We start from the raw sequence: 131,951 nt of genomic DNA on the forward strand, positions 1-131,951 counted from the left end.
AAAGAACATAGCTAGAAAGTACATGATATTCAAATTGTACGGATTCAATATACTCAGATCTTGAAATTAAGTGAAAACGACGTTTAAAATAGCTACATAAAGATGAAAATTATGTTTTTACATACTCCGATAATGTATATATTCTGATTAAAAAAATAGAATCGTACAAAACAGAACGTAACATCAACTGAAAAATTAACAACAACGTAAAGTCGATTTCCCGAATGTCTAGACTTATTTCCGACGCCAAAATCGTGTTATCAGTCCTACCCAGTGCGGTGTAAAAATATTTTATGGCTCCTTCATCACGTCTCGGGAGGGAGATGTTGTATTGAACAGTATATGGGAAAGTATATTTAGACATTACAAATTCAAAGCGCCTACAGGCAGGTGACCCACGTCTACGAACAAAAATTTCCTAAACAAACGAGACCCTGCCGGTGAAGTATTTTGTGAGGCAAATGAACTTAATAACCTATCCCTACTTATGTACAACATAGGCTCATATTATAAAATAATGTGACAACATTTAAATTGTATCGATTAATATACAAATGTATACAAGTGAACTGTTTCTTGTTGTTTGTAAATAGTAAATTTTACAGTACTTTTACTAAGTAATTAGTTCCTCATTTTAGTTTCACGAAAAACTGACAGAAGTTGGTATCGATGATTCGCCTTGCCTTGAGTTATTTTTAAGGCACTAACACAAAATTAGTTTTGTTTTAGTTTAAGACCATACTCATTAGTCAGTTCGAATATTTATAATTGTGTTTGCTAGTAAACGAAAAAAACCGACTTCCATTACATCGACAAGTAATAATATCGACGTAAGTAAACGAAAAAAAAAATTAACAAACGTACTAGTCGTCACTACGATTTTTGATTATATAACTTATATTATATAAACTAACCCCGCAAACGTTGTTTTGCTATATATGCTATTAACCCGCTTAATCCCCCACCCCTTATAACTTAGGGGTACGAAAAATAGATGTTGGCCGATTCTCAGACCTACCCGATATGCACACAAAATTTCATAAAAATCTTTCCATCGGTTTCGGAGGAGTATTGTAACTAACATTATGACACGAGAATCTATACATATAATAAAATGGCAGGAAAGTCAAAACTGTACATTGAATATTTTTTAAAAGAATTCTTGGGGTGTGATTTACAATCGATACCGAAACCAAAAATATAGTTTTTAGAATTTTTGTCTGTTTGTCTGTTTGTATGTATGTCCGGGATAAACTGAAAAAGTACCGCATGGATTTACTTCAAATTTGGCACGAATATTATTAAGAAGTCGGGTCAACATATAGGCTACATATTATCATGCTATCACCTACCGGGAACGAGCAGTGAACCTTTATTTCCTCAACGCATTCTGTAACAACGTGTAATCTAACGACGCATATTTGAATGTTGTTGTTATTATGTTAATAACCATGCTATATAAACTAGCTTCACACTATAAAAATCACGCAATATAAGTAACTAAGCAAATAAACATAATTAAATGAATATAAGTAGACAAGACAATTTTAAAGCAGCGCTATCTATGAGATTTTTCTGTAGATATGAAATGTAAAGAAGAAACGGGTAAATGAATGTTATTTTAAAAGGTATAATCATAGGTATTTTTGGTGCTGTATAGCGTTCACGCAGACGACGTCGCGGGCAGCAGCTAGTTTTATATATAAGATATACGGTTGAATTGAGTAACCTCTCCCTTTTTTGAAGTCAGTTAATAAAACGAACATTTCTATATTAAAATAGTATCTCACTAAACCAAATTGATTGGTGCAAAATCAGATGCTATATTTCAAACCAGTCAATTAATTGATATTTTGCAGACGTTGCCGAAATTATTATTATATTTATTTATAAAAATGTAGTTTAGATCATGAATAAATATTACTGGAATGTTCTGCGAGAGTTACATTGTGTCACCTGACCAAGATTTATTCAATGGAAGCATTGACACTTGAAAGTACAACACAATGACGCTCAACGTTGAAAGCATTAAACCAGTTAAAGCATATGTACTCGTACATTTATACGAGATTCTACAGGAGCTGTTGGACAAGCGTTGAGAACATTATAAAAGGTATTGTGAGGACTAGTTTATCTCCTACTTGTCTGGACATGTCCTGTTCTGCGCTGATAACGCTCAATGTGAAACTTGTTTAGTTCTAGTGTCACGTTACTGATAAAAACGATACGAAAGAAACTATGCCTATGTCACTGTATATCTCTTTATCTTTTAGTTGGTCTCAAGGAGTTGAAAGATTGTTTCTGCATTCAGATATTTCTGATAACGTATTGACTTTTATAGATATTTAATTGATAACCACAATTTTTTTTCATGTTTTACATTATATTTAAGCGTGATTTTATTTAAAGATATTCGGAAGTAGAATATTTTATATTGTTTTAAATTTCCATGGTTGTTAACATTATTTGGATTCGTTTTTCCGGGATTTACACCATGTACCTTTTTATATTTGAGGCTCCGATATTTCGGCGCAGTTGCATGCGCCATGGTCACGGAAGAACTGTTCTTCCGTGACCAAATATCGGAGCCTCAAATATAAAAAGGTACATGATGTAAATCCCGAAAAAACGAATCCAAATAGAATATTTTAGAAATTCGACAATTGCATAGCAAGGGATCAGTGAGCAACCAATTGACGTTACAAGGTATCGGACTGAACAATAGCTACTCGTAGCTAGATGCCATTGCTATTATTACATTTTGTTAAATTTTAAATAATACATAAAATAATTCTTCTCATTCTACCTCTATCCTAACTTATAGACAAGAAGGTCAATTTTAAAAAATTCTTAGAGAATTAAGCCAGTTAAGGTTTTTAAATTGATTTTTTATCAAGTTTAATTAGAAGATTAATAGATTATCTGTTTTAAAAAATTTCTTCAAGGTATAAAGAAAATTAAATTATAATTAGTGTTAATTTATTAAAATCTATCTACGATAGAAAAACTTATGCCTAGATCGTTTTATTCCTGTTTTTTCTTTTGAGTATGTAATACTTAAAAGCAATCATCGATAATATTCTCTGAGACAGTATCTTTTTGAGTAGATATATAGTAGATATCGTATAGATTATATTTAGTATTTTTTATCAGTAACGAAAACGGTCGCATAATGCGTGTTCGGAAAATATCCAATTTGAATCAGGATCTTGTTGATATTATTGGTAAAATATCCGATATAATTAATATTAAGAAAATAAAACATTTGGTAGTGTTTGGCACAGATGAGATAGACTGTTTTCTCGGTGGACTACATTGTGTTTTAATTAAGGGATTGAGAGAAGGTGCTAAAGTTAACATAAGAGTGCTCATTAAGTGGCATTCCAATCCTATAGATAGAATACACTTTAGATCAGCTTATCAAAGAGAATGTGTTTTTTATCGACATATTGTACCAAGACTGGTAGAACTTCAGCAAAGTTACGAAATAATTGAAGGTTTAAAAATTAAGTTTCCAAACTGTATACTGGCCGACACGGAAGACAATGAGGAAAAAATCGTTTTACATTTTAACAATGATTTTAAACTTTTAAGTAGATATTGTAAGTTGGACTTTAGTCACTCCTCGATTGTTTTGAAAAATCTTGCTAAGTTACATGGTTTGTCATTTGTCTTACAAAAAACATCGCCGAATGATTTTGAATATATTCGGAATTTATGCGATAAGGATGTTCAATATGCCGATCCGGACAATATACCAGAGTTGTTGTTTGACTATTTCAAAGAATCTTTAGAAATCGTGGATAATAGAGAAATAAAAGCAAAACTTGAAGAAATATCGCCGCACATTTTGGAACTATTAAGTAAATCAACTGCACCGGTGAGAAATTATAGCACTATTTGTCACGCAGACTGCTGGAATAATAACCTCTTATTCAAATATCAGGTAAACGATATTAATTATATGTTGTATTTAAGTGCTAATAAATACTCACATATTTCTTTTCCTACCTTCAAAAATACAGTATACCCTTAATTATTTATATTCTTTTTATTAACGACACCTCGATTCTTAAATTAAAGCAAATAAAAGTATATATAAGCGATTTAAAAGTATAGTAACGGCGCATGTGAGTAATTTGATATATCAGTTTATTGGATACATTAAATAAGTATTACTGATTGTCGTAATTTCATACCTATATACAGCAATATATAAGGAGATGAAATTTTTAATTTCGCTCGTAAGTCCCCTTTCAATGTATCGTTTACAATTACAGGGGAAAAGACCAGTGGATGTCATTTTTGTGGATTATCAGTTGGTTCGCTATGCTTCACCGGTGACAGACATATCATACTTTTTATATATGAGTACGGATCAAGAAATACTTTGCAATCATTACGATCAACTGTTGAATATTTATTATGGAACTTTGTCAGCAGTATTAAGACAGTGCAGTTTAGAAGTAAGCGATATTTATCCTAAGGAAATATTTCAGAAGCACTTGAGGGAATATTCCGTTTTGGGATTAATAGAGACATTGATATCAATGAAGATAATAACAGCGGACACCGACGAGGCTTTAAAGATGACTAAAATGAAATATTATTTATCGGAACCGTCTGGTTATTCTGGCTGTAACACAAAGAATCAAGCATTTTATGTGGAAAGAATAAACGGGGTTGTTAACGAGTTTTTCAACAGAGGTTATTCATTAGATGCTTTATTATGTCAATAAATAATGTTAATCACAAATTCGTATTTCTTATTACTTATTAACCTTACGTCGACATACAAAAATGAAATGTTTCTAATACCTATAACAAAGTATATCATTGGTTAGATTTTCATATAAAACTTCATTTACAACAAATTTATTTTTTATGCCGAATATATGATATTCACTAATATATAATTTAGTTAGAGCTATGAAAAACAAAAGACTATAAAATTGTCGAATCAGTCTCCATCTATCAATGGAAATAAAAATTCTGTTGTTTGTAAAAAAATACCTAGAGTGATTGAGAGGACTTTAGAAAGACATAAATTCCTTGTCACTGCAGTCAATTGTCTGTAACAAAGGTTTTTCAGATGGGACGAATAAGCATTTCCGTTGAAATAAATTAAAAGTAATCATTACGAGAGCGAGCAATATTTAACACTCTCTCTTAAAATTTAAAGCAGCTATAAGCATTCTCAATTAGTTTTCTGTTTCGTGTAAGTGAACTTTGGAATGTATTGGTGAATTTCATTTTGCCTCTCAAATATTGATGTTATGTCTAGGTTTTCAGGACATTGATTTTAAGTGCAGTAGTAGTAGTAAAGATATATTGTATGTAGAAGAGCCTACTTTATGTATAGCCAGTCTACTAAGTAGACTTATTTTTATTTTATTTATATATAGAAATATCAACAGCATAACAAACATTACATCATAATAAGTTATTCTATATAATTTTATGAGAGTGTGGGCGCAAATAAAGGTGTATAATTTTAATAAATTTTATTTTCTTAAATAAATTAATATTGATTTTTATACAAGTTTAAAAAAATAAGTGATAAGCTCACTACATATTTTCGTGAGATAATATAAAAGAAAGATTAATAATTATGATTTCAAAAGTTATTATATTAAACTAAACAAGGTCTGCAAGTTATATGGTTATTTATTAGTTATGTATAAAGGCACAGTGCTTGAAATCAACTTAAATATTCAATGGTTTTGCGGTTCCTCTGTGAATTAAACTGATGCGGCAAATTTTGTGTATGCTAATAGATAATTATTTATTCCATTAGTTGTTTGTAAATGTTATGTAAATGAAACTAAATGCTTATTTTAACGACTATTCAGTGACTTAAACTATGTAAGTAGGTAATGTGATATGCTTCTTATTAAATAGACTTTAAAATATTATATATACCCTGGGAGCTTAGAATGAGTAAATAAATAGCTAAATAAATAATTATCTTATAACGTACACACACGGTTGTCTATTCCTAAAGTAAGCAACTTAATACTTATACTATAGGTAACAGTCGATTGTTATAGGTATTTTTTGATTAATAAACATAGAAATAATACATATATAAATACAAATATTACACCCAGACTCGGGCGGGAATCGAACCTGCGCCAAGAGGCAACGGGCTATGAGTATTATTTTAATTAGTGATATTAATTACCGTTATTCTGTTAGTTCGTTTATGAAGTCCTCGAATCAACATCTCTTGTACGGGTTGAAAACAAGATTTAAATGATTTGATTTACAGAATCCTATGCCATATGTTATGGTCTTATTGTAATTTTTGACTATATAGCTCTACTTATTCCGTTAAATCTAGAGTACATTCAACCTTCACATAGCATCTATATACATAGTAACTAAATTTCGTTTCTAAGTTATTTGAAAAAAACAGATCTTTCATATTTTTTTCCATTTTTATCTTCATGTAGAAATCAATCATGTGCTGGCTTAATACTTTTTGCTGTAAGGGTGACACGTTGACACGTTTATGACGTTACGTGTATGAACAATAACTTTTTCCGCACGTGCCAATACGGATATGTGGGCGTACTGACAATCATAGCACGATTCGGGTAAATAAAAGCCGTTATAAAAAACACAATTATCCCCGCGAGAAAACCCAAATATAATTTTAAAAGTGATGGGCTTCAGAGCTTATTACTTTTCGTTTCTCTCCCTTTATTTGTTATGAAGCTTTGAAGCTGATGTTACAAGCAACTTTTCTTTGTTAGCGACTGAATTTTGAGCCCTTTAAACTTGAAGCTTTCTTACGAATTAGAAACATTGCTCTCAGTGGTTTCCTAATTCTAATTTCTTTAGTATAATTTGTTTTAAACATTTTTGAATATCATATCAAAAATTGACCGCGGGGTGCGAACCCGCGTCTCCGACTGACCGTGTCGTGTCGGTGGCCGAATGTTTAGAATTCCTAATGTGTGGGTAACACAAAAATAAAATCGTAGATATTATAATTTGTTTTTTTTTTATTTTATTCACAGAATCACGTAAAACTGACACTCGTTATAGTGACTGACAGCTGAGTAAGTATAATAATAATAAATTTATTTGTGAAACAAAATGCTGCATCAAGTTAAAATAATACAAAAAAAAAACACATAGTACATAATTTGTAATAGGACAAAGTGAACGCAAACAAAAAACAAATAAAAAAGAGATACAACATAAACTTATTGATTAAAAGTATTTAACTAAAAGATAATTTATACATATTCACAGCATGCCTCACAAAATGGTGCGATCTCAGTTGAAGTTAGGACCATTAGTCCTAACACTGGTTTTCAGGACCACCATAAGTTTGTTGGTCATTTTGGCGGAATTCTGATAAAATACACATAGACATGAATACATAATACATAAATACTGAAAACTATGGACTATATATAATATAAGATATTACAATATATATATATATATATATATATATATATACTCAGAAAGGAAAAAAGAGTGAAAGTATACTAAAAATATTGTTGTTCCGAAATGTAAATATCATTAGAAGGCTAATAATTATTTTCGATACTAAAACGTAACGAAGAAAAACTTATTTCATTCACGTTTCTAATCTAGCTGCCATAGCAGAAATATAATGAATAAATTTAATTAATATTAAAATTTTATAGTAACTACTACGTGACGTAGTAATAGCCAATTCTAGTTATTAACATTTTATATCTACTTAACATATTCACAAATAAACTCACAAAGCCTTTTTTGCGTGATAAAATGTAAATTATTTAATCTATTTTAAATGATATTAAAATTAGTTGAACAATGTTGTCGAAGTAATTACAGAATGATTAATGACAGATTTAATTAGTTTAGTTAGGAGGAGAAAGAGGCTTTTAAAATACTCTATGACCATTTGAAAAGTACGACTACCGGATTTGGTTCTTTGAGGCGTGAAATTAAATGAGTGTAAAATCCACCTTGTACTAGCTGACAGGCTGTTTAACTCAAAACGCTAAGCTCACGGCCCGTTTCAGTCTGAAACTTTGTTAATGCCTTGTTTAGTGTATTGTCAGGATTACATTGTAAGGTTTTAAGTAAGTCCTTTGTACATAACTCGTCTCTAAGCAATTGTGGAAACGGTTAAAAAGAATAAGTATTGTATTAGATCAAATTACAAGTGGAGGCTTCTGATTAATGATGAACACAATTAGTATTCATTGATTTTTAGAACATAATAACAGTTTCATTATTAGATAAGTTTATGTACTAGTGTGTACTAACTCTTACATTCTACTTCACTTTCATACATCTACCTAACATTTTTAAGGCAATAGGGATGTAATAAGAATCAGCTGTAATAGTTCCATTAATAACACGTCATCTATCCCCCCCCCAGTGGGATTTTCTCCAGTGTCGGGGGTCCGGAAACACACACATTGCATAAGCAGAAACGCCCAGACCACTGTAAATATCTATATGGCCAATACAAATGTTTGGCAAGCGGAATGGCTAGTGCTGTGACCGCTACGTCAAATATCGAAATGTACAATATTAAAACATACAATACAATATCAAAACAGTAAGGAGTTTAATTAGGTTCCTTAAAACGTATTAAAACAGCATTAATATATTCATTCGTTGTGTAGCACTTCATAATAAGGAACAATACGTCGTCTTTTCCCATCATGGAAGTAATACACAGTTAACCATAACGTTGGCACGTAGCAGCTCGACTCGTGGAGGGTTAAGTGTGATGTTTAAAGTTAACCCTTTTAGTTTGAGAACAAAAGGGGATCGTAAACACGGAGCGCCGTGTTGTGCTTCCAACAAACGAGGTCTTAATGTTTTTGAAGAGTCCTGCGTCTAATCGTTTTAAAAAACATTTTTAAATACCGCTTCTTAGTGCGACTATTTAAGTGAATATCATTAAAGTAGCCACGGTTTTTCAAAAGTATTTCTATAGTACACTGTAATACACGTGTGATGTAAAGATTACTTCTGAAATTATGATATTGTTATTTCAGACTGAAAGTAAATACACGACAGTGTATTAATGTAAATTAGTCATTCTGTATATTGAGACATTGTTATATCATTTAGACATAGTTTTAGTATGAAACGTATTATGTCTTATATAAATATTCGATAGTGATATAGAATTACGTTCTACTAAAAACAACATAACTAAAAATTTAATGTCAAGTAAAAAGCTTGTAATGATAAAATTTTCATAAAATCGTAGGTTTTTGCCGTAAATGTAGCTTATGTTATGTTTTATTTGTTGTCTGAAGAGTCGTGGCACGAGTTTAAAATGTACATTTCATAGATCCTCCACAGCTCGGTTTGAATATAAGCAGTAAATTCATTCACAGTTTCTGTTCAATCCACAGTTACCATAGCGCATTCAACGTAATGAGCAAAGTTTTTATGGTTTTATATGGCTTAACTAAGGTCATCCTTTTCTGACAAGAAAACTTTTTATAATTCTAGTCAATAACAATTATGAAATTCCACAAGAGGTTAAAGGTAAATAAATTTATATATACGAAACCTTTTAATCCTTTTAAGAGTTTCAATATCAAAATTACCCGAAATTAGTATCAGCGAAACGCAATCCCTTGCGATCCCTGTAAGGGATCTTGAAAAAGTAAACCTTACTTAGTAGGCAACTTCTAAATGTTACATAATTCATCTCGGGGATATAAATTTAAAAAAATAATGGCATAATGTAGCCTACGATTGTTTGTTAACGATTGTATTACTGTAATTGCTTATAAGTTTTCTATTTCTTGGTCTGAATAGTGGCTTCAATAATACTTTCTGTAATGTTTCAAGCATATCTATAACTTCAGTTGCTTAAAATTCAATATTGAAATTCTGAATAGATCAAGACGCTGCAAAATTTTCACGATTTTGTGCTTCGTAGTCATGTAAATCAGGACGTTTTCCGCATCTTTTTACGTGATACTTTTATCTGTATCTAAGAAATTACGGAACACATTTTTATTTAAAACGTAAGTAGTAACATTATTTTTGCCATTTTTGGTCTTAAAGTAAAGTATTTTTGTACTTAAAATCTGTTTATTTTATATTGAATTTATAATAAATATTATTATATCATAGATTTAGTAGTAAAGCGGAAAATAAGAAATAGGGTATCAGTTTATATTTATCAACCAAAGCACCGTAATTTGAGGAGCGAGAGTAGAACAATTCCTATTTCTAGTGAAATTAAGAAATATATACGTTCCATTGTTCGTGGTTGAGAGGAAATATAAAATGGATAAACTGCAGGGGCGGAGTGGCTAAACTAGGCATGGTCGAGGTAAAACTTGCGAGCATGGAGTATAATAGAAATGATACGTTTACTGTAAATGTAACGTGCAATAATAATAATACTGTTAGATATCGTAAAACCTTGGCCTTGGAAACTGAATTGGTAATAATTGATACCTTACACGTTAACAAAAGTTGTGTGAACGCAAAGAACAAGTGAAAAGTGAATGTTGTTTTTTTTTGTTCTAAGGTAAAACCCTGCAATGGTGTCGGGGTTAAATCTAATTTTCTCCCGCTAATGTCCGCTCGCCTCCCTTGCTCGCTCCACTCAAGGTTGAGTGAGCGCGAAAATTGTAACATCGCAGAGAACGGAGAATTCAGAAACTGGGGCTTTTAATGTTCCAATGCAATGGAATGCACATATAACGCTACATTAAAACTTTAGTTTTATTAACAGATTTAATTAATTTTTGTAGTTGCAAAATAAAATGTTCCAAAAAATACCTTTTTGGAATAAATTTCTGATACAATTTTATTAATACAAGAATACAGTTTCGTATTGAAAATTTATTAATTTTGCGTTATATATTATTTGATTGAAATTGACTGTTTCACCACGACGTCCTTTCATTAACTTAAAATAGATTATTTAATATGCTTTTGTGAATGTGTGTTTATTCTACTCGATTATATTAAATTCTATAAATGTAGAATATAATCTCATGGTGATTTCTACTTAATATACTAAAATAATACAACTAAAACGTTTTGTTGGCCCGTCTATCTTTTATTACACATATAAAGTCTTATTATTACAATTACATAATCCTATACCTATACTATTACATTTATTGTTTATTATTTATATTACCTCCATTACAAGTCGATCTACGCACAATTTATACTTACAATATTAAGATGTCTTCACACCACTACATTTTCCAACATTTTCATATTCTTAATGACGACGGCATCTCTATCGTGAATGGCCATCTTGAGACTATGCTCAAGGATTTTATTGTCCGTTGTCTCCGCTGCCCTCACCACAAAGCGACCAATTGCGTCGTCGCGGTCGTCGGTGTAATAGACACAGGTGTTGGTGTGTCTAGTCACCGCGACTACAGCGTGCGAAACGCTGTCGTGGGTCTTGAGCCTTCTTGTATTTGTCTGGAGAACAATGACGTCTGCATAGGTCTGGCCCTGCGCCTCATGGATGGTTAAGACGCGCGATTCCTCACCGGACCCGTACCTATCTGATACGTCGCCTCTATCATAGCCGACTCTCATCGAATCCACACACTGATTCTTCCGGGGATCCCCCGGGGATCTCGCTCAGCCGCTGTAGCCACAAGCTGGATTGCATGAAGGCGGACGTCTCTTCCCATTCGAAGAGTGCGATCTCTTTGTTTTTCAACCGCAACAAACGATAGGTCGAGTCGCCCTCCTGCCCTTGCGCTAATAATTAAAAATGTCAAACAATCTGACATATAAAAGTATAATGTAGATGAAACAGTTGTAATTAAATTGTAATTCTACTTTTGAATACTGTTGTAGACACATCGTTTAATAATTTTGTCACCCAAGGAAGGTGTCTGAGCGTATTTTATATATTAACAATTAATGTTTAGTCGTTACTGAACGTATATAATTTTATTTTAGATTTTTACGTACAATGTTACAGATACGAAAACTGAATCGGCGATTCCAGTGGCTTTACGGACGGGGCCGCGAATGTTTTATAAATAATTGAAATACCGCGGTAGTTTCATTTCAGGCGAGTGTTTTTGATCTCACTGGAAAACTTTTTTATTAACGCTCTGTGTTATATAGCGGAATATTAGATAGTTAATGTTAAAATGTTGTTTACCCATCCATAAATAATAACGATCGTGTAATTAAAAAAAAAAATATATTTTATGCGTTATTTCGTGTGTAGGTTTGAAACTCAAACGACTGAGCAGATTTTAATGTTGTTTGTTTATATTTGCAACATTTTTTATATACTCAGCAAACAAGCTTACGGCTCACCTGATGGACGGTAAGTGATTACCGTAGCTTATAGACACCTACTACACTAGAAGCATCGCAAGCGCGTTGCCGACCTTACCTCAAATCAACAACACACAACTGTAACCAATACTGCTTGAAAGCAGTATTATTTCGCTCTCGCTATGATCTTCTGTATGGTTGAGGTACTTCCTCAGTCGGGCTGCGCCAGATTTTGAGCAGGATATTGCTTGATGTTCTTCAGTAAATGGTCCTAACAGTTCTCTGATGGATGGTGGATTTTCAAAATACAACATCTGTCGAGACCATCAGTATTTATATACTAGTGACCCGCCTTGGCTTCGCACGGGTGCAATGATGATACCAAATATAAAATAAGTATAATATATAATATATGCGCAAAAAATGTGTTTATTTACGACGTCGCATTAGAAACCTCTAAAACTATCGTGTTGCTCTACGATATTATGCATGTATTATACATATTAACCTCCCTCTTGAATAACTCTATTTACTGAAGAAAACAGCAACAAAATCTGTTGCGTATTTTTAATATCTAAGCATACAGACAGCCGAAGCGACCTTATTTTATACTATACTAGCGACCCGCCCCGGCTTCGCACGGTTGCAAAAACTATCAATGTTCTTCTATTATATTACGCATGTATTATACATATAAACCTTCCTCTTTAATTACTCTATCTATTAAAAAAACCGCATCAAAATCCGTTGCGTAGTTTTAAAGATTTAAGCATACATAGGGACAGAGAAAGTGACTTTGTTTTATACTATGTAGTGATTGTTATTTTCCTCGCTAGAGAGCTCCGATAATAAACGCGTGCGATCGTTGCTAAATTCAAAGTGAGAGAGAACCGCGGCCTCCGACGCGCTCTCCCGCCGCCGACGCCGCCCCGGTCAGCCAGAACCGCCGCAAACGCTACGTCCCGCAATTTTTAAATCTGTAATATCTTCAAAAATATTCATTTAAATCATATGCTGTGAAGGGCCATTTAGATCTATATTAAAACAACATTGTATATAAGGTATTTAATTAGATAAGGATTAATGCCGTATTGATTAAAATCGCTTCGAAAATTAGCCATTATTTGTCGTAAAAAGTAAATGACAAAAAATGTTATTGTGGGATATCCATAAGGGATAGACATATACCATAGTGGAGTTTTCTGTAGACCTTTTCAATGCGTACAATACTTAGTACATTATTTTGATAAATCTCGTAGGGTTCAGCCTGCGTTTGAAATGTAAGCGGAAAAAATTTAATTATTTACGACATCACATTAGAAACCTCAAAAATAACAGTATTTCTCTAATATTTAATGAATGTTATTATACATATAAACCTTCCTCCCTAAATACTCTATCTATTAAAAAAAACCGCATCAAAATCCGTTGCGGAGTTTTAAAGATTTAAGCATACATAGGGACATAGGGATATAGGGACAGAGAAAGCAACATTGTTTTATACTATGTAGTGATAATGATTTTATTATATGTTTTATTTACTACTTTATTGGATACTTTGAAAGTAAGAAAATATAATATAGCAGAAAACATATTATAGATAGTGATTTTTTACAAACAACTCTGGTGCAAACAGTGAAATGTAATATTTCGGTATATACTTTTTAAAGTAACTACATGTTGTAGAGTGTATATATGATTTGTAAAGATTTATTAAAAATATTATTGTTCAGATTTGAGAAATCACAATCCAAGACGCTGAAAATCGTCTAAAATCTATATATCGTAGGTAATAATTGATATATCTTATCATTACTCTTACTTTTCATAATCTCTTGAAATCAAAAATAAAGTTTTGTTTTGTACTTACTATTTTGTGTTACTATGTACTTAGATTGCATAGATAAATATTTCTTTTTCAGATTAAAACCTCTAGAATATAACAGTACGAAGGCTTGAGACTAAAGCTTTGTTGTAGAGCCTTCATTATTTCGTATCACGACCGGGATCAGCACGAGTAGTGGCTATTGATTGAAGGCCCATCTGGGGCTTTGTTTCTGTAAATAAGCTGCTAATTAAGAGTTTTTTTTTCAATTAATTTCAATATCACAGCATTTTTGTTACAGGTAGCCAGCATCTATACCGCGAAGAAAAATTAGGTAATAAATTAAAACGTTTAATTTATTTTTGGTTAATACTTATTTTGAATTTATGAATTCTATTTTTTTTATATACTTTTTTTTTAAAAGCTATTATTCAACAGTCAAAACATTTTACGCTATTCTATTCTTATTATTGTTAGATTAAAACATGTCTTGTTATTTTGTAAATTAGATGTCAAAATAATTTCAATATAAGGATATAGGTATCGCTCCGAAGACATTTAATTTAATATGGTAGTGCAAAGTATGAAAATTTTTGCTCCAAATCCTTACCAGACCGACTAGAAAAGGTGTTTTAGGAATTAAAGTCAGCTGGTATTAGTAACGCTCTCATCTTACACGTGGCATTCGAGTTTCCAAGTAGAGAAAATATCTCAACCTTCTTCTAAATCACATATGTATATGTGGTGGTAGCTAACAGTACCTTATTGGCTGTAATCTTTTACCAGTAAGGTAACCAGAGTTCCTGGTGGGACGTGTGTTCATAGCAGAGGCAATAGTAACCGCTTACAATAAGACAAAATGTTCTCTTTCCTCCCTAGAGTTATAAAAAATAAGTACATAAAAATTCAGCAACGCCAGCCCTATTTGGTCTTACATTAATTAATGTGTTCTGTACACTATCTCAGTTTTGTATCCATACGTAATACAAAATATACTAAAATTTGGTGAATGGATGTGAAGTTTTTACAATAAGACATAATATTTCAAAAATCTTTTATATTATGTATTTTGGTAAAATGCATCACGTCTTGCCTGAAGTGTACAGAAAGATGTATTTTAGATTTAACATCACATTTTAAATTTAATCAAAACAACACAATTTAATCAAAATTCGTGAAATGTGTAGAATTAAGCCTCGCAGCCATTCCGGCAGTGGACTCTAATTAAATTCTTGCAAATACGCTGCATTAAAGTGTTTTATTTACTTTTAGCTCGTATTTGTCGACTGCGTTTTTGTTGACGTCTGTGAGTAGTTAATTTTGTTAAGTATTCATGAAAAACATTCATTTATATTTAATTTATACATTTATAAACGTCTTGTCGTATTAGACTATCAGCAGCCTCCATGGCTTCGCTCAGGTAGAAATTGATAATATTTACAAAAAGGCGCTAAAAAAGTGTATTTTAACTAAAAAACTTTTATAAAATCTTTTGGGGGGCCCTTAGGCTTCCTTAATGCGAGTCGGTCGCAAAATTTGTTCTCAGTGGACGTTTACTAACTATGAACTATCTCTCAGTCAAATTTCAAACCTGAAGCACAAAAACTATAGGACTTACTTACAAACTTGCGTAGGTCTTATGGCCGCCTTAATGCGGTTCTGTCACAAAATTTGTTTATAAGGGACGTTTACTAAGTATAAACTACCTCTGCGTCAAAATTCGGGTTCGTAGCATAAAAAAAATTATAAATTCTTTCTAGAGCCCTTCTTAATACGGCCCTGTTGCAAAATTATTTCATAGTAGACTAACTATTTTCCAGTACAAATTCAAGCTTGTAGCGTAAAAAACTTGAAAGAACGGAAGACTTTCATACAAACTTGCAAGAGGCCTTCAATAAGAGGCATTCATTTAATCTGTCAATCCGTTTAATACGTCTATTAGCTATAAACTACCTCCCTACCAAATCTAATCTTTATGCGTCCAGCGATTTTTGAGATTCCATTGACCTAACGATTTTATAAATATAAATAAAAAAGTTAAATGTACATTAAAAAAAAATACTGTTTGTGACTGTATGAAATACCTGCTTGTGATGTATAACCAGTTTGTATTTAGAAATAGCACGTGTACAAACAGAAATAATAATTTTGTACTTTTTAGACTTTTTTGAATTCGATTTAAAATGATGTCAGTAATGTTTTTTTTTAAACTTATTACTTATTAACAAAGCTTAGGTTTTCAACATATTTTTAAAGAAATAAGCAATATTCTTGAATCAATAATATATAAATAATAAAAATATTTATTATACTCTATTGCAATATTTTGTATTTCTAAAATATTTTGTATGTCTGAAAAAGTTAGCTAGGTAGTCGATTAATAAAGATGTCCTCGGTCTGAGTCTTGTCGTGTTTCAGCGATGTTGGTCCATTCATAATCTAATTACACCTGAGTGCTTCTACGAATAAATAAACTCTTTTATCATACAAAATGGGGCTATGGGGGTGGCAAGATTTGTTTATACACATTTTAGGTACTTTTATTAAGGAATATACAGTAAAATTCCTTTGATTTCGTCTTGTGGGAAGTTCTTTTCTTCGGTCACCAACCCGCCTGCCCAGCGTGGTGACTATGGACAAAACATATGAGTTCACGCCATTTTTGGCGCAAACTTGTGGAGGCCTATGTCTACCAGTGGACTGTGATAGACTGAAATGATGATGATGATGATGATGATGATGATGATGATGATGATGATGATGATGATGATGATGATGATGATGATGATGATGATGATGATGATGATGATGATGATGGTGATGATGATGATGATGATGATGATGATGATGATGATGATGATGATGATGATGTATACTGAAATGACAGGTTCTATATTTTTGGAACAAATTGGAGGCTTTGTCCTTGCATATTACATAATATAAAATTTTGAAATTTTTATACACTTAAAGACCAACTAATATGTCCACTCCAAAAATTTCTAGTTGGTTTTAATGGAAAATATTAAATGTAATTTGATGTATTATTGAAATTTCATTTAGTTAATAACTTTTTACAACGAATTTATATATTAATTGCATGTTTGCACAGTTTGTAGTGGGACTGCTTTCTTCTCCACGGGTTGTGGGTTCGATACTCGCTTGAGTCTGTGTGTGATATTTTATGTAGGTATGTATTATTTTTATGTATATTTATAAAAAAAATTACCTATAGCAGTCGGCTGTTACCAATAACACAATCATTAAGTTGCTTACCTTAGGAACAGACGACCGTGTGTGAATGTTATAAGATATTTATTTATTAATGCATGCGACGTTTATTTCAGTTACTTTACAGTGTATATAACTTAAATTAGATATTTCTAACTTTTGAAATATATGGTGTACATAATTTATTTATTTATTTATTTATTTATTTATTTATTTATTCAAGGCTCATCGACGCAAGGTACACAGCAAACTATCTAGCGTACGTACATTTTGTTAAAATGTTCGTGCACCCGCAATTACAGATGGGCACGGCATTTACAATACTAAATAATTGGACACGTGTACAACAAAAACATATCAATATAAACGTAGTAAAATATACACATAATTCTTAAAATTACATAAATTTCATTCACTCGTAAACATTACCTATATTAATTTTCACCAAAGTTTTATTATAGCTTACGTAAGCGTATGAGGCAATTTCACTAACGTAAACGAAAAGTACTCGCTGAAGGGCCCGTTTAATTAATACATTTATTTGAGAAAATTCTATTTTCAAACACAATCTCAAATTAAATTTCAATCCGGCTACCATTTTCCCTCTGGTTATAATTTAATGTGCGGACAAGAGAGAAATCCATAAAATCTAATGGGGAAAATTCCAGAGGCGTCGAAGCCATCGAGATTTATTTCAGTGAGCATATTTAACGACCGTAGATCTTAAGGCTTATTGCATTCGAGGTAACCACTGATTGCTTCGATTATTGAACCTTTGTGCTTTGCTGATTTCTCTAACGATAACCTAGAAACTTCGCTCGTAAATAATGAAAGTATGAGGCAATAAGGATATTTGGAAAATTAATTTTCTAATAAATCGTAGTGCTTAAGAAGTAGTAAAAATATTTAATATTAATATTTCCGCCAACCCGCATTGGAGCAGCGTGGTGGATTAAGCTCTGATCCTTCTCCTACATGGGGAAAGAGGCCTATGCCCAGCAGTAGGATATTACGGGCTGAAGCGTAAGAATATTTACTACCACAGTATGTATGTAAAGTAAAACTAATAAATTTTCAGCGCTCATATTCTAAAATCATACCTCACAATTAAACTAGCTCATAAATAATAAGTAAGTGTAATAAAATGTTGTAATAACAAAGAATGGAATTGTTTGAGAACAATGTATTACACCGGGGAACATCACAAATGCATCACTGAACGCTATCTTATGCAAATTACCGTCCAACTTGGCATCAAACATGTATTCAACCTGGGCCAAGCGGTCGTTGACTCTAAGCTTTGAGTTTTAATCTTAATCTAATGGCTGAACGTCAATATTATTTTCCATATTTTCCACCTCAGTACACGATTCGATGTTAACGTTTGATGGCCTCATAAAATACCCAGCCTTACACTGGCACGCCCGTTTCTTCATTCATTACGAAGTTGCAATACTCCATAATCTAAAGACAATAGACACGCCTTCTGGTGTGAGAAACAGCTTTAAATGCAAATGGACTCCTGAAAGGTAGCTATTTATTAAAATTAATCATTGTAATGCTTCTGTTGTAATGTAAGCTCTTGCTAAAATGTAATGCTGTTTTCGATGGTGTTTTTAATCAGTAATTATTTTTGTATGAATGATGTAAATTTTTGCATTACTTATTGCTACGCTAAATCATGTTATAAAAGCGAAATTTCAAAATATTTTCAGTTTTTTTTTTTTACTGAAACTGAATTATAAATTTAAAAAACATTGTTAGTGATTATGTGTTTTGACTAACGGGTTGTGGGTTCGATTCCCGCCTAAGTCTGGGTGTGATATTTAAAAAAAATATATTTAGCTATAACTACCAGTCTATGGCTATAACAGTCGGCCAATCATTAAAAAAAAATGTAAAAAAAAAATATTAGAGAAAATGAGAATTCTAGAGTATCACCTGTGTGAGAGGATATTCTCGTAGTTTTCATGTTATAGGAACAATATATCGAAAGCTTATTAATTATTGTAGTATGGTATACGAGTATAATAAACATATTAGACTACGTGACTAAATGGGTGTTTCATGGAAAATTACCATGAGTTTGTGCTTTATGAAGTAGCCTGGGGCATAAGACGCTCAGTTTTGACGTCATTTTGTGTTCTATTCTCCATTATTATAAACACACAAGGGTCTTGTTTGAATACTTAAATGAAGTCAATTTTGTTCATCTGCTTGAAAAATTTTGTAGGTCTTATAAATAATGTTTATGCAGGAAGATTCTTTATAAGCTTTACGTTTCAGTGAACTTTCTCTGAGGCCGTTACTAATGCGTAACATAAAGCCGGACCTTTTAGTTAATAAAATATAAGATACAAAATACGTTTTATATAAACATAATGCCCAAACTTACTAACAAAAAAACAGTAAAACCGTCCCAAAGTAAGAAATATTTTAGTTGATTTTATAAACACATGAATCAGAATTTTATAAAAAGTTATAAGATTGTTAAAGATGTTCTGATTTTTATGGCAGTCATAATTGTTTTATTCCGCATAATACGTGCGAAGCTCGCTTGGGTGTAAGCCTGAATCGCTAGCGTATACAAATCAGACAACATCGTTAACCATCAAGAGAAGCGAGTGTTTGTTCTTAGTCCGTTTGACGTGATGTATTGTAGGGCACGACCTTACGTTACTCTTGACGTAAATAACGGATTTACACTTTGAATTAAAACGTTCTCGTAATTTTCATAACTTATGTATGAGTTGATCTATTTTGACGTCTTTGTATAAAAAAATTGTATAGCAAGGCTAAACTTGTCGTTTATATAACTGGTTTTATAAATGGTGTAATATTTTTCATATTTTTGAATTACGACGATTCGGACGTCTTGCAATAACTTTGAACAACTTATTATACCTAGTAATTAGAATCAATCAAAAACATTTTTATATATTCAGAACGTTTCGATAAACTTTGTATGAAGTAAAGAATATTAGTGAAATTCCATCGGGTCAATGACTTTTCTTGTAAGCTTTTCTTAAATACTAAGTTTGTTTCAGTTAAATGCGTCAGCTAAGTAGTAAATCGCGTGCTTACTTATAAAAAGGCGTCTGGCTTCCCGGCCCAGGTCGATCGAAAGAGGCCGATGTCCAGCTGTAGGATCGTAGATTATTTAATAGAATTACAACTTCTTAACGCCTTTTGACATATCTTTACTGTAAACGTCTTAAAAAAATTCTTTTATTACGTCCTTAATTCTCATAAAAATTACTTGATTCAATTGTAGTAATTACTGTATTAATATGTAAACGTAGTATAAAATGAAATCTCACAATAATAAGACAAGGGTAAGGTACAAACTGTAAAAATATTTGTACATGTCATCAAATACATTAAATTTAGGCTTAATGATTGTATTCATATGTATATATATACGTATATGCTTTGAAGGATATCTTGTTCAAAGTACTTGAAAATTAATTGCAATCCATCTCGTCTTAAGCTAGCCTCATTCTGTTGTCTAATCATTACGGTGTCGTGTTTCGGTACTGTTATCTTAACATTCATGAACTTTGTACGTATATTCGTACACTCACGTGTAGGCATCGGAGCTAAGCTAAATCTATTTATGTAACAAGTGCGGGAAATCGATTGACAGAATCAATGTTAGCTGCCTCACGCCCCGACCGCTTCGTTAACCGACCGTGTTACTTTGTTCCTATTTACCTTGCATTATGTAGGATAATAATGTACTTAGCTCGCGTATTGTACATCAGGGCAAGTAAAATGTCACAGTATGAGAATGAAGAGACATCTTATAATTGTATTATGGATTTTGAAACGCACAAGAATTATAAAAACAACCAAGGGTGAATTTTTAGCAGAATTTACGTCCTTTTGCACTTGCAGATGTTTTTAAATTGAAAAACATTGCGAACTTATTCGTTTAAATAGATTGCACCATAAAATTCGTTATTTATGGAATGTCAAAACATTGTAAATCATGTGTATTTCAAATAGTAAGGGCACAGGTAGCCGTATATAATCTAGTATGATTGAGTACACTCAATAAGGTCGTATATATGTGTACGTGACCTGACTGCAACCCTTGGGATACGACCGTGGAATATTAACACTCGATGACGGACGCGTCCTGATGACATCATACAAAGTTTGCGAAATGTACCGAAATCACAAGCTTAAATTTCATGGCAATTGAATAGCAATTACATTTACATAATGATGATATTGTGCTCGAAGTAATTTTGACCTAATATTAAACTAAGTTTTGCTACCATGAATTGTAGATACTATAGTGATCTATTGTACGAAGTATTTCAATTGATAAAACAATAAAGTTTTTGAAGTGAAAATTCCTTTTGGCGTACACACATTTTTTCGTAGGTAGTAAGTTAGGCTGATCCGTCACGTTCTGAGGTGAAAGGCTGAGTCAAAAGACAGAGTCAGCTGCTCTTCGCTGTTGAGTCGCTGTCTTTAGTATATTTAATTAATACGTAGGTAATAATTGTCATTATTAATTTAATAGTTATTATTGGTACGTTTTAATAATTATTTTAACAATTATTATTTGGTTTATATTGTGATGTTAGTGTGTGTAGTTGTTTATCGTGCTAATATAATATATTGAAATAACATTGTTAAAATTAACCATTATAAAAACATAATTATTATTATTGTTATTTTAAAGAGTGATTCGATCGTATAGGCAAGTCTTCATGTTAAATTATATTATATAAATAAAATTCGATCGAAAGTATTTATTTCTTATTTTAGTTATCACAAACTCATTGTATCCTGTGTAGAATACAAAAACAAAAGTAAGTAATTTGATTTATACAGAATTAAATAAATAATAAGTATAACTTGTAACTTGTTTCTCATTCTACTAATTCGACTGCCAATGAAGTTTTCACTCTGGCGTATGGTTTTAAGCACACACTCTATTTTTTGCTGTATATATAAACTTTATAAATAACCTTGTGCTTGTACACACCGACTAAATGCAATTTGAACAGAAAGCTATCGATTGTGGTATGATTCTGCCGACATGAGCCAAGTACTTAGTTTTGATACCATAATGGAAATGTATAAATAGATTTATTTTAACGATTAGGTATACATATAAATAATAATAATGTGTGCCACGTAAAACATGGAACAGTCCAATAGCAAAGGATATATTTTCTTTCCTAGTCTAATAACGGCTTTATAGCATATACGGTTCACCTTACTATACCTTTAAAATATATTATGTAGTTTACATACACAATACAAAATATTAAAAAAAAATGTAAAAAAAGTAAACACAAACCTCTAAATATATTGCCATATTGTGATATCATTGTGAGTATTTCTTTCATTATCCTAAAAATAAAAAACAATTTTTGGTACAACTAGTTTTTTATGAAAATTACAAAAAAGAAGTGCCCAAAGTTGATACTAAAAAACTTTATAAAATAAATAAATCTCTTATAACATTCAACTAAGGTAAACCTTGATGCTTGTGTTGTAGGTAACAGCCGACTGTAATACAAACCTACATATTTTTTTACGCATATACAAATAAAACATATATAAATAGGAATATATTAATTACACTCAGATTCGAGGTTAGAATCGAACCCACAACTCCGGGAGCAGAAAGCAGGTTCACTACAACCTACGCCAATAGGCTAGTCTATTACATTTACAGAGCAAAATATAATAATGTGCATAGTATACTCGTAATTCTTGTGTATAAAGACCATCAATATATATTTATTCTAATTGATTGTTATGACTATATTATTTAATCCTAAGTTTAAAGTTTGGGATCACGCTGAATAGCTATTTATGTTTGTAGCAATTGAATAATTTTACCGTTGGATCACGAAATAGATAAATTAAGTTTATGGTCGAAACGTGAAATATTACAAAAACTAAAAAACGCTTTTTGTAGATAATAGCTACAAGAATTATTTCAGTAACGTGACTAATTTTGACATCTGAAGTACAATTTTCTATATTTTAAACATAATATACATTTTTGCAGTCAAAATATATTTATTTTAGCGTTAATTTTACTTATTTTTGTGAAGGCGTGCATTGCAAAAAAAAACAGGCTAAGCAGCCACCCTTGTCAAAGATACATTACAAAATTATAGACATAATACTGAAGATTTTTAATAAAACTTTTCTCATCAAATCAAATCTCTTATTTGGGATGTTGAAGTTTTGTTGAGTACTAGAAAATTGACTTCTATATTCAATAATGTCTACGCCTGTGTAATATCTGTCATCTAACATGAGAAGTATTACTGACGTATTTTAAAGGTTTCTTGGGTTTTGTTTTTGTTTAATATACACCGCTTATTTATCAAATTAAGATGTAATATTGTCATTATAGTGATAATTGTTGGTTTTTATGAAAACTACTTGAAACATTGTGTCGATAAAAAAATATTAGGGACTGAAATGTGCTCCTTCGATTAAGATACATGTACCGAGTATATGTTTTGACCCTAACATGAATAATGCAGAAAACATTATACGTAAATATTTTCTTATTTCGTTTCTCTTGTTCGGAGTATAGACACTCATAAATTATAAACAGGCCCAGAGTGTGTAAAAAGGGATAATAAAGTGTTCCTTACTACTGTTAAATATACGACACGACATAATTTCTACGACCGAGCAAAAATTTGCAGTGTTTAGTTTACACGGCTTTGAAGATATATTACTAATAGACAGACGGATAGCGGAATCTTAGCAATAGCTCAGCAATTCGTTCGGTGTGGAATACTAAAAGATTATAATTGTATTGCTGAGTTCGTTTATACAGCTTTCAGAAAAGAATAATGAAATAATATTCTTTGTCTAGATTTAATTAAATAACTAGAGAATAAACCTTTGAAGTTGCTTTTATAAGGAAATGATAAGTGGGTAGCAAGTTACAAGATTCATTCAAAACATAAATTATAAAACTAAAAGAAATATGTACTGTTTTAATTTAAATTTTATTATATTTTACGCAAACTATTAAGTATTTTTTTTGCCATTCATAGAGAACTGATTCTTGAAATTTTAAATTTTATTTGTAATTTTTTTTTAATTTTAATCAATCCACCAGAAAACGATGACGATATATTGAAGCGTATAAAGAATACATTTTACAATGTAAGTAATTATTAGCAAATTCCAAAAGTAAAAAATAATTTTATTACGACTCAAGAGTTTTCTCCAAACATTCCAACATTACATATGTGTAATGTATATTTATTATTTTTCATATTATTGCAGTTAATACAACAGAATAAGCAAACTTTCCATTTATCTAAGCGACATTTAAATCTAAAAGTGAATTGCATCTGGGTGCTAATATCAAACTTTCTAAGAACTTTATCGGTAAGTTAGTTCTGGCAGCGCTCCCAATTGCTTGCAGATGGCAATAGAACTTGACGAAAGGTGTGTATCTTTTTATTTCTCGATTTTAGAGTTAAATCTTGAGATTGATATATAATAATTAATATAAATTAATATAAATATAAAACCAATTTTTGTATACATCTCGTATTGCAGAGAAATCAACATTTAAACGTTTCTTTTTGCGTATTAAAACCTTACTGTCATACCACAAAGAGTATAAATGTAAGATAGCATTTACGTTTCAATGTTTTATTTTTAGTCCATATAATATTTTAAACTGTCATATGAACTCTTTGACAGAACCGCGCCATGTGTAATGTAACAGAAATAAAAATGTTTGCTCAGGGCTCTTTCATTGCAAGGTTCCACCAAATGCTAGTAATGTGTCGGTAAAATTTACTACGCCTTTCACGAAGCAGTTTAAACTTTCTATGAAATAAAACGAAAGAAATACTACTCGCGCAACTGTTGTCTGTAGCCGAGAATAGAATCAGCATGTATTTTATGTTATCATATAATTTATGTATCAACTGTAACTTACATAAAATAAATATACATTTTACTGTAAAATACAAATAATTTATTGTAAATTACGTCATATATGATGTATATAACGTACCTAAATATGAGTTCATAATAGTCTTTGACTCTCCCACGGGAACGTGATTATTATCCATTAAAATAATATATGTACATATTATGTTATTCGGTATTTTGACCCAATTTGTGGCAAGTATAATTAAAAAATTTGCAAGAAAGTTTCAATTTAAGTGGAAATGGGTACTAGCGTAAACAGTACAAATAAAAAACTTATTTACAGTATATGACATACAAATACTTACGCTAATATACTTAAAGTTTTGAAATATATAAGGAAAAAGACAAAATTATTTTTTATACACTTTATTTCAATATTTGAAACCATACACAATAAACAATATAAACTTATCACATGGACGAAATGACACAAAAAAAATAACCATAAGAAAAACTAGAATGAAAATGTTCTTGCAATTTCTTAAGGTTTCATTAGGAATAAATAATAATACGTATAATTTTATGTATGCATTTATATGTGTATTTTGTATAAGTACGTATGTATCTCTCTTTTATCTCTCGCTCTTTTAGCGATAAGACCGCCTTTTGTACATGTCTATATTTTCATTCTTTCGGTGTATTGTTTTTTCTCTGATAGTGTACAGTAAAGAGTATTTGTATTTGTATTTGTACAAGCATGTAAGTTTATCATATAACTGCTCCACCTACCCTGTCTCGAGATTATAAATTTATCCTTCCTTTAATTGGGTTGTCTGGAAGAAATGGCAAAATAACCTTAAGTCCGCCCACTCTACTTCACAGTCTGTAAAAGTGTTTAATGTTTACAATGTAATTGTGGTGTACAATAAAGTATAAATAAATAAATAATCAATAAAAAATAATTTCAAAAATGTATCAATCCTTTTTCCTTATAAGGAAAGAAACATGCCCAGCGATAGAAAATTTGTTGTAACAATCCAGTAATCTTCTTAAAGGCTGCTTTTAATTAAAACTTTATCAAATTTCGTCAAACTCGAAACAGTTCAGAAGAAATTTTATACTGAATGTTATAAAAAGTTAGATAAGATTCAAGAAATAATTGTATAATAAAATATGGTTTAAAAAAATATTTTGCACACTTTCATTTACGCTTTACTTAACAATCTCATTGACGTTATGTATACCGGATTCATCCGCGTTATGTGTAGGTAGTACTTGTGCTTATAGTAGATACTAGCTAGATTGGGTAACATGAATGAAAAATCATAGCATAGTCACAAATATTGAAAACTTACAAATTATTTAGCAATGATAGACATAACTGGTATAAAAAAATAGAAATACAGGTACCGCACTTATGGGTCTCTAAGCAAGAAAAATACTATGTTGGAGGCTCGTAAATAAATACAACTTTTGTTCAAACTAGACCAGATAACTGATCTGTACAAACATAACTCATGACCAGATTTTCGCAATAGATAGCGCAAGTGCCAATTTGAATGCATCATTGAATTTTGTGCTAGTGAAAAATAATAATATTACACAACCAAGTAGAATATTGAGGAGAGTAATAAAAACGACACAGTTTGAATAAATCGATTTTAAATTAAAACATTTTATCGAAAAAAGACGAAGTTCACGGGTCGGTGGTTACTGGTGGTTGGTAACTGTGGTGGTTGAAATTAAAAAAAAAAAGAGATTCTCAGTTCGATTGTAATTTTTTATGTATGCTACCTCAGAACTTTTGACTGGGTTGACCGATTTTGATGTTTTTTGTTTTAAGGGAAAGGTTGTGCGTGTCATGTTGACTCTATTTTTGATCGAGATCTGCTGAGTACTTTTTGAGTTACCTCTAATAATGCGTATTTACTTGACAAGTTTTCCTGTACCTACGTTGTGTTTCTAGGTGGTAGTAGTAGAAGTAGTAGCAAACATTATTATATTATTTTACCTCGTACCTTTTTACTGGGTTGACCGACTTTGATGATTCTTTTTTTAATAAAAAGTTGGTGCTTGTCATGTGGTCCCATTTAAATATCATCAAGATACCATGACTATTTTTTGAGTCATATATAATAATGTGTATTTAATTAACTGTTTTACCGAATTCTTACGTCATATGTCGATGTCAATTGCGGTCGCTTTTTTTTCGCAAAAACAATTATTTTCTAATTATATTTAGTCTTTTTAACACAGCGTTATTTTCTTACATTTTTATTTGTATAACGTTCATCATAATATAATTTTATATTTTCCACACAAAACGTAAAAAATCACAGATTTTAATTTAAATGATAAAATATTAAATAAATTAAATTAAAAATTAAAATAATAATTAATTTCAAACGAATGAAATATAAAGGTAAACCTTTAAAATACGAGTAATCTATAGAATATAAAATTAATTAGGACGAGCAAATTTTATAAATGTTGTACAATTATTACCAATGTCGAATGTTTAAGGACTTTAATTAAATTTACCCAACTTGAAAGGGTGGTTGATTAAAAAGGAAAATTTCTCGGTGCACTTGTCATGGAATTAAAGAAATTTCGTCACGGCCATGTTCGACATCTGCCATTTACCCGTTTCAACAATTGCTCCCATTTACCTGCTGATTTTACTCGGCTTTACGAGAATTGAACTTTATGTAGCTTGTAAAATTTTTGGCTCACGTTTTAACATTTTAGTAAAGTTTTATTGACAATTTAATGGCTTCTAAATGTTTAACAAAGTAATGGCGTTCTTATCTTGAAAATAACTTTATAGATAAACGTAGCAAACAAAATTTTATCATATTACGTTTGTGACGTCACAGTACTATTTAAATATCAAAATTTATAGAAAATAATCTAGAAACATCAACTAACATTTTATAACGTTATTAGCATGGTTTGCTTTATGACAACAAAGGTTTACAAAGCAATATATGGACTACAAAATTAATCTCGAACCACAAACTTTGATGTAGGTACATTGTAAGGCAGCTCGCATCCTTGCACCTCTCTCAATCACAATACATGACTGAAATTTATGATGCATAAATGTTTGTCTTCATTTTCCATACACGAAAACATAACTACAATATTTGTTTCTCATAGAGTTAATACCTTTTACGAATATTTCAATTATTGAAACTAAACTATTAAAATTGATAATAATAATAATACGTATAAACATAATAATATAACGTAATAAACGTACGTATCACACTTTCCGCTCTCTCAAACGTCTTCAATTCTTTCTTCATTTTTCAACCAAAATTATGCTTGCGCAATCGCTTCCTCTCCCTATACTTGACTACGCTGATGAGTGCTACTTGGATGCGACTTCGGAGCAACTGAATAAACTAGAGCGTCTTCAAAATCTCGCTATTCACTTTATTTTTGGTTTACGTAAGTATGACCACATATCAAACTTTCGAGCTCAACTTAAATGGCTTCCAATCCGCCTTCGCCGTAATATGCACATCCTGTCATTCCTTTACAGAGTACTACATGATCCTAATTCTCCTGCATACCTACGTTCTCGTTTCCAAATTCTTCCTTCTCCCTCACATTCTAGGCGGTCTTGCATCACTACGATGCTCGACATACCGAAGAGCAACACCAAATTCCGCTTGCACTCTTTTTCCGTATATGGTGCATCGCTCTTGAACAAACTTCCTAAATATATCCAACTTAGTCCTTCTATCTATACCTTTAAAAAAAATCTGAAATAACACCTCCTCGCTCAGAATAATCCGTAAATATCTTGTCATTAATGTTTACTTTTATTGTGTATTGTATAATATGTGTATATTCTTATATAAGTAGTAGTGTGTACAATAGTATATTATGTGTAGTATGTATATGTATATTGTATGATGTTATCGATATTATTTAATTAGGTTTTTATTTTCAAGAATCTGTATGATGTCTATATTACTGCACTCTCTTAGCCTGCTATGTAACATTAGTTCTCTCTATCACAGGTTGGCTGAAAGAGATCTCTTCTAGAGATAAGATCTCCGTTGCTAACTAAATTTGTATACAAATAACTGTAAATTTTTTTAAAGTGCAATAAAGAATATATATATATATATATATATATATATTTTTTCTTTTTTTTTTTTTTTTTCATTTCGCACCGTTACCTAAGATACACACAAAAGTAGTAAAATTACAGGAAAATGTACAAAGGCGGTCTTATATGCGGATTTCTTCCAGACAGCCTTTGGAAATAGGACAAGGAAAAGCGGTTCGAAAGTGTACAAATAATTGTTATAGAAATTAGAAATAAATTACAATAGAATGTAAAATTAAACATATAAATATACGATTAAAATACGATTAAGATATACATTTAAGATATACGATGTATATAAATATACGATTGCTTTGAAATGTATGTAAGGCAAAAACCAAACCGAATAGCTTAATAGTGTATATAGTTAGGAACAGGTGGGAGTTTATTTTTATAGATTTGTACTAAAAGGTAAGCGTATAATGTATATAAATAATTAAAATAATACGTAGCAATCTTTCGAAAGCGGGATGTACGTCTTCTCTTCGTTCTTAAATGGACAGCCATAGTCTGAATCATGCATGTAACATATTCCAGGATACGTTACATAATTTTGTGCTTTGAAGTAGCTCCGAATCAATTTGTTGGATAGTCAGCATAGTAGACATAATGATCAAGTGAACCATTCGATGAATTGTTAAGGTATGGGACTGCGCACATGTACCAATGCACTTTTAAACTTTAAGGTGTTTTCTTTGTTCTCTTCTTGGGTATGTATGTGATACTAGGTATACTTTCAATGTTACCATATAAAATATTGTTATATAATCTCACAATCACGATTCAGCATATAACACCCCACTGCTGTTCATAGGCATCTTTCTCCATGTAATAGGAGGTCAGAGATTAACCCACCCTGCTCCACTGCGGGTTCACGGATCTCTACTATGAGTAACGATTGCTATCAGGTTATATTATATATACGTTTTATATTATATGTTAAATATTTGTTTTATTTAATTCCACAAAAAGTATTTTAACTTGTTGTTTGTGAACAAATAGTCGCAGAGTTATAGAATCGTGACCTATTGTACATTTTCCGTTCAGTAAATAAAGGACCCCGCGAAGTCTTTTGATAACAAGAGACGACCCGAAGTACTTATTCGGAAAATCTATTTACGTGAAACCCACGGGTTTAGCTATGTTGAAATATGGATTATACTTCCCCAGCAAAACAGGCCTGCGGCGGTCTAAGCGTTCTCTCATCTGAAGGACACGCAGTACTTGAGTACGGAGTGTTGTGATTCCCTGTTAGCGAGTGCTCGCTGCGTTGAGCTTTTTAATTAAAATGAGTAATAACTGGGAGGGAACACAAATTGTTCGTGTTTATGTCATAATTGAAATTAATTTTTAAAGGTTTCATCTCCTTTTTAATACTTTAAGTTAATTCACACATCGATGTTTCTTGTTATAAGAATATTATAAAAGATAGTTGAGTATATTTTACTTTGTAGTAAGAAGTTTGTATAGTAAACGTAGAAGATAAATATTAAGTATATTGGTTATTCTATTTTGTATTCGTATTTCTTATCCTTTATATTACATCAAAGAGATTTTTTGCTAAACGGTAAGAAAATAACGTTGAGTAAATAATGCGCCTTTGTTATTATTCCACAATACATTCTATACAAATAATATCGCGGTGTGAACAAGCATGTTTATATTAAAAATCTTCACTATAAAATCAAGAGTCGGGGAATAGAATATTTTAAGCAAGGGTACTATAGGCAAGGTCGAATGTGACCTAGGGGTCATGAACTCGCCAAATTTACCCAACGGAGCCTTCAATTTACATATGCAATTAAACTTTCGAGTATAGTTCACAATAATTATACTGAAAATACAAAGCTCACTTTATACAAAGCCTCATTGTTTTTTCAGTATCAATGAGGCTGGAAAAATGTGATGAGAATGTGGTTAATTTTTTTCCCGTGAAATACAATTTATTTATGTCCACCTTGTAAAATACAAATGAACTTTAGTAATTATCAAAAGTTAAATTAAATTTTGTTCCTAAATTTTGAAATTTCATTCGATTTGCGTAAGTTCTTTTATTTGTATAATTTATGGTGCTGAGAAAATCAAGAAGAGTTTTTTTTTTACAGAAATTCTTACTCATCTTTAATACATTAATTATTCAGCCGCTAATGGAATTGTGAATGAGATCTTTGTAAACATTCTGTTGAAAGTACGACATTTTTAAATGCAAACGTTATAAGAAGTAGTCAAGTAGATGGAGTGTTTCAATTTTTATTACAAGAAGAAACGATAATCTAATGACTATAGGATTTTCATTAAAAACAGTAGTCAAACAAATAAATCTAATAATAAAAACACTGTGTAAGGTATTCTATCTCATTCTCACCAATACATTTATGTTTTGTAAATCACAACGATTTCATATTTTCAAATCACAATTTTTTTAAAAAAGTAAACTTCAATAATCGGGAATATATATACGAAAAAAGTTATGTATGTAAAGTTATATAACTATACAGAAATATATTTTTAACTAAAAATTTAAATACCAACATCGTGACACGAGTTAGGGGAAACTTATGTACCATAAAGATAACGTTGCGTGTTGCGCAACAATAAATACCCATCCAACTAACTCCCTTAGTTTTGATATATTTTACATGAAGTGTAAACAATAAACAAAGGTCGTAGTTGTATATTAAGATAAAATAAATCGGCTTAACTTTCCTCGGTACATGCAATTACTAACAACGAAATGATAAACGGACAAATTATTCCTCAACCTTTTAGCTATGTACGTAGTTTACAAAAAAGTGTCTATAATTTCGTAGTTGGAATAAAAAAAAATGAGACATCTTCAACTGAAAGTTTATATATTGAGACGACTAAAGAAGTGTTGTGTTTCAAATTTTCCATGGGAAAGTGGAATTTATTTTGAAGTACTTTCAATAGGTTTAGTGGCTGGCGGTGAGTGTACCTCTGCAGTTGATAGATACTCGAGACTGTTTGCTGTATCTACCCCTGAACTCAGCGTCGACGGTCCTACACTTTAAACAAATTGCTGGGAACTATCTGATAGAAACTTTATTTCTTCAATGGCATAGCTTTAGAACGAATTGGAAATAGAGAATTTGGGTTTTAATAGGATTTGGATTGAAGCTCGATTTACGGTTCACGAGTTGTTTCAATACTCGATTAAACTGAAGTGGTTTTGAACAGAATGAATGTGCATTTGTTTAGTTGAAGTCCGTTTTTAATGTTTGCTTAAATCATTACATTTGTTGAATATAATTCTTTACTAAAAATATTTAATGATTGGTATGGTCACTAATTAAAAAAAAAATCATTTGACAAACGTCTATTTAATAATAACAGCTCTCACGAAACTACAGTTTATATTGTAAATTATGAAAGATGATATTAGTAAATAGAAACTTGCAAACTTGGAGCAAAAACTTTGTAAACTTTTTTACAAAAATTTCGAACGGTGGAGTATGAAATTTTGCACAATTATAGTATAGAGAAAAAGTGCAAAATGCTAATATATTTTTTATAAATTAAGCATGAAAAATACATTAAATCTTTAAAAAAATACATACATTTATTTGACACACACACGCATATATACTATTTTTTATTATTATTATTATAGAAGTATAGTTTTTGACAACAGAACCTTAATAATGTTCAAACTTATAATTTCAATTAAATATGGTGGAATTTCGACCACTGGGCGACCACTAGTTAAAATTGAACTTTGTTTTGTGATACACGACATTTAACTTTTTTCTGCGTGACAAATTCGTGTTCAATGTTGTTGTGAATTTTTTTACTACTTTAAATGTTTAATAAAGCGTATTCACAACCTGTATGTAGTATTAAAATGTACGTCAAATCTATACTTAGCATAGCTATTTTATAGTTTTTATTCTTATAGTTGTTAAATACAATTATAAAATAGCTTGTAGAAGATGATCAACAACAATAAATAAATCATAACTCTTTTGAATACTCCACTAGTACTATTTTTAACCGAATTCAAAAAAGAAACTTGACTAATTTTTCGTCCATATACGTTGTATTATAATACCTCATAACTTTTTACTAGATGGACCGATTTCGATAAATCTTTTTAACCGAAAGGCGGCGCTTGTCACATGGTGTTATTTAAAGTTAATTGAGATGTGACAATTCTACGTGACATTGGCGAAATCATCTGTGCTCATTTGGCACTATTTGAAAGCTATTAACCCTAAAGAAGAAGAAGAAGAGATGTGAGAAGTACCTAATGAGTTATCTATAATAATACGCATTTACTTGACTATATTTATATCTACCATTACCTATGTATTACTTGTCGACATCATTGAAGTCAGTTTTTTCTATTATTTAAATATAAGTCCTGTTATTATATGATACCTCTTATATCATTTTACAAAATGAAATAAATATACACTATATCTAGACTCAGTATGATGGAGATGAGTTTTCCCACCGAGTAATGAATAATCAGATTTTATTAAAACGTAACGTAGGTTATATTATAATTTCATATTTTTGGTAAGGTTGAAACAAAATAGTCAACAGACTGTGAATTTATTTTTCAATGAAGTGAAATGTAGGGTAACAGATAAATTTTGCAATACAGTAAAATTAATTAAAATAATATATGTTAATAATATATTTTAATAGCTTAAATAGTTGCATATTTTGGGTCCTGAAGATGTTCCGTATTTTATTTTGTGGTTTTTTGGGCAGTTTGTGTGAATCTTTGAATTATGTTTGAAAATTACTATTATTTAAGCCTAAGAGATATATTTGATTCATGGCTGTTGAAATCTTGAAACAAAATACAAAGTTAAAAGACCTTTACAATTTAATATTTAAAATTTTATACTCAGAAATGACAACGAAACGAAATAAAACGCTGATTATACATTGATTTTATTTTTATTTGAGTAGTAACTAACTTACTGAGTACACTTGTGTCGGTTTTTTGCTCTGGTAATAATCAATCGAATGACCCTCGTCCACCGTCTCCGAATCTTAAGTTGAAAAATACTAGCAATACTCCGCCGCACTTGATTCTGATTTGGTTTTCGCACGTCAACAGAAGAGCGAGGCCGCGAAGGAAGTAAATTTAGTGATTGAATTCATAAAGTATTTTAAAACAAATACTAAAATCATAAATAATTATACATTTGAACTGGAATAATACAATATTTTTATCGTATTAACAAAAATCACAACATTAGTATACTTTAAAAAATTAAGCTTCGTAAATGTTGTCCGAATTTTGTGTCGCATTCATTGGTTTGATGAAAATAACAATTGTTCTTAATTTCATGTAGCTTTCTTGAACTTTATAAATAACTGAGACCTTTTTTGTAAATTTAGGTGCTTCTACTATACTTAAATATTTTTTCTTCATTTGTGTATTTTGAGCATTGTTTAATAAATTTTAATTCTAAAATGACATTTTTAACCGAATTAAAAAGGGGTTCCCAATTCGACTGTATTTTTTATGTGTGTATTTTATAACTTTTATTGTGTGTACCAATTTTGATGATTATTTTTTAATCGAAAACTGGTGCTTGTCGTGTGGTTCCATTTAAATTTCATCGCTATCTGACGAGTATTTTTTAAGTTATCCCTAATAATATAAAAGTCTCAACTACCTACATTGTATTACTTTTCGATGTAAATTGTAGTCGGTTTTTTGCTTGCGAGTAAAAACATTATTTAAGTTTTAAGTAATATAGAAAAAAAAAATGTGCTGTGTGGCTACGGCACTAAAGAATTTAGCCACCCCCTCTCTTCCCGTGGGTGTCGTAAGAGGCGACTAAGGGATAACAAGATTCCACAACCACCTTGGAACTTAAGAAGCCGACCGATGGCGGGATAACCATCCAACTGCTGGCTTTGAAATACACAGGCCGAAGACGGGCAGCAGCGTCTTCGGTGCGACAAAGCCAGTAAGTACTGCGGTCACCAACCCGCCTGCCCAGCGTGGTGACTATGGGCAAAACACATGAGTTCACGTTATTTTTGGCGTAAACTTGTGGAGGCCTATGTCCAGCAGTGGACTGTATAGGCTGTAATGAATATAGAAAAATATTTCAACTATTTTTATTACCATAGGGTTGTAATTAATTTCACGCAGTCTTAGATTTACAAATGTGCATCACATTTTTCGTTCTTGTATAAGAGCAAACAGAATATGTTTTAGCTTTTAAGATAATATTGTCCATATGAAAGTGAAAATTTTTGCGATACGATATACAGGATAGGGATCTGCTAGCTTCTACTTAAACTCTTTCGACAAAGAAATTAGTCCTTTTAAATTAAACTTTATTTTAATCACGTTTCGTATCGTTCCTGCTTTTTTTTAACTGTGCATAATTATAAATTTGGACTGTACGGACAGACGTTTGAGATACTTGGATTTTGTAAAAAACTTGTAGCACTTCAAATAGAGTAAATACATATGCTCATATTTATACCTCATATCTCTGTCTCAAATAAGAACTGCGAAAAAAATATAATTAAGGTCCCTACGTATTAAAAGTCTTTGTGTTGGTGAAGTTATCTCGTGACCTACGTAATTTATCTAAATGATGATAAAATGGTGCTTTAAAACATTTTTATAAGCGCCTGCACGCTCGTGATAGATGAGCTACGGTTACTTTCAGTCCCGCTCGGACCATTGAAACTTTTTGATAAAAAACCTATTCAACGTTACTTTAGTTTTTGTGCAGCAGAGGGTTTCTCTATAAATCTTAAATTGTAAATTAAACGAATGAAAGGTTTTCCATATTTAACTTTTTTCCATTAAACTCTGTGTTAACTGAGACTTATAATAAAATGCAGTTATTCTATACATTTCTTATTTAAACATGACTCGTGATAGTAGCAAATTTTTTGGATTGAAGAGTTTAAGCTTTTTAACTATATGAATGATATATATTAAAACTCTGCCGTTCAATCATTTATCCATCTATCTGTGTTAGTCCTACACAATGTTACAAATTTCGACTGCAATACATACTAGCTGTGCCCGCGACTTCGTTCGCGTGGAATTTAACAAAAAGTTATTGTTCAGTTCGCAGAGTTATAAAATAAATAAATTTTACGGCGGAACAAACAGACAGACAAAAATTTAAAAAAAGTTATTTTGGTATATGTCCTGTGTATACATCTATATGTATTTAGAAAAAAGTGGTTATTTTAATATTACAAACAGACACTAACTTTATTTATTTGTATAGATTTCGCAGAAGGCGCTCTAAGTATGTTATTAATGACACTCAAAGTCAAATAAAAATAAAACTGAAATTCACCTTAAATGTTTACGTGATATTAAAAAAAGGTGATGTTTAATCTTATACGGTGATATGGAACCTTTCGTGTTCGTGTTTGATCGACCCTTGACCGCCCTATACAGAAATCCTGAAAACGGATTAAAAGCTCTCTTAAAATTCTTTTAGCGGTTGTTCAATTCCATCATTCACTGGAGCATAACGCTAAAAGCGTGACACAAGAGTGTGGTGAAAAAGGTGTAAATTTCTCGCTGAAAAATTACACCCATCTCGCAGCTGAATCATGGTTATAAGCAGTTTTCGAGAATGGGTCGGTGACAGAATCTGGCGGTTGCGCTAACGGTAGCTGATTCGTTCCCCTATTGAAAATACTTGTGTAGAACGAACAGTTTTTGTACTGTTTTATGGGTTTACATTCAAATCGTGTGTCAAAAAATCCGAATTTCTCTACCAAAATGGTTACTACCAATTATATCTTTCATTTTCATCACCATCATCGCTCTGATGTAGTCGTACGTGCAATTAAAGTAAACACAACTTTACTTCGTAAGTTTAAGAAATAAGTAAACTTTCGAATTTATCAATTGTCGCACTCATTGGTTACAAAGATAACATCTCAATGAAGTCTATCTTTTAGATTTTACATTTAGTTAACGCTTGCCATTGAGTAGTTTTACAATTTCCATAGAGCTACTCATATTTTTTGTATTTAACCTACACATTTTTATTGTTAGAAAAATTCTTGATTGCAATTTATCAAGTAGCAGCAAAGTATCTAAAGTAGACTGAATGAAGCAGATGGAAATCTGAAGGTGCAAGATGGGGGCAATATGGTGGATGCATTCTAAACTTCCCAGTCAAACTCTCTCAATTTTATTGAACGGCTAAAGACGTATGAGGTATAACGTGTTGATCAGTTCTGGTCGCTTATTACCAATTTCTTGCTTAATTCTCATCAGCGGTTGCCAGTAGAAAACCGAATCAATGGTTTTGCCCGCGGTTAAGGCTCATAATGAATAATGCTTTTCCCATCCCACCATACACTTAACATTACCTTATTGCGTATCAAACCGGGTTTTTCGATAGTCTGTACAGCTTGATCGACTTTTAACTCTTTCGTACATTGTTATCGTAGGTGGTCAACTTTTCGTCACCGGTAGTCAAAGTCTTCAAAAAAAGTTCGATATCATTACGTCGTCAGAGAGAATCGCAAATGAGTACACGGTCCATTAGGTTTCTTTCAGCGAGTTCATGTGGCACCCATATTTATTATCGAGTTTTTTTTTTTTTGTAAGCCAACCTTTTTTAAATGCGTCAAAACTGTTTTGTGGTCAATTCGCAGATCTTTAGCTATATTGTAACTACTCAAATGTCCTAGAAACCTTAAATCAATTTTGTGCAAATTTTTTTCGCGGCTTGAGTAGCATTTATCCAATTTTTAAAGTAAAACTTTAAAATGGACCGAATTTCTTTGTTTGATTCACCCAATTTGACGGACAGAAAAACAAATGCAAAGTGACGGGAAACTTTTTTACTTTTTAATTTAATTTTTAAAATATCACCTTTTTATGGCATCAAAACTAACTAGTTGCAAACAATACAACCAAAAAGATTTATTGCGAATTTTTAATAGAAAATACGAAAAGATTTTTTCGTGTCCTATTTTTTCATAATATTCCATTGTTTTATATGTAGTCTTTCGACTGTTTGGAAGCTCCTTTTCTATATTTGCAAGGCACGGGCGTAGGTTATACTCGCACTCTTTACAATACTATGTAGGTAGTACTTAAAATGATTATAACAAAATTGTAATGCGATCCGATCCAATCTATCGTGTGGCATAGGGAGTAACTCAGAGCAGTGCCTAGGACTTGCGACCCAGGTGTAGGTTTAAGGAGGCCCCCTTTCAGATGCGCATCAACGCTCACCTTCACTGCTCGAGTTGTCCGCCCTAATAGGTAACAATTAATTCGTACGCACAAATTAATTATTGAATGAGTCTTGGTTAAGCTACTAGCAGGATATAACAAGTGTATCGTGCCAAGCCGGAGCCAAGACTGCCTTAGCGGCGGTTGCACCATTCGTTTCGTACACGTCAGAATAACTCGAGTAATATAATAAATGAGGGTAGATGACTTATCGAACAATGTGCTAGGTGGCGCGGTCGTTGCATCTGTTGCTTATAAATTCCTTTCTAATTGCGTATGACGGCGCTAGTGTTGACATATATATTAATATAATAATATATTTTTAGTCAACTAAGTTTGTATTTTACTATTCCAAGCAATTATTGCTATTTAAATCTTCCATTTCTTGTTATAGGTACTAGGATAAAAATGCAAAATAAAACTCATGTAGAACATATTTATATCATTTTGCAGGTTCGAGATCTATCCTAGTCGTCATCGTAACACAAAAATTCCTATTATGTATACTCGTTAATAAAACCTAACGTGAATAAAAATCTATTACTACATAATAAACCGAAAATATAACCTGATTTCGAAGTGAATTAGGTCTTGTAGCCATTTTGAATCGAAATAATAGCAACAATAAATCTAAATACGGAGTAGATTGCATTGGTCAATGTAACTCACTTTATATCCGAAGCACCTTCCAAATGTCACTTTTGACAAATGGCATTGCTAACCAGGTGGCTTGGGATGGGTATGTCATCTGAAATGGATTGCTTTGTGATTTATGAACGGGAGATTAACAGCACCGCTATTGCCAACAACAGAATAAAACGCAGCCGCTTTTGATTGTTGATTGGAATGCAAATTTTCTTATTTCAAATTTATATATATCGCCATTTTTATTAACAATGGAAATTAATTTTGAGTTTTAGCGATTAGATAATTTATTATAGAAGTTAGACGTCTCTGAATATTTGTACGATTATATAAATGTTAATTTTGATCCACAAGATAATATTCCTAAATTAAGGGCCCGTCGAGAGTACACGATTGTTTCAGAATTTCTTTTGGGTTCATTTACAAATACTGATAATGTTTTCTTACAAACATTATTAATAATATTTTTATTCTTTTATGGTTATGGTTATAGAAACTTTATTCTCATAAAGAATAACAACAAATTCAATTACATGAGAAAATTAACTATATAAACGATTTGTAATTTATAACATAGTATTATTCTTTTGGCATTTTTTACAAGTATTAATGATGTTTTTGACGACGCGTAGGCGCAAAGCTCACAGCAATGGTTTGTGGCTGTTGCGCTGGCGGTTGCGTGTTCGATCCCCGCATATGACAAATATTTGTATTGGCCATACAGATGTTTGCCGAGGTCTGGATGTTTATGTAGTCCTTGTGGGTCTCCCTACCGTACCTCGGAGAGCACGTTAAGCCTTGGGTTCCGGTTGTTATCATGTACACCTGATGGTGATCGTTACTCATAGTAGAGAATATATCCGCCAACCCGCATTGGAGCAGCGTGGTGGATAAAACTCTGATCCTTCTCCTGCATGGCGAAAGAGGTCTATGCCCAGCAGTGGGATATTACAGGCTGAAGCGAATGATGTTTTCTTTATCATGAAATCTTCAAATTGGTCTTTGAATGTGGCTAACAGCGGACTATACGGTATATTATGTTTAATTACATTCATAAGCTTTTTTTGCATAATTTAATAAACTTTACGTTCCGTTTCTCGGTAATTAATATTTTGGGTTCATTAAAACTAAATAGAGCTCTTCGTTATAACGAAATACAGCATGTAAATTTCTCCGACATGATTAATTAGATTTATTAATAAGGTTTGTAAATATTCTTCTACCTTATATAATATTATACTTATAACATCAAACAAAGAATAATTAAACTTGCCCTTTATTTTTACATATGTAAAAATAAATATAAATATTTAATGCGTTTAATCGATGAGTCGGTTTAAAAATAGTAATTTATAAATATATAATACTTGTTGTATTTTAATGACCTTCTACTTTATTAAGCATTTTAGTAGTTTTTCGACTAACTATACTGCACTAAAGACGTATCATAAAGATTATGCAGTAGCAGTTTGCCAAGCACGTTCCTGTCTAGTTAGCGAGTTATGTGTGGAGTGAAGAAAACTTTTCGAATGCGAGTACACAGTTCGAGCTGATGGTGTTTCGCGGAAAATCAGAAACTTTCTACGCATATCTCGTAACAGAACGTTATTTCAGTAGCTTGTTTATAAACTAATTCAAACGTCAACGTGTCGAAAAAGCTATTTTATCGTAATCAAACAAAAATCTTTTCATAAATATCACTTTTTACGTTGTCGTAAAAGTTACAAAATTCCATTATCGTAACGGTGTTATGACGGTCCTCCTTTCAAACTCTCGCCATTCCTTAGATAAATTACATATTTGATTTTCAGAATAATGTTATTTTTGGGAAAACTTAAAGTATTTGTCATAAAATATTTAATAAATAGAATAAAAGTGAGTACAAGTATGCAAAATATATTATTAGATTTCGAAAATATACATATTAATTGCTGTCTATTACGAGTATTTACGCATTTTTTTGTAATAATAAAACATTTATGTACATTCTATTTTACCTGACTAGTATTATTGATATGTAATTTTTACGATTCACTATCGTTTTAAAACGATTAAAAAAGGACAACAAATATTTTTTCTAAAGTAAATTTATATCAGACTAAAACTTTTTTGCTAAAATTATATTCACAAAAATTACATCTTGTCATTTTTCTTAAATAGATAATAATGGTTTAAGTGATGATGATAACTTTCCATTAATCGATAATGTTGTTTTAATAATTTGTTTTATATTGTTTGCTTTGTTAATTTATTTAATCAAAGTATAAAATATAAATACATGTGGTAGGGCGCAGCAGGAATATCCTACTCAAAATCTGGAGTAGCCCGACTGGGGTAGTACCTCGACCTTACAGAAGATCACAGTTAAATAATACTGATTTCAAGCATTATTGTGTTCCTGTTGGTGAGTAGTAAAGTGACCGGAGCTCCTGGGGGGATTGGGGATTGGGTCGGCAACGCGCTTGCGATGCTTCTGTTGTTGCAGGCGTCTATAAGCTACGGTAATCTCTTACCATCAGGTGAGCCGTACACTTGTTTGCCGACCTAGTGATATAAAAAAAAGTAAAAACCAGCAGGTATAGGAATAGGTTAGCAGCTATTTGCTTTTTTTTTTTCGTTTCATTCCACGTCAACAAAGGAGGTACCGTCGCTGTTGATTTCGGGCTTTTACAAATGTTTAGTAAGTTATAACTAAAATATGGTTTCTACTTCAGTGATATGGTAAAGTCAAGTTCCAGCTGTATCTAATATTTATCCGCTACGCATCTAATTAAAAAAAACACTCTTAGGATATCCCTTGAGTATGTTTATAAGCCCGGAAGCATGGAAGGAGAACAGTATTTGCTTTTTAAAGCGTAGGCAGATAAGTTGTATGATTCAATAACTGACGCTTACCGCTGAGCGGGATCAATGCCTCAAATGTGATAGCGAGGTATCTGTTATTTTTATTTGACTTTTAATAAATAATATAAAAAGTGAAACATGTGTAATATAGCTAGGTCTATGACCAACCTAACATTGTCAAAACGAGATAGAAAAAGTGATGATTTTTCTTAATTACAACTAAAAATAAAGCTAAAACTAAGCTACGATATATGTCGTAAAATTTGTTAGTTATTTTACTTATGTTAAATATTATGGTTTTTCCTCAATTACAATAATTGTGTTTGCTCGCAAACGAAAAATATTGACTTTATTTACATCGACAAGTAATACAACGTAAGTGAACGAAAAAAATTAACAAACGCACTAGTCGTCACTACGATTTTCGAAGTTTTCCTCGATTTCAAAAGATAAAAAAAGAATGATCAAAATTGATTCATAAATGACGAAGTTGTCCCCGAACATACATTAATATATATATATATATATATATATATATATACGGTCACATTGTGTAACCTCCTCCTTTTTTGAAGTCGGTTAAAAATAATTTACGAGTTAAAAATATGTTTTAAGAAATATTGCTAAATATAAAAATCCCTCAAAAAAGTAGGAGTTTATTTTCTAAATTTGGATGTAACCCAATTTATTCTAAAAAACACTTTTTTTAAATGATGCAATTATGTAATCGCTTGCTTTGCTAACGTTCTACCTTTAAACTTAATAAACAAATTAAATTCAACCGCGAAATATCGTAAATTGATGCAACGCTTAAATTCCGTTCAAATTTATACGAAAGTCTACTAAGTCTTTAATATCTTGGGTAATGTTTTAATTATCTAATGGCTTGTGGTGGCAATAAGGAAGGAGCGGAGGACATTGGTATATGTCTTGGAGCTTAGTATTATATTGGTGTTTACAAACTTAGTGTAATAATATAACATAGTTATAATGTAATATATAACGTGCTTTATAGACGATACGACTTTGCTATATTACAGTGAAAAGTTATATAATTGTAGTAATAAGAAAATATTCACAAAGCTTGGTAGTGTAATTTTCTATTTCATTTAATGTTCTAAATTTGCTGAATATTTATTATTTTAGAATCTCTAATATTAGTCTTTAAGTAATAATGAAAACTTGTAATGTAATATAAATGTTTAGAACCCTTATGGTAAAAAAGGTTTCGCCTCTCCGTATTTACATTTCGTACTGCTTTGATCGAGTGAAAATCGCCACTGGGGATATAATCACTGGCCTTTTTAAAAGATTCAACGACTCGGACTTGTGTTTGAAACCAGGGCTAATAAACTCGATACCGAAATAACTTTTAAGTATCTCTATGCTTTAGTTCTTATTAAGAGTATTGTATATACGAGTATATGCAACCATATCACATCAAAATATCATATGAAATCATATTAAAAATACACTAAAACAAATAGTGTATTTAATAGTCCATCTGCTTAGTTAGTAGTAGCTTAGGTAGTAGGCTTGATTAGCCCGTTGGCGCAGTTTGTAGTGATGCTCCTTTCTGCTCCGAGGGTTGTAGGTTCGATTCCCACCCCGAGTCTAGGTGTAATATAAATATTTATTTATATATTTATATATGTATTATTTATAAGTATGTTTATCGAAAAAAATACGTAGCTATATCAGTCAGCTGTTACCTATAACACAAGCACAAGCAAGATTTTTAATTTAATCGAAAGCCGATATTTATCATGTGGTCACATTTAAATTTCAACAAGATTTGATTACAACTTTTGGATTAATCTTTGATAATGCGTATTTACTTGACAATTTTTTTGTCTACCTACGTTGTATTAGTTGTCGATATAATTGAAGTTGGTTGTTCTTCGTTTGCCTGCAAACACAATTATTTAGAGTAAATTATAACTGGACTGTTAAATTGCAACTGAAGTTAATCCCTTGTATAATCATTAAGTATTATGAAAAGTAAACGAACCAAAGTATCTAACATTTTAGAAATTGGCTTTACGTTTAACGTGCAAGTATCATTAGAGTTTAGTATGTAAAGTTACTTCTACTCACAAAGTGTCACCTTTAATAAGATTATTTACGTTGACAATGACGGATAACATCATCCATATTAAAATGATGGATGACACAAACGGGACGACACTAGCTTATAATTACTTTGCGGTATTAATTACGATATTTACAAAGTGCAGCTAATTTAAATATTACGCTGTCGATGTATGAGATGAGTTATATAAAGTCTCTTTGAGTACGTTTTAATTAAAGTATGAAGTATTCAAAGGCAGGGATGACAAGCCCTGGGCAACTTTGTAAGTTGTAGAATGTGTGCTCGCAAACTTTTCCATACACTTTACATCGCAATTTACGACTACTGTATAAATAATAAAATATAAAATACTAGTTGAGATAGATCTGGTGATTCTATCATTGAATTCAAAACATCTTTAGTTTCAGTTATAAATAAAAATATTATTCTAAGAGTTATTATTCTTTTAAGCCTTTACAATCACTAGCAATATGATTTATATGAATATATCTGTGCACCAGTGGCCATTGCGCGTAAAAATATCCAGAACTTAAGCAACGAACGACATTGAATATATAACGTTTTATTTGTATATCTTAGAATATCATTTCGATAACTGGATCAACTATTTCAATATAGACAATTGATAAATAATTGAAGAGAATTATATTAGTACTTTCTATCTTAAGTTACATTCCTATGAATTAATGCTAAATCTAATTTTAAATAGTAGTACAAAATTTGACGATTTTAAACTTTATTCAACCAATGTATAACCCTACCCAGCTGTAAATGATAAAGTACATCAAAAAAGTGGCCCAATATATTTTATTGTAACTACGTTAAGAAAGACCAGGTGCTAGTAAAATAAAAAATTAAGCGGATCAACTCTGAGACTACATATCTTCTCTATATTAATACATGAAGCAAAAACTTTGTACCCCTTTTTACGAAATTTGTGCGGACGGAGGAGTATGAAATTTCGCACACATATATTTTTTTATAAAACATTACAGACATCTATGTATTTGACACACACGCATATTATACTCTTTTGTTGATTGTTAAAGTCTCTGTAATCAAATTGAATATTTTTTTTAAAGTTCTTTATTTTAATTATTTTTTGTTTTTTTTTTTTTATTTAAATTATTATGGTCGAATTTCGACCACTGGGCGATCACTAGTTTAAATAAATTCGTCAACTTATCACTTCAAAGTAAAAGTCGTCGATTCAAAAATTAGTTAAGTGTAATCGCAACTCATTCCGTCGGCCTGCTAACTTTTTTATGCAAATTGAGCAAGATGTGACCTGATTTTTAATGACACTGCGCAATCGCTTTGATGAATACTGTACGCGTGTCAGATTTGCATAACAGCCACTCGTGAAATATATTTTAGAAAAGTTGGAGACTAGTTGGTCTTTTTTTGATATTGATATAAAAGGAGGTTAATTCCTATATGTACTAATAACTGATTTCCTGACTATTCTTAAAGCTCGTTAGGCTAAAATCAATCTGTACTGATTTTGCTTACTATAAATAATATTTTGACATGATCTCTATTCGCATCGCATCGTTTTAGTGATGAGTTCCTGTTTTTATATCTAACATTTAATAAAATTATAACCAATTGATGTCTGAAATATGAATCTGCGAGAGTAAAATTAAGAATAATTATAATTTTTAGAATTAATATCCATCTGCCTTTACCTTATTGTCGTATTTCCCATTTGATCTTGGAAGTTTAACTTTAAGGACGGTCTAGGTTCATCTTAATACAATGCTTAGAAGTTGCGTTACTTAATTTAAGCTCCGAACAATTGTAGTTACTTTGTAACGAATTCGCCTTGTGCATAAATTTACTGTGACTGATTCCTCAGGCACAGCTAGTTCTAATATATATAGGTACATTTAACAGTATACGCGTTATTTTTTTTTTTTTTTACTATTTCCTGTCAATAGAATCTATCAAGAGAATATTTTGATGAGAATAATAATATATGTAAAATCTTTAGCCCTAAAAAGGTGTAGTTTAGTAAGGGTTCTCGAAAGATTTCATAAAAGTTTCTATTTTTTTTTCTACAAACTTTACATTGCTCACAGAGATATAAGTTTGAAGACGTGCGCTATGAACAGATTTTTCGATAGGGTCGGATTATTGGGATTCTAAAAACTTTTACATGATTGTCTGAAAGTCCTTAATTTTTTATGCTATAAATTTAAATTGGCCAGGAAGATAAAATTAATAGTTAATTAACGACTAATAAGAACTAATTTTGCGACAGGGCCATATTAAATAGGTCTAAGAGCTCCCGAAAGATTTAATAAAACTTCCTAGTTTCATAATATAACATAAATAAAAGAAATAGATAGACTAATAAAATATAATAAATAAAAATCTACTGAAAAACTTTTCTAAGTGGCGTGGTAGTTGAATAAAAAAGCACATAGTCGAAGTCCTTTACGCAATCGGAATTTTAATCAGTTTGCGGCCAATAACTGAAGCCGTCTCAACGAGTAGGCCTTCTCAAATTACCGCCTTAAAGTATTCGCTTGGACTATATTCGTCAGGATAAAAGACTTAAATTTAAAAAAAAACTCAATTCGTTTCAACAATTTGCATAACAACCCACTTACATTACGGAGCACGTGCGAAAGATTCACGATGTTATTTTAACGAAAACTAGGTGAATTTTTAACCGACTTCCAAAAAAGGAGGAGGTTCTCAATTCGACTGTATTTTTTTTTTTTTTTTATGTATGTTACATCAGAACTTTTGACTGGGTGGAGCGATTTCGACAAATTTTCTTTTAATCGAAAGGTGGTGTGTGCCAATTGGTCCCATTTAAATTTATTTGAGATCTAACCACTACTTTTCGAGCTATATCTAATAATGCGTTTTTACTTGACGCTTTTTTCGTCGACCTGCGTTGTATTATACCGCATAACTTTCTACTGGATGTACCGATTTGAATAATTCTTTTTTCGTTAGGAAGGGGATATACCTAGTTTAGTACCATGATATGGAAACCAGGATCTGATGATGGGATCCTAGAGAAATCGAGGGAAACTCTTGAAAATCCGCAATAACTTTTTACTGGGTGTACCGATTTTGATAAATCTTTTTTTTGTTGGAAAGGGGATATCCCTAGTTTGGTACCATGATAAGGAAACCAGGATCTGATGATGGGATCTCAGAGAAATCGAGGGAAACTCTTGAAAATCCGTAATAACTTTTTACTGGGTTTACCGATTTTAATAATTTTTAATTTAATCGCAAGCTGATGTTTGTTATGTGGTCACATATAAATTTAATTGAGATCTGATAACTACTTTTTGAGTAATCTTTGATAACGCGCAGTTACTTGAGTATTTTTTCGTCGATCTACGTTGTATTACTCGTCAATGTAATTGAAGTCGGTTTTTTTTCGTTTGCGAGCAAACACAATTATTCTAAATACAGTATTAGCGAATCCGTTAGCTAGTACTAAAATAACTTAAAAACATATGTGTTATAAATTTATAACTTAATATTAAAAAAAAAAACTAATTTAGACTACAACTTTTAGATAGCATGAATTTTATACATAATCTATTGTATTTGTATTTTTGAAAGCAAATTATATTTTTTTATCTAACAACATTACAAAAAAAATTACATGTATATAGTTATTTAGAAGATAGTAGGTAATGAGAAGATATGAATGTTTCGATTTAAAACGTCTATATCTATAACGATAACAGTATTTTATTTGAATTACCGGTAAAATTTTAATGCAAGCATAAACAATTGTTTTGCTTTACATAATATGTATGTATACACACATTTTATTATATGACTTAAGAAGGGAGAAGCAATTGCGCATGTAGTCACACGCAGTTATTATATCGCACGAATATATTCTTAATTTTATCGTACATTTCTTTGGGGAACGGACGTGGTAGTGACATGTCGTGGTTGATAACCTGTCACCGACGAAGTCCCGAAACAACACGTACTAAAACATTGAAGGTAAAATCATTTAAGTATGTCACGATTTCGCTGACATTTGTACATCAGAGACGATATACATGGTAAAAGAATAAACTATTTATATTTATACTAATGTAGTTATTATCGTTACAAATTGTTTTTGCTATGTACCAAATATTTGAAATAAATAAATATGATAAAAAAAAACCCTCAAAATGTTTAATACTACCCTCATTATTTGCTTTTTTGCTACGGTTGATTTTAAATTATTCAAATGTTTACATCGTGATATTGTATGCTATTGCGTAGTCCTTTTATTGCCTCTTAATGCCTGAGCGGCTTTGTTTCCCTGAAAGTTAAATAAATGTACCTACCACCGCCATAAAAGTACATTTACTGGCGGGGAAAACACTCGTTTTATTGAAACATCAAATAATTGTTTATCAAAGGATATTATGGAAATTATTCAGGCAGTAAAATAATGCTCGACATTTTACGTTAATTCACATTTGCTTTTTCCAAATCGAATGATTATTTAAATTTATAAATAGAACTTTTATTTATTTCTTATCAATAACTTCAAATTAAAAATAAAACGATTTAAGTACAAATTGAAATATATATTTTTTATTGCTATTATTGGTTACATTTACTACTTAATTGGACGCTGTTATTATTGAAATTTGTGAGTAGCACTAAATTATTAGAAAACTACAGGAACGACCCTAAAGTAAGTGCCTAGTAAGGTACTAATAAAAAATGTGTCAAAAAATTAATTTTATAATTAATTAAAATTAATGCACGTGAAAGCCTCAAAGTGTCTTATCACACGGTGACACTACTTGACCTACATTGTTGACCTATTTAGAGCGCAATGAGTGCTTTTTAATTATAAATTTGTTGCCTCATATGGGTATATATCGCCGTATATGTACTTTTATTTCATTAGTTTTAATTTATTTAAAAAGTAGCTGTACCCTGCGCGCGTTGCTACGCTTTTATTATTATTATTTTTTGGTCGTACCAACTCAGAAACCTTTGCGAGCTCATGAACAACACTTTGTTAAAGACCATGACATGATCAATTGCATAGTTTACGATTATATAAAGTACATACAAACAAAAATTCATTTTTATATATTAAAATATTACTATTATTATTATTATTATATAAATGTACGAGTTCTTGCGTATTTACTTGCCGCTTTAATAAAATAATAAACATCGATATATCTATACGTATAAATGAAACTGAAGTGTCTGTTTGTGAATCGAAAATAGCTGTGTTTTTTCATGTACATATAGTTATTAACACGATAGTGAAACACAAATAAACGATTTTAAAATTTTTGTCTGCCTGTCTGTCTTTCTCTTTGTTCGAGCTAATGGATGGTTGAACCTATTTATATGTGACGTACACTTGAAGATGGACCCCGAAATTGGGATTTACGCGAGAAAACTCGTGCTTACCGCACCTTAGTACCTCACAAATATATATAAAATAACCGACATTTTTTTATAAAATACGACAATTTTTGCTACATCTATACTAATATTAAAAGCTGAAAAGTTTGTTTGTTTGTTTAAACGCGCTAATATCCTGAACTACTAGTTCAAATTGAAAAGTTCTTTTTGTTTTGGTTAGCGCATTTACCTAGGAATGCTGTAAGTAATTTTTTTTCTCAAATTAACGCGAATGAAAATGGCAAGGCACAGCTAGTTATTTATACAATTATCGTCGTGTCTACGTTAGTGTAGTACCAAAGACCAACTCACCGGAGTTTATTTATAGCCAGATTTCTCAACATTTTTAGCTCTATATGGCCCTAAACGGAAGGATGCCAGTGTAGTAATAACACGTATAACCATCTTGATGATTCGCTAAAAATACATTTATTAGTATTAAATTTTGTTACTACTTTCTTAGTCTCTTACGTAGTCATTTATATGACTTTCGTTTGTTCCAGGTAGTCATCGCAGACGAAAACTGACAAGGGTGGAGTGTAATAAATTGAAATAACTTAGTGTCATTACGAGCAGTTGTTTAGTGTTCAAGTTCGGCGGCGACCATGCGGGGTGGCGCAGGTGGATAGCATGATAGCGCCTGCCACGGCGGCCTGATGGCGCTTGTGCGCCGAATACTAGGCGACGCCCAGGTACAAGTTTTTGCTTACATTTTAAATTTGAAGAGAACTTAGTTTTTAGACACGGAAGTTCCGTTCATTGAACTCAAAATTTTAGTGATGATGTAAGCTTTAAGATGATTATTTTTATATTTGCATTACAATTTTAATAAATATAAATATTAATAATTATGAATCTGTAAATGGTAGTATTTGAAAAACATTTTTTTTTTCATGTCAAAATGTATAAAATAAATTTTATGGTAATAAATTCTTATAGAGTAGTAAGTAGTCGATTTGACTCAATAATGTATATATAAAGCTTTAATCCTGTAAGAAACGAACTTTTTTGCTATTTCGTACAGCATAAATAGGTGTGGTTAGGTAACCAGGGCGATATGCCTGAAAATAATATCTTATTTATAATAACTAAGTAATTTTGTAAATTATATTTTTATGGAAACCTGTTTTTTATGAGACAAATTGTCAATTTATTTGTACCACTTTATACTATATCAAAGAGTCTACTATTAGAATTTATTGCACTATGGTTTATAAAATTAATCTTACATAAGTTTAGCAAAATATAAGTTAGAGTTGTTAGAACAATATTTTTCGTAAGTACACACGTACCACAGAATGCAACATTATGAAAGTTTATATAACAAATGTCTCTACCATCGAGTGAACTAAATTTCGAGTACTACTCGTACGTAATGTGGTCGTAATCACACTAAGTTTGATTAAAGATTAGTAGAATATACTTGAAAACCTAAGCGAGGCTAGCCTTAATTTCGTTGTACCGAAATGTCAAACTTTCACAGAAGTCTTTAAATCGATTACAAAGTTGATTTCAATCAAAGACCGCCATAGCTACTAAACTTATATGTATACCTAATTACAATTAAAATCTTGATTTAATGTTTTTTTTTTATTAATACGCTCAATCGCTACTAGCTAGCGTTTGAGTGTTCTTTAAGTGTTTTCATAAGCAGCATTACTTATAACTAAATACACCATAATTTTCTTATCCATTATATATGTGTAATGTATTTATGTGTATTTACGTATATGTATATTTGTAATATTTAGTTTATTTCGTATGTTTTTTTTTTTTTACAAGTGATATACATCCACGGGCTTATGAACCCATGTCCTTTTTTATTCTAAAAACATGCAATTTTTATTTTTATTTTTTTCTATTTCAAGGTAGGCGTTACTATTTGCCAAACTACTATTAACTTACTAAACTTACTATTTGCCAATATATTGCCAACGTCCATACCACGTTGAATACACCGGTTCTCGTCCGATATTTCGTATGTTACTTATTTGTTATTTTATTTTTAATTTCTCTTTTCGTTGTTCACTTCCTTACCGCTACTATATCGTGTCCTATGCCCAAAGGTTGTCTGGAAGAAATTTTCTTTTAGCGATAAGACCGCCTTTTTACATATTTTGTTGTTACATAATTACTGTTTGTTTATACTGTAGTGTACGATAAAGAATATTATTATTATTATTAATTTCTGCAAATATTTTTTATTTTTGAATTATTAATCAGTAATCATTATTTTTGACAAATTAATTATATATTATTAGTTCTAGTGAATGAGCTACTAGTAAAATAGATTAAGATAATAGGATTACGGGCAAAGAGTATATTACGGGTATCGATAGCTTAGAAGTATGAAATGGCTATGAGATACCTAAATGAGTCATATATATTAGCATTGCAACAACTAAACAATGTTACTTATTCCTTCTTTTGTAATTGAGAAAGTAAAGAGTTCACTCTCCTTTTAAAGTAAATACTTAATTTAGGTAATGTGTCCTGGACAATTTCAAAGTTAATTTAAAAGATAAATAAAAGAGTTAGGTTAAAAGGTAAATTTTAAGCTAGCTGTAGAGAGGCATGGATAATACTGCCGTGGTTATAATTTTGACTGAAAATACTCTTAAATTTAAAATAAAATAAAATAAATAAAATAAAAAATTTAAAATTCCTCATAAGGCCAGATTGCGATAGGTACAACATACTTATCTTCGGTATTCTTTCAAATAATATTTGTTTGTACAATAAACACAAAAAAATACGTCTGTAAGGATAGGACAGATTTCAAAACAATTTAATTTGTATGCATTTGTATAGATGAGAAAGAAAGTCAGCGATCCTCAAAAAAAAATTATCTATAAAACTCTCTAATAATTATTTTCAATAATAAAAAAATATATATAAGTTATTCAGTTACAAAAAAATTTGCTACGAACAAAGATCTTAGATTTTTTATATCTAATCTCTTTTTCCTTTATAAAGTACCGTATTTTTCTATTAAAGTAAAGCATAAAGCGTTATCGACGAAAATCTATTTTTCTGACCTTTGACCCTCTGTAACTAGTTTTGCGGCACTCATCTCGACGCGGTCTTTTGATAGTTCCGATTTAACACAAAAAAGCGTATTTGAAAATCTAATATTTTCCTAATTTTCTTTTGTTATTAATAGTATAATAATATATTACATACAAATACAATTGTAATAGTAAGGTTTAATTAATTACGATACGTTTTTTATTAATAATAGGTATTTAAACTTTTTGCAGATTTATCAATGGAATTGCATAAAGAATAAAATTAGTAGATAATTAAATTATTCGTTTTAGTTTTAATTATTTTTAGGTTGTATTATATCTAATATAATATCGTTTAATTTTAATCTAAACGTAATACTGAATCTTTATAACTTTCATTAGGCGAAACTTCGCAAAATGGTAGACGAACAAGTGTCAGTTGGCACGAGAGTTGAGGCGGACGCGGAGCCTGAGCCGGCGGACCCTCTGATCACGCCCGCGTGCTCAGCGCTCGACAGGAGCGACGATTCGCGCCCCGTCCCACCCGAGCGACGCCTTCTCATCAGCACCCTTGACAAACCTCGCAATGGATCGCTGAATGGGGACAAAGAGGGCACGCTCAATAGATCGACGCGACTCACGGTTAAGAATGGAAAGGATAATCCTTTCATAGGTTTGTAAGCCATTGTGAAAATGTGGCTGGTAATTTTATTGATGAATTTTAAAATTTACTCTAAGTTATATTTAAATCTAAAATATATTAATACAGTTATATACATAGCATATCAATACAGTTTTTTTATCAATATAAAAACAATTTGAAAATACTTTCTGTTTTCTTCCATCCTATTCCTTGTATCGAACTTTAATTGAAAATCGATTTCTTCGACAGTGTCTTCACCAGATGATGATAACAAAGAAAATCAAGCGAATGGTAAAATAGATTCACCAATAAAATGGTCCACACAGAATGGTAGTGACAGCGGAACGTATGCCGAAATAGGGACTGGGGGGAACAGTACCAGTGACAGGAATATTTTAGATCCCGCTGATAGCTCCGAAGAAGAAGTTCCACTTCCAGATGCTACTTCACCGGGTAGGAGTAGCGATGGACCTGAACCTCGAGCTGATATCACAGCTACGCTTGGCGGAGGTAAGCCTTGTTTCTGATATTTTGAAGATGTCCATTTAAATAAAACTTGTTATGACCAAATTTTATAAAAAGAAATATATTTTTAAAGTTTTTAGGGCGTAGTAAAGTAAAAATGTGCTTTTGTTATCTTTCGACTGCCACAAAATCTCGGACACGTTTCTTCAGCCGATTCATTATTCTATCACTTAGCAAAAGGTCTTGAAAATTGGATTACACGGTGAACAAAGAGCAAACATACATATATATCTAAAATTGAGCTAAAGCTTCTTGTTTTACTTAGTGTATAAAATAGAAGATAATTAATAGTTGCTAACTAGTCACGGCCGGCATGTTTGTTTGGCTGATTAAGTAAGTTTCGAGTTAGTTCGGAATTGTTCAGCAAAGTCGCCGCTGGGTATTATGAATGACTTTGGTATAAAAGTTATAATTCTAGCAAAGAATCATCAAAAGATGAATACAGTGTTAATATATATATACTTATTCTGAGTATCAGATAGTATAATATATCAGTAGTATCAGAATTGTGTAAACAATATTACTAAAAATACTTTTACTAGATATTGATTTTAATATTTTATCATACGTGATTTATTATATATTAAACGTTTTATTTTAAAAGACCGCTTACCTCTCAAATATACACTCAGAGCAATATTGTTCTTAAGAATTTCGGGTAGGTTTGTTTCACACATTGGTCACCAACTTAACGAAATATCTAGCGCACTAATGAGCCACTGCCGTAGGGAATAAGCTCATTTGCGATTGCACAGTCAGCTTACTTCGCAAGAAAGAAACTTTCCGCCTGGTGTTGCATTTTGTCATTAAGTTTTCACTACCTTTTTAATTAGCGTCTGATAATTAGTAGTTTTGATTTTTGCTTTTATTGCATTGCAAAAGCTTTTTAATAGTAAAAAGTAAGTTATAATGAAAACTTTAAAATTTATGAAGTCAAACAAGAAGGTTACAAAATACTTTTTCTAAGTATAGAAAGGTAAGAATAATATTATAATTTAGATGATATATTAGCTGTACCTGTCGAACAAAAGCTATAAAAAACTAATAAATTAAAACTTCAATACGTCGTAAAACTACACAATAAAATCTCGTTCATTCTGTGTAATCGATAGTCAATAATAATAATAATAATAAGATTTATTTATTTTCTCACCACAATATTGCTAACAGGACATTAGATAGGTACATAATAACATGAGCACTAATATTGTGGGAGACTGGTGCCTAAGCTAGGCTCGAGGCCTGTGTTTCAGGACGCCAATAAGAGATATTCAGTAAATGAAATAATGTTTCAAGTTAAATTGGTATAATTCTACAAATTTTACATATAGTAAAAAATATGGAAACTTGAAGATTTCGTAGCTCTACCCTTCGTTACGTTAAAGTGGGTCACAGTTGTCATTCGATATTTTAATTGATTACATGTTATTCCAAAATATATGTACCATATTTCACAATGTTTTTGATACGTGATTTTAAAATATATTTTACTGATACATTAATATTTTGTGACGCCCACTCTGGTGTAGTGGCGCGTATGCCGTTTCGGCGGTGCCTAAATACTGTCGGTCGCGGGTTCGATTCCCGCTCGGAGTGTATATTTGTGTTTGTATATATTGCCAGTCTATTGGTTATCTGACTTTGTGGGTCTCCCTCACAGCTCACAGAGCACGTTAAGCTGTTAGTCCTGGTTGTTATTATATATGTACACCAGTAAGCAATCGTTACTGATCAACGAACCCGCAGTGGTTGTTGCAAGTCACACTATGAAGCATAATAATCAATGGAATTACATGAATTATTATTATTGTTTTAATTATATATTGGTTATTTGTCTTCTTATTATATACGAGTATTTTAGTTATTACAATAACCTTATTTAGATTTAGCTCTGATCCTTCACATCGAAACATCGAAAGTCATCATAAAAATCTCCTACACATCGAAATAGGTCTATGCCCAGCAGTGAGATCGTAACATTTTTTGAACGCATTTAAATAAAAGATATTTAATCAAAAGGTAAATGGAACTTTTATTAAAAAAGTACCAATGGTATTTAATTTCTTTTACTTTTTTTCATTTTAACGTTTACAAAAAAAAATTATAGGTAATATATAAATAGCTTCTAAAAGAATCCATTGGCAAACTTAATAGATTCAAGCGTTTACAATAAAACAGGCTGTATACACACCTGCGTCCCACGCCCTGACGCATGATAAAACGAATAATCGATTCGTCTGGACGGGCTTTCGTGACTGGGAAAACTTTTGCATTGCTGCAATGTTTACGTTCCCATAACAGTTTAAATTTATACACACAATCTTACATGACTAACATATAGCTTTCATCAGTTTTTCACAATATTAAAGGTTGATGACACAGCAAACAGCTACATTGCTCAAATGTAACGATCAACGTTAACGAACCGGGGAAAGCCTAATGGCTATTTCCTGTTTATTTATTTATTTTACCTGTATTATTTAAAATAGAGGCAGTACAGGTTGACAAGATCCTTTTCTTTTAACGTTTTCTTTTTTCTTTCAATAAAAAATTCGAAAACGTATTAATTTATTAATAAGAAACAACTGTAGTACATTATATACAGCTGTATTTTATTAGATTTTTGTAGTTAAAATGTGCTTTATTTATAGTGAACGTAAATAGTAGATATTTTGTAAACACGAATAGGTTCCGGATCCCCGGGCGGGCGGTCGGATCGTTCACGGCAGGAAGAGGTGCCCGCGTCCCCGGGGATGCTCACCGCAGCGCAGTTGGCCCGCCGATTGCGTCTTGAAAACGAACGTCTGCAGGTCACTTTTTTTGTTTCTACTTTTTTCACCGGTTCGTAATTTATAAGGACAAAGGAAAATTCTCTCTTCTGTTAAATATTTGTCTGTAAATTTAAAGACTGCATTAAAGAAACCTGTTTCAATATAATAACGCTTTGAGTTACATTGAATTTTCAATTATTAAAGAGAACATTAAATTTCTATTTATCATTATATATTTGAATTAAGTTAAATAGATTATTATATTGTCTATATATTAACAGCTTTGACTTGTATACAAATACATATTGTTATATATTTATGTTCCTTTCCACAATCAGAATTAAAATCTCCGCACACAACGAGCTTACAATAATTACTTAAAAGTAATTACGTTCAACACAAACATCTGCTTTTGGAGTCAAAGGAAATGAATTTTCGCAATAGCTAAATAATTCGAGCTCAGCGTGTAATAAAGTAGATACTTCGCGTGACTTGAACATGTTTACGGATGTTAATATCGAGAGAAGTTTATAAATCGACGGCTATTAATCGTCGATGCAGGCGGAACTGACGCGTGTGCGGCGCCTGCTGGTAGCGGCGGCGGAGAGGGGCGAGGCGGGCAACGCACTGGTCGAGAGGGCCCAGGAGGACGCGCGGGAGGGCCCGCCGATCGACCCACAACAGCTCGAGAAAGAGCTTCTTCTGGCTAGAGAAGCTGTCAACTGTAAGTATTAACTAACTGTAAAAAAATAACTTGATTATAGATTATAGATTATACTGTATTAAAGAAATCATATTAAAAGATTTCAAAAATAACTTGTCAGGTCACCTATTTATGTGTATATGAAGATAGGAATAATTTTGACGTATGGATTTATCTTGAGACATTCCAAATTAAAATACTGTGTAATTTAAATGTCAATATGAATGTACGAATGTACCTATAATTTAAAATTTATCCAAAATTAGTCTTTTAAAAGTAAATATCTCGCTTCATAACTACCTAAGCTTTTTAATATTACATTCAAATTTAAGTTAAGACTCTTTTGTAAATCGAAAATAAAACTTACGATTTTTATCAAAGTAACTAAAAAATAAATGTTTCATAACGCCGCAAAGTATAGTAATTTGTTAAGGCAAGTTGTTCATGATAGGAAAAAGAAGTAAGACACCGACAGTTTGATAAACTAAAGTCATAATGTTTTAGAAAGTATCTGGTCGGAAAAGTAAGGCCAAATTAGTTAACGAGTCACGTTTTCTCGAGTGTTGCCCTTTGACTTTCACTGATATCCTCAATAAAGACTTCACCGATACGACCAAAGTAAATTATATTAGACTCCTAAAACGATTACGTAATTAAGTACAAGAAAGTACCAACTTAATTTTAATTTCAAATATAATATCCGAACCTCTGTGAAATTGAAGAGTGATAAGTACTAAAAGTAGATGCTTGATAGAATTGCTGAATATAAAGTTAAAGATGCCATTGCGAATTCAATTTCATTTTGTAGTCCGTAAAAAACACATAACACCTGAAAGCTTAAAATAAAGTATCGTGGTGGTAATAAAAAAGATTGTTTGTAATCCAATACGTCAAAACGTTTCACCGTATTTGTCGGATGTAACGACAGGCATTAACGTTAATGGTTTTTAGGAAGTATCAGTGATATTGCACAATTCGGGAACGAATCAAAATAAGGGTTGTATGATTCGTATAACGATCTAATAACGGCTAAAACAACGAGATGATTTTCACATGTGTCTATTGTATTATTATAGTTAGCCTGATGCGTTCTAATGTTTATATGAAACCTAAACATATTCGGTATTCTGTTCAATTCATGCTTTATGATAAATTAGAGTGAATGAATCAGTTATATTTTTAGAGAAGTAAAAGAAACTCATGCTGACCAGTAAATGATTGTAAAAAAAGAAATAGTCTAAAATATATTCCAGTAGAATTCTTGGAATGTATTATCGGTGTAAATAATCTGTAGACATTAGCTAATGTGCCACTGAATTTGTTATAAATTATCATTTAGAGTATTAAACTCGAGAAAGACTTCCCACGCGTAATACTTATATTCAGAAGTATTGAAAAAATATATATCGAAAGACGCTTTTATTATTCAAATCACTTGAGAACTTTAATTTAGGTCAAAAGGATCTTCACAATATTGTCTTCTTTCATTTTATACGCGTCAATATAATATACTTATTTTATTCGACAAGTAAACTATTTTATACATGTTGGTTGAAGTTGAGAGCTGTGTATTAAACCTATACTTATAATTAGACTGTAAGAGGTCCAATTCTGTACATTGAAGTTATTTTAAAATTCTAATTGGTTAGTTACTCGACCGTCGGCACTCAAGCCAAAAAAAATTATATTTTGTCTGTGTTTCTTTGTATACAAACATACCAAGAGATAGACAACTTAACGTCAAAATACTGAATCTTATATGAATATGATTCAAATATGATAAACTGGGCATGATATAAGTTTGTAATATACATTAAATGTTAAAAGTAAGGCTTATCTTAAGCTACCTTAAATATTTTATTTATAAAGCAAAATGAAAAGTATATCGCCAACGAAATTGCGGGTATAGCTAGTCTATAACGAGGGTGGAACGACTTACGTAGTTATTTGATACGCTCTATGAAACACCGATCAAAGGGCGCTTATCAGCGTGTGAGCTTTATAATCATCGAGGGCATTGCGTTGCCTCATATGGTTTCCTTTTTAAGCCAATGAAGTCATTATTAATAATACACATTTTATTTTACTTTTATGACTAAAACATTTCCGTATCAAAGGGTTTTTGTTTCCTTTTTTTTGATTAATTTACTTTGAACTATAGAAAATTGAGCTTAGTTCTCTTCTGATTACATCCAATACATGACTCTTTAGGGAATTTGTAATATTTTATTTTACATACGTATTAAGTAATTTCAAAAATTATAAGGGTACTAGTTGTGTGTATTATTGAATCTATAAAACATTGTTATTATTCATCCTTAAGAATATTGTAGACTTCCTATCCGTCACTACTATACGTGTCCTGTGCCCGAAGGTTATCTGGAAGAAATCGCTCTTCAGCGATAAGATCGCCTTTGTACATCTTTTCTTTTTAGTTAGTAGGTACTGTTTGTTTTTATTTTGGTGTGCAGTAAAGACTATTAGTATTAATATGTAGTTATTATTATTACATATTTAAATACTAGCTGTGTCCGCGACTTCGTCCGCGTGAAATTTAACAAAATAGTGATTGTTCGGTTTGCAGAATTATAAAATAAATAAAATTCTAAAATAAAAGTAACCCAAGTTACTCCTTACTTTAGCTCTCTGCCAGTGAAAGTCCCGTCAAAATCAGTCCAGCCGTTTCAGAGATAAGCTGGAACAAACAGACAGACAGACAGACAAAAATTGTAAAAAATGTTACTTTGGTATATGTACCGTGTATACATACATATGCATTTAGGTTATTTTAATATTACAAACAGACACTCCAATTTTATTTATTTGTATAGAGTATAGATAATTACGTTAAATAAACGTTGCACATATAACTTAGCCATATTGTATTAGATTTTATTATAATATTTCGTATTTTTAGACATACATATAATGCGATCATTATATATGCTCACAGGAATTTAGAATTATATTTTACAATAGTCATTCAAATGTAATATTAAATGATCACGGAAAATGTTTGGAACATTTTCACTATAAGAAATGTTCACGAATATTTAAGTGGCATGTTTCCCAATAGAGGCTTTCCGTGTAACGAAATAGTTGAAGGAAATGAATAAAACACCTTCAACGTGGGAGTACAAAGCGTAAAACTCACAGTTTCTTTTATTGCAGCTCTGAAAGCCGACAAGAAGCGTCTCAAAGCCGAGAAATTTGATTTGCTGAATCAGATGAAGCAACTCTACGCGACTCTCGAGGACAAAGAGAAGGAGCTCAGAGACTTCATTAGAAATTATGAACAGGTAACGTCGAACAAACGGCGCTCTTATTAGTATCCAAGCTAATTTTATTATATAAGGTCAACTTGTACTTACGGGTACGTCTAATGAATCAAGGAGAGGCAAGTTTAAGGAGTACATTATTAATTACTGAGCTATCATGGCCGTGATAGCACGTGAATGCTAAAAGCGCTGAAATTTTAATGTACCTACTGAAATTTGAAAATTCATTTTGTTACCTGGCAGGGACGTATAACAATGCGAGGAAATCAAAATATTTCAATAAAAATCAGAAACATGTGTATTTTACAAAGACGTAAACTGAAAATGATTGGCGTCTAATACATTAACCTACAATGTAGCAACATGATAAGTTAGGCTCTTATTGTTCTCGTTTATAGGAAAAGGATACACGCACAGATCATCAAGTAGAAAATACAAACTTGATTTTATGATTTTGTAACATAATTTATGTATACAGCAAATGCTGTATTCACTTCAATATTTTCTCTATTTGTTTTGTGTAAAACAATACGAGATGGTAAAAATAATTTTACAATACTATTTCGAATAAAACGATGACTTCTGTTCATTTCAATAAAATATACAAATCGCTAATGTTTCATATTTTTGCAATAACTTAATAGGATACTAGATAAAACAGACTTTTGCAATTAATCAATTTTTTTTTATCTGTAAAATATAGCTCAGAATTTGAAATATCATAATTTAATATGGCTTATTCAAAACATGTGTATATATTATAATATCTTATATATTTTGTAGCGAGTGTAGGTAGACTAATAGAAATTTGAGCAGGTCAATAATTTTACATAATATGTGGCATTCACTGAGGTAATGTGGGCACTTTAGTAAAAAAAAAACCTTAAAATATTTGATTTTGATATAGGATATTTTATATTAGGTCAATCAGTATATTATTTTTAATAGGATAATATTAGTATCATATTTTCGTAATAAAATTCAGGGGATGTGTCTCGGACATATCGATATCGGAGTAGAAACAGCAACACTATACTATATACATAGAAGACTTGTTTCGAAACCTCGACACATAAGCCTAGTAGCCGTTAAGTCCTTTCTGCTATACTTTATACAAGTTGATTATACGGCTTTAGCTGATATTTTTCTGCATATATAATTGTATTAATACGTGGCAAGAGGTAAATAAATCATTTATCTAAATTTGTTTCTTTTGTCTTACGGCAATTTAGTATCTCTTGTATAAAAAATGACAAATTTGAGACATCATAAGGGATTTACTCGTGGATCCAATATGATGTTAACAGTAACAATGAGAGTAATCTCACAAATATTTCTTTATAGTTACTTCGACTTGCTGTAAATTCCTAAATTCGAAGAAAAAATATATATTACTTTTTTAAAAATACTGAAGTTAGGTATGACGTGATAATAATATTTTAACTATCTTTATAATAAAAGTTTATTGTGAAGATTTTTATTCTCTTCTAGTACCGAAAAATTAATATTGAATACTGTCATTCTGGCAAATAAAGTTTATCATCATAATCATAAAACAATTTTTTTCGGATTTTATCGCTGTTTATTAAGTTTTTTAAATGCATTTATTATCATATATTTTTTTAAATTAATAAACTATCTGCTAGTAAGCTGACGCCGTAACGCATATTGTACGAAGATTTTTTTACCTTTCTAGCTTTTTAGGTTCATTTTTTCTATGATAAACTAAAGATGTTTCTAAACGGTACAGATGCGGTCACGCAGCGGCGCTTCTTCGGCGCTGGGCGCTGAGAGAGCGGAGCGGGAGCGCGAGCGTGCGGCGTTGTTGCGGCACGCGCGCGACGAAGCGGAACGCTCTCTGCAGCTTGCCGCCGCGCTTAGTGCACGCGATACCCAGCTACGGCACGCGAGGGAACAACTTTTTGAGGTTAGTTAAGCAACCAAATCTATAGCATTTCTGTTGTACCTACCTACTTGAAGTACAACCTTTTTTATATATATTGTCTACAATACAAATAATTTAAGGTGTACTTAAATAAAAAATCAGCCGAAATAAAAACTATCTATTTTATTTATTTATTCACACTTTCGCACACCAATACAAAGTTATAACAATATGATAAATGACAGTATAACTATAATAAAATACAAGTTGCATCAGTTGCAACAGGCGGCCTTATCGCTAATACAGCGATATCTTCCAGGCAACGTTTGAGCAGAGGATTAACATAAGGATTGTGGGTTGGGACGCAAAAATTTATTTCATTAATTTTATTGGAACGAAGTTCCTTACGGCAGGCTTGACATTTGAATGGGCGAGCGAACTGAAAAAATGTGATACTAAAACCGTAACAAAAATATATAACGGAAGTGACGTAATATCAGTCACACGACTGTATAATATGACGTTTGTAAAACTAAAATATTACTAGTAAACTTTTTTTTTAAATGTATTTCACTTAATAATTTGAATTATTATTATTATTATTTTGTTTGATTTATTTTATTTTACGGTATTTGTTATTTTCTAAAATACTAAATTTCCTAAATACTTTTATGTACTTAATTAAAAACCAATCAACAAAATTAAAAAAAATCAAGACCTAGAAAATATATATAAAATTCAACATTTTTTTTTTCAAATTGTATTGCTTCTATACTATCCGAAGGAACTTCGTTCCTACCTGGTGTCCCATGACACCACATAATTTTTTTATTTATTTGTTAACAATTTACACATAATAACATATTTAGTAAATACAATAAGTGTATAGCATTCACTGATATGTATATCAATGGCAAGTGTACATAGAATTGACTATAAATTATGCAAATATAATTTAGATTTACGCTAAATACAATCTTTACTGCTACTGAAAACTACGACTATTAAAAACACAAAAAAATTGGTTGTCTGTAAAATCGGTTTACGGAGGATAGTTTTACGTCATAACGATGACACGGAGCTGAGAGATATTCGCCGTTGACGTTGATGCCTCATCTCCCCCATCCAAGGTCTTAAAGGCATCCTCCAGCGCAGTGTTAAATAGTTTCGGTAATATTACATCTCCCCTATTATCCCACGACGAAAGAAAATTGTTTTTGTTTGCTGGTCTTGGATATGGTCGGTCATCGTCCCTTCGTCACATATCGCCGTATATTGTCAGACTATTTCATTTATATTAATTTAACTACTGCCCGGAGAGACTTCGTTCTATCAAAAGTTAATAGTAAACATTTTTTTTATTGTATTAAAATCTTCCGTGGGCCTTGAGGAACAAACAAAAAGATTAATTAGCCGAATCGGTCGAGCCATTCTCGAGTTATGCGCTTAGTAACATTCATTTTTATTTATATAGATTTCATTGGCTCATAGAACGCGTAACCTTAAGAAACTACTTACATCTCTTACTTTTGCATTTGACATTTCTATAATTGGTGGTTGGTTGGTGAAGCTAAATCGCTTTCTGGCTAAGAAAAACTATTTTTAGAAAAACTAGAGTACTTTAATTTATAAAATAATTTCAGGCGTTTAAAGAATTGTATTATAATACCGGTTTTATATAATTATCTACGCGCTACTAGGAATAGTTAATTTTAATAGTGAATTTTTATAGATAGGAGCTATAGATATATAAATGAGATAGTTTTAAAACGGAAATTTTCCGTTGTTGACGTCCCCGCAACCCCTCTTGTGTGTGGAATTTCTTAAAATCCGTTCTTAGCTAACCTCTACTCGGCGAAAAGAATATTCCTACCAAATTTCAAGTCTCTACGCCTTATGGTTCCAGAGATATCGTGATGAGTCAATATATATGTGGAAATCTCTTATATATACATATATGCAATACGTTTTACTTCGAGTTTCATTTTTAACTAAAAAAAAGTTTAGATTAAATTGTCGCTCAGTTTTATTTGCTCTGAACTATATATAAGCTTTTCATTTTGTTTACGAACCGTAATCAAAACGATCCATTTTCTGAATATAGGAACCGAGCTTGTCAGTTACGAGTATATAATAGACAATATAGTAAATGATGTCGTTTAAAAGAGAGTCAATTTTAATGAATAATACAAAAGTAATAATTCCCTAATTAGTCAAACGTATAATTAATTATCAATTATTACATAATATAATTGTGTACCCTAAGGGACCTCAATACATTGTGATAAAATTCAGTCATATTCAATTATCTACTACAGTTGTTCTAATTGTAGTTAAATCGTTCAATTATGTTAATTTTATATTCTGTACGTTTCAATTATTAGGAAAGAAAAATATTTCTTTTGTTCATTCTTCAACAAGTGGAATAATAAAAAAAAAGCAAAATGAAACCTAAATCCTTTATTTAATTTTAGTTTACGTTTATAATTTTTAATATTTTATCTAAGCACTTTTGTCATACATTACTTTTATCCTGCTGCGTGTTTATGCATTGTATTGCATACTTAGGTTATGTAGTTGAATTAGAGGAATTGTACAGTTTGGACGCATTTAGGCGAATAATGCCAAGAATGTTTGATAATATCTCGGCTATGCAATAGCTTATTGTTTGTGACTTACAGACTCAAAGGTCAAACGTCGACCGACTGTAGTGATACATGCATGTTACTATGTAAATCAATTTCCTAATTCACCTCTTGTAACGGCCAACAAAACATTGTAGTGTTTACAAAATCCTTTTCTAAATATTGTTTTGTTATACTCGTAGGTACTGTAGATCTATTCGTAAAATATTTTACCTAAACATAACACCTGATTTCTTATTCTTGAAAAACAAATATTTTTCAAATAAAATATAAAATGAAAATAAGGAAAAAATAACTAATATCAGATCGTCAAAAATGTATCCGCATATTAAATTTCAACTAAATAAAAAAAGTCTTGGAAAAAACAAATCTTTTATCATAAAACAATTGTGTTACTCAAAAAACATTTGTAGAATAATTTGTCTTTATAGACGACCTCTATTGAGTAGTGTAAACCCTTAGGAATTAAGGGAATAAGGGAATGTAAGCCCTTAGGAATTAACGAAATAAAAACGTGGAATTTTGGTAAAAATGTTTGTCTAAATCGAAATGTTTTGATAAAGGCTTTGGTTTTTATATTTCTTAAACTTTAGATCAATGATAAGATAATAAATAACGAAAAAAAAACACAAAAATGTTTTTTAAACATTACTAACATAAGGTTACATAATATTTGGTTGTTCTGTAATTAATAGGCAAAAGAAATGCTTTATTATTTTATTATAATTCGCATTAAAAACTTTCATAATAATTCATTATTTATCGTTGTGTCCATTTGTTATAAGTATTATTTGACAGTTAGCAGGAAAGTGGACATAAGGTGCCAATCAAACCACTAATTGCAAATTCATGCGACGTTTCGATCCTTTATTGGACCATCATCAGGCATCTTTACATGTAGTAGTCAATAGACATCTCCTTATCAAAGTTCTTTCATTATGTAAGATTCCAAATCCAAATACATTATATATTATTTTTAAGTTATGTTTTAAGCTGTATTCTATGAATTTTGAAAATTTAAACTAAAACATTTGAATTTGATAGGTAACAATATGCACAATTTTAAGTTATTAAGTTTTTGGTTTTTACAATTTCAAGGCATCAAATTCTCCGAACTTGACTATTGAACTGCATCTTTACTTAAATGTTTTTTAAAAATTTATAAAACTGTCAAAAAAAAAAGTGTGTTTTGTTGTGTTTTGACATCCATGTAGAGTGATGTGTTTTCGGCCGTTAACAAAATTAAAATTAAAAACTAATTAGAGGATGTAATTTAATATTAACAAAAGATGTATTGATTCTACTACATGTGAGACACGAGAATAGAAGAAATTTGAGAACACGATGTAAATATAACAAGTAATGACTATAAAATAGAAATTATAATGTAATAAAAAAAAAATTTGTAACTAGCTAATTTTGAATGACATATTTTATAAGAAATGACTAATTTTTTAAAGCTTAACAATTGAAATGATTAATAATGAAAAATAATATATAACATTGAAGAAAAATACATGTGGGTAGAAAAAATATAAATTAAAAAAAATCAAAATAGGAAGAAAGAAATTATAAATTTTTAAAAAACATATGTAAAGATGCAGTTCAATAGTCAAGTTCGGAGAATTTGATGCCTTGAAATTGTAAAAACCAAAAACTTAATAACTTAAAATTGTGCTTATTGTTACCTATCAAATTCAAATGTTTTAGTTTAAATTTTCAAAATTCATAGAATACAGCTTAAAACATAACTTAAAAATAATATATAATGTATTTGGATTTGGAATCTTACATAATGAAAGAACTTTGATAAGGAGATGTCTATTGACTACTACATGTAAAGATGCCTGATGATGGTCCAATAAAGGATCGAAACGTCGCATGAATTTGCAATTAGTGGTTTGATTGGCACCTTATGTCCACTTTCATAATAATGTTTCTTTACATAGATTTATAACTTTTATAACGTTAAATGTAGCTAACTGATGATTTAAGAACGACTAAAACAAATTAATTAGTAGTTAGACTTTGTAGAGTACTTACTAACAAGCATACACATAATTAGTTTTTATTAATAAAGGCGTAGATAACTAATTAATAACCATGTCAACAGAGACAAAGAGTAAATCGCCGTCTGATCCGGGCGCTTTTGTGGCGAACGCTGATAAAGCGATAATAAATATACTAAGAAATTGTACGAAGGATTTCTAGACCTTAAAAATGTCTCCATAAAGTCCATGGCAGCATTTGTCTATCTTTATCTTATATCCATATAAAATTCTCGTGTCACAATGTTAGTTAAAATACTCCTCCGAAACGGCTAGACCGATTTTTATGAAATTTTGTGTACATATTGGGTAGGTCTGAGAATCAGATGACATCTATTTTTCATACTCCTAACTTATAAGGGGATATAGGGAATATGTCTTTAAGACCTTGGATTGGGGGAAACGAGACACTAACGGCATAGAATCCAAGGCAAAAATTGCTGGTAAGAAACTTGGTATCCTCAATAAAGTCAGGCAGTACTTCACACCGGAACAGCTTCTTACTCTCTACCAAGCACAAGTTCGATCGTGTATGGAGTACTGCAGCCACTTATGGGATGGCTCTGCCAAGTACCAGCTCGCTGCTTTGGATTCTGTGGATCGACGCGCCAGAAGACTCATCGGTGACAAATCGCTGGTTCGCTCTAGACTTCAAAGTCTCGAACATCGGCGCAAGGTTGCCTGTTTGTCGGTATTTTACAGGTTATATTTCGGAGAGTGTGCTCTAGAACTATACAATTTGGTTCCACCATCACCTTTCTACCACCGAACCGCAAGGCATCGCATGAATCTGCACCGCTATGTGGTTGAAATCCCACGATCTCGCACTAAACGATTTGCTTCCTCGTTCCTAATACGCACCGCAAAAATTTGGAATGCCCTTCCGGCTTCCGTTTTTCCAACGAACTATAACTTGGGTATCTTTAAATCAAGATTGAATAGGCATCTTCTAGGCAAGCGCGCACCACCTTAGGCTGCATCTTCACTTGACTTCAGTTGAGATCGCAGTCAAGCGCTAGTCTATATATTTAAAAAAAAAAAAAAAAAAAAAAAAAAAAAAAAAAAAAAAAAAAAAAAAACATCTCTCACATTCGTTTTGCCGACGATATCCTCATCTTTGCAAACGTTGGATGAGTTAGGCCAAATGCTGGCCGGCCTAAAGGAGTCCTTCCGACGGGTCGGTCTCGGTATGAACTTGGATGAAAGTTATGTCAACTAAGTCATACCGAGAACGGTATACGGTTTATCTCAAAGATAGAAATAAAAATGAGACTATTCGTGAGAGAACGAAAGTAACCGACATAGCGCACAGAATTAGCAACTTGAAGTGGCAGTAGGCTGGTCATCTGTGTCGCAGGACCGATAGCTGTTGGAGCAGATGTATCCTGGAGTGGAGACCGCGTCTTGGCAAACGCAGTGTTGGACGTTTTCCGGCCCGCTGTACCGACGATCAACGCAAGATTGCCGGTGTAGGCTGGATGAGGATTACGGAAAACTGGGATGTCTGGCGGGAACTCGGGGAAGCCTATGTCCAGCAGTGGACTGCACTAGGCTGAACTGATATAAGTTATAAGGGATTAATTAATCCCCCGATTAAGGGAGTTAATAACATATATGGTAAAACAACGTTTGCGGTGTCAACTAGTAACTTTATATAATTAGAACTTAAGTGAGACAAAAATCGTCTATTTAAAAACTAAAAGTAACAAGTAGTAACAAATCGTAAATTTTTTGCATATTTCGCATATTATTAAACGAGAGTTTAATTTAACTGTAAAAATTTGTACAATCTTTTTCAAAAACATGAAAGTAGTGTAAACAAATATTAAGTAAATTTAAAAAAAGCTTAAACATACTAGTGGGAAAAATGCTTTCAACAGATGTAATAAATTTTAAGCCAACTTCGAAAAAGGAGGTGTACGTTCGACTGTGTTTTTTGTATGTTTTTTTATGTGTGTTACTTCATAACTCTTTTCTGTAGTTACCGATATTAATGTATTCTTTTAATTCGAAAAATAGTGCTTGTCTTGTGATAAACTGTGATTTGGCAAAACAGTATACGAGTATTACACCAAGCCTACTACAATACCTATAAAATATATCGTTACTTACCCAAAGATTTCCTATGATATAGAAGGAAAAAATTTGATTTTTAAATCTTCTCCGTTGTAGATGGACGATAAGACATGTTCCATAATTTTTCCGGCAATTTACTGTACGTTAAAACAAAAAATTCCATGTTAAAGACAAATTTTCGGATTTAAGCCGTAACTATACGTGTTCTATAAATTCATCTGTTTGGCTGAAAGGTCCAAAGAAAATATAAAATGTTTTGACCCCCGTAAAAAGTGACATTAGTCAAGAATTATCATTTTGCAGGAAAGAAAATACGCTATGTGGCTACGGTAGTAAAGAATATAGCCACTTAGAGTTGTAAGAAGCGACTAGGGGGTAACACAGTTCCACTACCACCTTGAAACTTAAAAAGCCGACCGACGGCGGGATAACTATCTAACTACTAGCTTTGAAATACACAGGCCGAAGACGGGCAGCAGCATCTTCGGTGCAACAAAGCCAGTCCTGCGGTCACCAAACCGCCTAGGGTGGTGACTATGGGCAAAACACATGAGTTCACGCCAACTTGTGTAGGCCTATGTCCAGCAGTGGATTGTGATAGGCTGTAATGATGATGATGATGATGATGAGGAAAGCAAAAACAAAGTTAAAACAAATATTTTTCGTGAACTAAGTGAGCTAGGTTCAATTTCACTCTTGAGTTTCTTTTTTAGATTCAACATTTTCTTTCAAAATACATTTAAGTTTTTTTTGGAAACATTTTATTTTAAAGGTTTACAAAAAGATCTTTTGATTTGTATCTTTTTTACTTTAACTTAAATCACTTTACACCTATTAACTTTTTTTTCTGTAAACTCTAGAATAATGATCAGATAAAGATATAATAACCCTTTAGAGTTATTTTTTTGTTTTTTTTTTTCTTTTGTTATCACTCTCCTACTCACATAATTTACTTGAATTTTACCAGATTACGAAAATTGTAGGTTCAAACGGATATCACTCTAGATACATCAGTATTCTCGAAAAATGTACTGAAAATTAATTGTGAAATGAAATGCGAAAATTATTTTTTAATATTTTTCACACAAAAATACACGTGGTACAACCCTAAACCCTTAAAACCCTTAGGGGGATGGGGGCTATGGAAGTTGAAAATAAAATTCATGTGATTAATGAACAGACGACACTTAGAGATAATAAAAATTTTAATACACTAAACTTGATATTCTCGTACACGACTACAAACATACAAAAGAATAGTTGCTCTTTTTTATCTAGGTAGTACATAACAGTAAATTACTTAGGTATATATCCTAAAATTAGTTACTGTACTTTTAAAGTATTTTATGGTACATATAAAAAATAAAAAATAATATTTTGTATCCATTACGTAATTATGGAAATTTTGTACTAGATATATTTAACACATTATTCAATAAGCAAGTAAAGCAAATATATTTGTATACCTATGCGTAGGCTTTGTGCCCATCTATCAAAAACATGTGGTGTTAATTATAATTTCAAATTTCTCCTTTTGATGAAAATGAAAAGGAAAATTAAGTCAAACTGTTTACATAATACAGCTTTAAGCGAGAAAAAGTCGATCATTCAAAATAGCTACGGTGTTTGTGCTTAAAAACCCAAATTTTTTATTTAATTTTTGTTATCATAAATCATTGAAGAGCTGCTTTTATGTTTATCGTACAAGTTATATTATATTTTGTTATTATAAAGCCACATTATATTACTTGTTTTAAAGGGCTGTAATGTATAACAATACTTAAGAGTAACTAAGTAAACATTTTACGAGCTTTACGCCGTCAAATATAGATTTTACCTATAATGTCGACGGCGTGGGTGAGAGGTGGTAGGCGTTATATTAAGTTTCAACTACAAATAACATAAAATTGAAATTTTATTTAGCCATCGATAATCAAAAGCCAATCCGTAAGACTCCTAATATGCCCTTAATGGGCAGAACAAATCATTTAAAAAAGGTTTTTTGACCAATCAAAATTGTTAATTTTTTTACAAACAAAGAATTTTAGGATTTTTGTCTTTTTTTATGAAATCCTGTATAAATAAACAAACAGGCGTTTGTCTGTTTATATAATCGCATAAATAAAAAAACTGTATCATTTTCAAATCAGCTAACAAAATCATACTAATATATTTAGAAATATATTATAAAAAAATGTCTATGTCACAACTTGTGAGCAAATAAATTATAACCTAACATCCCTATCCCAGGCTCGAAGACAGTTACAAGCCGCAGGCTGTTTGTCGGAGGGTGAGAGCGTGGCTTCCCTCGGGATCGGACCGCCGATGATCCTCGGCGGACCGTCGGGCCTCATCGGCGATCGCGGCAGCTGCAGTGCTGATTCTGGAGTGAGAGGTAATCATGCATTTATTTATACATGATGCTCTATTATGCTATTCAGTATATTTTATTTGATATGATATATGGCTAATATAATTTGCAATGAAAAAGTTAAAGAATTTGAAATAAATCATAAACTGTGTAATGACTGTTCTACCACCTATTGCAACTGTATTTTTTTTTTAATATAAGATGTGAATTGTATATTTCAGCGTTGTACAAACCTTAGTGGTTTTCTTTTGCCACGCATAATTGTAATTTCTATATATTGTGTTAGTTTCTTAATTAAATTAAAAAAATAAAAGGATAAGGGTCAAATATTTTAATAGTCAATCATTTTCTATGAACTACTAATAAAATCATCTATTAGGAATCACTATCTTATTGAAAATGACAATAATTGTTTCTCTAGATCTCTTCGTCGATATCTCGATGAGTTTTTAATTTTTACAAAGAGCTGTTATCCATTAAACTTTACGATGCTTGAGAGCAACAACACTTCAAACTTATTTCGCTGTGAAGACTAACTGTCATTAGCAGGTGTTTGTTATTACAACTCAGACTCATAGCTTTAAGTAGTCCTCTTAGATATAACAGTTAGTTTTATAAGACTAAGCATCTTGAAATAATAACAAATATCTGCTCTGGGCCTGGTTAATAAATCTGCAATTTTCTCCTTTATATGAGGAGAGGCTTTTGCTTACTTGTTTCCTACTTACTGGCTATCATAGATTGATAGGTAGATAGATAATTAATAATCTACACTAATAATAAAAAGAGGTAAAGTTTCTAACTTTGTTTGTTTGTAGGGGGTAATCTTCGCAAATATTAATCCGATCACGAAAATTCTTTCACTAACAGAAAGCTGCACTATTCAGGAGTGACATAGGTTATATTTTATTGTGATTGAACACAAAATTCAGTGAAAAATCTTATATATAAAATTCTCGTATCACAATGTTAGTTACAATACTCCTCCAAAACGGCTGGACCTACTTTTATGAAATTTTGTGTGCATATCGGGCAGGTTTGAGAATCGGCCAACATCTATTTTTCATACAGCTAAGTTATTAGGGGGCTAATAACATATATGGCAAAAAAATATTTGCAAGATCGGCTAGTAATTGATAAATAAAAAAAAAAACAACCGCTCGTGTGTAGTGGTGCGAGTAGACGCCTAAAAAACCGTTTATAGGTTCGATTCCCGCGTGGGATAAATATCGTATTTGTACAAATATTGCGTGATAGAGTATGCTACAGTATTTATGCACATTAATAATGAATGAAAATAATATAGACAGCACGATGTCCTAGATCTAAGTTAATCATCCTTCGTAAACTATAATACGTTTATTATTTGTCAAACAACAATGTAGAGATAGTAATTAATTAAAAATAAATAAAATTAAAATTAATTCATCGTAGTAGTATTCAAATAACCGTGATAATTTCGTAATAAAGCGTTGTCAGTGACAGGTAGTAGCGACGGTGGCGCCACGTCCGTCTGCGGCGGGAACTTGTCGGATTCCACCGCGGAGGGAGTTCCCCCCACACTTGACACCTACGACACTGACGCTGCTTCGCTCGTCTCTTCTGTACATCCTATTTATCAACGTGAGTATATCATATTTTTCTAGTACGATGAAAATTGAAACAATGCAATACGCAGCTTAATAATACGATACGACGACGACGACTTAATGTCACGTGTTTCTTATTTATGTTATGTTTCTATATTATATTAACACGCTATGAAGATTAAAACGCTGCCATATTTTATAATACCTATAGCTCTAATAACTAGTAAAATTACTCTGTGACTACAAAACTCACCGAAGTTAACAGTCACGTAGATTAGTTAACATTTCTGTGTTAGAGTCAACGTACACAAAGCGTTGTGAAGTAGAATAGTGCAGTATTGCTGTGGATGTCAACTTTGGCAATAGAGCATTGTATTCAGGTTTCTGTCATTGACTGACTACTGGGAATATGAAATTCAAAATTCAGATGGTTTTCAACAAACAATTGGAGCCCACATATGGAACGAAAACTTCATTGATTCGGTTTGATGTTAATTAAGTCTCAACGCAGACGAAACAGCGTGATATGTTTGATTTAGAGCAGTTATGTTTATAAAACATGTATAAATATGGTATATATAATAAATTATTAGTTCGGCCTATTATTCTAATTTTGAACAATTCTTTAATGTACCTACTACGTAATGCGTGTCGATAATAATATTAACACTTGTAATTGATGTGTGGTACATGTATAAGTAATGAATGATTTGTAATCAATCACTCAGGCTTGAAAGTCTTGGTAAATACACATTTTGTATCACTGTTGCTTTAGTTTTCAGTCCAAGTTTTGTGTTTCCTTGCGTATGGATTTTCGCCAATTTGTTATCCAGAACAATAAACATAACGAGATGTTTCATTAAATATGTACTTGGATATACACCCGTGTGGTGTATTTGCCTTATGCCGTTCAAGTTTAAAAAAAGATATGGGAGCGTATACCTGTCCAAATTTTAATTTACACCCGAAATGAAGAGACTCTATAAGCTTTTTAGCTTATCACATCCATATCCAAACTCAAAATGTGAAATAAATTTGAACAAATTTTAGTGGTATTAGATACCTCTAAAATGGAACTATGCGACTATATTATGTCCCTTGAGCCTATGCTTTTATGTGTTTTCGTCCTACGTATTGAAATGGAAAGAATTATTACTTAGCGGTTAGTAAATGGTACGCAGACATGCGATGTCATGTAATGGTGCCAATAATTTCAGAATAATATTTCGTTATTATCCATATCGTTTTACTTTCAAGGTCGCTCGCTCTGAAAATAATCATAATTTATGACGCTCATTATTTATGGCAAATATTTATAATTTACGAATATTATTGTATATTAATAATGAAATTAAGTGTACTAGGTACTTATATACAGTTCAATAGAGGATATACATTAAGCTATTTATGGTCAATTGACGTAAGCAATATAGCTTGGTCATGCTTTCATTGTTTGGCTATATATTGCTAATGTATTTTATTAGATCATATCTAGTGACGATGTGTTAATATTTGTACTGTAATAATCTTGTTCTAGTTTATTTTAATATTTTCTAGACCTCATTAGAGTAACTAAAATGATGTTATTAAGATAATATTTTACAATATAAAATATTTAATTTCATTTTTAATACAACATTATTTATTAAATCTTCACAAAATACATAAAGTCTGCAACATTTAAAGCTATTAATTTTAAAACTGATGAAAACAAAATTTCTTTAATAAAAAGCTTTCTCATTTCGCGTTTTCGTAGCACAGAAAAACAACGTTTTAATACTGTAACAATTTTAATAAATTAAAATCACTATCGGGCGTAAGGCTCGAATTTTAATTTTGCACATTTCACTAAAAGTTTCAGCTTTTAACGTCGTTATATACGAAGGATTTTCAATATGGAGTAAATTTTATTTGCGCGATTCATTTTATAATCTCTCGTAACTTTAAGCCTTGTTGTTATAATTTTAACAATGCTATCAATTTCATGTCCATTCATCTTTTTGTAACTTTCGCGTAAAAGTAAATACTTTTAAATATTGAGTTACATTTTTATTTAGTACAATTATGATTACAGTAACAATAATTATCGTATGATGTATTTGAAGTTATTTATAAGAAATTAGCTTTAAGATACGGGTTGTGTTATTTACATGTTATTTTTACACACCGTCGACTAAATAAATGTCCGTCTGTTAGAAAAAAAATGATATAGTCAGATGAGTTATGTGAGTGAATAAAGATTTGACAGACGCTCATCGATCAGATTAGGATATTCTTTCTTCTTTTGAGCACACGAGCCGTTGTCATACTTAAGCGCGTCTTATTGAGTGATATACAATTATACACCTTATTATGACTTGTATGGTTATACAAATTTAATATATTAACTGCCTGAAAATTATTATCACTGTAAATAAAAATCTATTCTATAATCTTCACTCTCTAAATCCACTATTTCTTCTTCAATCCTTAATTAAAATTAAACTTTGCCCCTTTATACATTAAAAACTAAGTAAATTATTGATTAAATTTTAATATTTAAGCTATGAAGGTTTTCATAACGATCTTTACTAACAATTTACTAGTTAAAATAATTAAAAGTGGTGTATTAAGGTAACTGGATATTCATAGCTCAATATTGAACGGGTGATAAAATTTGAGCACAATATTATATGTAAATTGACGTTGCCAATAAAGTAATAATAATATTAAAATGGAACATTTTAATAAACATGTGGTGTAATGAAGTTTTATGAAACTGGCTTTCCACTCGCAATTTCACCCGCGTGGATTACATTGTCTGTTGTGTTTCCTTTAGTTAAAATATAGCCTATGTCACTTAGGTATAACGTAACATTCTCCCGATGAAAGGGTTCTTAAAATAGGTCCAGCAGATTTTAAGTTTATCTATCAAAAACATTCACAAGTACAGAAATAGCTAGTTCTTCTTCACAGCAATGACTTACAGGATGACGTAATCTAGCCGCAATTCTCGTAGATTTCAACTACTCACACACAGCCACAGCTCCGTGCCTGGAAGTTGAGATAAGCTAAAACAATGGTTCGACTTCCTCTGGTAGCTTGTATTATTATCAGCTGCACAAACGAATTGTGGATACAGATTTCTAAGGCACAGTAGCGTCTTACATTTGTTCATTTGTAAGGTCTATCTACCTCTATACCAATGTGACCTATCTATATTATGTATTCCAGCAAATATAGATATGTCAAAATTTGTCTGAATTTCTTTATCTAATAAATTTATACTTACAAAATAGTATATTCTAACTGACTCCTTTATAATTCATCTAATGAGTAAATATTTTTGGTAAAAGTAATCTAATAGGTATCTAATTTATAACCAGATTAAGTAACGCCTATAAATTTAATTTTGAATCATTTGTTTAGTCGAGATAAATAAAAATGTGCCTCAACGCGTAATAATTCTAATCCAAGTATATGAAATAATAATAAAATATCTTTTATAAAGTTTGATTTTACGATTTCGAAATTATATAAAAATAAAAAAATGCTGACATTTCATTTTTTTTATTCCATAACAATAAATGCAATTGCAGCTTATCGTCAGATTTGAAAACATTAATTAAAATAATAATAATACAGTATTATAACTTGTATATTTACTGCATGTTGCTTTCTTGCAAGCATATCGCTTCAGCCCCACTGCTGGGCATTTGTGTTTTTCCCCATGTAGGAGAAGGAGCAGAGCTTAATCCACCACGCTCCAATGCAGGTTGGCGTACATAATATTAACCAGGACCAGTGGCTTAACGTGGTATCCAAGGCACGGTGGGGAGAATCACAAGAACTGAACAAACACCCAAACCGCGGCAAACATCTGTATGGCCAATACAAATGTTTGTCATGTGCGGGGATCGAACCCGCAACCGCCAGTGCAACAGCTACAAACCAGTGCTGTGACCGTTGCGCTAACGCGTCGTCAGCAAAGCATAGCTTTACTTAAAAGATAGTATATAACAAAAACACGATTTCTGTGGTTAAATTTCTTTCTTTTTATTTTTTTTTTAACCTTGCCGTCCATTGCACGGTCGAGTATTAATATTTCATAACTTTACCAGGTTTAACAAATACTATTGAAAAATACGAAAAACTAAGCGAACATTGAACCATACTACAGAAACATTTGTGAATTTTATTTCGTAGATGCGCATGTGTATTGACACATGCGCGAACTAGAATTCACAAATTTTATTACCTCTCTTTACAATGAAAACTAAAATGGGCTTCACTTTATGAAGTCTCACTTTACTCTGTCATATACTCGTATATTGATTAATGCGTTTCACAGTAAATATCCCAAATTGTAATAATAATAATAATAATAAATAACTTTATTGCACACAGTAACATATAACAATTACATAAGCTTAAAGGGAAAAAATAATAATTACGTCGCATGCAACGGGCGGTCTTATCACTAGATAGTGATCTCTTCCAGACTACCCACCAGAAAGGAGCTTGTTGAATTTAAGGGCTTGTGCAGCTTAAAAATATAATATAATATATAATTATATAATATATACATTCCATACATATATCTACACATACGCAATACTCAATATTAAAAAGTATAAATAGATAAATAATCATTAAATATATAATATAATAAAAAACGGTCTAATTGATATAATAAAAAAAAAACGGTAGACCACACGACTGAAGTAAAACTTTTTTAGCTCCATTTAACTTATATCCTCTCTCAACGAGCGTAAATAAGTTTTACTTCGAAAATAATATTAATGTTTGAACTTTGAAAACTGAAAACTGATTGTTTAAACATTGTATAAGTACGAGTATTATGTGTGGTACTTTCTATAGTCGATTTAAACTATTTGTTGTTGTCTCTTGTGTGTGATCCAATAAATGTTTTTTGTTTCTTTCTTTCTTTTTTTCCTGATTAGAATATGTAGCTATGACTAAATAATTTTACGAATAAATGATATATGTAGCTGTGTTTAATAGTGATGCGTTAGGTTTGTCCTCAGTGAGTACTCCACGTGACTGCAGCCCCACTCTGTCGCCACACAACAGCGCATCCTCCTTCACACGTTCCATCGATGCCGGCTCACTGTCCAGGTTTGTATTTATGAATTACTACTATCTTTGCCCTGTCGATTGCACAATTTCGATTCTTCCGTTATCTCCTGTTAAAATATAGCCTTTGCCACTTAGTTATGACGTAACATTATACTGGTACAGGAATTTTCGAGTTAAATATTAATTCTTTGTAATTATGACAACAAACCAAACAAACAACAATTTATGCATTTTATATTGCAATCTTAACTTCTTAGTTTTAAATTAAGTCTCTGATTACCTAAGTTGTAAGAAATTACTCTTGTTTTATATTTGAACATTTTATTCGTGTTTTGTCAGTTTTGTCACTATAATATATGGTTTTTATTATAGTTTAGCATTATTCACATTTTCAATAACTATATACGACTATATAATACAAAATACACAATTTTGTCGAAATAGCAAAAAGTTGACTAAATAACAGTCATAATATAACTTAATATTATCAGAAATGTAATTTATTTATACTGAAGCTTTAGAAAACAGTGCGATATTAAATTAAATAAAAATAGGTAAAAAAACTTTTTAAGTTAAACGGTTTTATGTTAAACATACATTGCAATTTTTAAGATAAATGTACTAAAAACCAAAAAATACTAAAATAGATACAGTCGTGGGAATTATAAACATATGCATAGACTAGACTAAAATAAAACCGTGGGGCACGTCAATTGTCTACAATCGTTGATTAAAATGTTTGTTTTGTAATGTTACACTATAATTAGGCAGTTGTTCAACCGACAACGATAGACGTGTGATAAGTAGGGCTAGAATGTGGAAACAAGCTAGCAAGCTCGATTATAAGCGAGTTTTAGGGTTTCATAGTGGTGAGCGAGTAGTACTTTTATCATATGTTTTGTCGATTAAAGACAAACTACGAGCAGTGAAACGATTCCTCACCAGCCAGCAGTGTGAATGTCCAACGATAAACTAGTTGAAACATCTCTTTTATTTACATGGAGTGTATAACTATTGGAATTTCCATGAGCAAGAAAATAGTAAGTAATTTCCTCACCGTCTGCGGGCCAACTGCCTATTTTAACGACGAATTAAACGATTCTTCTATCGCACATTAAGTCGATAATTTGTAGACAATTGACGTGCCCCACGGTTTTATTTTAGTCTAGTCTATGCATATGTTTATAATTCCCACGACTGTATCTATTTTAGTATTTTTTGGTTTTTAGTACATTTATCTTAAAAATTGCAATGTATGTTTAACATAAAACCGTTTAACTTAAAAAGTTTTTTTACCTATTTTTATTTTCTAGTTTTTAGTTTTTATTTCGCATTCTGTTTAATTCATTTAGTGCTTCATTATTGCAAGGCCCATCTTAAATATTGAGGTTGTATAGTGCACTGTATTCTTCTTGTCAAGCCCTTTTATTTGATACCCATATTGGTGGGATTGATAAAAAATTGTTATCAGACATTTGGTAGCGGCGGCCAACTTAAATTTCAATTTTGCATAGTAAATTGTATTCTACTTGTTGAGACCTTTCATTTGATACCCATGTTGATGGGATTGATAAAACCTAAGTTATCCGCCATTTTGTAGAGGCCGCCATCTTGGATTTTAATTTTATATAATACATTGATTATACTGGTTGAGCACTTTCATTTGATACCCATATTGATGGGATCGATAAAACCTACGTTATCCGCCATTTTGTAGCGGCCGCCATCTTGTATTTCAATTTTTTATAGTATATTGTATTCTGCTTGTTGAGCCCTTTCATTTGATACCCATGTTGATGGGATTGATAAAACCTACGTTATCCGCCATTTTGTAGCGGCCGCCATCTTGGATTTCAATTTTTTATAGTATATTGTATTCTGCTTGTTGAGCCCTTTCATTTGATACCCATATTGATGGGATTAATAAAACATAAATTATCCGCCATTTTGTAGCGGCGGCCATCTTGAATTTATAATGATAATGAATAAACATAATTGTATTGTCACCAAAATCCAAAGTGTATACAAAATTTCAGATTAATCGGTTGACAGGAAGAGGGTGAAATTTGAATTACTAAATTTGACCCAAGAATAAATAATAAATAAAAAATAAAACAAACGGGGTGAGCTAAATAAAACCGTTTAAAAATACACTTTATCGGAAGAAAATTTCATAACTCAAGTGTACGCTGAAATTTTGCCGTGAATCTATAATTAAATAACAACCTTATGAAATCATCATTCTACAAAACATAAATTTGTTATATCTATGAAAGACGTAACGAATTGTAGGGTATTTTAAACAAAAACAAAAAAAAATAGTTCAATATTATGCTAACATGTTCAAATATTATGTATCATTAAAGAGGGAACAATAATACTGGAGCTCTAGTTTTTCGGGCCGTTTCAAATTAAAACAAAAGGTAGTATATATAAACTATAACGATTTTATTGTAAAAGTTTCTTAAAATAAATAATTACTAAAACTAGCAGTTCTCGTAAGTGAATCGTAAATTATGATTCATGATTCGTAATTGTGATATCCGAAGCTGGAATGTAATTTTCATGCCTGTATTATTGATTAATACCGTGTCATCAAATATTCATTTATCATATTGATAGACAACGCGAGTACGCCATATAGCAATATCAAGGTTACATTTTATGTAGCTGATAATAAATCCAAAAATGTATACCTCATATTAACGATAATTTAAACTATTCTAAGTGCCCCTTCTATATGCCTAATGAGACAATCAAATCAAGAAATTCATTTTTTTTCACTTACGCTTCAAAAGCATTTTAGAATAACGTCATTTTTATACTCTTAAAAATTTCACGGTCTCTATAAACGCTGTTTTAACTTGGGGAGTCCCATGTCTAGCAGTGTACTTCAATGGACTGGAGTGAGTGAATATAAACACTTTATTCTATGGACCTTAAAGCGGTTGTTATTTTGGAACTTGCAATATTTCAGCGACATTTCAGACGCCATTGTCACGCAGTCATCTGTGACTATTACCTAGTAAGTCCTGTTTAATCAAAAGTATTCAACGTCTTGTGTTTAAATTAACATTGTTAGATAATTTGAAATGTAAAATAATTTACAAATTCAATGTCCTGGGGGGATTGGAGGTAGGGTCGGCAATTTGCTTGCAATGCTTCTGGTGTGGAAGGCGTAATAATCTACGTGAATCGCTTACCTAGTTTGCCGACCTACTAGTCTAAAAAAATATTTTCATTAATCAACCAATTATAGTAAATGTGAAGCTACCAAAAGATAGTTAGTTATAAGAAATTACTCGAAAGAGCAATAATGTAAGTTCTATCAAGTAATACAAACTACGATCCAAGACATAGTTCAATGACAAATGAACGATTGTCGCCGCTCGCTGTCTGTTTCAAGAATGTTATAACTTAGATAGTTTTATTGGACTTTCGAACTATGTGACCTTTCTTATCATTACACATTCCATTTAATATTGTGATCACAGAATATGTGTAGTATTTTATTTGTCTTCTAGGACTGATATATTAAGCATAAACAAATATTGCAAAAATTGTATTACTTTATGTAACGTATGCATGTGTGTTTATGTTGTATAGATTTTTTTTACAGTTAACGCGCTTGCGATGCTTCTGGTATTGCAAGCGTCTATAAGCTATATATATATATATATATATATATATATATTTACAGTTTTTGTTTAATTTAACATTTACCTATTGCTACCTGTGTTTTCCTTTATTTACCTATGTTTTTTAAATTGACCAAATTCAAAGGTTGACGGAATGTTAATAATATTCACAATAATACTATAAACTATGAAGAATTGTTTAAATAAACGAAAAGGAAACAGTACATAATAACTACACAACATTTAAGAGGCCATCGCTTTCACTGCAAGGAGAACACTGAAAGTTTGTCAACATTAACTCTTAGAATATCAAGACTAATATTATGACGGAGGTAAAGGATAGGGTTTCGATCACCTGTAGCTTCAACAAGACGGAGGGATAACTCTATATAGAACATTTTTCACTTCCTCGAACTTATTTATTTCAAACGAACTCCCAGAAAAACATACCGATGAATTCGACCGGTACTTTTTATGCAAAATAGTTATGGTGTCCATATTCACCCATAGTGTCTCCGTAGTGCCACGATGTGCCTGATATATTTTGGCACCAGGCCAAAGATCAAGTGAGATAGGTAATGTTGTGCAATCTAGAAGGATTGTAAGTAAATATAATGCCTAGAACCAGAAACCAGATTTTCTAATGGACACAGCCAAGACATGCATTCCATCATTGCGCAAGAAATCAATTAAATTTTGAAACAAAGTGGGTCTTCTCGTTAACTTTAAGAGGTTAAGATGACAGACGCTTTAGTAGGAAGATATAAAATTTAAAACATCTTTTTGGTTTTAGTCGATAAAATAATCATATTATATTCAATAAAATATATATTAATAAATATATTTCAAAAGAATCACTAGTGAATACCGATATTTTTTATAATAAAATCTTAATAAAAGCTTAACCCTTTTTGAAAATGAAATATGTAACAAACATAAGTAATGTGATTCTTTACTATAAGTTCTTTTTAACCGACTTAAAAAAAGGAGGAGGTTACTCAATTACGGTATATATATATATTATATTTGGTTTATAGGTATATATATATATATATATATATATATATATATATATATATATATATATATTTTATGTATGTTCGGGGATAACTCCGTCGTTTATGAACTGATTTTGATAATTCTTTTTCGTTGGAAAGGAGATATCCCTAGTTTGGTACCATGATAAGGAAACCAGGATCTGATGATGGGATCCCAGAGAAATCGAGTAAAACTCTCAAAAATCCGCATAACTTTTTACTGGGTGTACCGATTTTGATGATTTTTAATTTAATCGAAAGCTGATGTTTATCATGTGGTCACATTCAAATTTCATCGAGATCTGATTACAACTTTTGGAGTAAATTTTGATAATACGTATTTACTTGACTATTTTTTCGTCTACCTACGTTGTATTACTTGTCGATATAAGTGAAGTCGGTTTTTCTTCGTTTGCCTGAAACACAATTATTATTTCATCAGTTAATAAATTATATGTATGTGTTAATGGTTCTCGTTGCTAAATATTGTATAAGCTACAAACAAAAAGGTTATAGCTTATTTTGTTTGCTATTCATTTGTAGGCGAATAGTGATTTTATCCGAATACGGTCAGTAAAAATCTTTTTCGTCATTATCTATATAGGTCAGTAGAGCAATTATCGAGCCCGGGAGAGTGCGACTCGGGGCTGGTGGGCATGCGGTCCCGCGCGGGCGCCTCTAAAGGCGGACGTGGCCGCGGTTCAGCGTGGGGGTCGATTTCGCGCGTGTTCGCCCGGAGCCGCCACCGCACCAAGTCTGGCAGCGCGGCCAGCAGTGGACACGAGAGCGGTATACCTTAATTATTATACGAATGTAACAAAAATTGCATGACTCATGCTTGGATGCAGTTTATATAAACAAATATAATTTTACGCTATTAAAATTAACAGCTATCTATTTGCAAAACATAATCAATGTTAAACATAATAATAATAAGTTTTATATCAGGTTTTATAAAACGAGTTGGCTTATTAGCTCTTTCTATAAACCAGCGAAAGTTTAATTTTATAATGAACCGCGGGACTTGGCCATATTTATTTAATTAGTAGAAATTTCTAGATACTACTTTATTCTTGTTTTTAAATTCTCTAAAGCAAAGTAGCAAAAAGCTAAACCTATTTCGTGGTTCTTAATTAAAGTCGCGATTATTTGTAGAAAGAGTATGTATATTAAATAAGTCTTACTAAAATTTATTATATGTAAAACAACATTTACTTGTAATTAATCAAAATGTTGGCAGCTACAATAATTTATTTGATTGATTGGTTATACTTTTATCACCAAAAATAAGTAATGAAATAGTATCATAAATATTTATTTATTTATTTTTTCATAAAGTACACCTACTACAAAAATGTTTAACCAGTATTCAAATTACGGAATTTTATTCGTATAAGTTTTCTTACGGTCACCAACCCGCCTGCCCAGCGTGGTGACTATGAGCAAAACACATGAGTTCACGTTATTTTTGGCGTAAACTTATGGAGGCCTATGTCCAGCAGTGGACTGTATAGGCTGTAATGAATAATGATGAAGTTTTCTTAAAACTTGTATTTATTATTTAAAATAAAAAATAAGGGAAACAAGAATGTGGTTACAATATTTAGGTTACAAATACCACACAAATGGTATAAAATAGTTGCACGTTTTAAAATTGAACATACAGGGTATGGTTAACAATTATTGTAAGTTGCAGATTGTCCAGGTATAGGTATGTTTCTGAAAATATCGCTTTAACACTCTTTTTTTCTCCAACTACTGTGACTCTTTCAATGTTTTTTTTTAAATTATATTTGAGCGTATTACCTGAAAGATCCGAAACCGAACCGCGTTTTGGAGGGGACACCCAGGTCAATAAGTAGAGCGGTATCCCAAGGGAATGCGGGATCCCACTTTACGAGATTGCAATCCCTATGTCTTAACTTTACGAATGTGTGACGACGTCACACGCTTAAATGACGCGTAACCAGTTTTGTTTGCAAAATTAAGCCACAATAAGGACCCGTTTCACCGGTTTTAGATAAAGATAATTTTATTCTTCACACACTTCTTATAAGTTACGAATAGACCTTAACAGCAGAAGGCCATTAGAGGATCGTTTCTCCTCAACTACAAATCTTAGATTCATATTTGCGAATAGGAATATTTCATAAATATAGTGTCGTAGTAATTCGATTTTAAAAAAGAAGAATACAAGCTTATATCTGTTTGATACCGTCATCATTCAAATAGCGTTATTCACAAGTGGTGAAACAGACCCTAAGTCACAGTATACTCCGTGTTTAGAGCCCGTGTATGCGGGCACAGGGCCTGGTCGCGCGTGGTCGCCTCTGGGTAGTGAGGCAGCGCTACGGGAGGCGGCTTCACTACCCCTCTCACGGTGGCGCGCACCCGCTATCATCGCATGGCTTGAACTTGCGCTCGGTATGCCACAATACGCTGCTGCCGTCGCCGACAATGTCAAAAGTGGAAAGGTCAGTAGCCTAATGAGATTAACTGTTGAAAAATATGTTTATTTAGTTATTTCAAAACATGTAAGTAAATATTACAACTCAACAACTGTTTAAGTTTTTTTTAACCTTATAGCTTAACCACGTATATACAGATCTGACCTAACAACACATTGTTTACATACATAAAAACAAATCTTCAGTATTCCATTATTTCTTTAAATTTACGATACCCTTTTTTAAAGAATTAGGTAAGCGCACAATTAAATTACAGCAAATGTGTATCGTAGCAAAACCTTTATATCGAAGTTTTTACGTAGAAGTTTCTAACACAAAGGGGTTGTTTCAAATTTATATGGAGCCTGGGCTAGGTATTTGTACAGTATTTTAAAATGTTCAGGTTCATGAAATAGTAATTATTTCTTCATTATTTCTCATTAAAAGGCCTTTTTTACGAGGTAGTTTTTATTTTAAGAATTAAAATCGCAACCACTTGGCATCCTTTTTGACAATGACATGTACACAAATGTCATGATGACATTTTACATAATTATAAATAACTAAAACAATTGGTACCTACGCATCCAACAACAAGTCGATTCTGAGGAGACCTGTGTCTAGTAATGGGTTGTGAAAAGGGGCTGAGACGGATATTTCAATGTCTTATTTATTTAAATAGTGACATTTCATCTAACATAGATAACAAAAATACATAGGTAGATGGCGTGGATGCACTTCGAGAGTTACCATTCTACGTATGTACCCAATTATCAATTTTATAAACTACCTCTAAATCACTGTAAAACTACTTAAATGCATATTTTATTTTAATTTCTATGATTTTATACTATTTTTTCGAATACTGTACAAAGACCTGGCCCAAAATGAAACAACCCCTTTAAAAATTGAGATAAAAATATACATAATGGTGCAAATACTATTATTTTTCCTTTATATGTTTATAATAGAAAGAATTGTAACAAATTTTCACTGAAATCGTTAATATTCTTATAATAATATTAATAATCAACAGCAAAATTGGAAAGTTTATGTGAAATTAGTTTAGTGAGCTTACGCAAATAATCTACACTCAATTAAATTAATGAGCCTGCAGTTAATAACAAGCTCATTCATTTGTCATTAAGTAAATTATATAGAGTGCTAATGTGGGCGATAAAATGAGAATAGTATTATGACATTAAGGCTTAACGTATGCTTATATATAAATAACAAATATTTGTAAAGTTTTCTGTAATTTGTAGATCATGTCGGCGATAGACGATCGATTGAGATCATCTTACCACTATAGTCTGTTGTGTATCTATTATACCGCTAATGCTTTGATCTTGCTATAAACGTTATGTAAATATTACATACACATTATTACTATTATCTATGGTTAATGGCTTTCGCTTGTGTCAGGATGGCACAAAAGATTTTGCTAATGTCGCGTAGTATTCGTAGAATAAAGAAGAAAATGAAAAAGATCGATTAAGTTTGATTAAGATTAACGATTAAAATCTTAATAGAACTTGTGTCAACAACCCTTATATTTAAAATATGATGTACATACCCAAATATTGCTAAGAAACATATATCAATTTTTATCATAGATTTGTAATCCATCTAGTCGTGGCACATTACGGTTTTGGTCGCCGACGGAATGGGGTGGTAAATTGTGATTCCTATAGATTCATTACAAAGAATATTTTGAATTTTTAAATTCTTCTTTTCCATGACTCAGCATACTTTCTGCCTCATTATTGCACTCAGTGTCGAGGAACACAGTCGGCACAACTTTATCAACGTCCAACATGGCTGCTTGTTTTTCTTCTTTAAATAGCTTTGTTACTTGTTATGATTCTTACAACAAGAGCTATATAAAATTCTCAAAATGTCTAACTACCTTTATAATTTTATTAGATCCTGAAAGACATTGTTAAGTCAATACAATGCAAATGGAAGAACTCTTATTTATAAACATTTATTATTCACAATAGCAATTGTATCACATTTATATGGAAATGAAGTCGCAACACAGTCCTTTGATAAATTCATCGTACCATTTGTTTATTCAAATCACGTTGGTTATCGGTTCGCAACGGCGTTGTGTTATTAATATAATATTTGGCACAATTATTTCATATCGGGAAACAAGCATTCGGATTCAATTTTAATGGACAAATTGAATGGAGAGGTCGCAAGGAAATTATATTGTAGTTTGTTCATTTATTTGATTAATTTCTTTACGGAGAAATCGTTTTGATAAATGAATAAGGCCGTGTCAAAGAGAATTATAAATATATTTTTTTTAATTTAATCTTGTTTTGTCCTATATAAACTTTTAAAATGTCTATAGATTCTGTTCTACAGAAAAAGGGATAAAGTATTGAAATTCAATTATTAACACAAAAATATTAAAAAGTTAAAAAATTTTGTATTGCGTTTCCGACATCAAGAACTAACCTTTTATAGTAAAATCATATTACGCGACCGTCTTCGGATAGTAGTAAAGTATTATTAAAATAGACTTTAAAATACTAATAAAAATAGTTTTATTACAACATTATTATTTAAGAAACCTAATTAATCGTTGAATTTTATTTCATAATTTTTTAAAGGTTTATATACTATAAATTACAAACGAACAGGAGTATATTTATAAAAAAAAAATGGTAACTATATAAGTTAGTTCTTGTTTCGTCCTGTTTTCCATAAGAGAGTTCTAAAGTTCTTTTTAGTTATACAGCCGTGACTTCTAAATTTTTGAAGATACAACGGTTATGTAATAGACTTCCAGCTAAAGGTTCAAACTTTTTATCTTATGCGCTTTACTTTGTCCGTTTATGATACCTAAATCGAAAATATTTATTTATTAAGAATATTGTCAAGACTCGACAAAGTATTATTTAGTGTATATAATCTAAATATTTGATTTGTACACTACTAATGATTTCTTTGACTTAATAATTCATTTTTGTATTTAGTTTAAAAGGATGTCGAAAAAAAAAACAAATAACTAGAACTCATAAAATAACATCAAAAATAATAACCAATTAAAAAAAAAAGTTAACTATCGAAGTTAATCATCTAATTTATTATCAATACATAGACAAACAAGCGTTTACAAGTATCGAAATCATCGAAATCCGCATAGAGTAAGCAATTGACGCAATATAAGCGTCAAATACTGTGTTCTGATTGTTTCTAGATCCGTGCTTTGAATGGGCAGGTTCTGCTTGAGCTGACAGACACGGACCTTGAGGTGGGCTTGGGGATCACTCAACCGATGCACAGGAAGAAACTGCGGCTTGCTATCGAAGAGCGGCGGAGGCCTGATCTCGTTCGCAACCCTAGCGTGGGTCAGCTCACACATGCCTGGGTCGCCGCTGAGTGGCTGCCTGACTTGGGCCTCTCACAGGTATAACCTAGCCACGTTTCTTAAGTCCAGCATATTCATTACCAACAGGCAAAGAGTTTGTTATAGAGAGTAAAAATTTGTCTACTTTTTTTACTTTACATCCATACCAATTAAAAATGGTTTGGTATAATTTCATCTAGATTATAGACTTTGACAGTAGTCAATTTTATCGGTAAAAATTACGTAATTTTAATGATTTTTTAAGTTCCAATAGTAAAGTAATAGAAGCTACAAAACTATACACTTATAGGCACTAATGTACTCGTTTATTTATTAATTCATGCTTCATTACACATTTTGAATTATATCAAAGCAATGAACAAAACTTATAATTATGATAACTTTAAGTTAACAGATATTGTTATAATATTAACAGTACGCTGAGTCGTTCTTGGCGAATTTAGTGGACGCAAGAATGTTGGACACAATCAGTAAGAAAGAACTTGAAAAGTACCTCGGCGTTACGCGGAAGTTTCACCAGGCCTCTATCGTTCACGGCATTCATTTGCTGAGGATTATGAAGTACGATAGACAAGTAAGTAACATTCGTTAAAGATAGGATAAAAAATATTATAAAACTTTACATTGTATTTTTATTTATTTTTGATTAAGCTAATCAAATAATGATTTATTTTGAATATTATATGAATCCATTCCACTACCAATATTGTATAAAACAATGGTAAAATAGTAGAAACCACAAAGCTGTAATCAACCAGGTATGGTAAGGGAAGTGTGTCAGTGTACCAGAATAGATCTCGTTGCTTAGCCGCCCTGCATACATAGTGTCAGCTGATTTGCACACCTAAAACTAGGCTATGTTTCTTGGTACTGAAATATTTACTAACTTCTTTTAATAATTTTGGAATTAGCTGTATTTATATATTTAATACTCTACAGTAATTCACCCTCAATAAATTATGTAAACTGTTGAAAGGTAAAAGATATCGCCATTTTTCGTTTCAATCTGTTTAACTGGTAAAATAAACAGGCAGTTCGTTACACGATAAACGAGGAGAGATAAGGCAAAAATAAATAAATTACTACTAAAATCTCTTAGGACGCGCACAAACAGGAGGCAAAACAGCCTTAAGGCTGTCTGAGGTCTTGGTAAAGATTAAAAACTACTACAGTAGTTAAACTAAATAATCCATTTCATGAGACAAAGTACAATATGTGGATTTTTTATTTTATAACTTTTGTTTAAATTGGTTAACATTTAGTTTTTATGGGTGACTTATATACCGTTGAAAACGTTTCTTGAAAATTGACGTTATATACATTTGTATAAGGTAAAAAACAGAAACAATTTTCATACCCATAAAATATTTGACTAAAATTCAATAAAAATTGTTAACGCTTCGTTGGAAAGTGCGTAATAATATTTTGTCAAAGTAAGGAGAACATTTACGTCGTATCGCTTGTATGAACCCTTACAGACTGTTTCGTAGCCACGACCCTAGTAATGTTGGACCCATTAATCATTTCTTATTCAAACCTCTTTTGAATTCCGCAGTGACATTGAACAAAATTTGTCCTCATTTATCTTGGCTATTTTTAATATTCTCGTGAATTATTACATTTCAGTTTCTGTTTCTTATTACTGTTATTGTTTTATATAAAAAAAAAAACTTATTAAGGTTTTACGATATATCCAATAATTAAAATTATATCAATTAAAAAAATATTTTTATAGGCTAGATAAAGGCTGTAAAAAACCAGGTTTGAAGATGTCCGTAGGACTGCGACAGGCTGAACCGAAATTCATTTTTATAATTAATCTTATATATATATATATATATATATATATATATATCTTATATAGCTCGTTAAGCCGCCGGTCCCGGTTGTTATCATGTAGATACACCTGATAACGATCGTTACTCATAGTAGGGAATATATCCGCCAACCCACATTGGAGCAGCGTGGTGGATTACCAGACCAGACTCAAGCGGTAATCGAACCGAACTGCGCCAACGTCGACTAATTTTATTATTCCTTAACAGGCCTTAGCAGTGCGTCGGCACCAGTGTGAAAACGTGGACGCCGATCCGTTGGTTTGGAGCAATCAGAGGTTTATACGTTGGGCGCATAACATCGACTTAGGCGAATTCGCTGATAATCTCAAAGGTAATTATCACCTCCCACAAGAGTCCGTTCATTAATTAAGTTAGAATAAATAACATTTTAGCGTTAATTTATTTTCTGTGTTTTTAGTTTAGAGCCACTAATTATAATATTAATGTTAAAAAATTAAAATAATTTCAATAATAGAAATTCAAGTGCAAGATTTTTTGAGATAAATTTCTTTACACACGCTTGACTTGGGGAGTAAGCTGGTGGATATGTGACGAGAGTGTTACGAAAGCTGTGATCGGGTGAGGTGAACGGACGTTGAGAGGGAGATATAAGTTAGTGAAGATAGAAAGAGAGAGAGTTAGGTTTCGTGCATTACTGTAGGGGCAAGAAAGAGAGGTGCGACAACACATTTTCTTTCTCCCTTTTTCTCATGTATACAACATATCGATGGAGCTAAAGAGGTTTTACTTCAGTCGTGTGGTCTAAAGCTCACTCGTTTTTTTTTTTTTAATTTTGTGTTATCATTTTAGACAGCGGAGTTCACGGTGGTTTAGTGGTATTAGAACCCTCTTTCACTGGAGAGACAATGGCCACAGCTCTCGGAATACCACCGTCTAAAAGTATAATTCGAAGACATTTGGTAGCAGAGTTTGACGCTCTGGTCATTCCCGCAAGGTAAATATTTAAGTCTTCCTTTACTAAATCCCCATTTTAAGTGAAAAACATTTAGTTTAAGTCATTTATCTAGCAGAACATTACAAACAAAATTTATTTAATTGATACAGTAATAGAAACACCGGTATTGTCAATCAAACTTAAAGAATAAAAATAATTTATTCGATATTCATGTTCAACGATCTATCAATAAGTGCAATATTTTTTTTATTTACACAAAAAATAATTGTCAAAAGCATTGCAAAAAACCCAATCATAGAATAAACGAAGCACTGCATGAAAGCCTAGTCACCGACACGAGCGTACTGCCTGTAGATGATTATAATGTGAGGTGCAATCCTGCAGGTATACGATATTTTGCCAGGTGGAAGAACTGCAAGTGGAGGCTGCCCGAGCATCCATGTTGTCCACAAAGCAAAGATAAATCAAAAAAGATAAAAAAACTATCCTTCAGAAAATAACTGTCGCTTCGATGTCCTTTTACAATCTGTACCTATGTAAAATTTCCTCGATTGAATACATTGTATAAGTCCTATTTTTACACGATACTAAATATAGTTACGTACGCTATAAACTTTTATAGGAATTTCTTCAAATTGCTCGTCTGTAATTATATCTATCCAAAAAGTTTACGAGCGGTGAAGACTGATATGTTATATAGGAAACGTGGTTCGCAAGTCAAGTACGAGTATAACGAAAGTTCGTAATGGACACCTTCATAATTGAGCGCCTTCGCCTGTCAGTGTTAGATTCGATGTTCTCTCCCCGAAACCTTCCAATGCGCTGTAGATTAGATTCGTCACATTAATATTATTCGAAAAACGATCAATTTCATAATTTAGTGTAATAAAGTGATTATATAACATACGAGTAACATACGAAGTAGTGCGTAAATGCATTAAATGCTTTACGTTATTATAGAGGTGAGTTATGTCCCATTACGAAAATAATTTAATAAAACTTGAAATTTTAGTTTTAAATTACAACACATTTATAACGTAATAAAACATTTGAATTTCATTGAATATTATTAGATATAAAAACGGAACCATTCGCAATAGCTATAGGGTTATAACAATAAATAGTATTTACTAATATTGTAAGACAACTATGTTTTTGACTTGTATACATTCATATTGTAAAGTTGAGAACGGTGTATTAGATTTATTGTAACACTATCAATTGGCATATAAATGTGAATAAATCCTTATAAAAGATAAACCCTAAGGGATATCGAGCCAATGTCTTTTCTTGACCATCACCCCTAAACTTGGCGATCCTTGCATCGAGACAGAACGGTAAACCATTTTATCGATACGTCATGAATGCCTCTCTGTCATCATCATTAGTTCGCACCTTTCGGGCTTTGTCCACTCTGTCCGTATAACGTTTATTTCTTCCATAAACATTGATTGATTTATTTTTTGGATCATACGTTAATGATTTTATTGTTTTCGAACACAGTGATATGCTTGTCTACTTTAATTTAGACACTGTTATTACATGGGTGTTGTTTTCATATTTTATCACAAATAAAAATATCGCATCAGCACATTTCTATTAAGCTGATACTGTTTCTCTTACAAAAAATTTGCATATATCAAATAAAAAAATTAGGCGACGTAAAATTCAAGCTTCAACAAATCTCCAGATAACCAGAAGTAAAACCGAGATGGTAAAGTTTTTTAATTACAACTTGCGGTATTTTTCTTTGTTATTCAAGTTTCTGATTTTTCTTGGTTACATTTAGGCCATTTTTGTCATCATACTTGTACACAATTAGCATGATTCGTATTATTTTTAAGTAAAGTGCATCATGCTTTTGGTGTATATGCAGAGTTTGTTGAGTTTCCTATAGCTCTTCACTTTTCTACGTTTTTTTTTTTCAATTTAAAAATGCCCAAAGAAGAATATCGAATATAAACGGATAAGATCGATCAAGTAACAGATCTCTAAAAGCAATGTAAAAAATACAATAGACAATGCATGTGTGCTTTTTGTGTTAGAGGTATGAAATGATTCTAGTACAAATTTGAGGGCGTGATTAAGAAATAAATTTGCTGACCGCTATCTGGCTACTTACTGTCTATATTTTCTCAAATTTGTACCTTTCAATAGAACTGTGTAAGTAATGAAAACGATTTGCAGGAATATGTTCGGCCATCAAATAAGGATGTTAGGACGACCCTTTTCGAGATCGGTGGCGACCGGACTGCCGGGAATAGACTTCACTGCAGATTCAAGGAGGCATAGCCTGCGGGTAATCGTCTAGTTTTATTATAGTACCGAATATTATCGGACTGCGATTATAGTACAGGTTAGAAAAATAATCGCTAAAGCCTACCATATAGTAACCTTAAAATAATTCATTGCTGAACTAATGGAACTTCTTCTGTGAAGCAGTAAGCTAGAAACTAAATATTTCATGCAGTCCCAGTCATGGTTGAGTAATAAACACGTCAATTAATTTCTTCCCAAAATTTGAGTTTTTATTCTCAATATTTTTTTTAGTGCATTTGATAGCAATTAACCAACCTAAAAAACTAGCTTATGTTATTTTTATCTGATGTTATTTTTATTCAGGGGTCCATAACTCGTGCTCTCGGGGTACTTAAACCGAAGCACGACCGGCCATCACCTTCAAGTTCAAGCGAGAGTTCCAGCGTTATGAGCCTCGCGCCCTACGCTTACTCGCCGCCCATAACGGTCCGCACTCTCTCCCAGCTGAGCATGACGTACGCTCCTCCACCCACGCTGCAGGAATACGAGCCGATATACACGCCACTCAGTCTGTACTCTCAGTCCAGTCTGTCCACAAGAGACAGCTTGCAGAGACTGAACGATATTCAAGAAACCAGTATCACCCACAGGTAAGGAAGTATAAACACATTTTGTTACACCTATTGTTTTTTTTTTAAATTACATACTTTTGTTTCATATACGTAATTTTTATCTATCTTTAGCAAGATGCAATTTCGAGAAAAAATATCTTTTATAATTAAATAAAGTGTAATTCTAAACAACCTGTCACTAACCTGTATTACTTCTAGTAGTACTCTCTATGCAGAAAGTGCTAATTGAGTCTTGATTCATCATGTGGCATAGTATGCTTACTTTTTTATTTAATTATTTTAATAATGGGATCCCAAGCAGGTGGTAATTAATGGCCAGCCATCTTCTCTATTGAAATTTGGATGTTATTTAATTTCAATAGCCTCACGGATCATCCTTGGTTGGAATCCGTATTCTTTTGCGAAGACCTGTGGTTTATCAAAACTAATATTAACAATAATTTATTAATTGGCTTGTTTTGTCTAGACTATGTGAACAGATTAAGGACTTAGTTCTTCTGCTTTTTTTTAAATTACACTTTATTTAATTTTATGCAATAAAAATAAGGAAGGAATAGGAGTTTACCTTCCTGTTTTTCCTTATTTTTATGCCCGAAAATGTTATTGTAGTCACTATACGTATATAATATTTTTGACGAAAAAATTATTGTATTAATAATTTCAAACTAAGTTACCTAAATTACATTTTCCGTTGAATATAAATGTTTTATTTGAAATGAACGCAGTAGCGTGTAGTTCAATAGCCTCTTTAACATTTAATATTGGCGTGTAAAAGTTTCGTAAATAACGTTTACTTGTAACCTAGGTTCAACTTTAGAACGCCAGAGTTATAGTATAAAACTTGATCAATAGTTCTTTTTATGATGTACATATGTAATGCAATATTATGAAAATAAATGATTTACAATCAATCAATTGAAAATCGTAAAATCATGATTTTTTAAATACAATAACTAGATCGGCAAACAAGCGAACGGCTCACCTGATGATAAGCGATTACCGTACCTTATGGATGGTATCTGCGACACCAGAAGCATCGCAAGCGCGTTGCCGACCCCATCCCCAGTTCAACCCATTATTATTATATTCGCTTTAGTAATTGACGAACAAATAAATTACTGTGATATTGTTAGCATATAAAGCTCTCCAACTTTTTTTTTCGATTTGCATGATGACACATATACAGATTATTAACCAACAAAACTTACAATAACGGGATACATAGCACACATAATTCTAGAATTAAATTTTTAAACGGCCCTCCTACGAAGAACATAATTGGGTATATAATTTATCATTAAGGTTATTTAAAATATTAGTTATTTAGCTCAGATCTTTATTACTCCCTTTTACTACCGCTACTTTTAACGGTCAACGGCTAGTAGACGGTATAATGTATCGTACATATTTGTGCGAAAAAACGTAGTAAAAATCTATTGTTATACAGAATCATATTCGTTCATACGTTTCTAATATATTTGTTGTCAAGTTGAATAACAAAACGAATAGTCTTCGCAGTCGCCTCGTTGTACAGATGTGACCGCAGCATATGTATATTTACGATATTCGGTGACATTGATCTGTTCGATTTTCCTAAGGTATATCTAAAAAAAATTTTTTCTGTATATAACTTTATACTACTATGGTGGCAAAAATGGTAGAGTCCACATAAAGATTGTGATTTGAATTCCTGAATGAATGAACGATATGATATGAACGTGTATTTGCATTTTGGTGATTTACTTTTATTTATAAATATAAATTGTAAATACACGTAGATACAATACTTAAAGTGTGTACTAAACTAAGACCAAGTTTCATAGATTACTCCCCTCAAAGCCAATAATACCTACAAACTTTACCTTGTTACGTTATTAGTATGTGTTTCAATCGATAACTCACAAAGATATGTTGCAAGTTGCAAGCTGCTGAGCGTATCTGTGATAGTACTTTACTGTGTTGTAAACTATCCAAGTCCTCAACCAACAGTGTAGTGCCGCTTTATACTCAATACCTGACGTATACAGTACCTGCACTTATATTTGCGTAAAATGTAAATTGACCTGCAGGCAGCCTGTTCTGTTTTGTAATTAGAAATATATAAACCTATAAATAAATTTTGGTAGAATACGTTGTCATATTTTTATTTCTATGTATTTTTTAGATACTTTATTGTATGCGTATTTAAAGTATAATATTTTATAACTAATGCACAAGCGGCCTAATTACAAAAATTCATTATTTTACTGGCTGGTAACCAGACAATAAGTAGAGGAATTAGTATATTTTAAATTTTTTGAAGTGAAAGTTGTTTAGAATCGTGATTTGAAACTCGATCAAACGAAAATACGATTAAGAAAATTACGAATATATAAATATGCGATTAAAAAACGAAATCAAGATTAAGAAACAAATCCATAAATGCATAGGAGAGAATGAGATATAATACATTACACAGTGTTTTATATTCTCGATGAAAACCTCTCGTAGGCTACTTTTCAGAAGGTTCACTTCTGACGTGTGTGAATTGCACACACACATTTTTTTTGTTTAGTAACTATTGTATTGGATTCATACACATTTTTTTGGGTTCTATAAAAAGTCAATGTTGAAAGTAAACTCAGATAAGATACAAAAGAATGGATTTATGATACTATATAATATACATAAAACTAAATTTTACAATACCTTTTCTACATAACTTAATATTTAAAGAGTTCAATTTACATATCACATTAATATTTATACGATCACTACATATTTATCATACAATCGATAGTGATTCCAATGTTAGCAAGAATGTAGCATTATAGAATCGTAATTTAATTATTTATACAGTAAACTAGGCCAGTTCTCGATGTAACGAAAACTAAGTCAACACAGCTCGTACAAGCCGTTTGGGGACATCGAAAATTTTATTTTATGTTATTCTTAGGACTGATCACTATAAAATAGTCTTATATTGAGATAGTATATGTACTACCGATATTTTGTGCTATTTGTAATAAAAATGTTCGTATGAATTTGTCAAACGAATTTTTTGGTGTTTCTTATATTTGTTTCATAAATTTTTATCAACCCTGTACACCGCATTAACTGTCGATAATATAGACTCAAACATATAAACTGGTTTTCGAGACATCGATAGTTGGACATCACTACAACCGATAATATTGATTCGAATAGTCTAACTTTCAAGGTGTATCGACGTCTCGAAAACTATCGTCAACTGACGAATTGGACATCACTAAAGATATACTAATCTATGCAGGTACGGCCACAAAGCGGACCACGCTCACCGCGTAAGCTCACCGCTGCCGGCAAAGTCCTGCGATGACTCCGTCAAGCAACGGCGACATAGACGGGTTAAAAGCATCGGAGACATTAACGCATCGAGCAAAACCTCTGTTTAAATTAATCAATTAATGTATTAGGGACATTTTCGTTGCGTTAATAATCATAAATTAATTTTTAAAAAAATTAGTCAAATGTAATTTTTATTTATTAATATGTGTTTATTTTTTATTAGTGGTTGATATATTTACGACAAAAATATTCTTTGATGGTTTTTAAATGTCTTGATTATTATAATTCAGCCGTGTTATGTAGCACTAATATAATGTTTATGTAGATTTGATATGAAATTTATAATGGATTATGTAGAGGTCAGAAAATTAAACTACTATTTTTATTTTATTTTAGAAATAAATCCTAGAAATCCTAAGGAGACTTTATAAATAAAATTGTGTTTTTTAACAAAATAACATCAAATATAGAAAAATGTACAAACTGTTCCTATCACTTAAAATCTCTTAATAGATGTCAAACAATATTATAAGTAAATTACTACATATCAAAAAAAAAAAAATTAAAAATAATTATTAAAAATGGATGCCACAAACTGACACCAAAATATCATGGTTATTAGTTTCTCTGATCGTATTCAACGGTAATAAATATTTCAATGTGTAGTAAATAGTTTTAAGATGTACTGTTCAATCTTTTATATAATTTTTTCATACAATTTCTAAACTTTCATAACGCTGTAATATTGCCGAACACTGTGATACTAAAGTACTCTCACATAAAACTTTTTAGTCAACTCCTTTTGATATAATATATTAGTCAATTTGTGTGATTAAATAATTTTGATAAGTATTTATCGCAATCGAGCTTGAATTCCTATTATATTTAAAACCGTTGTTTTTATTTTGTTTCTTCTTTCTGTTATTTTATGTTACTTTTTTTTAAATAATTAATTGATTTTGTTTATATTGTGATAAAATTGAGTTACCAATGTTTTAATATGGATGTCTGAAATAAATAATAATAATTTATAAAGTAAGACGTTTTATTTCAAAATTCTTTACATATCTTCTTAAGATATGCTAACTTATTTAAATTAAAATTATCAAAGTGGCAAATATCGTCATATAAATATACTTACAACATATATATTTGACACACGAGTACATACAGCTTTAATAACCGTATATTGTTAATTAATATCCATATTAATGGAAAAGAAATATATCAAAAACCAGTGATGACGAATAATTCATGTCTTACATCTAGAATAAATAATAGAATAGTTACAAAAAAATAGTATCATATGTTAGAATAAGAACCGGTCGGTGGACTCATTGTCACTCACTCTCTGTTGGAGACATTAAGTTAGTCTAACTTAAACAATCATGTTGCTGAGTAACGCCTACTTTGATTAAAAAAAATAGCTTTAGAAATCAAAAAGGACATGGATTCAAAAGCCCGTGGATGTATATTACTTATATATAAAAAAAAAAATCATTACTAATCACGTCATTAAATTAAAAAGATAGGTTCTTTATTAAAGAATAAAGAATAATTTCAATTACAGTTAATTTAAATCAGTTCTTGCGGCATCGATTGACGTCGCCGTTCTTATGAGCGCTATTATGATGACATTGAAGGTTATCCCGCGTCAGAATTGTATGTACGATTATCTACTCAAGAAACTAGGTCGCCTATTTGCTTGATTATTACTGGATTTGCTTTCGGTTTTTTTTTTATTTTATTTACAAGAAACTAGAATCGTATATCTACGAGTATCTGGATTAGAAAACTTTATTGAGGATGAATAATAACGTGAAAGCGCAGTAACGCTTTAGAGACGCATAAAACTGGGTGGAACTAGAGAGTACATATTAGAGGCACAGTTCTAGTTATTGTCAATGTAATTTACTTCTCCTAGAACTTGATATTCCCCTAAGTTGAGCTTTCAAGGAAATAATTTAACGTAATAATATAGACAATTATGTATCCGTCGTTTACTTCAGTATTCTATTTCATCGCTTTTAGCTTCCCGGATGTATCGCACGGTATAATATCCGCACTTGACCTCGCTTACCTTCAAAAGATTATCTTAATCTTTCTTACGACCTGACACATCATTTTATACTGGTTCAACATTCAGAATATTCGTTAAAAACTTTCGATATCAGCTACATTATATGACTATAGGTGCAATAAGTATACAACAAAATAAAATAAATATTAATTAAAAGTTGATTCAGTCAATTACAAGTCGTTAATGAAAAATTACTACATCTTTTATCAAATAAAAAATAAATAAATATTTAAAACCTGGTATACACACACGGTCATCTGTTCCTAAAGTAAACAACTTAATGCTTGTGTTATAGGTAACAGCCAACTGGTATAGCTGCATATATATATTTTTTTCGATTATTATTATTGATTTATATCTTGTTATTTTGTCAATTAAATTTATTTTTAATCTTGTGCATACATGAAATTTAACAACATATTATTAAATGTTATTATTAATATTTTTAAACTGTAGATATAACCTAACATGACTGTATTTAGTTGCTAAGTCAATTAAGTAAAGAAATAAATTATTGTTTTATCGGGATGCTATACCCGACTAGAAAAAAGGTCAGGCTCAACTACATCATGTATCTGGACCGGATCAGGATAAAATGAGGCATGCCAGATCCGGCAAGCTCTATCAGGACCAGGTGGACCAGGTATGTAAAATACAATCAAGTATAGTAAGGCATACTAGATCAGGACCCGGTCCGGTCCAGATCAGGATAGCCTGATGTAAAATATAATCAAGTATGGTAAGGCATACTGGATCAGGATCCGGTCCGGTCCAGATCAGGATAGCCTGATGTAAAATATAATCAAGTATGGTAAGGCATATTGGATGAGGACCCGGTCCGGTCCAGATCAGGACAGCCTGAAAGAAATTACGCGAACTGAGCCTGAATCGCGCTATTAATGTTTTTAAGCGCACTTAGTATATACATTACGTATACAGCTATCAGGACAGTCTAGCAGGGAGTCCATTTCTACACAGTGGAGCAGTCGTAAGTAATAGGAAATAGTTATTTAGTAGTTATTTATTAGAAGTTAATAAATAAAATTTAATTAATAATAATAATTATTTATAACATAAAAATAAATTAAAATATTTAATATTTAAAGTAAAAACATAAATAAATAATACATTGGAAAAAATAAACGGAAATAAATGTCATAATAATTATGTTAAGTAACATATTTATAACGTACTGTAATAGTATCGTCAATTATATATATTATTATTATTATTATCTTCTCATATTGATATAATTAGATCCAAAGCACTAAGAAATCTTGATTTTGTCATACGAACCTGTAGTCCCTTTAAAGATCCTCTTAGCTTCAAAATAGTTTATTATGCATACGTTAGAAGCATCTTAGAATACGCTGCTCCTATATGGTCTCCAAGGTATGATGTTTATATAAAACGCATTGAAAGTGTACAAAAGAAATTTGTTCATCACCTTAAATTTAAGTGTAAAAAAGCCGATATAAGTGATGAATACGTAGATATCTGCCGAGCTTATAACCTTCTGACGTTAACGGAACGCAGGGAGGTATTAGACATGGGGCTATTGTATGATATATTTCGTGGCCGCATCAACTGCCCGGAACTTGTTGAACGCATTATACTAAACAACCCTTTACGACGCACAAGACACACTGCTTTATTTTATGTCCCGAACTGCTCCACCAACTATGCACAGAATTCTATACTTACAAGATTACCTAACTCATACAATTTGAAATTTCAAAACGTAGATATTTTCAATGGTTCAAAAAATAGTTTTCAAAATAAAATAAAACAACAGTTGTTTAAAAAAATAATCAAAACTACAACTAAATATATATAATTTATATATATTTCATAAATATTTATATAATGTTCACTATTATTATTATCATTATTATATATGTTATATTTCCTTCCATATAGAGTTAATTGTTTTTAAATTATCCTCCCAGGGGTATTTATAAGTTTAATATGAAACAAGTTTGTTTTTTTTTTCTTATGTTTTTCCTTTTATTTTATTTTTTCACGTTTGTTAATTTAAATTTTAAACGGATGGATGGTCGTAATTGGCCTTTTTGATTATATTTCATTCTAGTTTGTTTTATAATTTTTTCTGTGCTGTGTACCATCCCTTATAAGTAAATAAATAAATATCAATTCGCTTTTTTTGCTAAACAATTTTTTCAATAATATACATTCGTGTTTTTTAAAAGAACCGGACCAAACCGGCTGATCAGCATGAGATCAGATGTCCTGATCTGCACCCGATCAGGAAATCTCATCTCATAATGATCAGGTCCAGACCAATTATCTGCGTTACATGCCTTATCTAGAGTCCTGATCAGGCATGCCTGGTCACGTCCTTCTAAGGAAGACGAAAAAATTTCTACTCGGGTACCTAACTATTCCATTATTATTTTTAGCGTCTAGTTATGACATTTGTCTACTAACATAAATCATTTATTAAAGTCGAAAATAAATAATTGATTATTAAAATAGAAACAGATACAGGAGGTACTTTTGAAATAAAAATATAAAATGATTTGATTAATTGAAGTCTTGAAAAGAGTCAGCAGGTCTTTCTCTCCAAATCTTTCGAACCCTAACACGTAACAACTGGTGTCGGAAGTGAGATTTGGAGATGCCATTGACTCCGAGAGAAGACTTCAAGCACTTCAAGGGCTTCAGGACAAGGACATAACGAGCTGCGGAGGCCACACCTACTGGGGACCAAGCTTCGCCCACCGTGGACCAAGCCCCGCCCACTGACAACGCCTATCATGCCCCGCCCACTGACCACGCCCCTTGGCCCCGCCTACTGGGACTCAGGCCCCACCCACTCGTGCCGTCAGGCCCCGCCCACTCAGACGTAGTCCCCGCCCACTCGGGCTCAGGCCTCGCCTACTCAGGCTCAGGCCCCGCCCACTTTGTCTCAAGCCCCGCTCACTGGATCCGCCCACCTTACCACGCCTACCAGTGACACCGTAGCTTCTACAGACTCTCAAGTGGCTCTTCAAATAGGAAGTTTAATTAAATTAATGGAGCAGCAAAAGGTTGAAATTCGTAGTGCTTTGCAAGAATCACAAGAGCAAACAAGTTTCAGATTGCAAGAATCACAAGAGCAACAAAAGGCTGAAATTCGTGGTGCTTTGCAAGAATTACAAGAGCAAACAAGTTTCAAATTGCAAGAATCACAAGAGCAACAAAAGGCTGAAATTCGTGGTGCTTTGCAAGAATTACAAGAGCAAACAAGTTTAAAGTTGCAAGAATTACAAGAGCAACAAAAAGAGCTCCAAGAAAAAACGCTTTGGGCTATAAAAGATTTTAGTGACGCGGTGACTAAGCTTCGAAAAGATGTCGACGTAGTGGAAGAACGAGTTACCGGGTTAGGGTTGGATCTTGAAAATGTGAAAAACGGCCTCACTGAACTACAGAAGAGTATGCCTTGAAACCATGGGAATTGCGATGTCTAGTGGAACTACCGGAGTGGCACGAGGACCAAAAGTGAAAATGCCTCCATACGACGGCACTACTTCGTGGAATGCTTATCGTCGACAATTCCAGGCTGTTGCTACTGCCAACGGATGGACGGAAGAACAATGCCTGACCGCTTTCACTGTTGCGCTCAGAGGGCAAGCTTTGTCGGTTCTGGAAGCACTGCCACATACAGGAAATGGGTTCCAAGACTTGATGGAGGCACTTGAATCCCGATACGGGGATCGACATCTGGAGCACGTGTTCCGTGCCCAACTGCGTGACAGAGTTCAACGCCCAGGAGAAGGACTACAGCAATGGGCGTTGGAAATCGAAGAACTCGTCAGGAAGTCATACCCAGGAGCCGACACCAAGATGGTAAACACGAATATTGTTCAAGCATTTGTCGACGGAATCAAAGACCTGGAGGTCAGAGCTGCAGTGAGGCTTCGTCACCATACCTCGATAAAGGAAGCATTGGCGCATACTTTGGAGGTCGAGGCTGTTCGCCATGACATACGGCAGACCCATAAGATCCGCGTGGTCTCTGAGGAAGACAAGGAGGTTAAGGCTTCTACAAAAAAAAGTTCTGGAGTTATGTGCTACAAGTGCGGCGAGAAGGGGCATCTTCAGCTCAACTGTCCGCAGAAGAAGACCGAGATAGCAAGGATTAAAAGGATCGAGGAACAAATAGAGGAGCTGAAGAAGCAAGGGGCTTCGCCCTCTGCCCTGGATCAGGAGTATGACTTCAAGACGAAACACCGCAGTAGAAAGTTGCATGGGAATGCCGACGCACTCTCACGAAGGCCGTGTTCGGAAGTCTGCAAACATTGTGTTAAGCAAGAATCTAATGAAGTAACATTAAAGCTAACAAGAACAAGTCCCTTAGGTATCTGGGAGAATGATGCTATGAGGGAAGCTCAAGAAAGAGATGACGACCTTCGGCACATCATCACATGGAAGAAACGGGGTGACGTAAAACCAATCTGGAGTGAGGTTGCACCCACTGGCGCTGTCACTAAGGCGTACTGGGCTCAATGGGACAGTCTGATACTTCAAAACGGAATACTCTACCGGAAATGGAAGAAGACTAACGGCAGACAGTTCCACCTTCAGATAATTGTCCCAAGAACGAGAGTACCAGATGTTCTCCGTGAAATACATGATGGCGTATCAGGAGGTCATCTAGGTGTCAAGAGGACGTTAACAAAAGTGCGAGAACGATTTTACTGGTTACATTGTCGAGATGATGTACAGGATTGGTGCCGCAAATGTACTACTTGCGCTGCTGTAAAAGGACCACAGACTAGGAGCCGTGGGAACCTGCGGTTGTATAGCGTCGGTGCACCGTGGGAACGAATTGCAGTAGACGTAGCGGGGCCATTTCCTGTAACGGAATCGGGAAACAAGTATTTTATGGTCGTCATGGATTACTTCACCAAATGGCCCGAAGTGTTCGCCATACCAAACCAAGAAGCTACAACAGTCGCTTCTAAGTTAGTCGAAGAAGTGATAGGTCGCTTTGGTGTGCCTCTAGAAATCCATTCTGATCAGGGCAGGAACTTCGAATCGCAAGTATTCCAGCAAGTGTGCAGAATTTTGGGCGTGCATAAGACGAGGACCACTGCGTACCATCCACAGTCTGATGGAATGGTTGAGAGATTTAACCAGACCCTTGAGAGGCATTTGGCGAAATTGGTAGTCGACAAACAAAAGGATTGGGACAAGTATATACCACTCTTCCTTCTGTCGTACCGAACCGCCGAGCATGAGAGCATAAAAGCTACCCCAGCGTATGTCAATTACGGTAGAGAATTACCAATACCAGTAGACCTATTGACTGGAGGGTCACCGGAGGGACCAAATACCGTACAAGACTATGTCAGCGATTTAAGGGAAAAAATGCGCTATATACACGCTTTGGTTCGGGAAAATGGGTTACAGTCAAGTGTGAACATGAAAACCAGATACGACCGGAAATCGAACACGAGCGGCTTCAAGGAAGGGTCACTGGTATGGCTGCATAACCCAACCCGCCGGAAAGGGAAATCTCTAAAGTTGCAGACCAAGTGGGACGGTCCATACAAAGTGGTTACCCGACTGAATGATGTGACTTACAGGATTCAAAAGCAACCAAGAGGGACATTCAAAGTGGTACACATAGACCGTCTGGTACGTTACCATGGCAGTAACAACGATGCTCGGGACGAGCATTTCTAAGAGGGGAGTAGTGTTACAAACAAACAAAGAAACTAGCGCCAGCTAGCGGCAACCATTGAAACCACACAAAGACAGCGATAGCATGAAACTCTCTACTCAATACTAGATGGCGTTAGAGGAACTACTGTGGAACTATATAGAAGTATAGTCTCGAAAACCGGGTGGGTACATGCGCGAACTTTCCAGAATGGTCTGGGCCTCGTGTCGGCTGATATAAATAGCCGCAGGTAGGCGAGCGAGTTCAGTTCAGTTTGAACGATCTTCGAGGCGACTTCAAAGTGAAAACTAGTGATCAAGAGTGGTACCAGTGAAACCTACGACATTGTCCACGACTTAGGACATCGTTAGTGCTTAGTGTTTGAACCTCTTGCTTTGTGTTGGACCTAGTGCTAGTGAATAAAGAGGTCTCCAAAAGAGTCAGCAGGTCTTTGTCTCCAAATCCTTCGAACCCTAACACGTAACAACATTGTTACAGCTTGAAATTATATAGATATATTGTCATAGAAATAAGCAAACAAATGTACATAATATAAAAGTAGTACTAAAAAAAGACGAATGATGCAGGTAAATAAGAGAAATTGTGCATTACACTAGTACCGAATGAAATAATACATTTTCTCTTTCAACCAAATAATATATTACTTCCTCAGGCTCGATATGTTACAAGAGACTTCAACCCCTCAATTTATTCACCTTAATCCGCAACAGGAGGAAACGATAATAAATCGTCTTTGATCGGCTCAATAACTTCTGTGAAGGTATAATTAATTCCTCCTAATCTTATCGAAAAGCTTAAGGTACGTACAAATAAGAAGTATATGGTACTGGCAATAATTAGGTAAATGATCGCACTGTAGGAGACTTGCAGTGTCGCGCTGTTAGATATAGGCCAGTTCTAAGAATTCTTAAGTTCCAATCTTTATAAGAGTTTAGGGAGATGCTGTTTCATTATTTATCAGAATATATCTTGAGAACAGAGAAATTTTTTTACTGGTCTAGATTTAAAACTTCCAGCAAGAATGAAATGATTAAAGTAACGCTTTAGCCTGTAATATTACACTGCTGGGCATAGGCCTCTTTCCCCATGTAGGAGAAAGATCAGAACTTAATCCACCACGCTGCTTCAATGCGGGTTAGCGGATATATTTCCTACTATGAGTAACGATCGCTATCAGATGTATATGGTAACAACCGGGACTGACGGCTTAACGTGCTCTCAGAGGCACAGTGGTACTTTTACTTAGATCCACAAAGACTGCACAAACATCCAGACTATTGCAAACATCTGTATGGCCAATACAAATGTGTCATGTGCGAGGATCGAACCTGTAACCGCCAGCGCAACAGCCACAAACGCCAACGCGTTTTATGTTGAAGAAGTGGAAGTGTCGATTGAAGTAGTTATACTTTTAACAAAACAACATAAAAACGTGTAAGGTTTCGAATCCATTACTAAATGAATCAATGTTTGCTCTACTACTTCAACAATTTTAATTTCCCGGCTAATGTACTTTACTTTAAGATAGTGAATTACTGTTCGAAGTTTGCGGTCGGGCTTGAGGTCGACTTACACTGAAGTTTTCTATTGTTTGATTTTAAGACTTTGTTGTTTGTCTCCGTGCTGACATATTGTAGCTGTACTAAATCCAAAAGTTTTGTGTTCAGCATAAATGGTTATAATTTATTTACAAACTTAATCACGTACTAAACGGTCTATTACTAACTTTTGGTTACTAAGATCGTATAACCAAATAATAATATATTATTCCCTATAGGGAAAAGAAGTTTAACCTTGATAGATTTAGTGTAAAAATCTTCCCATCGTCGAATTGATTATGATAAATTATGTTTTTGAGGCTAATACCCTACGTATTACGTATATGTGAACTGTGATACCTATTTAGGATACATATATATCTATCTATACATATAATAAAATGGTAGGAAAGTCAAAACTGTACATAGAATATTTTTTTAAAAGAATACTTGGGGTCTGATCTTATATCGATACCGAAGTCAAAAATATAGTTTTTAGAATTTTTGTATGTTTGTCTGTTTGTCTGTATGTACATATGTCCGGGATAAACTCAAAAAGTACTGCATGGATTTACTTCAAATTTGGCACGAATATTATTAAGAAGTCGGGTCAACATAGAGGCTACAAATTATCACGCTATCACCTACGGGGAACGAGCAGTGAACCTTTATTCTTCAACGCATTCTGTAACAACTTGTAATCTATCGACGCATATTTAAATGTTGTTATTATTTTAATAACCATGCTATAAGTTAGCTTCATACTATAAATAAAGACATTCTGTAGTATATTTAGTATCAGCATTGACCCGTGCGAAGCGGGGGCGGGTCGCTAATATATATATATATATATATACATTTATTTATTACATACCAACAAATGTTTATATATTTTTAGATTAATAGAAATTTCAGCGTCAAACTAATAACATTTTTTTAAACAAAGAAAGAAGAAGAAAGAAGGCGTTATAATAAAAACGTCGGTATAACAAAATTTACATAATGTTATCTTTTCATTAAAACACTATTTTCTCATATATTATAAAGTTATAGAGTGCTTTATTAACAAAAATGCGATAATAAAATTTGCAGATATACGTCATCAAGCGTTTTAATAATTTACCATGTATTTTTTTAAAGTAATAATAGTAAATAATACTAATTTGAATATGTAAATATAATAGTAATTTGGTAGTTGTACTTACATTACAAAATTATCAAATCGCTTGCGGCATCGTTATTTAAAGTTTAATAGTCTTTTTGACGACGAAACAATAAAGAAATATAATTAAAATTTAATCATATGACATAAAAATACGTCGGGACTATTAGATATTAATAAACTTACAACTTGAGACTTTATTTCGAGTAAGAAAGCTGACTTTACTATCTATTTCCTATTCTCTATTATCTTTTGTTCACTAGCGTTTTTGTTTAAATTCATTTGGACGACAGCCTTCGATTGGTTGTCACTAGTTTAAAGACTATCCTTTTCTATTTTTTGCAATTATTTTTATTAGTTATATGCTGTGTGGTTACGGCATCAAAGAATATGGCCACCCCATTTCTTCCCGTGGGTGTCGTAAGAGGCGTCTAAGGAATAACACAGTTCCACTACTACCTTGGAACTTAAAAAGCCGACCGATGGCGGGATACTCATCCAACTGCTGGCTTTGAAATACACAGGCCAAAGACGGCGAGCAGCGTCTTCGGTGCGACAAAGCCAGCCTGCGGTCAACAACCCGCCTGCCCAGCGTGGTGACTATGGGCAAAACACATGAGTTCACGCCATTTTTAGCGTGAACTTGTGGAGGCCTATGTCCAGTAGTGGACGGCGAAAGGCTGCTGTGATGATGATGATGATGGTGAGTTTTTTTATTATACCTAATATAAAATAGAGATAATATTAACTAAAAAATATAAATGCTTACAGAATATTTAATGTCACTATATTTTCCTCTCATATTATTATGACGGTAGGTAAAAATATTAAAAAATATTAAAAATAATTAAACAAATTATAACTTAATTTTTACATAAATTTTAGATAAAAACATACTCATTATAGGTATTATCTTTTAATATTTTTTAATAACGATGCGAACTAAGTTTCCTATTTTCTTGTTTAGAGTTTATAAGTTTGACGTGCCTTGAGAGTCTTGAGCTCAATAATACAGATAATATTTCTCATATATGAGTTACGCTTAGTTTGTAAAAGTATTTTCAATCGTGCACGAAGACTGTGTGATTTATGTGCTTACATTATTACAGTTACACAATTTTAGTTACCAATAGTATATTAAAAGTTGTAACACTGTATTTCAATAAATTTAAAACCCAATTTTTATACCTACTATACAATACATGTTTAATGTCTCATAATAGTTTAATAACAAATTACAATTACGAGGTAATACAAAACGGTTAAAACAAAAATTTTGTTATTTACATGTTTTTATTACCTAAAGAATGTTTGTTACATTATATACACTAAATAACGATGAGTGAAACGATTTTTATATAACTTTTACGCTTTGTAGATAGCTTCTGCGAAGACTGCCGATAACAGTAATAAAGATTAAAGAATAACTAGTAATCTATATTCGGAGAAATCTACAAAAATAATCACATATTTTTGTAAACACATTATAATATAGGTCATAAAAAAATTTCAAGTACCAAAAGTGTTTACATCTACTGTTTTTTATATAACGCTATAAAGCTTTGTGATATATTTTCTTTTCTATGGGATATTTTTCTAAGAATTTATTTTTCACGGCTATAAAAAATTGTTTTGAATTTTACAAAACAACAACTACTTTTAGTGTCAGAATGTGTTTTAAGAAAATTGCTGCTGCTACATTCACAAACACCGGTGTATGCGACATATTACATGGCCTATAATTTATTCAGATCTTAGTGTGCGGCTGAGAATGCATTTTTTAAATAACACAATAGTGCTGCTTACTATACTATATTGATACTATACACTGTTTTCAACGAGATCTTTTAGATTACGAATTGGTATCACAGTATACAATCATCCCTTAAAATTGTTCAATAACACTTGTACTTGATAATTGTGTTTGCAGGCAAACGAAGTAAAACCGCCTTCAATTATATCGACAAGTTATTACTTGTAGTTATTACTTTCAACGTAGGTAAACAAAAAAATTGTCGAGTAAATACGGATTATCAAAGATTACTCCAAAAGTTGTTGTAATCAGACCTCGATGCAATTTAAATGTGACCACATGATAAACATCTGCTAGTAGTAGTTATGCGGCTTTTCGAGAGTTTCCCTCGATTCCTCTGGGATCCCATCATCAGATCCTGGTTTCCTTATCATGGTACCAAACTAGGGATATCTCCTTTCCAACGTAACAAGATTTATCAAAATCGGTTCATAAACGACAGAGTTATCCCCGAACATACATAAAAAAAAATATATATATATATACGGTCGAATTGAGTAACCTCCTTCTTTTTTTGAAGTCGGTTAAAAATCAAATATATTAAAGCCCTACACACCCCGAATCAAAAAAACATTAATTCCAAAAGCTCGGAGCGTGATCCTGTAAAAAGTATTAAGGTTTAATACTCTAGTGAAGCTGAGACTAGGAAATTTGCATGGCAATTAGAATGAGGCTGGGGTCGCATTACCATTTCAATCGTGGCGAATGAGTGACTTGCACTCAAGCGGCGACTGAGTGAACAGCACCTCTTTTCACTGTAATCCTACTAGGTAATTTTAGATTTTTCTCTTTTGTTTAGAAGTTCTGGGGCGTTTTACCTATACTTTTTACAACTTGTTTTATATACTAAATTGGAATGAAACAAAAAAATATTTAAAAATACGTTACATGTTATAAGAAAGAATTGTATTCTTATTTTAAAAATCGTAATTTGGTTTTAATTATTTTATTCTTTTTTCGTTTAAGAACTTAAACCACCTCGCAGTACTATTGTTGGATGGTAGATAATTTATCAACTGAAAATAATAAGCCAAAAGCTTTATATGTTATTTTGTTCATTGTGGACGCGGCGTTGGCGCAACGGTCACAGCCATGGATTGTACCTGTTGCGCTGGCGGTTGCGGGTTCGATCCCCACACACGACTAAGATTTGTATTGGCCATACAGGTGTTTGCCGTGGTCTGGGCGTTTGTGCAGTCCTTTTGCGTCTTCCTATCAGGCCTTGGAGAGCACGTTAAGCTGTCGGTCCCGGTTGTTATTATACACAAATGATAGCGATCGTTACTCAAAGTAGAGAATATATCCGCCAACCCGCATTGGAGCAGCGTGGTGAATTAGCTCTGATCCTTCTCCTACGTGGGGAAAAAGGCCTATGCCCTGTATATTACAGGCTGAAGCTTGAAGCCTTTTATATGTTTTTTATATCAAAAAATCACCTAAGTTATAATGTAAAGCATCGTAGACCATTCGTAGAGATCAAATATAAACTTTAACGAGCGGATATCAAACCCATGACTATAAGAAAACCATGAGCATAATGAAGCTTTCGTCATCAGTACACCTGAAAGGTCGCACCTCCTGAACTCTCACATGGAGTCAATATGGGACAGTATATTCATGTTATAGTCAATTCATAGTACAGTCTATTCATTACCGGTATATGAAGAAAAGTGAACTTATAATTATTTATTTTCTACTATATTCAAAGAAACTCGGGCACACTGCAATTTGTAAAGTTAGCACATACAATAATTTATATCGTATTTATAGAACTAAAGTTATTTTAAGACAAACGAACTCACACAAACTTCGTAAAATTAATTCACGAAGTTTGCACGCTTACATTTGGGAAAGTTTTTGACAAATGATATTTATTTTATCTCAGTCCTTGCAAATTGACACGTATCATTAATTTTAAAAATTACTTTATAAATATCTTCAAGTTGAAATAAGAACAATTTAGTTTATCTTAATATATATAAATCTCGTGTCACAATGTTTGTCCTCAATGGACTCCTAAACTACTTAACCGATTTTAGTCAAATTTGCACACCGTGTGCAGTTTGATCCAACTTAAAAGATAGGCTATATTTTATTTTGATATATTATGTTATTATTATATTTCAGAAAAAAATAAGGTGATACGAAGTTCGCCAGGTCAGCTAGTTTATTTATATAATTACGTTCAGAACAGGGTATAGCCATGAAATATACAAAGATAGTTCTTACATAGCATAATGTCTAGGTTAAAACTCTTAGTGTACGACATCTAGTAAATTAAAACACTAAACAGAACAGTTTAACTTCTAATATTATTCATTATATATGTAAATTAATTTTAAAATTAATACAAACTAAAATTGTTTGACCAGGAACATGTTTCAAAAATTTGGTTTTTAAAGAAAAGAGAACACTATTAAACCAACATGGAAATACCGAATAATGAAAATCAAAGTACTGAGTATATTTTCCCATCAGTTTATAAAATTGTTGGACGTCGACATCAATATCTGAGGAACCTAGTATCTGATACTAATCAGTCTGCACGATAACTCTGTTTAGGTCGTCAAAGTTATTTTACTGTAATTATAACATTTGCACAACATTGCATTTACGATCCAGAGGATTAAAAGCTGAAGATATATTGATAACTGTAATCAGAGCAGAGTGGTGGAAGTTTAGTGAACATAATGGTTTAGCTTCACATGTGACAAATCAAAAATCAAAATCAAAAACAGCTTTATTCAAATAGAGCACTTTCGAATCGTCATTTTACATATTAAAAAATTTAAAAATAAATTATTATTTTAAATTTTTTGTAAAAGTAAAGCTACCGCCGATTCGGAATGTAGATTCTGCAGAGAAGAATTGGTAAGAAACTCCGCAGTTACTCTTTTGAAAAATAATATATAAACTGTGTTTAGTTCAAAATTAGTAACATCTTGCATGAAATACAGCGTCACTAAATCCACATCTTTATCAACTGTGTAATCCTGCACCGAATAATAATACGCTTTATCTATTATTATTTTTATAATAAAAATTTTAAAATTATGTTGACACAATTCCAAAATTGTCTGTGGGATTTTATTATACAAGCGAATGCCATAACCCTGAAAGGAGACGTTAACTTTGCGCAGTCGGAAACTTAGAGTTACAATTTTGTTATTCCTTCTCGTGCTTATAAAGCGATTTTTTCTATTTATTTCAAAACAATGAATATTCTGGTGTAAATATATAATGTTATTGTAAATATATTTCGACAAAATTATTAATACGTCTATCTCTTGAAAAACATCCCGTAGGGAGACTCAAGCTCCAAGATCGTAAATGCCGCGAATGGCCCTTTTTTGTAAGATAAATACAGTCTCAATATCTGTAGCAATACCCCACAGTAACAGGCCGTAAGACATAACACTATGGAAATAGCTAAAATATATTAAGCGCGCAGTTGCAACGTCGGTCAGTTGTCGTACTTTTCTAACTGCGAATGCTGCGGAGCTGAGTCTACCATTCAAGGATGACAAATGGGAATTCCACTGAAGTTTTGAGTCAAAATGTATCCCTAAGAAAACTGTAGTATCCCTATTTTTCAAGCATGTGATTTGGGATGTGTTAAAAATATTTAGTTACTCAAATATTCGTCACTAATTCCAAATTGCACCTTTGTGACGTTTGCAGTCGAAATACTTGAACCTTGGAGTTGCAATGTTAAAAAAAATTAAAGTGGATAACTCCTTACCTTATTGCCTCCACTAGTGACAAGAGGGCTGGTGAGCCCAGAGAATCGGCATAGCGATTAAACAGGGAAATGCTGCCAGCATTCTTGGCACCATTCCACACGGTCATGACTTATACCATAACTATCTGTAAATATTTAGTTCTTAAGTTGTGATTTGTAAATATGTATAATATCTTAACAAAAAAAGGAAAATAAAGTAATTTTTAAGTATAAATTTGATATTTTTGGTTTCGTTCAGACGTTAATGACGTTGGTAGTTTACTTATTAGATGTGGAACCGAAAATTACAGTGCCCGTTGTAAATATTACCTTTTATACTAGCCACTTCAAGTTTAGGTTTCAACGATCTACGAGTACTGACATAATCAAATATAGTCGTTTTTTTTAACTTTTTCGTTGAAAAATTCTTCTTCAAGTAAGGAATAGGTACTCGACTTTTTTGTGGATTGGTATGGTGTTGCACTGATTTAAAAGATTGTGACAATTTGTATCTTTATGCTTTCTTTTAATGTTATCAGGTACTATGATTTTTAATATTCGCATCTGTAATGAGTAAATATTATTCAAGTTCGATTTGTATGTTCTTCCAAAGCTAAATAGATCATATGAAATAACAGATTCGACTGATTGAATCAGAGTTTTGTGTGGGATTTTCCGGTTTGTTAAAGCAAATTTTAATATAAGTCCTCGAAGATTGTCACATACGAAAATATAGCTTCCAGCCACAAAACAGTACCATTTAGCTGTTACCGGCTTTTACTAACAACATTTATAAGCTCTTGGATGAAAAGAAACACGTATTGGCGATTTTAATCAACTATAGCAAAGAACTTGAACTATAGTCCTATAACCATATTACCCACTTTTGAGAAAATTGCTGAAAATTATAAAAGTAAATTGTAGACAGATTTATAAATTTTATACTACGAACGATTTTTTATTTCAGTATTATAACTAGGTCGGCAAACAAGCGTACGGCTAACCTGATGGTAAGCGATTACCGTAGATTATAGACGTCTGCAACACCAGAAGCATAGCAAACCGACCCTATTCCAAATTCCCCCTAAAAGCTCTGGTCACCTTACTTACCAACAGGAACACAACGCTACTTGAAAACAGTATTATTTAGCTGTTATCTTCTGTAAGTTCGAGGTACTACCCCAGTCGGGCTGCTCCATATTTTAAGCAGACATTACCTAATGTGCCCTACCTCAGTTATATACTAACGGACTATCAAATTCGCAGTTATATTCCTTCAAGATATACAAAAAAAAAATTAAAAATGAAAATTATACCTCATCTTAAATTAACCAATATCATAATTGGAAAATGGCAAAAACAAAAACTGCCAAATTGGCAGAATCTATCGAGAAAATAATAATAAATTCTACTGCATGTGTCTTAGCCCATAACTGTGTATCATAGGAAAATGATTGCAAAAATATAACGAAAATAAAAAGTTTGTATGAATAAAACTAAACCTTCTATTTTCTATTTGGTTGTCAATCAAAGTTTTATTTTAACGTATGCGCGTATTGGAAATATTTTTGACGATAAAACACAAATATCAAAATCTATAACAAATACAATGCTTTGAATGGCTATATTCAAATATTTTCCTATATAATATAAGACTTCTCTTGTGTATATATATATATATATATATATATATAAACAATCCTACGATTTCGTTACACTTGAAATAACAGATATAAAAATCAAAAATTTCTTCACTCATGTATGCTTCAAAGGCAATTTTGAATTTTAATTTTACATTTGATATCATATTTCTTGTAAAATTAATTTTGTAGTTAACGAGCTAATAGCGATTAGGAGTAAAGGATTTACTGAGAAGAATCGGCAAGAATTTCGACAGTTTCTCCTTTCACGTCGAAGTTGATCATCCCTGCATAAGAACCACGGTTAATATACCTACTTTCTTGTATATAATCTTTGTCATCTGTGTAAACTTGTGATAATACGCTTTATCTATTACAATTTTAAAATATGTAATTGAAAATTTGTACTGGCAATAGTAAAATTACTTATCTATACAAATAAATTAAATTGGAGTGTCTGTTTCTTATATTAAAATAACCGCTTTTTAGTAAATTCATATGGATTTATGATATGATGCATGATACATATACCAAAATAACATTTTTTTACAATTTTTGTGTGTCTGTCTGTTTGTTCCGGCTAATCTCTAAAATGGCTGGACTAATTTTGACGGGACTTTCACTGGCAGACAGCTAATATAGTTAGGAGTAACTTAGGCTACTTTTATTTTAAAAAAATATTTAAATTTTTGTTTTTCTAACTCTGAACTGTACAATAACTTTTTTGTTAAATTCCACGCGGACGAAGTCGCAGGCAGCTAGTCAATACATATAATAAAAATGTAAATGTAATATGTTTATGCACGCTAATCTTAGAAATGGCTTATCCGATTTAAAAGTAATTTTTTAATATATTGTGGTAAGCTTCACATAACATTTAGTATTTATTTCATGTCAATCGGCTTACAAACAGAAAAGTTATGCCAATTTAAAGAATCATGTTGAACATGTAAATACCCAAACGAACCGTCGCCAAACACCGGTTTATAATCCAAACTAAACCAAAAGATATATCCAAATAAGAATAATAATTGTGTTTGCAAGCAAACGAAAAAAAACCGACTTCAATTATATCGACAAGTAATACAATGTAGGTAGACGAAAAAATAGTCAAGTAAATACGCATTATCAAAGATTACTCCAAAAGTTGTTCTCAAATCTCGATGAAATTTAAATGTGGCCACATGATAAACATTAGCTTTCGATTAACTTAAAAATCATCAAAATCGGTACACCCAGTAAAAAGTTATCTGGATCTTCGATAGTTTCCCTCGATTTCTCATATTATAGTATTGATGCGATAGTCATTATTGTATTACGAGGGGATTATAATGAATATCTAATATATTTGTTGACAAGTGATATTAATTAAACTTAATGCACTGTCCTTATAATATGATAGTAGGCTAGTATAGCATATAGTACAGAAATGTCAATCACTACTACTTCTCACATTATATACTATATACAATTCAAGTCGCTAAACATAATTTAATCTAATGCAAATAGTTCTTAATACAGTTTTGTTTAATTAATCTATAATTATTTCATTGATTATAAAATTAAATAAAGTCTTATTAAACTTTTAATTCGTTTTGTACCCTACTAATATTATAAACGCGAAAGTTTGTATGTATGGATGTATGGACGTTTGTTCCTCTTTCATGCAAAAATTACCGAATGGATTTTATTGAAAGTTTACAGTAATATAGCTTATACATTAAAATAACACATAGGCTATAATTTTTAAAGATAGTGTGTGAATTGTCCAAAAAATAACAATAGTTGTCAAGTATGTCGGAAAAAAATCTGCCATCTGCGAGCTATTCTGGTGTACGCTGCAAAAACTGTAGAGTTTACACATATATAATGTATAGAAGAAATATTTATCTTAATTAGTCCTACACAAAAGTCCACGACCGCATATATCTATCTTTTATGAGTAAGCCATTATCGCGAAAACAGTGAACCATAAATATAATAAAAATTGATAATATGTTTCTAATCCACATTTGGTAGTAACAAATTGGTTTTTATGTCGCAGAACCAATTTCGATGAATTTTGGTATGAAGATAGATATTGAGAAGATAATAAGCTACTCGAAATACTTAGTAATCCTGCGCAGACGAAGTCACGGGTACCAGCTAGTATTATATAAATAACAAAAATATTTGAGGTTAATATAGAATTTTGCGCGGCTTATCGAAACAATTATTCATCATGTTCCACTCATACATTTTAAACATAGTACGCAAGACTGTTAAGGTAGGAATTATCGTAATCCTAGCTCGTACGTGACATCGGGTCTTTAATAATATTTGAGAACGTAGGAATCCGAGCTATTCCGGGAACACGTCGCTAAGTCATAAAGCCTTCTGCAACTTCGATTCAACTTAAAATTGTTCCCTAAAGTATTCTACTTCTTCGGATTACAGTACGTGGCTATTATTTTTATATATTTCACAGAGAAAATATGCTACTTTGTTCTCGTAAATGTAGAAATTTATGGGTTCTGTTTACAGATTTGTTTCCATTTCTTCTCAATTAATGTAAAACTATGGAGACGCCGTTGTTGCTTGATATTTGTTATGTACATTTAATAATTTAATAAAGGCATACCAACTAAGTACATAAAAGAACTTTCTACATCAAAACAAAAAGTAACTAAGTACTTATACAATTGTGCACTTAAATTAAAGGTTTGTACAACATTGTTAGAATGCCACTGTAATCAGACATTAATCTTATTTGTGTAATCTACCGAAAACATAACACTTGTTACAACTAACTGTAATTTATATAATACTATTGATTATAATACTGAACAAATATAACTATAGGAATTTATAGAAATTTCAATAGTTTGAAATTCTAATATGCAAACTTAATATTAATAGTAATAGGTATAGATACCGTTACCTCTTTTTTGTATCCGTACATGTACCTTATTATGTGGAAAAGGAAATCATTACATTCTGAAAGAAAATCTTTTGATTGGTGTCGAAAGAAAACATTGCGAAGAAATGTGTATGTTGCTCAAGATATTAGAGACATGTATATTTGCCAGCAGTGGAACGGTGCGGCACTCATTAATTAAGAAAGAAATCTGAGGTGACGCCTTGTTACGAAGTTCTAAATAGATGTCTATAGTTTTGACAAGATTCTTAGATTAACGAGGGTAACAGGTTTAGGTAGGGTAGCAGGGTAGTAGGTATGAGGCTTATTCATTATTACTTAATACCTAAAAAAATAGATATTAAAGTTTTCCTTCTTCATCCTAATTTTTTTTCTATTACAATCCATTTAACGCTGTTGTGTGATTCTTAACTAAAAAAATGCATGCCTACAAAGTACACATGTCAGAAGTGAAACTTCCTTGGCTAACTATTTTTTAAGTCTCATTTATATTACAAATATAAATCTAAAGCCTTAGGTTTTCGTTCCAATGCCATCTAGTTAGATTGCAATGTAATACTATCGATATTAAATAATAACCTTTGTATTTTCTATAGTACACGCTAGGTGCCGCTGTTATTCGACAAAAACGTTGCACATCTTCGTGACGCTAATATAATTATTATTGCATTTCATCCGTAAAAATTTTACCCTTATGCGCCTAAAGAAGATACTCTTTAAAAAAAATTGATATTGATTTGACTATTATTTAGAAGTAATACATATGAGTAATACATTCAAAAACTATTTCTTATTGTTTCTATACACATCAACCTTTTTTTTTTTTCAAATGTTTAATGTAAAAAGAAAAAAGTTTTTCCAATGAAGATAAAGTGATTTAAACCGAGATTGAATTGAGAGCTTAGTCAACATAAAAATCTTAAGTGATATCTCAGCGCCAGAGTACGCAACTTAGTGGTTTGTCTAATACGACTTTAAGTCCAGCTTGGTTTAAAGTAACTTTATATACCGACTGCGGTTTACTGTGGCTAAACATTGCGTTATAAACTTTAAGATCTAAGAGAATTGTTTTATTAGTAGCCTTATACTGTCTTTAACATTTCTTCCCATCATATACTGGTATCAGAAAACGTTAAAAAAGTTATTTATGTGATCATAAATTGATAATTTCCAAGATGAGTTTAATTAAATTATTCACCATTCGAAAGTTATATTATTCAGGTGTTAGTTATAAACACATAAGCTATAAAATAGATTGCTATAACTCAAACTAAAAGAAAAGATAGAGAGTATGTATACGTCTTTTCTTCACTGTTTATGTTATTTTTTTACTTTACTTCTATATATTTTATCAGTGGTACACATGTTAGTAAAGTATATACTTGATTTTGAGTTACATTGAAAACATTATCGATAAGCAATAATCTCTAACAGGCAACCATGTTAATAAAGCTTGCAGAACTGTAACTGTAATACAAATATAAACGCAGTTGAATCGCGAAGTATATTAACTTACCCATACAAATAAAAAATATTGTTTTATCTGTAATACGGTAGTTTATGAATAACAAAAAGAAATAATATATATACGTATGATGTCGATCTACGCTCATAAAATGTTTTACCTTTTAATAACCACTCATCCTCTTATTATCATAAAAAAGAAATATCTTAGTACGCAGCCTCTCATTTTACCTTATATATTTTATCGTTATGGCTTTTCCTAATACTCACATAGTACTATATAGAAAAGTACTTTATGATTTATTTGTATCCACTTTTTGAAATATATTTTCTTCATCAGTCAATGGCAGTTGTCGAATTCTTTGTAATTTAAGTTTCAATTCTTGTAAACAATGCCTATTTGTTTTAAAAATTGGTCATATGTATTATCGTATCCATCCTTTAGAACTTTATTCAAATATCAACATTTAAAAATGGTATATGACGCCAATAAATATAACTAGGTCGGTGTGCTGTCGTAGCTACAGCTTGGCTTATCGCTCATCCGCTTACAACCTGAATCCATATGTAACGACTGTCAAGAAGCCAAACTACCAATAAAACCTGTTTCAACAAAAAATACACAACACGTTTAATTTAATATTAAATTTTACTTAACTGAAACTAGTAAATATCCCTCTAGATATGTACATTTTAAATATATAATGAAGAACACATCTTGAGAGAAATTCTGAGGAATGTATAACCCCGCTAATACGCAGTGGAGGGATTATTATTTACAATCCTTCTCCTTATTAAGAGAAGCGGCTTTACCCCGCAGTAGGTATAGGGCTGTTTTAGTTACAGCGTGTGTTGGAATTTCTGTAAAATGTTCATGAATATTTTAATTTGTATTTATTTTGTAAAACGTTGTGACTCTACACAATTATCTTGTCACACGTCAAATACATTTCGTTTCGTACAGGAAATATTTTATACAACACTATTATGATAAATAGTTACAAGTAACTTACGGACGCTTGCAACAATTAAATCATCATAATCATATTGCCGACCCTAATATAAATGGTTTATAAATATAAAATAAACACACAATTTACGTAGTTCTAAAAATATTATGTCAGAATCATATATATTATTTATAAATATTATTATTAAATGCCAAAAATCTTGGCAAAACAGATGATATGTACATATATGAAATTCAAATTGAAATAAATATTTTAAAAATAGCAAAGACACCCGATTGGTGGATGAAAACAAAAATAAATCGAACTTATAATGGATAAGACAGCTAGAAATATGAAATTTACAACGTTCAATTGCAAAAGTATCACTAGGTCAGCCGACTGCGTGCGAGATCTGTGCGATGATTGCGATATTATAGCTTTACAAGAGACTTGGCTTCTTCCTCACGACGTAGAGTACTTAGGGAGCTTGCATAGTGACTTTTCATATACTGGCAAGTCCGCCGTAGACACTACTGCTGGATGTCTAATCGGAAGACCTTATGGTGGAGTGGCACTATTGTGGCGAAAGTCAATATTTCAAATGGTTACCGTAGTGTCGTGTAATAGTGATCGTTTGGTGGCAATAAAAATTGATCACGTAGACTGTTCCTTTTTAATTTTTTCGGTGTACATGCCTACGGACTGTGCCGATAATTTAATAGAATTTAATAACTGTCTCAGTGAAATAGTTGCTATAAGTGATTCTACTGGCATCGAATCTATATTTATACTTGGAGATTTTAATGCGCATCCTGGTGAGCGTTTTGCACGTGAGTTATTATCTGTGTGTTCGGAGCAGGTGTGGTCATGTGTGGACATTGAATTGTTGCCGCGGGATACGTATACGTTCAGCAGCACTGCGAATGGATCACTTCGCTGGTTAGACCACTGTGTGGTGAGTAGTGCTGCGAGACAGTTAATAGTTAACGCCTCAGTTAATTATGATGTATATAGTACGTCTGACCATATTCCAGTGTCCATAGAATGTAATTTAAACTTAATTACACCCAGAGTGGCATTTAAAAATATATGTTGCAATAAAGTAATTTGGGGTGAGAGAAATAACAATAAAATTATTGAATATACGAAACATTGTAAATCAAAATTAAATTGTATTGAATTTCCTGTAGAGTTGAATATTTGTGCTAATAGTTTGTGTTCTGATCCTCACCACTTTACACTGTTGAATCAGATGTACAGCACCTTAATTAGTGTACTGAAGGATGCTGCACAAATTACATATGAAGGTAGGGAAAATGTGCAAAATAAAAGAAAGTATGTACCGGGTTGGAACAAATATGTTCGTGGCGCTCACATGGAGGCTCGATTATGGTATCAAACTTGGCTTTTACATAATAAACCTAGGACTGGTTATATTTATGATAATATGTGTAAGTTTCGAAATATCTTTAAAAGTAAATTAAAATTTTGTCAAGACAATAAACAACAAATTAAAATGGATATGTTAGCTAAAAGTCACTCGGGTAAAGATTTTAAGTCATTTTGGAAGCTAACAAAGAAACTTAATCCGGGGTCGGGCCGCCCTGTGAGCGTAGCAGGTGTACATGACCCTGTTGATATAGCCAACTTGTTTAAACAACATTTTAAAGTAGATTCACCACTAAGGCAATCTGTCCGGGTGCCCAGTGTTGAGTCCGTTTCGGGTGATATCACCGTCAGATTTACCGAAAAAGACGTTGCCACGGTTATATCATCTATGAAGAGAGGTAAGTCACCCGGCCATGACGGTCTCAGCATTGAGCATTTGCAACACGCAGGTGTGCACCTGCCTCGAATTTTAGCTATGTTTTTTAACCTTTGTATAAGTCACTGCTATTTACCTAAAGACCTTATGTATACTGTGGTAGTACCAATTGTTAAAAATAAGACTGGGGATGCATCTGATATTAATAACTATCGGCCAATATCTCTGGCGACAATCATGGCCAAGATACTGGACAGTTTGCTTGACAAACAATTACTTAAAAATATTAATCTTAATGATAATCAGTTCGGCTTTAGACCCGGTCTATCCACAGAGAGTGCAATTTTATGTCTTAAGCAGACTGTCCAGTACTACACTAGCAGATGTACCCCCGTGATTGCCTGTTTTTTAGACCTGTCTAGGGCGTTCGACTTGGTTGATTACGGGGTTTTGTGGCAGAAACTTCATCGTGAAACCACATTACCACGTGAAATAATCAATATCTTTGGTTATTGGTACAATAACCAACTCAACAGTGTAAAGTGGGGGGAATCATTTTCAAATGTTTACCGGTTGGAATGCGGAGTGAGGCAGGGGGGCCTGAGCTCGCCTCGTCTTTTCAACCTATACATGAATCATCTGATCGATGAGCTCAGTAACAGTAGCATAGGGTGTCATGTGGACGGAGTGAGCATCAATAACATTAGTTATGCAGATGATATGGTGTTGCTGAGCCCATCGGTCAGTGCATTAAGACGATTACTGTCTATATGTGAAGTATATGCTGAGGCTCATGGACTCAAGTACAATGCCAAGAAAAGCGAAATCATGGTTTTTAAGGCGGGTGCAAAAGGTTATAAAACCATACCTGAGGTATCGCTCTGCGGATCACCGCTACTTAGGGTGACCAGCTTTAAGTACTTGGGTCATTGGGTAACCGAAAACTTAGGCGATAATAAGGATATAGACAGGGAGCGAAGGTCACTGTCAGTTCGCTGCAACATGCTGGCTCGCAGATTTGCACGTTGTACAGAAGATGTCAAAATAACTCTTTTTAAAGCCTTCTGCCAATCGTTTTATACGTGCAGTCTGTGGACCAGCTATAGCTTGCGTGCTTACAGTGACCTCCGCGTACAATACAATAATGCGTTCAGGATGCTGCTGGGGCTGCCGTGGCGCTGTAGTGCCTCACTGATGTTCGCGGAAAGGCGCGTCGATGACTTCAAAGCTATCATGCGCAAGAGGTGCGCGTCATTACTTAAGCGTTTCCGCGGCAGCCACAATAGTATTCTGAGAGTATTTGTAGATAGATGGGAGAGTCCAATGCTGCGACATTGGATAAAACTCCATGTGATTTGAAAAAAAATGTATAAATATAAAAACTGTTGTTGTACTAACACTAGGTTATAAGAAACATTGTTACTAACACTATATGGGCTAGTCCCGAAATAAATGTCATTATATATTTGATGTTGCACTAAACGATTATTTATTGCTTAGTGACCTAATCCAAAGAATCGAAGATATATTTAATGAAAATTTATCTAGGCTATAAGATATTCGCTAAGGCTTAGATTACGATATATATGTATAGTCTGTACAAATTTTACCTTCGTTTGAAAATAAATTAGGTACTTTAGAAGCACCGCGACACTCTTGTCTCTCCTACTTAAAGCCATTGAGTGTAATGCGTTAATTATTGGTTAGTGATGATTAAACAACAAACTATCCATATTTGAATAATAATATACATCTAAATGATCCATATGAGTATAGCAGTATTGTCTGCATAAATAAATAAACAAACAACAGAAATCGCTACGTACATTCAGCATGTATCAACATTGTGCTATCTGCCGTGAAAATTAAATTGGCTCTCATGTCTTGTACACTTGCTAATGCTATTTTGAATCACAATCAAACATACGTAATGCATATAAATATATACAGGAGTGTTTAACTCCTAACTAAATTCCTTCAAATGAGAGTTCAGGAAGTGTTGTAGATAAGATCACGTTCCACGTGAAGAAAAAGTCGTATTTTTTTTTTAATTTATCTTAATATACGAGCTACTCTGGCAACGTCTTCTAATAATTCATAACCCTCCAGTACTTGTAGGGAGCGTTGAATGAGGTTCGCCAAACTGTGTAGCCTAAACGAGTCCTCCCAACAGTCGGTCTCGATATGAAGTTATGTTTAACAACCAAGTCATACCGAGATCGGTACCACTCAATAGTACCGTTCTCGAAATTGTTCTGAATTTTTTTTACCTAGGCCATACCATTCAACTAGGCCGCAACAACTTCGAGAAGGAGGTCGATAGGAGAATTCGTTTGGGCTGACATTGACGAAGGGACTGGTCCATAAATTTAAAGTCGATGGCCGTTAGAGCAGATATGTCCCGGAACGGAAACTGCCTATTTTTTAATTTGACTGTATAATAGACAAGCTACTTTGATAGACTTGTTCCGCATGATACATTTGGTGAGCGCGTAAGCACGGCTGTAATTTACAATAAAAATCATTTTTCCGCTTTTGTTTTCTTTAATCGAATGTTATTTTTCTATTTATTCATATAATTAGATCTGCAACACCAGAAGCATCGCAACCGCGTGGCCGGCCCTATCCCTAATTCATCCGAGAAGCTCTGGTCATTTTACTCACCAACAGGAATACAATACTGCTTGAAAACAGTATTATTTAGTTAAATGCCTCTGTTTTATGCAGAATTAAAAATAATTATTTAAAAAAATATATCAAATATGAGTATATACATAATTAAGCAATTTACCGTATTTGTAATAAATAAATTAACAACACCACCAATTTAAGATGAAAGAAAAACAAACAACCAAATTTAAAAAAATTATCAATGATTTATACAGTAATTGAATCAATGAATTTTTGATATCATCATGCGTAGATTTAACAATAAAAATATTATATTTTCATTTGTAGTAAATACTTTGGAAAACAACATTTTCTTGAATACAAAGCGGTATTCATATGCAGTCCTTTTTGGAGTTTGAAAACTGGTTAATGCCAGATAGTGAAATAGAACAGCTGTTTTATCTTTAAATATTTAACCGGAGTCTTTTGCGAACATGAGCAAGACGATTAACAATTAATAAACCTTTGAGACCTCAGTTAAGAGTTTCGAAATCCTAGTCGAAACTTTTCGACTTCTAAATGCTGTGCATTTATCATGTTGGAGGATGCTTTTAAGTTCTAGTATTGATATACTCTTCACCTGATGGTGATGTTTGATCTTTTAAATAAAATTATAAACTAGACATTGGTTTTCGTATTATTCACTCATTTTTATAAATAATACTGGCTAACCCCTCAAATGTTGTTTTGCCATATTTATTATTAACCTGCTTAATCCCCCCGTTATATTTTAGGGGTATGAAAAATCGGTGTTGGCCGATTATCAGACCTACCCGATATGCACACAAAATTTCATAAAAATCGGTCCAGCCGTTTCGGAGGACTATTGTCAATAGCATTGTGACACGAGCATTTTATATATAAGATAGGCCGTTGTGCATAATATAATTTTGTAACTTTTGTTTTTAAAGATACCTATGTATGTTAACTTGTATGCACAATAAAGTATATTTCTTCTTCTTCTTCTTCTCATTTGTAATATCGTATAGTGTAATAAAATACTATGTATATAATTATTGTAGATTGAAGTAAATAATTTTCCCAAAACACATTATCAAATACACTTTTGACTATTGTAACTAATTAAGTTAATCAAGTTAGTATAAAGGAATTCCATACAAAATATCTCTACTACTAGAATACGCACTAACTAAATACGGATTTTGACGATACCGATGTACGAGGATATATAGTAGCCAAATCATTTGAGGCCAAACTTGTTTGTTGTAGGAGAATTTATTATATGTGCTTACATCTAGAGCCAGAATATATCTAAGATAAAAAAAATGTATATAATAAATTGAAGTTTAAATTTATTTTTAAGCAATTGACAATGTCGCAGAAGGAATTGGAAGAGTTTTTAAAATGAAAATATCAAAATAATATAGTATTACTAAATCTGAATATATTATTAAGCTACTAATAAAAATATATTATTAAGCTACTAATAAAAATATATTATTAATTAATATAGTATTGTTATTAAACAGTGCTTTATTTTCAGAAGTTTTTGGGCAAATATCTTGCATTTATCATGTACTGTGTGGCTACGGTACTAAAGAATATAGCCACCCCCTCTCTTCCCGTGGGTGTCGTAAGAGGCGACTAAGGGATAACATAGTTCCGCTACCACCTTGGAACTTGAAAAGCCGACCGATGGCGGGATAACCATCCAACTGCTGGCTTTGAAATATACAGGCCGAAGAGGGGCAGCAGCGTCTTCGGTGCGACAAAGTCAGCCCTGCGGTCACCAACCCGCCTGCCCAGCGTGGTGACTATGGGCAAAACACACGAGTTCACGCTATTTTTGGCGTAAACTTGTGGAGGCCTATGTCCAGTAGTGGACTGTAAAGGCTGTAATGATCTTGCAAACGAGCATATTCATTCGTTTGCTGCGTGTGGCTGACCATCTGCCAAACAACCTGTGGATTGTGTACACATTTCTTATGAAATCAAATCTTCGCTTCAATTGTGTTCAATAATTTTTAAAAAATATACACCTATAACTAATTCGATTCGATTCGAAAAAATAGTCAATAAATACGCATAATTTGAGATAAATCAAAAAGTCTCAATTACATTTGGGTAAATGATCCAACCAGTTATGTATATAATAATATATGTACACACACAGTATATTATTAAAAAGTTATGAGGTAACAAAATACAATCGAATCAAGAAAGTCGTCCTTTTTTAGAGTCGTTTAAAAAACAACATTAAAAATATGAAATTGATGGCAAATTTCAACAAAACCTTAAATAATTTATTTTACACGCAACACTAGTACATGGCGTGAATTTTTGATATCGAAATACAAATATTAATTTATCTGAAATCTTCGTAAATATCCTATAAACCAAATTATGTTACGAGCTCTCTACTAAGGTTCAATGTGAGTACAACAAAGATGGTTTCGTTGATTTGTCAGTAGAACGAACGAAAAAGGGTCCATAATATTAATCACATTAAATATCTTTTCATAAGCTTATTTACTTTGAAATACTCTGAGTTTAAGTAACATATTGCTCTAGTATTGGAAGACACTACTACTGAATATTTAGAAAGATCGTTCGGATAAGTTAATATATAATAATATTAAACCTCAGAATATTTCGATATTGTATGATAATTTAAACGTTATTCTGTAATAACATTGTTATAATAATTGGCCTGCGAGTTTGTTTGTTAGTTATTTAAACTCAGTACCTAAGAGTTATATCAGACATAAATACTTTAGTAGAGATGGTTGTAAGTTATTAATAACTATATTTCTGGTACCTATAGATATAGTAATTCTAGTGTCTAAGTAATTCTAGTTTCTTGAGTCTAAAGTAACGAATAAGTTTAGGTTCTTAGTTATAGAATTGTGTTAATACGGAACTTTATAATTTCTCAGTTATGAATTAGCTTGTAAGAAACCTTGACTAACCCTCAAGAGAGATTGGTATACGGTATTTCGTTATTGTCAAAGTAGTTGTGAGGATTATTATTAGCTATTTTCAAATAATAATAAAGAATTTTTTTATAAATTGATGAAATTTAATTTATATTTAACAAATTAAAGAATATAAGTATAATATATAAGTATTTTTTGTGCATATATGATTATACACGAACCAAGCTTTGAGTTTTTATCTAAAAATAATATTAAAATAAAGTGCTCCTATATTATGCGTTATTGTTCTTACTTTTTTTCATTATAATGTCAATAACACTGGTCTGCAAAAATAAAATTCGGGAATAATAAGGCTGAATCCAAATCTGTTGACATATGTATGTTATCACTAATTTTCAAAATACTTTCATCAAAATGAAGGACCGGAATTGATCTATCAATATACGAATTAAAAAAAAACACTACACTGATATTACTTTTCCAATATAACTTAAAAGATAATAATATTAAAAATATATAATGAAAATAAATTATTAAATATATAATTAGATATAATGTTGAACAATAAGAGTTATTGGATAAATCGCTTCCTTTTATAGCTTTTATACCGTGTTTCTCGATTTATTTCCGGGCAAAAGTCAGCAAGCGTTGCTGTGGTTCACTTGCCGTTATATCTTTTTTCCACGTGGACCATTTCTTGATGAAATCTTTTCTCACGTTCATCAGAAACGACACCAAGATTTTTTTGATAAAAAAATCTAAAAACGAATACAAGATGTGTATTTTTCATGACATCCGATTAGTTGATACGATGAAAGCAGTTCTTGTACCATTTCATCGTAATTTTCAGCCATATATTTTCAAAAGGTGCCAAAACTCTTTTTTCCTCATTGAACAGAAAAAAAGTAAACATCGTTCATCATCATTAAAAGAGTAAACAATAATACCGCAGATTCAATATTATGCACACACTGAAATGACTTCGCAATTAAAAGTTTTGTGTCATGCTACCTTCGTAAATTAATTTTAAGCCGTAAGAAGATAGTGAATCACCATCATAAAATATATGTCAATGAATATTCGAAACATGGAGATCTTACAGTTGCAATACTGTAATATTTTACAATTTAATATGAAATTCAAAGATTACAAATATTTCAGCAATATATCTCGACAGGATTCTACTTATTTTCATAAATCTCTTCGCATCTGAGCGAACATTACCAGCATTCCTGCGATGCGATCCAAGTATTTATGTTAGTAAAGATATTTTGATAAAAAACGCCTGTGATAGAAAACATTCCCTAAAGGAATGTGTTTTGAATCTTGTGTTTTATTAAAACATTATTTTGTTATTTTATTAATATTTTGAAACACTGTAATGTATCCGAAAAGTAATTAACATTTTTCCTCCTCGGATACTATGATGTTAAACAATAAGATACATTCTTATATTTATAAAGCTTAAGCAAAAAATATCTTATATTAAATTACTAATAAAAAAAATTCTTTAGACCTTAGACTTATTTAATGCATACTTATTAATTAATGTCTTTAAATTTCCTTTAAAACCTTCGTCTGAATTGTAGGCATATCTTTTTAAAATATTTATAAAAATAATATTTCCTTACGATAATACAAATAAAACACTTTTCAATTAAAGTACTTCAATCAACAATATACAACAACTTCAATCAGTAATAAAATTTAACACAACGTTAAAGCTATGTCAATCAAAATGGAGTAGCTTTAAATATTAATTTCTCGATTGGAAGCGCTCCAAAGCGAATGTCTTGAGCATGTCTTCAGTTGCAAGACGGATAGTATAAATTGCTAGTGCTCAGTAATTTTGAATATTGCAGCTCGAAACCGTAGTGTACTAATTACTTCGTAAATAATAATTTCAATCAAAATGACTTAAATTAATTCCGGACATAAAGAATGGAAATTTTCTAAAACATTTTCAATTATAATTCATCGAAATGTAGAAGCTAATCGAAATTTTAAAAACATCAAAGCATTTTTCATCTATATCTGCAATGAAACAAAGAAAAGAGCAATTGTTTCTTTTTCTCAATGTTTAAATACAAAATATATATTTATTAAGTTTAGGAAATGGCATCGATATAGATAATATAGATAGAGTAAGAACAGTTTTACATATCAGGCTCGTGTTCAGTAGGAAGACCGCCATACATGTGGCTCATTAATCATAATAAACAATAATTTAAAATTTAAGGTACGTAAAGATATTGTGAGCCGTCGAATTGAACAAACTATAAAGTTAGCCTGTGTTGAGTTAACCCATAGTCCGTATACATATATTATATACCACCTAGCATGTGTACTATGATTCAACTATTAAAGGTATTGTGAGCCGTCCCATTGAACGAACTATAAAGTTAGCCTGTGTTAAGTTAACCCATAGTCCGTATACATTTATTATATACCACCTAGCATGTGTACTATGACCAGTAATGACGCCACGTTGGCGTAACGGTTACAACCATGGATTGTATTGATATGCCCAGTAGTGGGATATTACAGGCTGAAGCGTGACCAGTAATACAACGTCGTACGAAGGTCGACGTAAAATCGTCAAGTAAATTCACATTATTAGAATAACTCAAAAAATACTAGTCACATCTCAATTAAACTTAAATGAGACTACATGACAAGCGCCACCTTTCTATCAAACAAAAAATTATCGAAACAAGTCAATCTAGTAAAAAGTTATGAGGTATAATACAACGTAGATCGACAAAAAAATAATCAAGTAAATACCAATTATTGGCAATAATTCAAAAATGAAACGCTAAAATATATTTATAACGAATAAACTACTACTGCTCTACTCTAGTGTAAAATACAGCTCACTACGTTATAGTAGATGTGGTCATGTGATCGATAGTCAACGAAGTAATTTTACTCGATTCTGATAGACGGCACGTGAAAAATTATTAAACATGACCACAGGCACGTCTCCGCACCGTCACGTATCATCCGATACGCGTCATCAAAGATTAATCAAAAATACTCATTATAAAAATCAAAAATTAGTGCACCCAGTAAAAAGTTATGAGGTATATTACAACGTAGGGTGACGAAAAAACAGTCAAGTAAATACGCATTATTAGATATAACTCAAAAGGTACTTGTCAAATCTCGATTAAATTTAAATGAGACCACATGAAAAGCACCACCTTTTGATTAAAAAAAGAATCATCGAAATCGGTTCACCCAGTGAAAAGTTCTATACACCCAAGAAATAAAATAAAATACAATCGAATTGAAAACCTCCTCCTTTTTGGAAATCGGTTAAAAAATCAGTAAGCGAACATTGTGTAGAAAAGTTTATTACGATATTAATACATACTTTAACGATGAAAAGGCAAGGGATTGAATTAGGCTCAACCAAGCTATCTCTATGTCATTAGATATAATTCCAAATATTATATTATTTTACAGGGTAAGTAATTTGTGATAATCTATACAAATTAATAAAAAAATTGGAGTGTCTCTTTGTAATATTAAAATAACCGCTTTTTACTAAATGTATATAACGGTACACATACAAAAATAACATTTTTTACAATTTTTGTCTGTCTGTCTTTTTGTTCCGGTTAATTTCTGAAACTGCTGGACCGATTTTGACGGGACTTTCACTGGCAGATAGGTGATGTAGTAAGGAGTAACTTAGGCTACTTTTATTTTAGAAATTTATTTATTTTATAACTCTGCGAATTGAACAATAACTTTTTGTTAAATTCCACGCGGACGAAGTCGCGGGTACAGCTAGTATTTAATAAAGGCGATAACATTATAGAAATGCGATCTCAACCAAGACACTAGAGGGTAGAGCAAAATAAAAATATTGTTATTTATTCTCTAACACTAAGGACATTACCTAAGTTTGTTGTACCTAATCATCATATTGTGACAATTTTGAAATTATTAGTTGATTTTCTAACAGTAGTTTTTTTTCTTCACCTTATTGCGTAATAAATTTTTCATATC

At 31.9% G+C, this 131,951-nt stretch overlaps 3 protein-coding genes across 3 annotated transcripts; all 3 read left to right on the forward strand.

Moving 5' to 3' along the window:
- The first annotated feature begins 3,172 nt into the window (after positions 1-3,172).
- On the forward strand, positions 3,173-4,739 carry LOC123656606. Its single transcript, XM_045592274.1, has 2 exons — positions 3,173-4,024; positions 4,281-4,739. The coding sequence occupies exons 1-2, from the start codon at positions 3,173-3,175 to the stop codon at positions 4,737-4,739; spliced, it is 1,311 nt and encodes a 436-aa protein (XP_045448230.1).
- A 45,466-nt stretch (positions 4,740-50,205) lies between these two features.
- On the forward strand, positions 50,206-97,735 carry LOC123656655 (kazrin). Its single transcript, XM_045592317.1, has 19 exons — positions 50,206-50,241; positions 52,960-53,230; positions 53,462-53,710; positions 56,414-56,535; positions 57,058-57,220; positions 60,371-60,498; positions 62,228-62,404; positions 71,382-71,526; positions 72,982-73,125; positions 78,119-78,209; positions 83,450-83,634; positions 85,132-85,319; positions 88,507-88,716; positions 89,093-89,251; positions 90,723-90,846; positions 91,326-91,470; positions 93,619-93,730; positions 94,054-94,340; positions 97,594-97,735. Exons 1-19 carry the CDS (start codon positions 50,206-50,208, stop codon positions 97,733-97,735), a joined length of 3,078 nt encoding a protein of 1,025 aa, XP_045448273.1.
- A 23,198-nt stretch (positions 97,736-120,933) lies between these two features.
- LOC123656607 lies at positions 120,934-123,726 on the forward strand. The gene is made up of 2 exons (XM_045592275.1): positions 120,934-122,053; positions 122,099-123,726. Exons 1-2 carry the CDS (start codon positions 120,934-120,936, stop codon positions 123,724-123,726), a joined length of 2,748 nt encoding a protein of 915 aa, XP_045448231.1.
- The last annotated feature ends 8,225 nt before the right edge of the window (positions 123,727-131,951 follow it).

This window comes from Melitaea cinxia, chromosome 9, assembly GCF_905220565.1.
Source record: "Melitaea cinxia chromosome 9, ilMelCinx1.1, whole genome shotgun sequence".
Taxonomy (NCBI): Eukaryota; Metazoa; Arthropoda; class Insecta; order Lepidoptera; family Nymphalidae; genus Melitaea; species Melitaea cinxia.

Coding starts and splice junctions, on each gene's coding strand:
- LOC123656655 (XM_045592317.1), top strand. CDS start 50,206: ATGGCGCTTGTGCGCCGAATACTAGGCGACGCCCAG. Junction 73,126..78,118: donor TGTACATCCTATTTATCAAC/GTGAGTATATCA, acceptor GTTTGTCCTCAG/TGAGTACTCCACGTGACTGC. Junction 93,731..94,053: donor CAAGGAGGCATAGCCTGCGG/GTAATCGTCTAG, acceptor ATTTTTATTCAG/GGGTCCATAACTCGTGCTCT.
- LOC123656606 (XM_045592274.1), top strand. CDS start 3,173: ATGCGTGTTCGGAAAATATCCAATTTGAATCAGGATCTTGTTGATATT. Junction 4,025..4,280: donor TTCCTACCTTCAAAAATACA/GTATACCCTTAA, acceptor TTACAATTACAG/GGGAAAAGACCAGTGGATGT.
- LOC123656607 (XM_045592275.1), top strand. CDS start 120,934: ATGGATAAGACAGCTAGAAATATGAAATTTACAACGTTCAATTGCAAA. Junction 122,054..122,098: donor TTATATTTATGATAATATGT/GTAAGTTTCGAA, acceptor AATTTTGTCAAG/ACAATAAACAACAAATTAAA.